The sequence below is a fragment of the Sminthopsis crassicaudata genome, chromosome 1 (genome assembly GCF_048593235.1).
Source record: "Sminthopsis crassicaudata isolate SCR6 chromosome 1, ASM4859323v1, whole genome shotgun sequence".
Taxonomy (NCBI): Eukaryota; Metazoa; Chordata; class Mammalia; order Dasyuromorphia; family Dasyuridae; genus Sminthopsis; species Sminthopsis crassicaudata.
In genome coordinates, this window is record NC_133617.1 from 583509958 (window position 1) to 583654136 (window position 144179).

The 144179-nt window shown below is 34.9% G+C and overlaps 1 protein-coding gene and 1 long non-coding RNA gene across 7 annotated transcripts; one reads left to right on the plus strand and one right to left on the minus strand.

Moving 5' to 3' along the window:
* Positions 1-1877: 1877 nt before the first annotated feature.
* WDR41 (WD repeat domain 41) lies at positions 1878-75277 on the minus strand. Of its 6 annotated transcripts, none has more exons than XM_074282327.1 (13): positions 74971-75277; positions 70455-70567; positions 48559-48607; positions 45744-45875; positions 42277-42339; positions 37486-37597; positions 24360-24422; positions 21681-21779; positions 17763-17947; positions 13466-13587; positions 12631-12719; positions 11247-11380; positions 1878-2144 (listed from the first exon to the last, which is right to left on the minus strand). In XM_074282327.1, the coding sequence occupies exons 1-13, from the start codon at positions 75019-75021 to the stop codon at positions 1992-1994; spliced, it is 1365 nt and encodes a 454-aa protein (XP_074138428.1). In that variant the 5' UTR covers positions 75022-75277; the 3' UTR covers positions 1878-1991. The 6 variants fall into 6 exon arrangements, with proteins under 6 accessions (XP_074138428.1, XP_074138426.1, XP_074138427.1 ...); XM_074282325.1 differs by having other exon boundaries at positions 21669-21779; XM_074282326.1 differs by having other exon boundaries at positions 70455-70570.
* On the plus strand, positions 75263-111464 carry LOC141551068 (uncharacterized). The gene is made up of 3 exons (XR_012484773.1): positions 75263-75602; positions 102041-102134; positions 111254-111464. It is a non-coding gene; the product is annotated as an uncharacterized LOC141551068 (long non-coding RNA).
* The last annotated feature ends 32715 nt before the right edge of the window (positions 111465-144179 follow it).

The following is a 144179-nucleotide window of genomic DNA, read 5'->3' on the forward strand; positions in this document are numbered from 1 at the left end:
GGATTTTAAAGATTAAAGAAAATGGAATTTGATTTAAATATTTAAGCCTAGTTGTCAAAAGGAAGGGGAGAAAAAACTCCTATGTTCAAATGGCTTTTTAAGTTTCACAGATATTTGTCCTTATAACAGATTCAAGGTAGTCCCACAGAGTAAGAATGAATTCAGAGGCCAGATGATTGAGAGGAAGTAGAGAGACCAGAGTCCTATGAACCATTCTGAGCCAGCAGGGTCCATCAATGACCTCCTTACCAGTAAGAGAATGGAGCTGAAGAGGTGATTTATAAGGTCTCTTCCCTCCCCACAAAGCCCTTTTTATAGTTAAGACTACAACTTCCCTTCTCACCCTATCCCATTCTACTCCAATAATTTAAGCCTGAAAGAAGAAAAAATTCAAAACACAGAATTATTTCAGTGTTATCTCAAGCAAAAACTATACCTGACAAAGGCAGACCAAATGGTTGTCACCCAAGGTTTTAACCTTATCAGGGCTTTCCAAATTCTCTGTGTCATTTAACAATTGTCAACTATAGATTAAATTCCCTGAGGGAAAATTCACAGGATTATAGATACTGGTAAGGACCACACTGCCCATCAAGCCAGCCCCCTTCAATTTACAGATGAAGAAATAGAGTCCCAAGAGATTAATCATGCCCCCAGGTCTCATGGGTAACAACTGAAAGACCAGAATAAGAGTCCAGTTCCTCTGCTTCCAAATCCAGTCAGGACTCTACTTTGCATTCTTATAAATGCAGGCCTTGGAGCCAGGTAGGTGGTGCAGTAGATGGAGTGCAGAGCCTTGACAAAGACACAACTGGACAACAATGAAAATGCAAATGTAGAGAGGAATACTGATTATCATCTGGGTAGCAAGATACTTTTGCTCCAAAAGATCACTCCTTGAAGTAGGCAGATCACAAGCAGAAAAATACAAATTTGCAATACACTTTGTTTTTTGCAATACAATATTGTTTTCTTTTCCTTTCATATGAAAGAAATACTTTTAAAAAGGAACAGATTCGATGATTGTTAAGGTCCCTTCTGGTCTAAAGCTAAGATCCTATTAATAGTTTTTAAAAATTCATTTTTAGGGCTACAGGACCTTCAAGAATTTCAGGAATAATGATAAAAATTCATGTGTATAGCACTATGTAGTTCACAAAGCACTTTCTTCACAACAACCCTGTGAAGTGGGTTATTTAAATACTGTTTTCTATCCCCATTTTACAGATAAGGGAAAGGAGAAGTGAAATAATTTCCACCAGTCCAGGTTCCCAGGGCCAGAAATGTCTGAGGCTGAGGCCAGTCTCCTTCCCATTACACCATACTGTATTTCAACTTTCCTAAATGATTTTAAAAAATACCAAAAAAAAAAAAAAAAAAAAAAAAGTGCTACTTATTCCCTTTTGATCTCCTTTTCTTGTAATGAAAGGAATTTTCAGCAGGGATAAATTTTCAGAAGACATTAATTCACTCTATTACTCTTTAAATTTAAACCTATATGACTTTTGTGGATGGGTTTGTTTTCCTACAATTTTAAAAGAGGTAAGGTTTGCAAGATTCAGCTAAGGATTTCAGTTTCCTTAAATTCAGAAAAGCCTCTTTAGTCATCCTGAGTGTGATTGCTTCTAGGAGCTTACAGTATGGGAAAGTTCTCAGGGGAAATGGTTTCTACCATAAGGGTACACTTACTCTCCCTCAAATACCTATATCATCTTTATATACATATTCACACTCATATATTCTCTCTCTCTCTTTCTCTTCCCCACTTCCTCCCCACCCAAAACATTCACTCTTTACAGGTTCAGAAAATATAGATTTCAACAAGAAAAGCAGAACCTTATATACCAATTGGGGGGGGAAAAAAAACACACAACACATTTTAAATTTTGTAAAAGATGAATATATTACGATTTTCCAGATATCTCTTAAAATCTTCCTAGCCTATATTTGATATTCAGGGTTCATGCACATGAATGCCTTATTCAGCAAAATTAGAAACCAAGATTCAAATCACCATCATCCTCTAATTTCTGAAATAATCTTAAACTGCGTAATCCTGACTCTCGTTCTCCATTTTTCCACAAAATAATGAGGTGATCAGCAGAGCACGTTACTAGTCCATGGTCTTCAAAGTATAAGAACATCTGTAATGAAAATGAAAATCATAAATTATAGTACATACTATGAGGTAAGGAGAATTCCATTCAATATTTATTTATTAAATATCTACTATGTACTAAGTGCTGGGGGAAAAACAAAATTTAGAAAATCCATGGTGCCTGCCTTCATGGAACTTTCAGCAAACAGAAGTTAAAAGTAGATAGTACTCTGCTTAACATAAATATTTTTAAAAAGAATTTATTTCCATCAAGGGCCACCCACCATTTTGGATATGAAAATAGAAGTCAGTTTCATTTTTAACCATTATTTTCATCTTTACAATGTGGATAAATGCATATTCCTATCTGTCACCCAGAATTCTACTCACCAAATTTCCCTATTGAGACTTTGACATCTACATTTCAGTGATATTTGATGTTCACAACTTTGAGCTTTAGCTATTCCAAGATTCAAGTTTTTCTGATTTAAAAGATTACATTGTATTCTCTAGGATTTTAATGTTTGATCATATTCTAATTTTTCACAAACTGTTTAAAGAGATATATTGCCAAACAGAGGACTGATTAGATTTGCTTTAATGACAAGATAAGGATCACTTGTGATTAATCCATTGTTTTTGTACAAATGGCTGCTGTTAAACTGCTTGAAAAAGTTTGTTCTCTTAAATGAATAAAAGCTACCTCTACAAGTCTGTTGATATTCTTTGATTAAGAACACTCATTCCAGTGGATCAGTGACTGCATTATTTTGCATGTTTCCTCCAAAAGTGCAGATTGCAAACCATTCCAGCTTGCCTGCTCATCCCATGTGGGACCCTTATTCAGAAATTCCATTAAGTTCATCATACAGCAGGATTAACCCCATATGCCAAAGACCTTCCTTACTTTTTCCTAACAGCATGAGGATACCAGTGGGACTCTAGGACTGTTTACCTGTATCTTCCAACCTTTCTTTTTTCCTGTTTACCAGGAACATCTTTTATTTCTCTTCTTTGAAATACCCCATTTGTTAAATTTCACTCTTGCTCACAAAAGCCCTCTATCTCTCCACTGCCTTCTGGGTGATTTTCATTTTCAGTTTTTTAGAAATTGTATATTCCATATTTTCTAGGCATCCTTAAAAGAAGCCCTTGCCTACATAACCACAAATTCCAAATTCAAGAAGCTTATTGTAAATGAAATAATTTAGATGTGATCATTTTGAGCTCTTTGGGGGAAGAGCACATCTTGGTCATGTAATCATAGCTTTGATTCATATAGCACTCTTTATATGCATTATCTTCTGGGGTGCTCTCTTCAGTCTCCTCAGGTAAATAATTATAGGTGTTTTTATTCCCATTTTGAAAGGAGGAAAGGTAAGCTGGAAAAGTTAATTGATTTGTCCAAAGTCATGCAATTCATGGAGGGTTGAGCTAACTGATTCCAAACCCAATGCATTTCTCACTGGGCTCCTGCTGCTCCAGGCACCATGACTGTCCTGTAGTCAGCCAGCAGTAAAGCATTTATTAGGTGTTTTCTATGGGCCAAGCACTATGCTGAGTGATCAAAGAACTCCGATTTTAATGGGGGAGGCGACATGTAAATAACTAAGTCCATACTAGGGATATACAGGAGAAAGGGGAAGGCAATTTCAAAGGGAAGGTGCTGGGAGGAGTGGGGAGAAGTGGAGGAGACTAAAAAGGTTGCTTACAAAGGAGGAAGAGAAGCAGATTCTTGCTTTTTACTCTGAGAGGCACCTGGGGTTAACTGACTTGCCCAGGGTCACATGGCTAGGAAGTGTTAAGTGTCTGAGATCAGATTTGAACTCATGTGCTCCTGAATTCAAGGCTGGTGCTCTATTCATTGAATCACCCAGCTGCTCCATAATACAGACTCTTAAAGGAAGCTAGGGCTAGAGGAGAATAGGGAGACTCCCTCATTCCAGGCAAGGGGAAAAAATCAGTGCCAAAACCCAGAGATGGAAGGATTGTGTATAAGGAACAGCAAGGTGAAAAAAGAGTGAGGAGAGGAGGGGACAGTCTAAATTGACTGGAGAAGGGGCTGGGTGGTGAAGGTCTTTAAATGTCAAACACAGGATCCTGGAAGTGACCAGGGGCAAGAGAAAGAGGTGATATGGGCTTTAAGAAAATCACTTTGGCAGCAGAGTGGAGCATGGACTGGAGAGGAAGAAGTTGAGCCAAGGATGCTAGAGAATTATGACAATAGTCATGGTCATTTGACTACTCTATACTAATTAACTATGACTAGTATTTATTCATAACTGCTATGTACTAAATCCAGGGGAGAGGTGACTAAAAGTTCAAAGAAAATATGTGAACACTATGGGAACACTGGACAACAATCAACTTGTAAATATGACTTAAGGGCAGCATTAATTCCCCAAGCAGAAATATACTAGACAAGACTAGTCGTTAAGATCATTATAGTATCTGTGTGTACTTATACACACACACACACACATACATGTATATATATATACACACATGTATGCATATTCTCAGACAGCCTTGAATTTTTAAAAGTAGTCTTTATCTGTTTTTGCCTTCTGCTGCCACTGCTCCACAGTGTCTATAATGACAGCAAAGCTCCCAGACGAGAACTCCTTCATCTTGAGAGAAAAGGATCATTGGTTTCCAACCCATTTGGGAAGCTCTTAGAAGACAGTTATCTGAGCTAACCTCTACTGATCCTGGCCTAGAGAGTCTACAAAACAACCCCTGTAGGTCTTGTAGTCCTTTTTTTACAGTATAAAAGAATATCCTAAATCTCAGGGTTAATTTAGAACTGCTTCATCCCTAAATGGTAGTCCAGAGCATTTCAATCTATTCTGTCTTGCATTGTGTCCTGAGTTAAAACAATTCTCTGTCCTCAGTTGCTCTCACATCCCCAGAGCTACCTTTAGAATTTATTTCTACCAAAAAGCAGCACAAGATAATTAATTTCTTCAATAAAAAATGAAAACGATCAAATGACAACTAGTACAAAAAAAAGAGAGATCAAAGGAGTCATTAATCAGCAAAACTTGGATTTTTAATTTCCTAATTGTCCACATCCTGTTCTTTTAGTAGTTCTATTCATATTCTATAGCTTGGGTCAAAGATACTAGATATAAATTCCTTTTCTCTCTGTTGATTTCTAGAATCCTACTCATCAATTTTGCTCAACCAATTTGACCATTCTAGCAATAATACTGCCCTAAGAATTCCTCAAAAAAGGCATTAACTTTCAAAGTTTTTATGTCTGTGCAGATATAATCAATCAAATAAACCTGCTATAATCTAGGTGAGTCTATATTACTTAACACATTAAATGGCAAATGCAAAATATAAGATATCATAACATGGAATGCTAAATTCTCTGGCCCAAAATTCCAGAGTATATCAAGAAGGGCAGATATATGAAAGATACAATAATTAAGTAAATCCTCCTGGAGGAACAACTTGGGTCTTTCATGTGGCTGAAGGTGAATGCAGTGGGAAGACTTCTCCAAGAAAAGAGCACAAAATGAGTAAAAACAACGATGTGTTATATATTAAAGTGTGGGAAAAGAAACTAATGGCAAGTAAAGTAGGAGATTATTACAATATTCTACATATGAGCTGATTAGGGCCAGATAAATCCAGTGGAAAAGGAGAAAAAACAAGTATATTTAGTAGGACTAAGAGGATTACTAGTGATTAAATATAGGAAATACAGTAAAAAGCATGAATCAAAGATGACTTTCAAGTTCATTTTAGAAATGGGATAATGGAATTAACTGGAACAAGGAAAGTTGGTGGCTAAACCAAATTTGAAGAAAAGTTCAGCTTGAGATATGTTGTGAAGTGACAGAACCCTGATCTAGAAGAACTTTCACCTTTGGGCTCCTTAAATTTAAATGGGTGACTCCCTCTCTTGGGCCATTCATTCAAGTAAGCAAAGCTTCCTTTCCTTTCCTTCCTTTGAGCCATCTCCTCTTCAACTCTCAAATTCTGGAACCATGAACAGATCAAATCTACCATATTTCCTAGACAAGGAATATCAATCTACAATTCTAATTGTAGGGAGATTGTGTAGGAATTGTAGGAATCTAATCAATTCTCCCTTAAGGGACCATTCACTCTCCAGGAAGAAATTGCCCCATCCAAGCCACCAATCCCCACCATGTGTATTATCTCCCTGACAGAAATGTAAGCTCCTGGAATCCAGGATTGTTTTTGCTTTTGCATTTGTATCCTTTAGAGCCTATGGTGACTGACCCATAATAAGTGATTCATTCTTGCAACATACAAATGGTAAGAGCTAGTAGTAAGAGAACAGAGTTGAGAGGAAATAGCAGGAAGTAGGAGTTTGGAAGTCATTAGCATATGGGTAATTATTGAAGCCAACATGAAAAATCTTTAAGGAACAGAGAGAAGGAAACATCACTGGAGCTCAAGGATAAGGATCCCTGTTTTTCCAGAGTAGGGTCATTTCACACAGATTTCATGGTGGAGGAAGAGTCAGTCGGGAACTCGGTAGAGCACCCTAACCCTGACCATGTGTACACCCCTGATCCTAGGGATGTAAGATTGAAGCAGATTGTGGTCCCTTTAAGAAACTGTATTTCCTATTGATCTGTTATTCCTTTCAGATTTCCAGCCCCTTCTGGCTGAGGCATATCCTCCTCAGACAAGTTGTTATTCCAGGATGCCAGAGCCTTTGATTCAATTACAAATCCTAGTCAAAAAGCATCCCTTTGAATTCCAATAGGAGATCTGGGCTTGACCCAGCCCCATTCTGACTTGCTTGGGCTGCCCAGCCCCCACTGGTTCTGATCTACTCAGGCTTCTCAACCCCCACTAAGACACCCAATATAATAAGCTTCCATCAACTAAAGCCTTTGCAGATGGACCTTGGCAGCTCCCTTTGCTGTCAGGACCTTCTGTCCACTGAGAACTGCATTCTTAGTGTAAAACTCCATTTTCCATAGATCTGCCACTACAGAAGTCAATCTCTGGGTAAATCGATTTCTATCTAACAATAAATTTTCATTTTGCAACTAATATTTGGGAATAAGTGAATTCTTTCACTCCTAGAACCTGCAGCCGATTTAAAGGTGATTCTTAATAACTCTCTTATGGCCACTAATTTCTAGACTACCAGGAATCTAGACTACTCAAACAGGATTAAGATGACCTTAACACTGCAAAGACACCCACAATCTGATCCCAACCAATCCCACAAGGTCATGTCGAGCTGCTCTTCTAGGAGAACAGTCGCTGCCTGAGCCAGCGTACCCTCCCAGGCATTCAGACACCTTTCCTCCAGCCTCGGCCCACACTTCTCTTGTCTGGCATCCATATCAGAGCCTGATACTTCCCTCCAGGTAACGAGCAGGCAGTATGGGAGAGCTGGTGTGCAAGCTATTGAGCTTGAATTAAGCAAAAAGGTGCTAGATGCAGAGACAAAGGATCTCCAATCCCATTCCTGCCTCTAATTGCTGTGTGACTTTGAACAAGTTGTTCTATCTATTTGTGCCTCAGTTTATTCATCTATGAAGCCAGGGGAAAGGCCTATGACTCCCACCATCTCTTCATGACTTGTGGCAAATGGCTGCCTCTGGGCACCAGGGCCCAGCTGCGAATGACAGGATTTGTTGCTGTTCTTGGTCAGTGACCCCATTTGAGATTCTCTTGGCAAACACAGGAGTGGTTTGCCATCTCCTTGTCCAACTTACATTAAGGATGAGGAAACAGAAGCAAACAGGGTAAGATGACTTGCCCAGGATCACACTGCCAGTTAGTGTTAAGGTCCTCCTGACTCCAAGAATGGCCGCCTAACCCTATTTCATGACTGGATTAGACTAGATGACCTCTAAATGCTCTTAGCTCTTCAATTCTAAGTTCTATATTACTCCACATATGCATCCCAACTCTTCACAACAGAGTAATTCAATTCACAATCACTGTTCTAAAGTCATGGTGTACTTTGGGTCCATGCCCTCATTCCACACTCAGCACATACATCTTACATCTTACATCTTTGTTTGTGTGTGTGTGTGTGTGTGTGTGTGTGTGTGTGTGTGTGTGTGTGTGTGTGTGTGTGTGTTGTTTTAATTAATGCCCTATTTCTTCACTTGGATTGTGAGCTCCTTAGTGTAAAGGTTGTTTTATGCCTCTAGGTGTCTCTGGCATAAAGTGGGGTGTCTTATACATAGAAGATGTTCTGTCAAGCATCTGCTGATAATGATAGATTAACTAGCATCATGAAAGTTAATACACTTTCAGGATGGCAATCATTCCTTGCCATTTCTGACAAAGGGGGGAAATGATCAAATCCAATAATTAATGCTGTACTAAAACACTTTTTGTCAAATGTTCATGACTCTTTGTTTGAACTAAGATATTCTGACACTAATCCAATGAATAATACCATTCAATCTATTAGTATATATGTCTTGGCCAGGCATTTCACATGGATGACAAGCCAGACAAGAACTGAAGGAGGAAAAAAGCAGAATGAAATGCATTTAGGAACTGTCCATAACACATTCAAAGATCCCAAGCTGCTGCCTAAAACAAAAATCCAACTTTTAACACCAATGTTCTTCCAGAAATGCTACACGGTTGTAAATCATGAAAGAAGCAAAAATGAAAATGTCCTAAAGTAGTTAGTCTGCTAATAGGCATTTCATAAGTACCTACTATGTGCCAGGCACTATGCTAAGTGCTAGGGCTGCAAAGAATGGCAAAAGAGCCCTCAAGGAGCTCACAATCTATTGGGAGAGACATGTAAACTATGCACAAACAACCAGTACTCAGAATAAATAGAAAATAATCCATAGAAAGAAGGCATTCAAACTGAGAAGGGCTTCTTGTTGAAGATAGGATTTAGCTAGGATATGAAGGGAGCCAGGAAACTAGTAGGCAGAAATGAGGAGGAAGAGCATTCTAGTTATGGGGAACAAAGTGAAAAGGCCCAGAGTTGGGATATGGGCTGAAGAACAGCCAGGAGGCCAGTATCAGGATCTAAGACTATGAGCTAGAGTATAAGGCCTAAGATGACTGGAAAGGTATATAGGTTGGGGGAGGGAGGGTAGCTAAGGGAAGAGTGGTAACTGGAGGAAGAGAAGCTAAGTTATGAAGGTTCTGAATACCACACAAGGATTCTGTATTTTATCCTGCAACTAACAAGGAGCCTCTAAAGTTTACTAAGTGAGAAATAACATCAAATCTGTGCTTCAGAAAAATTACTTTGACAGCTGACTGGAGAAGGGACCAGAGCTACCTGCAGCTAAGGCAGCAGTCCAGGACAGGGGGATGAGGGCCTGCACCAAAAAGGAGGCATTATCAGGGCAAAGGTGAAACCAACAGACTTTGGCAGTAGATTGGATAAGAGTGGTGAGAGATCATAAAGAGTTGAGGATGATCCACAGGTGGCTAACCAGCATACTAGAAAAATGTCAGCAACAGAAAAGTTTGGAAGGAGAGAGGTTCTGGGAGTGAAATAATGCATTCATATTTGGATATGCTGATTTTAAAATGTCTGTAAAACATCCAATTTAAGATGTCTAAGTAACTAAAGATGAAAGAGAAACAATTCCTGTTCTCAAGATATAATTCTATTGTGGAAAACACATAATGTTAAAAGACCCAGAGAAAGGCCCATAGCTCACTGGGATGATCCTTTTTGGAAGACAATTCGTAGGGGGAAGGACATGGGACACAGGGACAAAGATCACATAGGATTAGAAGGCATGGCAAGGAGCTAAGCAGTACCACTGGGGTGAGCACACATTTCAGTGAGATCACAAATACATTTAAGTATTGAAATAGTAAGCCATTTTATATTTGAATTTCCTAAGGTGAGAATTTTGTGAATGTTTTATCTCTCCATCAATATTTTCATGAAGGTAAATAATCACAACCAAGATTAAAGTTATCCCTTAAGCTTAGAAGGTATAGGAAGTGGGGGAAAGCGATAGATTTGGGATCAGAAGACATGCTTGAAGCCCAGCTCTGCTGCTTGCACTTGTAAATTTCTCAGGGGCAGTTTCCTCATTTGTAAAATGAAGGGATCAGATTAACATGTCTAAGGTCCCTTCTAGCATTAAAATTCTATGATCATTCTCAAAAGAGCTATGAAATACAGCCCCATCTGGAAGAACTTGTGGTTCTTTTAGTCCAGGTTAAGGCTTTAATTCTAAGACACAAAACCTCACTTATCTATGATCCTATCTTTCACATTCATTCTACGAGCTCCAAAGTGACTGCAAAGTACAAAACATCAGAAATTCTTCTTCTTCTTCTTCTTTTTTTTTTCTGAGGCAATTGAGGTTAAGTGACTTGCCCAGAGTCACACAGCTAAGAAGTGTTAAGTATTTGGGGAGAGATTTGAACTCAGGTTCTCCTGACTTCAGGGCTGGTACCATGTAGCTGCTCCAAAACATCAGAAATCTTAAAGTTTATTTGTTCCAAATGCCAGTATCGTGGACTCAGATGGCCTGGACTTAGGGTTCTAGATCCCTTTCCCAACTCCACACAAACTTGTTAAGTTCTATCTTATTATCTGGTAAAAATAATACTAGCCTTCATTCAGTTAGTGGGTCAGCCAAAAGCATTTATTATGCACCTCCCCTGTACCATGTATTATGTGAATCACTAAGAATACAAAGAAGGGCTAAAATGAGAAGACATCCCATTTAGACATAGTGAATTCCTAAAACCCGCCTTTTAAATTGGATAACTTGAAAGCCAATACTAACTGCGCAAATACTCTTATCTTAGTAGTTCAGATGTTGTTCAAAATCTTCAGATGAGTAATTACAGATTGAGAAAAATGAACCATGGGTCTTTATTGGATAGTATTGGGCAATATAAAAATGGAGAACAGAGAAAAGAGTAAACTGTACATCAGGTCATAAATCAAACATTTAGAGCAAGAAATGACTTTAGATCATTTAATCCAACTTCTCCATTTTCTACATGGGAAAACTGAGGTCCACATTAAGTGTGGGCTTAACCCCCCACCCCAGGAAACTGGGGCCTGGCTCACACATGAGTCTGGCCCAGCAGCCTAAGACTTGGGTTCCCAAGGCAGCCCCTTCCTGCAGTACCACTGGACCTCCCTATTTCTCCTTCCCTTTCTTACCAATAACAAACGTACCTCTACAGAAGATGAGTGTCCAATCAAATCTCCAATAAGCTCCAAGGAACACGCAGTACCATTTTCTTGTGGTTTTTTAATAGTTTGGTTTGCTGGTTTGTTCACCCTTCCAAATCCCCACATATTGAAAAATCCTAGAAAGACACAAAATCATTATAGCCTGCCAGCAGAATCTTGGTCTGTGACTAGCAATACATACTTATGGAATATGAGATGGAAAAAAGAATAATGTTCATTATTTCTAAACCTGTCAGCTTTGTCCCGTTTGCTGCCCCAGCATGCCCCCTGGCGGCAGTGGAATAGAGGAAGAAAAGAAAGAAAAGGCCTGGAAGAAGCCACAAATTCAATTGGCAGCTCACTGACTAGAAAGAAGATTTTTAAAAAAAAGAAGAAGAAGATAGGCAAAGGGTTTATGTCAGAGATAGGAAGAGCCTCCAAGCATACTGAACCCAACCCAAACTTTGACATAATGTTCAAGAAATCTATGATTAGAGACAAAATTCGTACCTAAATATCATATTTGTATAAGTACAGGCCCAATGTAAGCCTCTCCAATAAATATTCTTGAAAAGAAAAAATATATATAGGAAAAAAAACTAACTTGAATACAGGGCAGATTCAGATTGCATACAGAGCAAACTGAGGGACAAAATAGGCTGTATTTGGATCTGTAGCATGGGCCAAGTAGCCCCCCCCAAAAAAAAAAAAAAAAAAAAAAAAAGATCTGCACAGAGAGACCAGCTTTTGATTTCTTGGCCAGAAATATTTTTCAAACTACCAACTAAAGTGTCTATATCCTCCCAGGTTTTTGTTTTCATATTGAAAATATTTTTTTAAAAAATTTTAGAAAGAAAGAAAATACGAGGGCCTGCTGAGCTTATTGGCCAGTACCATTTGGACTTTTGTTAAATACTATTTAAAAAGATACTAAAAAAAAAATAATTAATAGCCATTAGTTTCACAAATGTGGGAGGACTGTTAGGAATATCTTAGATTTGGTCTCCAAATACAAATTCTATGTATGACCAATTGGAATTACAAATACTAAAATGAATAATCATTTTTTGGCTCTGGCTTTCAGGATGCAACAATGTTCTCTCACAACACAGGGCGGTTTTGGTTGACTTGAAATAGGAAAAAAACAATGAAGCAGTTCACCATATAAAGACATATTAATAAGAGAATCAAAGGATTTTGCAACTACTATTTTTGGAGGTGTCAGCTTTGACTACAACCAATACATTTTTTCTTTTAAAATAAATTTTGGGTACAGTTTACTTTTACTTGTTTTAGCCTCATATGGTTACTAATGAACTCTTTCATTCTTGTGTTTCATTTTTTAAGAAGGAATGGTAAGAAACTCCCTCTTTGGGGAAGCACAGACCTGTTGGCACAGGCTCAGCTGTCAGTTGCTGTTTTTCCCGTAACTCCCAAATGCGAACACTGCCATCTTCTGAACAAGAGATTAACTGCCTGTTGGAACAAAGAGACCATAATGTAGACTGAGCACCACTGGAGCAATTCAATGCAGGGCATAGAGTATTTATAAAGAAAGAATTGGGAAGGTTTCTGGGAATGCTCTTATTCTCTTCTGAGTAGATACTTTAAAAATATCACTTAACCCATCTTTCAAATGAGAAATAATGATTATGCTAACATTTCAAATATAACATTATCTCTGTAGATGGAGCAAGCCAACTGCATTTCATCTAAATCTATAATCTTCACTTTTAAAATTTCAGGAAAATAGTCTCCTTAGTTGTACCTTTTATACTCAGCCTTCCTTTCCTTTATCTCTTTTCTCCCTCCTACCTATTTTCTCCCCAACCTCCCCTTATACAGAAAATAACAGCACTTCTATAAACTGGAAAGTCAGAAGAAAAGAGCCTTGGAGTAAAATACTCTTAGGTAACCTAAAATCTACAAATATCTACTTTGTTGCAGTGCAAAAGCAGAAACAAAAGCATGGCTTTATTCTGAACGAGATTTGTGAAAAATACATTTTGGTTGTTTCTCATTCTCTGAAATTAGGAGATACAATGAGATTGTGTAATCATTTTCAACTAAACTCTTGATATATTTAATTATATTATTCAAAAGATCCTATAGGAGGGACTGATGCGGTAGTCTTCACTGTCAAAAGAATACAATCTGTCAGGTCTGGAAACAGAAAAATTTGCTACCAGAAAAATCACAGTGGGGCCCCGGGCATCTCTCACCTGTTTGGAAGTTTGGCGATGTGCAGGATAGTGGAGTCATGTGCAGTTTTCTGGAAGGCAATCACACGCTTCATTTGAAGGTTATACACGTATAAGCCCCTTCCAACAGCAGCAAACAAATACTGGGCACAAAAAAAAGGTGCAAGAAACAGGTTTCAGAAATAGACATAAAACTAATATTTGATAGAAAGGTTATCTCCCTTCCCTATACTTAGCCTTTCCACCCTTGTTATTGTAGACTTCAGAGAGCAGTGGAAAATGTCAGAATACTAAGAAAAGGTCAAAACGTTTCCAAGAGGAGAATGAAGAAGCCAATATAAAGAAAGTTCTGGATGTCACACCAATCATGATCCTTACCAAGCTTATTATCAAAACATTATCAGAAGAGAGAACAGCAGGAACTAATGATTGATATGCCTTAATATAAATCGCAAGGAAAGACTGCAATTCTAATCCCATGTAGTATACCCATAAACATTTATCACACTCCTACTAATGGATTCAAAGTCAAAATGAAATAGCCCCTGGCCTCAATATATTCTCTGGGGAAGACTGCAAACCACAGGTGTACATAGTAAATATACATACATATAGGTATACATAAAGTAGAACACAAGGTAATGCAGGCATGGGAAGAGACCCAGGACGACACCGTAGCATAGATCCCCAGTTGGCAGTAGGATCAGGATGATAATTCAGCCCTTTACCTCAGATGAGCTTGCTCATTTGTAAAACGTAACTCTCACAGAGTTGCTGGATGATCTAGCTACCCATGATCATGCATGGAAAGCTCTCCTTCCTCAACTTCACCTACTGACCTTTAAGCTTTTTTTAAAGCTTCCTTTAAGTTACAACTAAAACCTCATCTTTAACTGGAAGCCTGTTCTAGTGCCTTCCCTATGCTCATGATTCCTTTTTCCTGTAGATAGCCTGCTTTGTATATATTTGTTTGCATGTTATATCCCCCATCAGACTTAAAGCTCCTTGAGGGCAAGGATTGTCTCGTGCCACTTTTTGTAGCCCCAGAACTTAGCACAGTGTCTGGGAGGGATAAAAAGTAAGTAGGCTCTTAATAAATGTTTATTGAATGATATGAGATAATGCACTTAAAATGTTTAGAAATTTTAAAATGCTACAGAAATAGCAGCTGTCATTATTATCATTGCTCTAGCTTTTTCATATACTTGATACTATAACTATAAAGAAGAAGCTGCTTAACTTCTTGCCCAGATAAAGAACTACTAAATTTTGCCCCTAGTAGCTTATGGAATTAATGGAATCTACAAATAGTTAAGGACTTTAAGTTGCAATTTTACAATACTATCCAAAGTTCCTGTTGGAAGTGTTGTTCTTGCACTAGCATTTTTCCAAATAAGAATATATTATGACTTTCTTACAATTCTCTCACAGAGATTTCATCTTATATTTAATATCTCTACAAAACAGGAAAAACATGCATTATGCCCATTTTTTCAGATAAATTAAATTTGAGAGAATTCCAAGTCAAGCACCCAAATGCAAAACTAAAACTCAGGTAAATTCTAAACCTGGCACTCTTCCCTAATGTCTATTTGCCTTTTCTTTAGAAATTTTTCTATGCTTTTTAAAACATTTGTCTTGACTTCTGGGCAACATGGCTGCCCGAATGAGAAGCAAGTTGCCCATCTCCCATATACCTAGTCCAACAAAAGCCTGCAGTTTGCACTGGGTTGGATAATGATCAAGAAATATAACAGCCATATTAAGTCACTTATTCTGCTCCAGAACTGCACAAAAAGTCAGCAAAAGGGCCCATGGGCAATAGGAAAGGGGGCTCTTTTAGCAAAGCTAGTTTCCCAGCATGACCTGTGACTAAACAAATGTAGCTTACAGGGCTTTGTGTCTAGAGGACAGGTAGAGTGGAGAAATCCTAGAGTGGGGACCATCCATAGCTCCAAAAGATCTAGGATGAATTATGGTACCACCTTCTGACAAAGTTATTGGACACAAGTACAAGGATAAAATTTAGGTGCCACTGTGTGGATGTTTTGTTTGACTATGGTTATTTGTTCTTTCTTTTCTCCAGTTTGTAATGGAGGAGAGGAGGAGATTGGGAAGAAAATAGTGATAATGATACCAAAAATGAAGGACATTGTTAACACTTTTTAACAGAAGAGGACTGAAGGAAGTTCAAAAGACAGCAAGCAGAACAAATTTGAAAGTAATATAGAATTTATTATAAAATTTTATTATTAAAGCAAAAGTATATCATCATTATAACAGACTTGAAAGATATAGACTTGTTTGTTGTTATTCCTTGGCTCGTTTTTGGCCATTTAAAAAAAAAATTTTCCCTTTGGCTCTAAATCATAGGATTTATGTATAATGCATATTTTTGTGACATAGTTAATCTTGTTTGTATATTTTCAGCAGTAAAAAATATTCACAAATAAGAATAAAAATATTTTCAGTACACAGACATCATCTTGTCTAGTTTCCCTGTTTTGCTGGTAAAACCATGAATGCCAAGAAAAATTAAAGTGACTAGCTTAAGAAATTAAAAATAATTTATGTAAATGAGAAATGCTTACTTTGGTCATTATATTCTTATATATTAAAATAGTAGTCCTTTGTAAGAACTTAAAAAAACAGATTTTAATCTTATTAAATTTAACTTTTGCAAACTAAAAAACAGCAGAAGTATGAAACAGAGAGCCATTATTTCATATAGAATACTTTTTTTGTGTTCACTGTGCAACTGGAACGAAACACCACAATTTTAAAAAATTAAATATTCATCTTTCTTAATAGTAAATTGACCAAAGAATGTCCCCAAGAAAGTACTTTACAGAAGCCATCCCTAGAACTTGCCTCACACTTGTCGCCTGAGTTCATCTTATTTTAGGGAATCTTGAGTCCATACCCAACTCCAAAACTAACTAGGTCACAACATATCATATTCACTAAGGTCTTCTGCACAAAGTACTTCAATCTCTACTCATTCTCCTCATTCTCAAAGCCAAAGCCAGAGATCCCTCAATATGTACACCCCAGCATTCACATATATAAGGACATAAAGCCAAACTGACTTGATATGATTATCAGTAAAGTGAAAATGGTTAAAGTGGTTGGCAAAACTTCCAGATGTTTCATGAATACCCCAATAGTCTACAAACTTGGTGCATGGGTTTCCTTAAGTTATCTGTACAAGATGGCATAGAAAATCATTAATGCCTTCAGGGAGTCTGCAAGCTTGCATTTAGCCTACTATCTATCACTCTTCATTATGTAAAAATTTCCCTACCAAAAAAAAAAAGATGACAGAAAAATATCTCTAGAAGGAAATAAAATTAGTTAAGGCAAATCAAGTACTTAGAAAATTTCTGCTATGTTAACTTAAAATAAACTTTTAAACTAAAAGACATTATATAACTCAAAACAAAGTACTTGTTTAGAAAACTGAGGAAAAAATTTTAAAAGATAAAAACACAAATCCTATTAGTTATTTCTTTGTAATATGGTCCTCAAGAGTCAAGTCTCTTTAAAATAATTTTTATTATCCTTGGAGCCAGAAGATGCAACATTTAGACCCCAATCAGGATTTGATGATTTGCCAGAGCTCAATTCTGACTTGCCTTAAGAGTATGTGGAACATTCAATTGCAAGGTCAAAAGATACAGTTCCCTTCACTTCAGACACTCAACTTAAGAGATGAGTTAGTGGAAGGAGAGATGCTACTCAGGTTTTCAATTTCATTTAGTCTTAACCGGGAAATATATTACTATCCATGAAAATGCTGGCTAGAATATTCTTTGAGTGAATGATGAATGAAACCTCAAATTTTAATGAAATAATGAAATAGAACCAAATTTGTAAATAATATTTTAAAATTAAAATCAGAGCCATTAATCAATTTTCTTGCCAGAGAATAAGAAATCAAAAATAAATAAACTATTATAATAGATATTTAAAGCTAACTTCACATCAGAGCTATTCAAAAGAATGAGAAAATTCTGAGATACAAGCTGATAGTCAACTAGAGAATTTTTGGATAATGCCTAACTTAAAGATTAAAATAGAAATGTAAACCCAAGATCCTTGTAACATAAGAAGCAGGCTTATATTTAATGAAAAAAGGCACTACATTAGGAAGCCCAAGGCCTAAGTTCTATTCTGTCCTGGCTAGGCGATGCTGAGTCACAGAATTTCCTGGGCTTTAGGTGCTTCATTTATAAAATAAGGATAAAAATACTTAAAATAGGATATTGGATAAGAAGAATTCAATCTATGATCTATGGCCTACTTTGCAGGTTTTTACCTCTTCATCACATGTGAAATGATGAATGGAAATTTCATTTGTTTTTTGACAGAGCTTAATTTCTTGCTGTGTATCCAGCTGTAGTGAAGGGTCCCAGAAGCTGCGTTCATAGGCCTGCATTGTCCAATCCAAGGCATCCCAGACAATTAGCTCCCCAATGTGGGAGCCTGTGACAAAGCTCAAATCTAGGCAGAATTTAGACAAGTCTCATTAGCTATCACCAATGAAGATATAAGTTTCTTCTCAAAGTACATGAATCATCTAAAATACTTTCTGATTAAACACAGAAAATTGGTTACTAATCTGATAAAATATTATCTTATGGGAAATTCAGTGTTTACCTGACAAGTCTAAGAAGTTTATTCATTAACCACCACTTCTTCTTTGATTTTCAACCTCTTCCAGTCCAAGTCCTCCCTATTCTCGAAAAGAACTTTTTCTGGATCTTACACCATTCTCTGGCTATCATCCTATATCTCTCTGCTCTTTCTTAGTCACACTCCTGAGTCCCAAATCCAGAGTATGTTCATAGCACCCATTGATTCTTACTAACAGTATGACTTTGGTTAAATAATTTAAATTTTCTTGGCTTGAATTTTCTCATCTGCAAAATGAGAGGGTTGGGATCTTTGAAATCTTTTTCTAGATCTCAATGCTTGATTTTATGAATGATGAGGTGCTTCACAAAAGCACAGCATTATTGTTACCATCATAATATTGTATGGTAATTTGACAATTCTACTTAACAAAATAGAAATTTGCAATAATTACAAATGCTGTCTTCATCAAATGGAAGTCCCAGCAGTTTCACATATAAACTTTCTCTTGCTTCTGTCCAAAACACACCATCATTCAGTAACAACAGTCTGGCTGGGTTGTTGTTGTTTTTTTGTTTTTGTTTTTGTTTTTGTTTTTTTGGCTAAGCCAAATGGAAGAAAACAGAGAATTTACCATGTGAAAAAATGTTGATATCTCATCTGAACAAAGAGCAGAAGCTTCCAGTTTCAGTAGACAGAAATTATGACTGTGTGATACTTTTTACAGTCTCCACTTCCTGCCTCTTTTTTCCTAACCCAATTCTCTCTTCACATTAAGAGATGGGTGGAGAGAGTTGGAGATACTGAGAGGCACATCCTTTCAAAAACTTATTATCAGCCATCAAGGTGGCCATTTTGGCTGGACCACAGAGTATGTGATGGGGAACAAAGTCTAATAAGCTGAGAAAATTGTGGGAATTATATGAACCAAACAGACTCTATCTTACAAAATTGATACGACTTTGAGATCTAAGTTTCATTTTTCTGTAAATTCCACCTGCTTGCTATTTATGGGATTTGAGTGACATCCTTTTTTACATTGAGAAAAATTTGTCTGCTGGTTCTTTCAACCTTCAACTTGAAAATCCATCATCTTTCCTCCAATTAGAAATTAGATTGCCTAATCTTGTATCCTGGTTAATATCCTGTTAATTGTATTCTTTTAACATAAAAATATTTCTGCTCCTGTCTTCAGAGTCCAATGACAAGCTGAGAAAACTTGGTTCTGATTTGTTAAAGAACTGGCATACATTACCTAATAAATATATATGCTTGGAAGCTTCAACCTTTGTTTCCTCAGTTATTTCAGATTTTAACTATGACAAAGCTTGAAAAGGAGGGTGGAGCCACTGTATGACTCAGACCATACTGCCAGCAAGGAAGAAAAAGGCAGAAATAACTGAAAGCAGCCACTAGCTTCCCTTAACAAAGGGCTACCATTATTAGCTTTCAGCTTCCACACTGGGAAGGTTCACAATATATACTCACATTTTGACTTAACAATGATCTATTTCAATGCCTTATACATAGTAGGTGCTTGATAAATGCCTGTTAAATTGAATAAGAATTACATGGAATTATGGCTAGCCATAAGGCAGCTAATGCTTTTGTCTAACTTCTTGTTTTTTCCTCAAATGCTTTAGGTCTTAGGAGGCACTTTGCCAAACCAAATCACTGACCAATATCACATCCCTTGGCGTTGGGAAATCCTTTCAGAAAGAGGGATGAGGGCAATGATAGGAGCTGATTTCCACAAAACATAGACCTCAAGGTTACAGAGCCTGTAGTATAATATCTCACTGAAAAAAACAATTCTTAGTTTACCTTAGGTAAAGAATTGATGCCATCAGCAAATAGTTTTCAAATGTGAAAGTTACGATTATTTGCTTATTCATGGTGATCTTTTCTAACCAGAAAATCATGGTTGTCTAAGCTCACCCAGTCAGCGCCCTCCCTGTTTATAAATAGTATGATTATCTAAACATGAGACTACCAAATAAAAGGATGTAGAATTTTTTGCAATTCAGTTATGATTTTAAAAAACACTTCTAGTTTCCTTTTCTTCCTTCTTAAATAATGTGGCAGAATGCTTTCTTAATTATGCTGCTACAGGCTTCTCTGCACATCACACATCCAAAGGGAAGCATGAGATCGAGCAGCCCTACATCAGTAACATCTCATCAACTTGATTTAGGTAGCAGGGCTGGTTCAGCAATAGCAGGACTTCAGAGCCTTAAAAAAAGACAAGTCTGCATGACCAGTGTAATGAGCCAGAACTTGTTGTGCTTCTGTCATTAGCCCAGGGGACAAAGGACTAAGGATCCAGTCACTCAGGAGGCTCAGGCAACAGGGTCTCCAGAGGAACCTGCTAGCCATTGTTATCACCCAAGCAATAAACCAAAGGGGAGAGATTCTAAAGGCAAAAATAGTAGGAAGGGAAATTTCCAACAGTTGTCACTGATTAGATCCCCATAAGCAATCTTGCTCCTGGCTAGGTGTGTGTGAAATTTTGTAAAGACTGAGGTTAAATAACTCTGAGCTAGGTAGAACACTGTTGCTGATAGGAAAATGTGGCCAAAAAGGCAAATTATGACTATTAGTATTTCAACATCACACACCAAAACTGATTGTGGTGTCCCAGCAGTCACTACAAACTCAACTAAGACTTTTGAAACATGCTATACTTGAATATGCAAAAAGATTTTTCAAAGTTATTTTTCTAATTATTGCAGGAATTGCATAAAAACTTGTGTTTAAAAAGGTTCAAGCCACTTTTTTATTGCTACAGTCCAGGCTATTTTGATGGCAACTGTTGTTTTACTTACTTCTATGATGCATCATACACAAGTACACATCCAGGGCCTATGTCCCATGACATGCACATGTTCAGACATGCACACGATATTCCTGGCTGTCCAGAGAGCAGATGAGCTACATACCAGACCTAGAACTTACCAGATGATATGAAGGAGAGCTCCCAGAGGATGATAAGAATGCTCAAGAAATCTGATATGTGTCTATGGCAGGTCTATATCTCCCAAGCCATAAAAAAACCTAGAGATGACCAATGCTCAATAGATCTTCGCAGTGACCTGAAATTTAATGCCATATTGATGGTATTCTCCAGGGGACTACACCAGAAAACCATGGTCACTAACTTAAATGAGTTTAAACTCACAGAACTAATTTTTTTAAAACTTTTATACCTGGCAATAAATCTGGATTACAAACTATAGAACAAGTGGTAAAGTATGGATGTGGCGTGACATTAGAGACAATAGTTGTTCCCTCTTCCTCCTCCCACTTACCAGTCTCATCCACTCCACCATCCATATATTAAGCTCTTTAGTAGTGTCTCAGAGCACTGACTAATATCACAAAGAGCCCTCATGCCTAAAAGAGTGTATGGATCTATTCTATAGTCATTAAAAGCATTACCTTAATAATGAGAACTCTAGAACTTGAATGAATATAAAAAGGAATTCATAACATATATGTATATGTGTGTGTGTGTGTGTATATATATATATATATATATACATATATATATATATATATGTATTCTGTATGTTATATACGATGAACTTACCATTGATATTACCTAATGAGAGAATATTATCCTGGTGATCAAGGATGCGTTTAACTTCAATAACATCCCAGTCTACAGATCCTTCTGTAGAAGATATCAACCTAAAGATAACTTAAAAGAAAAAAATGGAAAGGAATAATTTTGAATGACAAAGTAATAATTAAAAACACATACATGCTAGACTTCTGATTTCATATATGGTGGGAATTCCCATATGGGGATTCCTTGTGCCAATGCAAATCAGCACCTTCTCTGTTACTGAGAGTCCTAGACAACTTCTTGGAGCCCTTAAGAACACAGCAATAGAGCCAGGTCTTCTTGGCATCAAGGCCAGCTCTCTATCTCCTACTCCACAAAACCCTGGTGGAAAAATTTCATCTGAAAAAGTTAAAAGAAAAATTGGACCTGAAATGGAGTATTATATTGCTCCCAGAAATCCTAGAAATCTGAGAATGTTCCATCAGGCTTATGATGTAATTTTTAGGACAAACTACATACTGGGTCACCTAAATAAGTAGAACTTAATGTTCTTTATGTAATGGGTGCCTGTTAAGTGAATGACATAAAGCAACACAATTAAAATAAATTACATAAATTACATAATGCACTAAGTGGAAAAAAAAAGTCATTCTAGGGAGGAAAACCTTATCCTGAAAGAGGATAAGTACCCCAGCAGCTCCAGTAGACTATATAACTACAACTGGCTGCAATCTCTACAACAGAATGGAAGAAGTGGAGGAGGAAGAAGAGAAGGAAAAAAGAGAAGAAAGACAAGGAAGACAAGGAAAAAGAAGATAAGGAGAAGGAAGAAGAGGAGGTGGGGGATGAGGGAGTTGTAGAGGAGAAAGAGGAAGAGAAAAAAAAAACTATATTATGAAACACCTGAAACCAAAAACCCATCTAGCAGAAAAAGAAACTAAAGCATTTATTTAAGAGAAAATGAACTTTATTCTCATTTTGAAATAGCTAAGGAAAAAAAATGTGTTTAAGAATCAATATGTTTGGGGGCAACTAGATCCCACAGTGGATAGAATACCAGCCCTAGAGTCAGGAGAAGCCGAGTTCAAAGCCAACATCAGACACTTACACACTTAATAGTTCTGCGATCCTGGGTAAGTCACTTAACACCAACTGCCTTATAAATTTTTTTTAAAAGGAATGAATATGTTTATTAAAGCATTCACTAAATAAAAGTAACTCTCCCATTTCTTCTGCAAGCCACGATAGCCTCATTTCTAGACAGATCACTAGAATTTTTGTTAATATCATTTCAATAAAGTAAGAAAAATAGAGTACTCTAACCTTCTAACTCTACTCTGAGTAATGAAAAACAAAAGTGATGTGGGAGCCTAGAAAAATAGTCTTCAAAGATTATTAGATATGTTGAAGAATGTCTGATTAAAAGGACACAGGCAAGTGTTATTGTAAAACTAAGAATTGTGGATAGCAAGTTGAATATAATGCCAAATAAAGTAAATGTCTGTATCACATGTATTGTATGCTGTTTCATGGACCTACAACAATTCAGTAAGATGCTCTTAGAGAGAAACAGAATCAAGTCTGAGAGTAATACTCACATTTCCTCTCTCTCTCTTTCTTTCTCCCTGCCCTCCTTTTTAACTCATCACATTCTTTATGTATATAGGTATATATCCATACATGCATGCATACCAGCAAGGCATAGGACTGAACTTATGATTTAATTGATATAGGGAATTCTCAAAGGAAGAGGGTTCCCTCCACCAATACAGGTGTATATTTTTAAAAGCATATGTGATCTGAGTAATGGAATGGGTGTGTTTAATACAGAAGGCCTAATGATATAATTTTTAAATGATTTTGCTATAATTCACTATAATTTCCCCTATATGTACAAATGTTTTTTCCCCCCGAGGCGGGGGTTAAGTGACTTGCCCAGGGTCACAAAGCTAGGAAGTGTTAAGTGTCTGAGACCAGATTTGAACTAGGGTCTTCCTGAATTCAAGGCTGGTGCTCTATCCACTGCGCCACCTAGCTGCCCCCTACAAATGTGTTTTAAATAAAATAATTACAAATATATTATGCTTTTACTTTCAAAATGAACATTTTCAGCCTACTATCTCTATTTTCCTTCCCTTGTGGATAAAAAAAGTTACACCAGACCAACTTGGTCCCCTGAGATATTTTAAAATTTCAGTCCTAAAAACTGCTACTTGAAAACATGAAGGTGACTCCTGCATCTTATAAGAAACAGAAATACTAACACTACTTTCAGCCCAGACCCTACAGAGAGAAAAGAGGACAAGATAAACCACAAAGAATATCTGCCCCTTCTGGGGCCCAGAGTTAAGCTTGAAAAGGGAGGTTCTTCCCTGTTTTATTTCACAGCCATTAAGAACAGAGAAACTCAAAAAAAATAAATAAATAAAAATAAATAAATAAATTAAAAAAAAAAAAAAAAAAAAAAGAACAGAGAAACTCAGTGCTCTCCCTTCCATTCCCAAAAGATTAGAATCCCTCAGTCACTTTCTTAAAGGAAGCTCCCAGATTCCACTTTAGTAATATATCAATTATTGGTGGAGAGAATTTCCAGATGCTCCTAGGATACAGCTGAGGACTCCCTCCTACCCATGCCAGAGGGGAAGCGTTAGGCCTGGCCCAAACAGCCAAAGCTACAGTGACAACAACAACAGGGCCTGGCCAAATACTCACTCAGTTCTTTGCCAACCGCTGCTGCAACACAGTTCTTAGGTAACTCAATCAAAGCGCTGATCCCTTTAAAAGCATCAAAAGAAAATGGGTAGACAATTATTTTCTCCACAAATTAAAACAGAAGCAACACAAATCCTCACTTCCAAATTTCACATAAAGAAAATAGAAGAGGCACCATGACACTGTAGGTGGATGGCCTTGAAAACAAGACCATCTGGATACATGTCTTGCCTTGAAACAAACTGGCTGAGTGATCCTGAGCAAGTCACTAAACCTCAGCACTCTAGGCAGCTCTGCAAGAGTGTAACTTGAAAAGAAAGTTGGAGCAGATCTGCATTGGTAAAGGGAATTTATTCACTGAACGTTTCTTATGCCAATAAAATCACAGATAAAGATAAAAACAACCCTCCACACTCACAAAACAACAAGCATAACAACATAAATTAAGAAGCTTTTTTAACAATATGCTACAAGAAGATTTACCTATTTTCCCATAAACAAGGAATTCTTCAGACCTTCACAAAATGTCACAAAGATGATGTTATTTTTCTGGTATTCATCAAGTTCAACTACCACCATTTCAAAGGAAGCTGGGACTGGGGATATAGCTTATAATTATTAAAAACTAGGTTTTTTTCCTGTTGTGTCTTTATATACTCCCAACTTTAGCCTCTTTATATACTCCCAACTTTAGCCTCAATGATACCTCACACTAAGTAATGGCTCCCCATCCTGAACTAATGGTTTTTAAAGATTAGTAAATTAATTTGTAAATTTCAAATCCTGAAAGAATGAAATACAACATTGTGCCACATTGAAAAAATTAATTTAAATACTATAATTTTGACTTTTTAGGAATAATTGACTAGCATATAGATTTTTTGTTGGTATAATTTTAGGCTAACTGCTGAGGCTCAAGTCATTTGGAAAATATTGCAGTGATTATTGTTTTCAGCAAAGAAGAAAGACTTGACATATTGGGGCTAGAACACCCAAAGCTATAGGCAATAATTCATTATTTTTGTTTTTTTTTTCTTTTAAATGTATTTATTTCAAACATAAATACAAAATAGAAAAAAGATGAAAAAAAGAAAAAAATTGGAATATGCACAGCAAAACATGAGAGGATTCAAAATAAGTAACAATAAATTTCCATTTCAGGAAAGCATTTATAATAGAAAACATTTTTCTTTTGCTTTCTTGGAGATTTTATTTTGCCCTCTGTTGTGTATTTTTTACTTTATTATTTTTTTCCTTCCTCTACATTTCTCCTAAGCAGGCTATAGTTAAACATGGATATATATTTTTTTAAATTTAATTTTATAATTATAACTTTTTTTTGACAGTACATGTGCATGGGTAATTTTTTACAAATTTATCCCTTGAACTCACTTCTATTCCGATTTTTTCCTTCCCTCCCTCCACCCCTTCCCCAGATGGCAGGCAGTCTTATACATGTTAAATATGTTATAGATACATGTGTGCAGAACCAAATTTCTTGTTGCACAGGAAGAATTGGATTCAGAAGGCAAAAATAACCTGGGAAGAAAAACAAAAATGCAAGTAGTCCACATTCATTTCCCAGTGTTCCTTCTCTGGATGTAGCTGATTCTGTCTATCACTAATCAATTGGAACTGAATTAGATCTCTTTGTTGAAGATATCCACTTCCATCAGAATACATCCTCATATAGTATTGTTGTTGAAGTGTATAATGATCTCCTGGTTCTGCTCATTTCACTCAGCATCAGTTCATGTATCTCTCCAAGCCTCTCTGTATTCCTCCTGTTGGTCATTTCTTACAGAACAATAATATTCCATAACATTCATATACCATAATTTACCCAACCATTCTCCAACTGATGGGCATCCATTCATTTCCCAGTTTCTAGCCACTACAAAAAGAGCTGCCACAAACATTTTGGCACATACAGGTCCCTTTCCCTTCTTTAGTACTTTTTTTAAGCCCAGTAGTAGCACTGCTGGATCAAAGAGTATAAGCATGGATATATTTATGTGTGTATGTATGTATTACACACACATATATTACATACACACATCTAAAGCAATATAAATATGGCTGACATATAATGTAGATTTACAATTGAATTTTTTTAAACTTTGACTTTGAGATCAATGATTACTACCTATATTTTTTTTCCTACAAATTCTAGTCCTGATTATTGTAATGGTGTTTGTATATAGCTTTTGTTTCTTATCCTTGCTAACTTTCTTTATTTCTAATTTGGCAGCTTGCCTGCTAATTTTTTTTTATTAAGCTTTTTGTTTTCAAAGCATATTCGTGGATATTTTTTTCCAACACTGACCCTTGCATAACCTTTTGTTCCAAAATTTCCCCTCCTCTCCCCACCCCCTCCCCTAGCTGGTAGATAGTTCCATACATGTTAAATATGTTGAAATACATGTTAGGTCCAATATATGTATACATACTTATATAGTTATCTTGTTGCGCAAGAAAAATCAGATCAAAAAGAAAAATCTAATCAACTAACTAAAGGTTTATCTATTTTTTTTCATAAAACAAGTTTTAGTTTTATTTTTTAATTCAATAGTTTTTTTAGTTTCAATTTTATTGATCTTTTAGTTTTAGAATTTTAATTTTGGTATTTGATTGAAGTTTTTTAATTTGTTAACTTTTTCTAGCTTTTTTAGTTGCAAGCCGAAATTATTGATCTTCTCTTTCTCTATTTTATGCAAGTAAGCATTTAGAGATATAAAATTTCTCCTTATTGCCATTTTGGCTGCATCCCATAAATTTTGGTATGTTGTCTCATTATTGTCATTCTTTTGGATGAAATCATTGAGTCTGATTTGCTGTTTTACCCATTCGTTTTTTAGGATAAGATTATTTAGTTTCCAATTTCTTTTTGGTCTGTTTTCCTCTGGCCCTTTATTGAATGTAATTTTTATTGCATTGTGATCTGAAAAAAATTGCATTTACTATTTCTGCTTTTCTGCATTTGATTTTGAGGTCTATATGTCCTACTCTATGGTCAGTTTTTATATAGGTTCCATGAACTGCTGAGAAGAAAGTGTACTCCTTTCTATCTCCATTTAGTTTTTCCCAAAGATCTATCATACCTAACTTTTCTAATATTCTATTTACCTCTTTAACTTCTTTCTTATTTATTTTGTGGTTTGATTTATCTAATTCTGAGAGTGCAAGGTTGAGATCTCCCCCTATTATAGTTTTGCTGTCTTTCTTCTTGCAACTCTCAACTTCTCCTTTAGGAAGTTAGATGCTATACCACTTGGTGCATATATGTTTAGTATTGATTTAGCTTCTTTGTCTACACTACCCTTTAGCAAGATAGTTTCCTTCTTAGTCTCTTTTAATTAGATCAATTTTTGCTTTTGCTTGATCTGAGATCAGGATGGCTACCCCTGCTTTTTCTTTACTTTACCTGAAGCATAATAATTCTGCTCCAGCCTTTTACCTTTATTCTGTATACATAGTTCTGCTTTAAATGTGTTTCTTATGAATAATATATTGTAGGATTCTGGCTTTTAATTCAGTCTGCTATCTGCTTCTGGTTTATGGGAGAGTTCACCCCAGTCACATTTACAGTTAAAAATACTAATTTTGCATTTCCTACCATCTTATTAACCCCAAATTATACTTTTCTTTTTCCTTTTCCCCTTTCCCTCCTCCCCAGTATTTTACTTATGAGTACTACTTGCCTTAAGAAGTCCTCCCCCTTTAGAGACCTTTCCCCTTTTTTATACCTTTCCCCTACTATTTCTCTTTTCCCTTCTATTTTGTCTAACCCTTCCCTTTTCTCCTTTCCCCTCCCACTTTTCTATAAGGTTTCTATAAGGAAGTTTCTCAGTGAAACCAAATATATCTAATATTCTTTCTTTGGGCCAAATCTGATGAGACTAAGATTCACTATTCGTCACCTTCCCTTCTTTCCCTCAATTATGATGTTTTCTTTGCCTCTTCCTGAGATGTAATTTCCCTCATTTTACCTCCACTTTCCCCTTTTTCTGTTGCAAATCCTCTTTACATCTCTAGTTTCTTTCTTATATTATAATAGTAAAATCAGATTATACATGTACTCCCAATGTATACCCATAATAGAAATAAAGTTCTCTCTCTCTCTTTTTTTTCTTTTTTTTTTTTTAACACTTTTATGCTTCTCTTGAATTCTATATTTGGAGGTCAAATTTTTTGTTTCTCTCTGGTCTTTTCATCAAAAATAAATGGAATTCACCAGTTTTATTGAATGTCTATCTTCTTCCCTGAAAGAAAATGCTCAATTTAGCAGGGTAATTTATTCTTGGCTGCATTCCAAGCTCCTTTGCCTTTCAGAATATCAAATTCCAGGCTCTCCGATCCTCCCGAGTAATCTTTCTTGTGGCTCCTCAGTATTTGAATTGTTTCTTTCTGGCTGCTTGTAATATTTTTTCCTTGGTCCGAAAGTTTTCAAATTTAATCACAATATTCCTTGGGGTTTTAATTCTGGGATCTCTTTCAGGAGGCATTCAGTGAATGTTTTCAATACTCATTTAACCTTCTGTTTCTATGTTATCTGAGCAGTTCTGTTTGATGATTTCCTGAAAGATAGTGTCTAAGCTCTTTTTTTCTTCATGTATTTCAGGGAGTCTCTTCTAGATCTATTTTCCAGGTTGATTGTTTTCCCAATTAAGTATTTTACATTTTTTCCTATTTTTTTGGTTTTGCTTGACTGATTCTTGTCTCATCTGAGTCATTCATTTCATTTGTTCAATTCTGAATTTTAGTGAATTATTTTCTTCATTTACTTTTTTAAACTTCTTTTTGTATTTGTGCAATTGAATTTTTAAATGAGATGTTTTGTTCTATGGAATCTTTTTCCATTTCACAAATTCTGTTTTTCTGGGAGTTGCTTTCTTTTTCCATTTTATCAAATCTATCTTTTAATGAGGCATATGCTTTTTCCTTTTCACTAAGTCTATTTTGTAGTGAATTTTCTTCAGATAGTTTCTGTGTTGCCTTTTGGAAACCCTCTTGCAAATTTTTCCTTTCCTTTCCCCATTTTTCTTCTAATTCTCTTTTAAGATCCTTTTGAATTTCTTCTAGGAGAGCCTTGTGTGATAGGGACCAGATTATATTGTCTTTCAGGGCTTCATCTAGAGACAATCTGCCTTTAGCCTCCTCAGGGTTTGAAATCTGTTCTTCTCTTTCACCATAAAAGCTGTTTATCATCAGAGTCCTCTTTATTTTTTTACTCATTTAAAAAAAAAAAAAAAGTTAAGGTCTGCCTTTAGGGTGAGAGAGATTTTCCAAGCAGTGCTGGGTCAGTACTGATTCACTCCCAGTGCTGGGAGGACGTGGCCAGATCCTGTGAGATTCTGGCATTTGGGGGTTCACCATTGATCTTTTGTGTTTGTGTTGGATGTTTTCTAATTTTTCTGCTGATCTACTGGCTTGCAACCAGAGCAGAGTGGCCAACATTGCTGTAGATTCCTCCTTGTAGATTCTCTGACACACGGAGTCCACACCATCAGCAGAGTATGCACTGTCTCACGGACTCAGCCATGTCATTTGTACTTAGCAGCTTGTGCTTTCCTGCTTCCTTCCTGTTTCTGATCAAAACAGATCTTTTCTGGCGATCTTTGAAATTATTTTCTGCTGGTAATTTGTTGCACTCCCAATATTTGTGGGTTTTGCTGGTCCAGAACTAATTCAGTGGCTGGATTTCATAATTAATGTGAGGGTTGTAGAAAAGGATCAGAAAGAAACATGTGGCCTCTCCACCATCTTAGCTCCACTCCCCAATAATCCATTTTCTTAAAGTATTTTTAAAGTATATATTGAAAAGAGAGACTGTATGGCATAGTGAACAGAATGATAGTCATAATGATTTGAATTCAAATCCTGTCTTATTGATTCTAATTGTCTGAGCAAGGAAAAGTCTTTTTAAAAACTATACTAGATTCTACATACTTCTAGGTACTTTCCTACATTGCTCATTCTACTTTTGTTATTTTCAGTTTAAATTTTGTTGCTGCTCTTTCCATTTATATTGTCATAGTCTTTATTGTTTTTCTGCTTCTTCTGCTTTTACTTTGCATCAGTTCATATATCTTTCTAGTAGTATAATGCTATTCCATTGCCTTAGTTTACCACAAATTTTATTTTATAGCTATTCTCCAATCAATAAACTTTTATTTCCATGTCTTTGCTACCACATATTAATTACTGCTGTGATATTTTAGTGTAAATAAGGCCATTCTTTTTTATTCTGACCTCCTTGGGGACTATGCCTATTAGGGAAATGTCTGGATCAAAAAGAATGGACATTTTAGTCACTTTCTTGATAAAATTCCCAACTGTTTTCCAGAATGATTGGACCAATTCACAATTTTACCAACAATGCACATCCATCTTTCTACAACCTCTTCTACACAAATTTTTGTCAATTTTGACAATTTAAGGTGAAATTTTATTGTTTTGATTTTGTACTTCTTAGTGATTTGGAGCATTTTTTTCATATTGTTTATGAACAGTTTACAATTCTTTTTTTTTTTTGAAAAATCTTTGTTAATATTTGTTGACCACATGTTTTGAGGCTTATTTATTTCGATTAGTTGTCTACATGGCTACATGACAATGGGCTTTTTTCACTTCTCAGGCTGAAATTTTATGACACAGCTTTGTTTCTCTTGTTTCTCTTCTGGCCTATCACAATATCTCTTACATTTATCCCTACTCTCCTTCCACACAGTCATCACCCTAATTCAGTACCTCATCACTTCTTGCCTCAGCTCTTGGTCTTTGCTCTGGCTTGCATGCCTAATAGTTGTGGAGGTAGAAAGGGCAAGATGTAACAATAGACGGGCATATGAGATGAGGTGGTGATAAGCATAGGGTAACACCAATGTTACAAATCTGGATAGTGGTGCCTTTGACAAAACTAAAAATATTTAGAAGAGAAGAGGGCTAGGAATAAAAATCAGGATTCCAGTTTGAGAGTATTTAAGAGAGCATATCAACATTGCCAGATGCAGTAGATTGGCTGAAGAAGATGAAGACTAAAAAAAAGACCACCAGGTCTAGTAATGAGATCACTGGTAACTTTGGAGACAACAGTTTCAATTATGGGATGAGGATGGAAGCCAGATTGTTTCCAACCTCAATCCTGCAATTAAGGAGTGAAAGAAAGTGAAATGGAGGCAGCAAAAAAGTTTTCTTAAGGAGTCTGGCTGCAAAAGAGAAATGATATATAGAATAAAAGTTTGTTAAACTGAGTAATGGAGGTCTTTTAAGGATAGGAAAGACTTAGGAGCAGTTAGGTGGTGCAGTGGAGAGAGCACCAGGCCTGAAGTCAGGAGAACTTGAGTTCAAATCAGGCCTCAGACACTTGACACTTACTAGCTGTGTGATCCCTTAATTAACCCCACTTAACTCAATTGCTTTGGCAAAAAAAAAAAAAAAAATACTTAAAAGATGTTTGATGATAGTAAGAAAGTATAAACCCACAGGTGGCTGGCATTAAATAGAGCAAGCTAGAGAGAGGAGTCAGGAATCAAGAATCAAACAGAAGTTTGTTTCAAACTGAAGGAAGTGGTTTGCAAGCAAGGAAACGTGTCAGAGCCCTTTCCCTGCTGGCTTGAGTGTGGAGATCTCCATCCTTATACCAATGACTACCCAGTGAGCAGTAGCCCTGACAAGGAGGGGTAAAATCAACAATGCAATAAGTTTGATTCACAGCAGGGCTTCACAACTAAAAACAACTCTGGGATTTCACTGTAGCAGAGTCCACCCAGAGGGTGCATACACAGGATTGCTGTTATGCCATGCTCAGGGAACAGATTGTTTTCTGGGACTTAGCTCTAGAAAATAGGGTATCTCCCAATATCTTGACAGAAGAGATCAGTAGACAGAGAAGTTGATGATTTAGAAGTTGAAGGGAAAAATTGAGTTTATAATCCATTTGATAAAATTAGATGAAAAGGAATCAAGGGCACATGTGAAGAAGGGATTGGCTTTGGCAGGAAAAAAAGCTTACTTCATGTCATTTCCTTTAACAATTGTGATCTGAAGATGAATACTGAAAACTGGTTCTTACCACCTATCTTGGCCTTAGTCTTTCCAGTTTGGTGACTTAGACATCTCCAAGTCCTACCTGCAGTACAAGAGGCACAAGGGATACAACACTGGGTTTGGAGTCAGAAAGGCCTGAGTTCAAATCTGGCCTCAGACACTTACCAGTTATGTAACCCTGGGCAAAGCACTTTACCCTGTTCCTTCATCTGCAAAATGAGCTGGAGAAAAAAAAATGGCAAACCTCTTCAATATCTTTGCCAAGAAAACACCAAATGAGGTCCCCAAGGGTTAGATACAACAATAGAAGTCCTACTTTGAACCATCAAGAAATGGCCAAATTTTTGGATTAGGAAAAATTTTCCCTCTGGCAGAAAAAGAAAAAATGTAAAGTTCCTCTTAGCCTTAAGTACCTCGCTGAGAGTTATGTGTGAATGAATTTCTGAAATTTTTTTTGGAAATGTATATATGCAGCTGAACAGCCAATCTTCTACTGATACTAGCTGAATATGGACACAGCCCACCTTTTGAGGGATAGGCCTTACCTGTAATCCTGGAATTTGGGGATATCTTAAAACTTGCACTGTAGGCAATTGAGAGACCATCAGTATGTGAATTTTATTAGGTCTTTTTGGAATAAGGAAGTATTTGAAAGGACAACACTTGATTCTCTTTAGGAATTCCAAGATATTTACAGATTGAGGATATGGATAAATGCAGCCCACAGAAGTACTGCATCAATTTAAAAAAACATCTCCCCTTCTTTTCTTTTAATTCTCTTCTTTCCTTCCTCCCAACCTTCTCTCTCTGTCATCTTTGTCTTTCCTTCTCAAAGGCCCTAGGAGAGTAGGTACTGGCATGAACAGTGATAAAGGTCTAATTCAATACTATAATATATGCTATAATATGAAACTGATAGGGATTGGATATGCATTCATATAAATGTAAATTGGTATAGAGAACTGCTTTAAAATGAACCCAAAAAAAAAGATCTCCATCACTCTCAAGGTAAGTGTGATAAGAAAAGCCCTGGCCTTGAAGGCTTAAGCTCCAATTCTAGGTCTCTTACCATCTAGTTCTATGATCTTGGGTTTCTTCCCCTCTAGAGGCCTCAATTTTTTCATCTAAGAAATGAAAGGATTGAACCAGATGACTTTTAAAAGTCCATCATTCCAAACATCAACTTTTAAATAGACTCTGAACCTCAGAATAAGCATTCTCAAAATATTATTTTTCAAGTACTATAGGTATTTTTAAAAGTGCTCCTATTTAATTAGGACAATTTATTTGAATTACTTGTAAAAATTTCTGGGAGTGAAATGAAGTATACATATAATTATCTACCCTATCCTCTTCCCTAGAAAACGAGAAATCCTCCCATTTACAAATCCTTAGTTTAACTTCTGCAGCTAAGAAATAGGATTCCCTTCCAATCCATTATTTAACTTTCTTCAATGGGAAGTTCTGCTTTCATGTTCCTCTCCTTCTTTCCTAGTATAACTACAGCCACACAGCCCAAAGTAGAGCACAGGCAGAGCTGGGGGGAAAAAACAAAGCAATAGCAGGCGCTCCTAGGAAGTGCCTCTGCTTTCTCCCTCCCCTCCCCACCAGTACAGGACTATTCTGAGACCTAGGTGTGGAGAGCAGGAGATCCAGGATGCTGGAGTTTACCTGACTACAGCATGGCAGAGACATAGCAGGAAACAAAGGTCAAAGAAGGATCTGCTATCCTTGCTTTTTTGAAAACATTGTTGCTGTGTCTTCAGTGAAATCTTCCTCCAGTGCTTCATTACGGCATGGAGGCGGCTCTGTGGTCCTGAAGTTGATTTCAGTGTTGGGCTGTCCTTGCACATCCTACCCACTGTCTGAGATTCAAGTAGTGGGCCTGGAGATGGACTTTCTCTCAAATGGGACCAGCCTACATTAAATTCAATAGAAGCCCATCATCAGGTGGCCACGGGGAGTGAATTTTTCAACTACAGAAAATCTTGAAGACTAACTAATGATTGTTGTTCAATCATTTCAGTCAAGTCCTACTCTTTGTGATCCCATTTGGGGTTTTCTTGGAAAAGAAACTAGAGGCGTTCAAACTGTGCATAGTCTTTGATCCAGCAGTGTTTCTACTGGGATTATAAAGGAGGGACAGGGACTCACATGTGCAAAAATGTTTGTGGCAGGCCTTTTTGTAGTGACAAGAAACTGGAAACTGAGTGAATTCCCATCAGTTGGAGAATGGCTGAATAAATTGTGGTATATAAATGTTATGAAATACTATTGTTTGGTAAGAAATGACCAACAGGATGATTTCAGAGAGGCCTAGAGCAGAACCAGGAGAACATTATTCACGGCAACTACAAGATAATACAATGATCAATTCTGATGGACATGGCTCTCTTCAACAACGAGAGGATTCAAATCAGTTCTACTTGTTCAGTAAGGAAGAGAGCTATCTACACCCAGAGAGAGAACCATGGGAACAGAGTGTGGAACAAAACATAGCATTCTCACTCTCTATTATTTTCTTTCTCAGTTTTTCTTTTTCTTCCTTCCTGATCTGATTTTTTTTGTGCAGCAAGATAACTGTATAAATATGTATGCATATATTGGATTCAACATATATTTTAACATATTTAACATGTATTGGACTACCTCACAGCGAGAGAAAGGGAGTGTGGGAAAGGAGGGGAAAATTTGGAACAAAAAGTTTTGCAAGGGTTAGTTTGGAAAAATCACCCATGCATATGCTTTGTAAATTAATTAATTAATTAATTTAAAAAATAAATAAAATTTTTAAAAAAGAAAGAAACTAGAGGGGTTTGCTATTTCCTTCTGCCGCTCATTTTACATATGAAGAACTAAGGCAGAAAGAATTAGTACCTAGGGTCAGGAATATGAGTCTTCCTGACTCCAGGCCCAGGCCTCAACCACCTAGCTGCTCCAAAGACCAACTACTAAGTTACATATGTTTGCAATCTCACACTGATGAAATCACAGATCCTTAAAATAATGGGATATGTGGCTGTCACCCTTCTAATTGTAAATAGATGTCAAGATGATTATTAGATTCCACCATGTTGGACTTAATACTTATGGATTACATAAGAATTCTGGCTCAAATAGTTATAACTCCCAGGTCATGCAACAAAACAGATCCTATATCCACTTCCAAAAATGGAGTCAGTATGGTAGAAATCCCCAGACATTTCAAAATTTTCAGTATGCTACAACTCAGAGAAAGAAATGATAGTGAATGCTACTTCAAGTTTGGTCTTTATTGTTCTGTAAGAATACCTAATGAAAAAGTAAGCTTACTGTATATCAGTCAACAACAGTCCTCTTTTTTTCTGTCTAAACAGAATAACTACAATTTTTAAAACAACTGCATTATAAATAGAGTAAGAGCTATAAAAGTAGTATAATGAGACAGAGGGTCTAATAGCAAAATCCTCACACTATTGATTGCCTGGCCTTCTGGCAACAGGAAAACCAGAACATGGTAACATCAGAATTCAATGGCCTGGAGTCTTTTCAAAGCTTTCTAATAGATTCAACTTTTGTATGAAATAGTCCTTATTTAAAGGTTTTCGTTACCCCTTGGGATCTCTGACAAACTGACCCATACTGTGATCACATAATGGCTAAAGCCCAGACCCTGGCTCACTGATGAAAGAAAGAATGGCATGGTATCTGATTTTTCCATTAGCAACATGTGACATTTTCTTAAACATTATTTCACAATACAGCTACCAATAATTTGCTAGAAAAGATGCAGAGAGAACCACAAGCCTGTGTGAGAAACGGAAAGGAAAATTTGGATGTAAACGAAGATACATATCTTACGATAATAGCAGACAGTAGGGAGGTATGCTCTAGATTCAAACGAGGTTGTTAGTAACAAAATCTTGAGGCAGGAGGTTAAATTGCAATACCTGGTAGTGTTTGTGTATATACATGTGCTAAACCATCTCATTATCCTTCTGCTATTTTATAATATCTATGTGGAGTAAGGGCTAGTTCCAACTGTGAGCTATAAATGTGATTCACAGTACTCATGTTGCCTATACAACTTCAACATGGTGTATAATATTATTCTTCCCAGTGTGCCTATAAGTTCTTCAGATTACTTTAGCAAAGTTCATTTTTAACAATACAACACAACATTCTCAAGTTGTCACCTAAATGTAATGATTTTTATCCAAATATGTTTATCTTGTAAAAATGAATTTATTTAAAGAAACTTTATCCTTACTAGGAAAAGTGAATAATTATTCATGTAATATTTTAAGGCTTTCAAAGTATTTTATGTGTATCATTTCACTTTAGCCTCACAATATTATAGTAAGAGAAGGGAAGTTTTTATAATTTACAAATGAAAAAATAGGTTAAATGACTCAGGCTCACAAGATCCTTATTTTGGAGTTAAAAGGTACCCAAGAAACTACATGGTTCAACATCTTTTGCTTTACAGATGAAAAAGATAACACTCAGAGATGAAATTACTTGTCCATTGGTAGTAACCATTAGAAACTAGATGGGAGTCCTGATTTTCTGACTCCAGAGTCATGCTTAGGGTCATATAGCTAATAGATAAAAGTAAAAATACTTAATCATAGGCAATTTAGAATCCAGAACCAGATTTGTTGGCTACCTTTTTAATAGAAGAATTTCAAAATAAGTCCAATTTTTAAAGCCGAATTCTTTGACAGAGTCTATATTGAAGCCAATTCTCCTCATGGGAGGTAAGCCTTCAGACCCTCCCTCATATGGTCATGAAACTCAATGGAGTAACATCTTTGACCACTTCTATAGGCCTTAGGTATTAAATGCTGAAAAGCAGCATGTAAATAAAAATTTTCTCATCCACTGCTCAAATGAGAGTTCCTTTCATTTTTAAGAACCTGATGAAGGGAGTGGAGGTAGGAAGAATTGAAGAAACCATCCAGTTTTTTTTTTCCTTTCTACAACTAATAGGCAAATAAATAGGCAAGTTATAATGATGGAAAGTTTTTAGGAAGAACAATATTGCTTTCAAATGTCAGAATGTACTAGTTCACTATTATTTGAAATTTATTTTTACCTGTATCAAAGAGGTGACTGGTTTTACACAGGAGATCTAGTTCTCGGTTCCAAACACAGAGATCACTACCACCAGAGAGCCAAACATCCAGTCTCTGAAGAACTGTCAAACACTGAACAAAGATTTGAAATGTAACGAATGTAAAAAATATCAAAACAATGGTAAAATAAATTACAATATCTATAAACCTGAAAAATTAAATTAAAAATTTTAGGAACCTTTAAATAAATCTCAACATTTCTATGAACAAGGTAATGTTTGGGAAATGATGATGAATGTTTACAAAATATAAGCATTCCAGCTCAGATATCTACCCAATCATTCACATCATGACATTTTTTTCTTCTTCCTCTATCTTCCCAATGATTTCTCTTCCTAAGACTAAGAGATGGATAAAATGCAATTAGAGGTAGATAAAATCTCTCAGGATCCCTATGTGTAATGGGAAAGATAATACTTTTGGAACACTTGCAACTAAAGCTTTAAAAAATGTTATTAAAATATTTTATATTCTCCTGCTGCTTAAGTGAACCATTTCTAAATTTTAGCTATAAATTGAGTCCTGTGATAATCTTAGCAACCTCTTGTGTGAAATAGTAGTACTTAGTAAACAAATATTATTGACTAAGTAATTTTACACAACCCCCCCATTTAATGTACTTAGTGATTGATTAAGTTACATTGAGGGTCAAATCGTATACTTATTTAGATAGAGTATGTTTCTTTATAAAGAAAATGTAAAGTCCATAAAGTAGATGACATATGAGGCAAATAGTAACATGAGTTAAATTTTGCCTCTTAGCTTTCAAATAGAATTATGACATAATTCTCTACTATATAATTCACCTACCTAGTCCTAAATATTATTCCTTTTTAAAAAATTATTGAAATTTAAAATTTTTATACTACCTACATTTTCTATTGTATTTCTCCCTGTACCTCTCCAAGAAAGTAATTTACAACAAATAAAAAAAAACAATTTGGCAAAACTAACCAACATACCAAAAACAACTGACATTTACATGCAGTGTTTCACATTCATTGTCAGTCCCTCATTTCTCCAAAGAAATGGAAGAGATATCATATTTGATAGATCTTCTGTAGGACTGACTTTGATTATTATAATTTCACAGATTTCAATTTCTTTGTTTAATTGTTTTTTTATTTATATAAGTATAATTATTGTTCATATTGTTTTCCTAATTCTGCTTAGTTCATTCTGTTATTGGTTCTCAGTGTACTTTGGGATTTACAAAATATTATCTAACCTAATATGTCTTCTTATGTTTCTTTGCATTCTTTGTTGTGCCCTTAGTACATTACAATACTATTCCATACTTTGTATAGTACAGTATTATTATTCCATTGCAATCATGTGCCACAATCTATTTCACTATTCTCCTATCCATGGTCATCTGTTTCCAATCTGTTCATTTTTGGACCTTATATCTCTCTCTAGTATCTGGATCTCTTTAGGGTTTCTGGTTCCTTAACTTGTCACCCATTATTTCTGTATGGATATTTGAGACCATGGATTTTATTGCTAGCTCCTTTCTTGAATGTTAGTTACATCCTGCGAATTTCTAGCTGTCCAAACTCCTTCCAACACTGTGACTGCTGACTTTACATAGAGTTGTTTTTAATCAGCACTGAATGGTATTTACTATGACAAATGTTGAGAAGTTTTCTCTCACAATTTATATACATACTCCAGAAAAACAAATAATCTCTTTTTTGTTGCTATCATATTGATTAAGTGACTACCACTTCTTATCTCTTCTTCCTCTTATCTCTTCTTCCCAATCTCCTGTAGATTTAGTGCATCATTCTTTGGAGACCACAGAGCTATTACACAGTAAGTAAGAGTTTCCAATGCCCTCCATGGAAAAGAAAGTCTCATTTTTCTTGCTCAAAATCTCCCATGGTCCTTCCCTTTCTTTTTTTGTGTAACAGCCTAACCCTTTCCAATCTCCTTTTTCAGATCCTTTTTCTTATTCACACTGAAAGCTTTTTTCATTAAAAAAGGGGGGAGGAGAAGGAACACTTTCTTGGTGATTTGAAGAATATGGATGTGTTCTTCAATCCCTTTACCTTCAATTTTAGGAGAGAAAGTAGCTTATCTTTTAAACAGAGATAACAGTCACCCTGGTTGTGACAAAAACACAAACACTGCACATTCTACGCAGACTACTGCACAATTTCTTGTTTCTCATTCTTTCTAGAAAAGAATCTCAGTCCTGTGCTTTTTTGCTCTCAGATTCTCTGTAGGGCTGTTTTGGCAAATTGTTCCTTACCAGGGAAATAACAATATTGAACTGGATGTCCACTAAAGTCTCTTTCAACTCTAAACCCTATAATCCTAAGTATCAAAGGAAGGATTTATTTCCAGTTCTCTCCTGCCTCCAATATAAACAGTTTTTTTTTTAATTTTTTTGACTAAATCATGTTGTTTGTGTGGACCTTTTATAATATGCCAATTACAGATGAATTCAAAATAGATATAGTAAGGAAAAGTGTTTCTAAAAATCTTTTCAAGAAGTCATTCTGATTCACTGCCCATGTAATGACATTAAAATAAGGCTGTAAGCTCTATCAGGTGTCTCATCTAATTTTTAACTCCCAGAAAGTCTTGTAATGGGTTTCATAAATGTTTACTTAATTAAACATACTTTTAGTTGAACTTGTTTCTAGAATTGTTTTCCATAGTAGATGAAAGTGGAGGAAAAAACATGTTTTCTTCCCATCTTTAAACACATAAGCAGACATTTATCTTCCCTTACCCCTTAGCACTTTAAACATATTTTTATTATTAACATTTGAAATTTGAATAATGTGGGGAGTTGAAATTGTAGTTACCTTTTCAGGAGTTTAAAAGTAAAAGATATTTTGAACTGGAATCATTTTAGGCCATACAAACTAAGAGATGTTAAAGAAATCAATGCTTTAATTAGAATTTTCAAAAAATATTCTATTACTATTATAGATCTCAGCATCTTAAACTGTGGTTCATGACCCCATTATGGGGTCTTGTAACTGAATGTGGGGTCATAAAATTATGATGTATTATCAGTAAATGTTTGATTTGCATGCCTATTTTACATGTCTATATTTTTGGGGTCACATAAAAATTTCTCGGGTGGAAAAGGAGTTGAAAGTTGAAAAGATTTAAGAATCTATATTAAAAATCACTGATGTTTTAGTAAATATAACTTTTTTTCCTTAGAGAAAATTATGAGATTTTTTTTTTAGGAAAGTGATATTGACTTCTGGCATATACAAATTCTTTTTTTTTTCTTTTGAAGAATTGTTGGCTACATTTTCCCATTTATTTTTCTTTAAAATGATAAATTCATTCAATTAAATAAGCATTTATTAAGCACCTATTATGTGCTTAATTTATCATATGCCAAAAGTAACTAGGTGACACAGGGATAAAATACTGAACTTGGCATCAGGAAGACTTATCTTTATAAGCTCAACTTCAGCCTCAGACACTTATTAGTTATATGACTCTGGGCAAGTCACTTAACCCTGTTTGCCAGCGTTTCCTCATCTGCAAAATAAGCTAGAAAAGGAAATGGCAAGCTTCTTTAGTACCACTGCCAAGAAAAACCTCAAATAGGGTCACAAAGTTAGACATGATTGGAAAGATTGAACAAGATAAACATTATGTGCCAATTGCCATAAGCTGTTAGACAACAGTAAATCTCATGTGACTTTATCAAGAAATATGTTTTCCCGGACTTCCAAATTAGATCCAGTAACTAAAATGTTCCCAGAAAACTTTTGTTTTTTTGTTTTCTGATTGCTAATAATAGTAGCATCAAAGCACAGAAAAGACTTATTGTCCATTAATTGATAAGCTAGGTGTCTAGTTGGTTAAGTAAAACCATTCCTCCTCTCCTGAAATGAGATCAAATGGAAAGTGAGAGAGGGATCAATAATATTCATTTAAAAGGAAAAAAAATTAAAATAAGCCAGTCATTTAATTCTGCATAGTCATATACCATGAATGAAATTAGCATGGATGAATGTCCAGAAGTAGCACTAAGACTGGTACCAAGTATTATGTACCTTCTTCCAGTCATTCTCTTTTGCTCTAATTCCAACTCTCCTGGCTATATATGTAGATGACAATGATCAAGGGAAAGAGAACCAACCCTCCTTACTCATAACTATAGTAAACACCAGCCGCTCCATGCTACTCATAAATCCAATCCTAAGCAACTGCAAATGTACTTCAAGATGAGGAGCAAGGACTCAAGAGGTTCATGAAGAATCCAAAGCATTAAGTCTACCTGTGCAGAGAAGGTTTCCAGGATTTTCTCATATTTTTACCTTAGAAATGAGTAACATAATTAAATTAGAATGATCTCCCAAGAATTTATATTTACCCATTCTTTCTTCCTCTTGCCTATTCCTATATCCCTCACTCACCATCTGGGATGGGATAAAATGGAACCTAAGCATTCACTTCTTTGAGGAAACAATATGCTTTTTGGCAACAGAGTCACCTGGGTATTCTTTTTCAATAAATGGTACTCACAGGGCTGGGACTTCCCTGGGTAAAAGTCTAGGTAAAACTCTATGTCTTTCAGCAGTAAACATTTTCACCACTGAGTCTTGGAGAAATAGATGAAACTTATACACAAAATGCATAATCTTCAAAGAAATGCAGGCTTATATAAGACAATGTGTGTTAATGTAAGAATTTTCCCTTTATCTGTTTCATGATTTAAAATTTCTCAAACAAAGCAATAAAAGCAAATTAGTACAAACCCCAACATTTACCTTGACTGTGGAATGAAAGCATGACACTTTCTGAACTTGTCTGCCAGTATCACAATCCCAAATCTGAATATTAAGGAAATGCAAAGTAGTTTCTGAACACATTTTTGTCTTTATTATGAGATGCCTATCTTGTAATTGTTTTCAATATTAAAGGCTTCTCCTTTTTGCCATAATTTTTAAAAACTCTAGTGTTTTAATACTTTAAAACATCAATTCACTTAGGAGAGGAAAAGGAGCATGATCTACAATAATGTATGTATTTAAGAGATTTCATTATTTTTTAAACTTGTATTTCAATTAACAAGCATTTACATTCTCTTCTGACTTTGCTCTGACAAGTGAAAAACAAAACAAAACCTTTGGAAGAAATACACAGTCAAGAAAAACAAGGCAAGATTTGATTTTTTTTCTTTCTCTAACTATACACATACACACACATGCACAAGAACAAGCAAGTAGATAAATACATAGCTAGACAGAGACAGACACATATGTATATATGGAGAATTCCCATATCATCTCCATTCAAAAATGTATCTTTCATTCTACATCTTCTGTCCAAGAGATATTATTACCAAATTACTTAGAACAGCCAAAAAAAAAGTTTTGTATGTATAGAACACAATTGTAGATTTGTAGCCAGAAAAGTTTTTAACATCCTCCAGAACTACCTACTCCTTCATTTTATAGACTAGGAAATGGAGGACAAGAGAGATAAAACAAATCCCTAGGTCACACAGGTAATAAATAGCAGAGCCAAAATTTGAATTCACATCTTTGGACTCCAAATTCACTTTTCTTTAACTATAAAAAAAAATCAAGACTATCTCTATACTAATAAATGATCACTAATTAAGCCAAGATGCATTATGATACACAGATTATGTCTGGCCTAAAAATGACAGTGTCTATTTTTTGAAAATAACAGCAAAAAATTAAATTTGATTTCCACTTAATTAATCCTTATTTCCTTGAAGTTAAAAGAAAAACCAAACCAACATACAAAGATACACAGATTCAAGTGCTATCTCTAACATAAATTGGCTGTATGAGCTATAGTCACATAATTTTTTAGTACTCTGACTTTATGGTCTCAGGACCCTGTTACATTCTTAAAAAATTACTGAGGACTCCAAAAGACTTTATCGCATTAAAAAAATTAAAACTGATAGGTTATTTTAAAAAAATACTTGATTCATTAAAATGACAATAAACCCATTACATGCTATTAATCTACTTTATTTTAAAAACCTTGTATTTTCAACAACAACAAAGTGAAAATTATCAGTTTAATTTAATTGCAAATTTCTTTAAATTGTCTGGCTTTATTAGACAACTGGATTTTCATATCTGATTCTACATTAAATTTGTTGCATTATATTGTTGTGGTAGCAGTATACAGAGATGTAACCACAAAGAGATCTGTAGTTGGAAAAAGGAATATTTTAATAAGCAAATAAGTAAATAATTTTGATGCCTCACATGCTGAGAATCCATGTGTTCTTTGACCTTTCTCAGATTCAAATTTGCAGAGAAAGTAGGTAATGGATGTTTCATTATCCACATGTTAGTTAACCAAACCAACAAAATCATAGGACCAGATTTAATCCTTATATCCCTGTTTTTCATTCACAAAAGGTCTTCTTATCATGGTGAAAAATGCAAATCCTGCCTTAGATTATTTAGGGTTTTGCCAGATATTTTTGTTCTTTCTCTAACTACTCCAAACGCGCGCGCGCGCGCACACACAAACAAGCAAGTAGACAAATAAATACATAGCTAGACAGAGACAGACAAACGTATCCAAATGTATATATGGAGAGAGAGAAAACTCAGACATGAATAAAAAAAAAAGAAAGAAATTTTAACTACTTAACCTCTATTAGTTACTTGTGATAATTCAGCATAAAGCAATTTAACATTTAATTCTGCACTATTCCTGAAAGAATTTTACATTAAATTAATACTATAAAGAGACTGCAACAGATGTTTAAGCTACTCAGAAGTACTTTAAATAGTAAAGGAATTGATCCTATTGTTTGTAAATGACTTATTTATTCATTAAAAAGGTCAAATCAGACTGATATCTAGAAATCTAATAACAGTAATTAATTCAAGTGGAAAATTTTATATAAAAAATACATATGGAAATACATATTATATTAGATACATGTGAAATTTTTTTCTAAAGATAATAATGTATTTCTTTCAAATTATTTTTTAACTCAATTGACCATCTTAGGCTGAATCAATGAGGTTCAGTTGTAATACAGGCTGCCATTCTTTGAAAAATTTCTACCCTCAAGATTATAAACAAGTAAATATGATCAGATTCTGTATTGTAAAAGTATTAACACAATTTTAAAAGATGTTAAGTGTTTCTGGGTGTGTTTTTATCTTTTCCAAGGAAAAAAAAAGTCCTACAACAGTAGAGAGAGCCAGGTGGGGATAATGGTAAGAATGTGCTGCTGAAGTTAAAGGACTAGAAGTGGGGTTTTGGCTTCATTTCTTCCTCCATCTGTGGCCTCAGTTTCCTTATCTGTAAATGACAAAGGCTAAGCTAGACTTATGCACCATCTATAGCCATTTATTAAGTGCCTATTCTTGGTAAGGCAATGGGAAACAGACAAAAAAGCAGCAGTCCTTGTCCTCAAAGAGCTTAGCTTCTGGTCTTAGATTACTCCAAAGGTCCCTTCTAGCACTAACCTGAGACTTTGACCCTGGAGATAGCATCTCTTATTTTCCTCACCAATGAGATTTCTTTCATGAAGCAATACCTGCTCTGGCCTATTAATGATAAGTCTCTATTTTTGAAAATAATAGCAAAAATTTAATTTGATTTCCATTTAATTAGTCTTTATTTCTTTGAAGTTAAAAGAAAACAAAACCAACAATACTGAAAATGCCCGCACAAAAGTCTTGAAAGAAAATCTCATTTTCCTTTATTTAAGTAAAAGAGTTTAGGTGAAATAGACCATCTTTGGAAAAGCATTTTGCAAAAAGACAACTCACTAGTTCTATTCTAGACATCATAAGACAACTTAATCATGTGGATTTTTGATGCTTTTTGAAAGATCAGTGCAATAGAAGCAGCATCAGTCTGGAGAATCACATGACCTGGATTCAAACTTTGTCCCTGGATCTTCTAATTATACAAAATGTGTACAAAATGTTTTGAGTTTCATTTTTCATAACCATAAGAGGTAGATAACAAGACTTATTTATTATCCTTTCTAACTTACAGGACTATTGGGAGATAATATATATATAAGATAATGAGATAGTTTACATATGATCATTAAAACTATAGGAAAGCAAACTATTATTATTGTTCCTACAAAAATGAAAATATAATCATTCTTAGCATACCAAAAGTTTAAATTCTGGTCTCTAGTAACTCAAAGCTAAAGCATCATCTCCTTTCCATTCCCAGCAAAACATTCCTTTTCCTTCAGATTTAAGGATACAATAACAGTCCTATCAGCAGATGCTGTTAAGATCAATTGACTTTTATCTTCACAAGAATCCAAGGAAGGAAATGCAGTTATAGCTGTTATTTTTTGTGTATGTCCATGGAACTCAAAAATCTTTTCTCCGGTCTGAAAAAAAAAGTTAATAAGTTCTGATTTCATACATTAAATAATTTTAAATAACAATACTAAGAGGAATCACCACATACAAAGCATCCATAAATTCTATTTCAAAATTATAACATAGAACAGTTTCAATTTTCTACAATATAACAGAAATTTACCAAGTGATAAAAATAATAACTAAAAATAGCTATCAACAACTCTTAGCTATTCTCTAATGGAACAACACTGCATTTTTACATGCTTGTTGGACAGATGTAAAAATAGTGTTATAACTATGAATCATTTGTGAATTTTATGTTACCTACAATTTATCTCCAGTCTCATGGAACTTGGATATGAGTTCTATAACTGACAACTTTTTAAATTCCCCCATTTCACCACTGTGTATATCCTTTGATTCGGCAGTATTTTTACTGGGTCTGTATCCCAAAGAAATCATAAAAGAGGAGAAAGAACCAATACGTACAAAAAATGTTAATAGCAGCTCTTTTTGTAGTGGCAAGGAATTGTATATTGAATGGATGCCCATCAATTGGGGAATGGTTTAGTAAGTTATGGTGTATGAATGCAATAAAATATTGTTCTATTAAGAAATGATGAGCAGGTTTTCAGCCTGGAAAGACTTACATGAACTAATGCTAAATGAAGTGAACCAGGAGAACATTATAAGATTGTGACAGTTAAGAATGTGTGATGATCAACTCTTATGGTTTTAGCTCTTCTCAGCAACATTGTGATAGAGGACAATTCCAAAAGATTTGTAAAATGAATTTTCTATTTTCCAATGGATGAAAATCCAGAGAGAGAACTGTGGAGACTAAATACAGATCAGGGCATACTATTTTCACCTATTCTTTTTTGTTTGCTTTTTTTCCCCTCATAGTTTTTCCCTTTTGTTTTGATTTTTCTTTCACAACTTGACAAATACAGAAATATGCTTAAAAGAATGTCAATGAGGTGTTACTAGTGGTAAGTGAGATCTCTCAAGGTGTCAATCTGATTTCCCAGGAGGTTAGGTGCATGTCCCTGTGGGGCAGGACAATGTTCCTGGTGAGGCAATAAGTTCCCTGGGAGACATATCCATTTAGAAAAAAAAGAAATGTAGATCTAAGTGCACATAGTGCTCAAATTAGCCTAAACTTCTGAGTACTTATTGATATATTTCAAGATCTTCTGAACAAATTTTATCAAAAAATACTTCAAATACCTGTGATTTCAATGATACTTCTCACCTGAGACATACTGTAACCCCTACACAACTGAGTACATGATTGTCAAAAGCTGTTAGGTCTCAAAGCACATTTTGGCAATTTGGCAAATCTAGTGATGATGGTCAATAAAGACATATTTTGTCACTAACATGTCACCATGTATTGTTTAATAAATCATAAATCAACATGTCAGAAAATCAAATCTTTAGTTGCTCAGTTATTTCACCTGTCACAGCCTTTCCAGCTATGTATGACATGTCACTGGAAGCTCCTGAGGTGCAGCTTTTAAGAATGCAGGAAAATCCAAATAGTATGTTGAAAACACTTTAATATTGCTTTTTTAAAAGGCCAAAACAGGATTAATATTTGTCACTAATGCCATTCCAGTTTAAGAACTTCTCCAATAAGCTTAAACTGTTTCCTCTCAGCTTGAACACCTGGAGAACACTTATAGGAAATATATAACTTCTCCAAGATTTAAAAAAAAAAAAAGGTGACTTTTTTGTCATAAAATGTGTGTTCAAATGCTTGGTAGAAAAGCAATCACACAATTAACAACAAATCAGTGGTCTGAAAGACTAGGGTCAGAAAGGATTTCAATTAACAATAATAACACTCAACTTTGTTAAACTAGTAAACCAGTGTCATCAGATATAGCACCACTATTTCTTTGGAAATCAACACACTGGAGAAGCAGTTTTATAGGATGGAAGAAAAACTACCATCATGACTGAAATAAAGGAAACCACTTCTAAATTTCAATGTTTAACACATATAATTCTGCTAGAAAAAGTTTCATAAGTTGGAATAAGTCAGATAAAAGATTAAGAGATCAACCTTGTACCAAAAATATTACATGTTGCCAGAATATTACAAGTTATGATAAATCTTGCTTATAAAAGGTAATGTATATACTTTCAAAATCCCTATACTTTTCATTATTTTATATTATTCTCTTCTGCTTTTCAAAACATTTGTCCATTTCGTTTTACAGTTTCCAAAAAGTCAAATGTAAAACATTCCAGGAGCTTATATTTCATTGCTTCAAACAGTAAGACAAAGTTTGACTTCTTTTATTTTTCATATTTCTTTTATTAGGAGAAAGAATAAATAGAGGCACATGGCATAATGAATAGAGAGCCTTCATAGAGTCAAGAAGATCTGCCTCTGTATGATACATTAGCTGTTTGACCACAAGCAAGGTACTTAATATCTATGTTGAAGACTCTTCAAGACTATAAGACAAAATAATGGTATTTGTTCCTGGAGAGTTTTTCACACTAATACAATTAACAAACCTAAACCAATGTGGGAAAAGTTTGAGATGTTTTTCCTTTATATTTATCACAATTTGTCATAAGTATAAAACATCAATCATTTAATATCTGAATGTAGAAAAGTATATATTGCATATAATTTAAGTTTTATATTTAGTTCTATTACTATTATGTAATTAATTTAAAACCAGCACGTACCTGAGCATTCCATAAAAACACAATTCCATCATCTCCAGCAGATGCAAATCTGTTGAGGGAAGAGAAAAAGTAAAGAAAGGGTAATAAGTTATAGGTATAAAGGATGCATCAATTATCACATAATTGCCAGAGTTACTAAGCTTCTTCAACCCCCTATTAATGATATTTTGATTCACTAATGTTCTCAAAAAATAAAATTCCATTATAGCTAACTATAGAATAAGTATAACGAATACATTGCTAAAATATGAATCAAAAGGTTATGCTAAGGTCACTTTGTGCTCTAGAATTCTATTATTCTATGGAATCTGAGATGAAGCTGAGCCAATGCCCAGTTCTTCTGTTAGGAATTAATTTCCCAATAGGGGAAAAAAGTAGTGTCTCAGTAAACTCATCATTTCTATTCATTTTATGCAAAGATTTTAAAAATGTAATTGTTTAAAGCCATTTCTATTCCTTTACTCCAACTAGCTCCTAAATCTTTTAGGATATTGCTACTTTCTTGAATAATTGGGGGATTTAGATGTTAAAAAGGAAAGTGAGTAATTATAAATAAAAAAAAACTAGAACTGCTCAGTTATTTACCCAGTGATCAATTTTCCACCTCCAACCAACATGCTCCATAAGGATTCAATCTTTTCTTTCAATGACAACAAATATCTGGTAAGTATAGTCTAGATGATTTATTAATTACAGAATGAATGAAAAAAAGTATTTAAGTACTTAATACTTGTTTTTAAGTGCCAATGGATTATTAATTTGGATTTATTTAAATGGGCCTCTGGAATAGGAGAGGAGGAAGGGGAGTTACTTTATCTAACCCTATCTCTCCTAACAGTCAGCAAAGTACTCTGCTCACTGGTGCTTAAAATAATTTCTTCAACTCAACCACTGACATGATAAGATTTATTGCATTTTCCAATAGTGATATAAAAAGAATCATCTTTGTGTCCTTTTGCTGAGCATATATGAATAGAAGAAAACAAGTCAGAAACATAGAAAAGGAAGAATTAAGCAAGTTATGGTTTAGTAAATTGCAGACAAGCTGAGAACATGTTTAGAATAAAGGACAGTGTGAGACACCAATCAGGAGAGTGGGACTCAAGATTGAGAGTTTACAATGCAAAGAAGATTAAAGGGGAAGCAATAAACTGGGGGAAAAAATTTACATTCAAGGGTTTTGATAAAGGCCTCATTTCTAAAATTTATAGAGAATTGACTCAAATTGACATTCTCCAATTAATAAATGGTCAAAAGATATGAACAGACAATTTTCAGATAAAGATATTGAAAGTATTTCTAGTCATATGAAAAGGTGCTCCAAATCACTATTGATCAGAGAAATGCAAATTAAGACAACTCTGAGATACCACTACACACCTGTCAGATTGGCTAACATGACAGGAATCGATAATGACCAATGTTGGAGGGGATATGGAAAAACTGGGACACTGATACATTGTTGGTGGGCCTGTGAACAGATCCAGACATTCTGGAGAGCAATCTGGAATTATGCCCAAAGGCCTACCAAACTGTGTTATACCCTTTGATCCAGCAGTGTTACTACTGAGCTTATATCTCAAAGAGATCTTAAAAGATGGAAAAGGACCCATATGTGCAAAAATGTTTGTGGCAGCCCTTTTTGTAGTGGCAAAAACTGGAAACTTAGTGGATGCCCCTCAATTGGAGAATGGCTGAATAAATTGTGGTATATGAATGTTATGGAATATTATTTTCTGTAAAAAACAACCAGCAGGATGATTTCAGAAAGACCTGGAGAGATTTAGAAGAACTGATGCTGAGTGAAATGAGCAGGACCAGGAGATCATTATACACAGGAGCAGCAAGATTATATGATAATCAACTCTGATGGACATGGCTCTCTTCAACATTGAGATGATTCAGGCCAGTCCAATGTGATGAGAGCCATCTGCACCCAAAGAGAGGACTGTGGGGATAGAGCATGGATCACAACAAACCATTTTCACTTTTCTTCTTGTTTACTTGCATTTTGTTTTCTTTTTCACTTTTTTTCCTTTTTGATCTGATTTTTCTTGTGCAGCAAGATAATTCTATAAATACGTATACATATATCTGATTTAACATATATTTTAACATGTTTAACATATATTGGATTACTTGCCATCTAGTCGAGGGAGTGTGGGAAAGGAGAGGAAATAAGGTTTTGCAAGGGTCAATGCTGAAAAATTATCTATGCATATGTTTTGAAGAGAGTGTAGGCCATGAAAAAGTTAATTTTAATCATACAATATCTGCTTTTAAACCAATCAATAAGGCACAAACTTATGAATTAGCCATGAGTCATTAATGTTGACTGACATGTTAGAATATGAGGGCAGGGGTTATAGTTTTACCTTTTTTTATACCCAGAGCTTAGAATAGTGCCTACCATACAGTAAGTAATTAACAAATATGAGATGATGATAATGCAGAATCTTTTTTACAATAGTAGTTTTTACTTACATAAACAAAATCAACATGTAGCAGATATGTGACATCATTAGTGTGAATACTCCTTCCATTAACCAACAAACATTTATCATCAAACCATTTTCTACGCATTAGGTAGGTACCATGTTTAAGCTAAAATGCAAAGAGTCTGTTCTTAAGAAGCTTATATTTGGGGCAACTAGGTGGCACAGTGGATAGAGCACCAACCCTGAAGTCAGGAGGACCTGAGTTCAAATCTGGTCTCAGACACTTAACACTTCCCAGCTGTGTGACCCTGGGCAAGTCACTTAACCCCAACTGCCTGGGGGGGGGGGGGGGGGGAAGCTTATATTCTCATGGAGGAGTCAGTTCCCACAGTCCTCTCTTTGGGTATATAGATGGTTCTCTTCATCACAAGATCATTGGACTTAGCCTCTAATTTAAAAAAAAAAAAAAAAAAAAAAAAAAAGACAACTCAACTAGATCAGAGGAATACTACAGATATACTTTAATTAGATTTTAACAAAGAATTTATTGTATTGTTTTACTTAGCTGTATGTGTCCTTTAGTTGCCAATATGGAAAGTTACAATACTGAGTAGCACGTCCTTTGTGGTATTAGAAAGAATTTATTTTCTTTAATTTTTTTCAATTACTAAATGCTTTTCACTCCCATTCCTGAAATAAACAATCAAGAAAGATGAAGGGGAAGGATAGACAAATGGAATAAAAAAAGGAAGAAGAAAAGGAAGAATAAAGGAAGAAAGAGAGGATGAAGGGAGGGAGAAGGAGGATGAAAAAGAGGAAGGGAGGAAGAGAGGGAGAAAAAGAGAAAGAAAAGGAGGGAAGGAAGGAAAAGAGGAAGAGAAGGCAGGAAGAAGGGAAGGATGAAGAAAGGAAGAGAGAGAGAAAGGGAAGGAGGGATGGAGGGAAGAAACTTTTACTACAAATATGCCTAGTTAAGAGAAGCAAATTTTCTCATTAGCTATATTAAAAAAAATATGTCTCATTCCGCACTTTGTGTCCATCACCTTATATTTTGATAAAGAATATTACAAAATCTTTCATGCTATTTTTATGGACAAATTGGAAATATATATTAAGTAGTAAAGTTAAGTGGATTCAAAACTGGGTGGATGGAGGTCAGTTTGATGGGAAGTTTCTACTAGAGTACCCCAAGACTATATGCTTGATTCTATAGGGTTTAACATGTTTACCAATGATTTGCTAGAGAAGGCCTATTTATCAAATTCACAAGTGACACTAAGTTGGAAAGGACAGCTAACAAATTGAATGAAAGTTAAGGTCCAAACAGATTTTAAAAATTGAAAGATCTTGATAGTTATTAAGATGTGCAAAACTGTGCCAAGTGTTGGAAATAAAAAGATCTGACACAAGACTCACTCTGAAGGAACTTAAAATCTACTCCCCTCAGGCTCACATAGTATTAGATGTTATAGCTCTCTTAGGAACTTAAATGTATTATTTTGCATGACAATTACTTGCATTTTATAATACTTTGACTAAATTTTAAGTTCCATGAGGGAATATAAAATCACCAGCTTTATTTAGAAGATACCTTAGAGATACATCAACTCCATCATATTTATATATCAAAAAATCAAGTCACCAAATAGTGAAATGACCTGCTCCAAGATAACACAGAAAGTAGGTAGATAAGCAACACTTAAACCTGGATCTCTGACTTTATGCTGCCTCAGTTTCCTCCAACATTCAGTGCAAAGATCTGTTCATGTAGATGATTTAAGATTATTTCTCAAATAAATTACAGTCCCGCATGGAACTACTGCCATAATTAGATTTACTGCTTGAGCATGTTTCTTTATATAATATTAAGGGATTTTTATTTCTAATATTAATAGAAAAAGATATTTGCACCTCTTCTCATAGAGCACATACGGGGAAGGGGGAGATATGAATGGGAAACATAGCTAAAGGGAAATACGGGAAAGTTACAGCTTAGCAAATCCAAATGAACAAAGCTCAAAATTAGTCCCACTAATGGCCAGAGCCTGTCATTAATGATATGTAGGAGACAATATGGTAAATATGAATGGAGTGTTCCAAGTCACTATGTTAAAGGGAGGTGGAGAGGATGAATAAATTTTTAGAAAAGTTATGATCCACAGCCTGTTCAGCTTCCCGTGAACATTGAATTTAAGGTCCTTTTCTAGCTCAAAGAAAACCGAACCAGGGCCCTCAATTTCACAAGTTTTGTTGTAAAAAGAAAAAAAAAATTTAAATTAAAAAAAATCAAAAGAAAAAAAAAACAGTAACAAAAAAGAAAACCACCACACCTTGGCTCATGACGAAAAGAAAAAATAAAATCCAAAGTGCTTTCAAAATGCTTACAAAAAAAAAAAAAAAAAAATACTCGAGAACAGACAAGAGCTTTCTTAAAAGAAAAGTCTAATTAGGCCATCTCATGTCCGAAGCTGTCAGGCTGTGTTTGACAAGATCAGAACTGATAATACTACAAAAGTGAATACAAGTAGATGGGTACTACACAATAACGATTCAGCGAAGCTCCAAAAATCTTTATAAATACAGCATTGGAAGGACAATCTTGATTCTCCTCAGGGAGCTTAAAAATAACAAATCTAGACAGAAGTGCTCCAAGGTCACTTTCTGTTCTAAAATTCAGATTCTAGACTATTCTATGACTCATGTTTTATGGGGAAAGAACTGTGAAGTGATACTTTGGGTATTTTTTTAGAAATACTAAAGTGAATCCTAAGTGTTTTGGGTCTACTGATTTTTGTTTATATGGTAATAAGGAGGAAGGCAAGCCTCTCTAGAGCCTTAAATTTTCTTTCATTAACAATGATTCTTTAAATGTTTATAACTTCTTTTCTCCCTTTCAAAAACCAGAGTTTTAAAAGATGCCCACATTTTTTCCAATCTTGAACTGAAAATTCTTGTTATTGTTCCACACTTTCTAAATTTCTGAAGAAAAAGGAATGACTGAATGATTTAGAATTTAAAAATGATATGTTACCCTTTAATTCTTTTAGTAGTGAACAAAAAGTAAATTTAAATTATACTCAAAAATAATGCGTGGTATTCAAGGCAATTTTTTAATTATTCAAGGGTCAGTAATCCAGTTAGCTAGTAGATTATTCAAGATTCTTCAGTCTTTGCCTTTGAGCCAATTGTCTTTTGGCTACCTTACTGCTTCTAATCTCTTTTAGAGAAGTTACTAAAAGAAGAGAGAGGTGAAAAAAAAAGTCTGTACAATTCTGTTTAATATTAGGAATACTACTACATAATTAACAGAAGAAAAATTGAAATTTTCTGATAAAATTATGGTTTTATGTTATCATTTCTATCTGTATTATTCCTCAAACAACAAAAAACTTAATACATTTTACATATTCATCTCTATTCAGATCTTAGTCATCAAATAAACACTCAAATAATTCCCTCATCTTAAAAATTATTTCACAAATTAAGAATCCCACAGAAACATCAGGATGTAGTACATAAAACTCTAAATCTTCTGTCATACAGAAAATGCCATCTAAGAGATATGTGGCCATAAAAGGAGATAGGTCAATGATGAGAATAAGAAATTTAAAATAGCTAGACCCATGTTGTACCAGTGCCAATATAACATGAAAAGACTTAGAGAAAGATTTTCAGTATGTGAGATAGATCTCTATTGGAAGATGTAGAAAGAACAATGCAAAAAAAATTCACATTTATGACATAACATAAATTTAACTAGTGAAGTACAAACTAACAATAACACAAAGTTCAGAAAAGCAGAATTGGAAAAACAGTAAACTATATTTTTAAATCTAATAAAGCTACAGAGGAGCACAGAAATAAAAGAAATGAGAAAGGAACACAAAAATGTTATTATTATTGTTTTTAATTCTGTGTTCTTTTTAATGTAAATGGTCTAATTATATGGATTCTTTGCATTTTATTTGGGCTTTCCCCCTTAGGTTTTTATTAAGTATGTATAAACACACACACACACACACACACACACTTTTAAAATATGTAAGTTATTTAGGATTGAGAATCAATTCCCCAGTGAAAAAATGTTATAAAAACAATGACTAGTTTCCCAATCTAACTCTCAAGTCTACTTGACTCACACTGCAGCTGAAATATGGTATACTTAAAATGAAAAGAAAAATGTAAAAACAAAAAACAAAAAAAAAACAATATAAAAAAAACTTGTTAAATAATAATTTGAGAAATCCATAAAAATCAAATTTTTAGGTTTTTTTATCTTAAAAGCAAGTTTGAGTGGAAACAAGTTAGAAGGTTAGGGGGCAGCTAGGTGGCGCAGTAGATAGAGCACCAGCCTTGAATTCAGGAGGACCCGACTTCAAATCTGGTCTCAGACACTTAACACTTCCTAGCTGTGTGACCCTGGGCAAGTCACTTAACTCCAGCCTCCAAAAAAAAAAAAAAAATTGAGTTTGAGTGGAAACAAGTTAGAAGGTTAGAAGCAGGAGATGTGAATTGGATCACTTACATGAGTAGATGGATGGTTCTGGTTTTTAATTTATTAGGTCTAATTGAATAATATAGGGCTTTCCCTTTCTCTTATACCCCATATGCTTTAGGACTAACTTTTTTTTAATCTAAACTATAATTTAATCATAAATTAACCTATGAACCCCTTCTTGGGTTTATCCTTGTCTCCAATACTTCTGGTTAATGTGTCAAAAGATTAGATCGAGGAGCACAATGAAAGGGGGAAGTAGGGTTTTTCTTCAAACAGATATAGAGAAAAATTCATTTAACACTGTAACCTTACCACTAGGAGCTAAGAGAAGGAGAAAAAGTAGAAAACAGTAAGTAAATAATTCTTTCCACTACTTCTAGGTTCAAAATAACTTTTACTTATTGACACCAATTACAGAGATACTAAGCACTAGCTTGGTCTTCTACTTAGGTCCTACAGGCTATGAATGAGATTTCTAATAGCATAACCACAATAACAAAACTCACACTAATAAGACAAATGGTATACTTTATGATGTTCATTTTAATTATATTTTGTCTGTGACATTTTAAAATTTATTCAGTTTCTTGCATTATTTTTCTAAAGTAATGATCTGGAAAACAGAAATTAAGAGGGCTAACATACATGAAGAAAGTATTTTCAAAATGGTATAAAACAGCTAAAAAAAAATCGCAGTTGAGTTTATACAGAAATTGAGAACTAAATAAAGACACAATCAGTCATTTGGCCACCAAAAGCGCTTTCCAAATCAATACAGCTTGAATTTTAAATAAGTATTTCATTTATGTAAAATTATCCTTCAAAATAAGAAATTCTAACAAATTTTAAACACACAGTTCAATTACCTAATTTCTTCCTCATTCTCTTTTTTCCCTCCACATAACTAGATGTTAAATATCATGACTGTGACTATAGCATTTACATAAAAATGTAAAAAAAAGACTCAAGAAGCTGAAATTCTTACTGGAGTATTTCAGATAATTTTCTGTTAACTTGGGATTAATCAGAAAACACTTTAACTGAAAAGCTTGTTGTATATCTCAACGTCCATCATCATGAGAAATTTCCACTGTACAGAGCTAAAGACATAAATATATATAAATGGTTGGAAGGATGCCCCATGCATTCCAAATTATAGGGGACATAAGAGGCACTAGCCTGCAGCTATCTTAAACTTTAGCTTCCACAAATATAAATGAAACAAATAGAAATTAAATTCTAGCAATAAGGAAAAAAATTTATTAAACTCTTAATATGCTGCAAATATGAACACAAAGAATTAAACAGTTCCTACTCTCAAGGCACTGTTCTAATAATGAAAAGATTGATCTTTAAAGGAGCTACAGGAAAAAATTTTAAAAATAAATTGCAAATAAAAACAAAGTGGTTCATTACAGAGTGGTATGAGAAGAAAGGCACTAACAGTTGGCATATCAAAGAAGGCTTCATGTAGGAGGAAGTAACTATACTTCATCTTGAAGAACACTTTTAGGCAAGAGAGGAGGGGTGCATTCCAGGCTAAACCATATGATATTAATAATATACAGAACAAGAGTTCTAAACAAAGAGATGTCAACACAGATGGAGAAAAGTCACAGAAGAGGTAGGATTTCAGGGAACTTTAAAGAATGGATAGGATTCTGACAGATAAAAAGGTGGGGAGGGGGCATTCCATTAGTTCTGTAGAATAAGCCAAAGCATGATGAAAGTGAAAATATAGATTGTTTGGAGAATAGTGAGGAGGCTGAAGAAGATAATGTATTAGAGGCAGACACAACAACTTGATGAGGAAACGCCTACCAATATGGGCAAATGCCTTTTCTGCAATGTACAATCTTAAAGAGAATCGCCAAAAAAGCAAAAGTGTCACACAGGTGGCAACATCCCCAAGTATGTCCATAACCAGATTAAGAGACTTTTAAAAAATCAAATAGCCAAATAAATATATATAAAATATAATATTACATTTTAAAACTAAACTACTATATAACCACATATAAAAATTGCTGTTCAGTTATTTTCAGTCATGTCCAATTCTACATGACCCCATTTAGGGTTTTCTTTACAAAGATACTGGCCTGGTTTGCCATTTCCTTGCTCAGCTCATTTTTACAGAAGAGAAAACTGAGGCAGAGAGGTTATGTGTCTTGCTAAGGGTCACACAGCTGCTAAGTGGCTGGGGCCAGAACTGAGCTCAGAAAGATGTCTCCCTGACTCCAGGCCAGTACTCTATCTTCCAAGGATGAGTTAGTGACTGCCAGTTCTCCTAGAATCAGACACTACTTGGCCTAGAGCACTATGACTTGCTGCGAGCCACAGTCAGTATATGTTGGAGGAGAAGCCGAACCCACATTTTCTGGGCTTCAGAGTCCATCTATTGAAGAAGAGAGTGGGAAATAAGAGCCGGATAGAATGAGGCAAGATTATGGCAAGATTATACAGAGCCTTTGAAGCTGAGCAGAAAAGTTTATATGTGACATACTATGGAACCACTGAGTAGTGATCCTACCAAAACATGTCCTGGAAGTTTTAAGATAAATCCCTGATAAGTATGTTCTCTTGCCATTTGCTTTTTTTCTCTCCTACAAACTTTTGATTTATTTAAAGTTCTGTTGAGGTTAATCACTTAGACCCAGAATTCAAGTATACTTACTAATATTCATGTTTAATTTTATAAGTTATTTCATGACTAAAAAATCATCCCACATAGTGCATTTATAATTTTTGCTGTTGTTCTTCCAGAACTTTCACCTGTAATTTAGAGTTTTAATACCTTAGACACTTGATTTTCTTTGTGGTTATTCAGTACACTTCCAAGCCAGGCCTGTAGCCCAGGTTTTTCTTCTCCAAAGTCCACATTCTATCCACTACATCATGCTTCCCATAGTGTTGATAATAATCAATTTTTGTTTGTAAAGAAAAATAGTCTGTTTATAATAATTGATAATGTCTCCTCACAAATGGAAATTCACTGATTAAAAAAAGAGAAATTTAAACACATTTAAATGTCTTCATTATAGAAATACTTTCATATTATTTTACAATTAACACTTTCCACTTTCTTTGTTTAAAAAGTAATATAATGGCAGAAACTACATGGACCCACATTTAACACCATATATCAAGATAAGATCAAAATGGGTCCAAGATTTAGTCATAAAGAACAAGATCATAAATAAATTAGAGGAACATAGGATAGTTTACCTCTCAGACTTGTGGGGGAGGAAGGAATTTGTGTCCAAAGGAGAACTAGAGATCATTATTGATCACAAAATATAAAATTTTGATTACATCAAATTAAAAAGTTTTTCTACAAACAAAACTAATGCAAACAAGATTAGAAGGGAAGTAACAAATTGGGAAAACATTTTTACAGTTAAAGGTTCTGATAAAGGCCTCATCTCCAAAATATACAGAGAATTTAATTTATAAGAAATCAAGTCCTTCTCCAATTGAAAAATGGTCAAAGGATATGAACAATTTTCAGATGATGAAATTAAAACTATTTCCACTCATATGAAAGTGTTCCAAATTACTACTGATCTTAATGCAAATTAAGACAACTCTGAGATACCACTACACATCTGTCAGATTGGCTAAGATGACAGGAACAAATAATTGGAGGGGCTGTGGGAAAACTGGGACACTGATGCATTGGTGGAGTTGTGAAAGAATCCAACCATTCTGGAGAGCAATCTGGAATTATGTCCAAAAAGTTATCAAAATGTGCATACCCTTTGACCCAGAAGTGCTACTGCTTGGCTTATATCCCAAGGAAATACTAAAGAAGGGAAAGGGACCTGTATGTGCCAAAATGTTTGTGGCAGCCCTTTTCATAGTGGCTAGAAACTGGAAAATGAACGGATGCCCATCAATTGGAGAATGATTGGGTAAATTATGTCATATGAATGTTATGGAATATTATTGTTCTGTAAGAAATGACCAGCAGGAGGAATACAGAGAAGCTTGGAGAGACTTACATCAACTGATGCTGAGTGAAACGAGCAGAACCAGAAGATCATTATACACTTCAACAATGATACGGTATGAGGATGTATTCTGATGGAAGTGGATATCTTCGACATAGAGAAGAGCTAATCCAATTCCAATTGATTAATGATGGACAGAATCAGCTACACCCAGAAAAGGAACACTGGGAAATAAGTGTAAACTGTGAGCATTTTGTTTTCTTTTCTTCCCAAATTATTTTTACCTTCCAAATGCAATTCTTCCTTTGTAACAACAACAAAATTCGGTTCTGCACATATATATTGTACCAAGCATATACTATAAGATATTTAATATGTATGGGAATGTCTGCCATCTAGGGGAGGGGGTGGAGGGAAGGAGGGGAAAAATTTGGAACAGAAGGGAGTACAAGGGATAATGTAAAAAAAAAATTACCTATGCATATGTACTGTTAAAAATGTAATAATTATAAAATTAATTTTAAAAAGGAATATAGATTAATTTTTAAAGCTGCATTTTAAGAAATTCTATTTAGAAATTTCTATGTGTCTACTGGGAAAGTTTTTCAGTAAAATGGGATATGTTTTAAGGATCATGAAATACCAATATTAACATTCAAAATTTTGAAATTATGATAAAATGTGGTAGTGAAATTCTCTATCTCCCTTAACTTTTATCTGTCAGAGGAAAATTATTAGAATTATAGAATAAGAACTTTGGAGAAAAGAGACTTTACAGATCATATAATCTAATCATTTCACTTCACAATGGAGATGTATCTATACTGTTTATGTAAGTAATCACAAATTCAGAAAATAAGCAAATAAATATGATTTTTTTAAATGTATCCAAAGCTAGACAGTTAAACTTTGTTTACTAAGCCAGTAAGGCAATTATATAAGTACTTAACTAAAGTAAGAGCAGGGCCCTAACAATATTTTTTTTAATTACTTGTAATGGATCTCAAATTTATTCAGTATAATTAGAAAGGCAGGTCTTACTGTGGAAAGACATTAGATTTGGGTTCCACAAATTTAGGTTTAAATCCAGTCTCCTCCATCTACCTGTGTGACCTTGGAAAACAGATCATTAATCTTCCTTGTTGGCTATTTCCTAATGTGTGAAATAAAGGGATTAGATAGTTCAAAGGTCCCTTCTATCTTTAAAAAAAAAAAAAAAAAAAACACTATAATCTTATGATCTGAATTACATTGAAAAGGGAGTTTAACAATGGGTATAAAAATGCAAGATTCATGCCACAATTTCAATTTAATGTAAGGACAAACTTTCAAATAGTTAGAGGTCTTAAAAAAAAAAAAAAGAATGAGCAGCTATGAATCAACGTGCACGTCTGTGGCATATGGTACATGTATTTTCCTTAGACAGTTATAATATTTTGTATTTGACTTGAAAGTTTTGAAGCTTGATTACTATATTTCTAGGTGATTTAAACCTGGAAATCATTTCTATGGGCATACTACAGATTTTCTTAAATCCACTGACTTCTTTTTTTAAAGCTGTAGGTGATGTTATTTTTTTTTTTAATTTCAAGGTCTTCATAGACTATCAACAACCTTTCTATTTAGCACCATTACCCATCTCTATATTTTAGTTACTCCCCTACCCATACTCTATGTTTTAGTCAAGTTAGTCTTTTTCTATTTTTTATATATCTATTATTTCATCTTCTCCTTCTATATTCCCTCCAAACCACCAAATCACTGCTTCAGTAGCCATTCTCCACACATGAAATATATTCCTTCTTCATAGTCACTTCTTTTTATTATTATTATTATAGCTTTTTATTTACAAGATATATGCATGGGTAATTTCACAGCATTGACACTTAGGGCCCTAATAATATTAAGATGTTTTCAGGATCATAAGGGTTTTAGATTAATAATGATTGATTTTTATTTAAAACCTCTTATCATGTTAATTAAGGTTATTCTGAATTGTTTTCTTTATTCATAAGCACTATTAAATCAGCCAACTTTACATGATATTCATACTTAGGGAAAGAGCTTTAGTCTTTTACTCATATCATAAAAGAAATTAAATACTATCACTGAGATTAAATCAAGAGAAATATATATAAAATAGTAGTATGGTAAAGGATTCTCTATAACAGTGGGGCAGCTAGTTGGTACAGTGACACCATCCCCTACAGTCAGGAGAACCTGAGTTCTAATACAACCAAAAACAATTAATACTGCGTAGCTGTGTTTTCCTGGACAAGTCACTTAACCTCAATTGCCTCATAAAAAAAAAAAAAGAAAGAAAGAAAGAAAAGGAAAGAAAGAAAAAGAGAGGGGCGGGTAAAGGATTCTGTATAACAAAGCTATTTCTATGTTCCCATGGAGAATCCAGTGAATAACATTTTCCTAATCCAGTTGAAATGAAGTATACATGATAAATAGTTCTGAATGTCAGATGCTTTAAGTCACTCCTTTCAGTTTCTCCCTAAAAAGAGTCTGATTATATGCTGTTTTCTAATAAGTAGTAAAGAAAAACTAAACTCTTAATATTTTTGTCCTTTTATCAAATAGCAATTACTCTTCAATTCCCCTCACCTGCACCCAATTTAAATAATCACAACCAACAAAAACAACCACCCTAAATTCTCAACCTAGGAACCAAAAAAGGAAAAGAATATCAAACAACATCACACACTAGCATAGAAAAGACACTGGGAAAAAATATGTAAGCAATGTGTTCAAGGTCCTTCTGGAAGAATGATTGAGGCAAGGTCACAGCTAATAAGCAATAAGACTGGATCTCAGTTCTTCTCCTAAAACCAGTATTATTTTTCTTACTCTGCTCTACAACAAACTATGCCTTCAGATTGTCCTCAAGATCTTCATCAGAGGCAGCACCAAATAGCGGAAAGAGCCAAGAATTTGTAGAATAAAAATCCCACTTTTGCTATTTAGACAAGTCACTTCAACTCTGGGACTTCAGTCTCCTCTGTAAAATGAGGCAGCCACCCCAGAGTATGGTCCAGTACAATCTTGTGATTACATATATTACGTTTTCAAAGCATTTTCACACTTCATCAAGGACAAATGAACTTGGATCAGAATTGATGGGATTGGGATGGATCAATATGGAAACCTCTGTGCTTTAAAAAATCCTCCTCTTTCATGGATTCTGTCATAAATTCTTATCGCTTTAATAACAATATTGCCTTACTGATGGTTGCTAATCAGAATGTCTTTATTAGCACTGAAATTATAAATAATCCAAAGAGAGTATGAAGTAGTCAGTCTCTACTATGTATAAACAGTAGTATAAAGGATCTCAGCAAGTGTATATATAAGCAGAAAGGATGTTAGGCAAGCATTTATCGCAAATTAAAAATAATATTTCTCTGGCATGGATCTTATTAAAAATCAAGACAATAATCCAAAGTGTTGTCTCTGTATTAGATCAAAGAGAAAATCACACATCTGATGGAACATGGATCCATCATGGAACAGAGAGGCCAAACATTACCCCCACTTTATAAAAAAATAGTATCAGGAGTAAACTGGTTTGTCCAAGATACTCTTTCCCCTACATCACTCATTGTATTACAGGGGCCTAACAGAGTTTATGCAATTTCCTTCAAAGCCTAATTCACAATTAGAGAAGCCTTTTGACACTCTCCAAATTTAGAGCACTATATAAACCCGGACTAACAGTAGTCTATTTGTTGTTACTCTTTTAATATAATTCTCTAGCCAGTCATTTTGGATCCACTATAACCAGGTCACTTATTACTAGCTTGACAGTGAGACTATCCTATAAAATAGAAACAGGGTTGTTATAAAGAAATTACTATATTGCATTCAATATTATCAAGTTTCCCCCCAAAATGGACAGAATCACTAGCCATCCTAGAGGCACATTTTGTTTTTCATTCTAGTGTTTCATGGGTCACCTGATTCTTTTCCAGTCATGATCACCATCCTCCATAACCTTGTCTGTTTCCTGGAGGAGCAAGGAATGGTCAAATGAGCAACAAAGAAAGCTATTCTTAAAATGTGTTATGAACTCAGTTTAGTTTAATGTGTCAAATGCTGGAGTATTACATGCAATTTTAGCACAGTCCATTTTTTGGAAGACTCTTGCTGAGGCTTAGCCTTCTTTAGTGATCTTCCAATCAATATGACCCTCACTTCATGTTCAAAAATACAAAAGAAGTGAAGAAAAAGGCAGCTGTCTGTTAGGTTGATACAGGATTTATTTAGTATCTTCAAAAACCAATCTGAGAAAATTTTCCACTCACTGATTTTAGCTGAGCCACCGAGAAAACAAGAAAATCCTTCTGCAAAATTCTCAATAAAATGATATTATCTAAAGACCTGAAGCGTGAAACCTGGATTACAACAGCTGACAAAATCTAGAATCGAATGCCGACAAAAACTAAATAAAAACATAAAAAGTGTAACAATATTAATTTTATTGAGAAAATCAAACAAAAGATATTTTCTGCAGTTTGACAATGCATAAACTACATCCTTGACACAAAGACTAGAATAAGTGCAGATAGTAAATGACAATTCTAAAGTATTTGATTAAACTGAGATTAACAACACTGAGTTCTTAATGCAACTTGTATTATACATTTGTACTGTCTACACATTTTCCTATGTCTTACTGCCAAGCATGACTTCATGAGTATTTACTTTTAGGGTCCTGCAGAAACTAATTTTAACAGATATTAGAAAGTAGACTGAAATTATTATTGTTTCCCTATCATAAATTTGGGATTTTTCAATAGCTACCCTTTGCACATCAGTGAAGCCCTAAAAATTGTACTTTGTTAAAAACATAATTAAAAACATAACATAATATTCTATAAAAACAAATGATTGTCAAGAAAATTTCACAGTTAATTACATATATAATTTAATGGAGTAATTTCCTGAGCAAACAGGATCTCTCAGATAAAAATGTCTATAATAAATTAAATTTCTAAGTATTAGTAATGCCACTTTATAATACTTCTAAAGTGGTTTCCATCCTGTAAATGTGAGTTCAGATTTTGTAAGTTTATATTTATTCTATACTTCATAACTGTGGCAGAAAAAGATATTTATTTATTTTTATGGCCAATATTTACATAATATTCTTAATTTTTTTAGAATTGTCTCATTTGATCCTCACAACTCCATGAGTGTATGCTGTAATTATGATTTCCTTGTCACAATGAGGGAAGTGAAGCTAAGAAAGATGAAGTGCCCTGCCCAGTCACAGAGTCAAAAAGTATTTAATGAGTGCTGACTAGGATAAGCCTGAAACCCTGTCCTCTGTTGATTACAAATCCAGTGCCCTGCCTCTGATGACTAACATGAACTAAAGGTAAATAGTTCTGGCTTGGAGCAAGAAGGCCCAACACTGATGTCCTTATGTTATTTCTGTAAAGCGCTACCATCTTATTGAACTACAAGCATAAAGTAAATGCCCAATGACAGCTATCCTCTCTGTCAGCCTAATCACCATTCCTTCTTTTGATTATGAATTATAAAAATGTCCACAAGCCTAGGCCTACAATGATCATGAAGGTTGTATAATCCCATCCACCTGTTTAACTTCATAATACTATGAAATAAAAATGAACAGAATTCCATACAACTTAAATATCCCATAATATGATCAAAGATTCCTGATTTCTTCAATTAAGTCAAATCATGACAAAAGGACACTATAACAACACATCAATTACTCAGCATCTAAAACCTTCAGACTCCTACATCCAATGTATAGTTTATAAATTCAACAATCTTGTGACCTCTGAAGTGGATATTCCCTCCAACAGTGCAGATCATCATTCATCCTTGCCTCTTCAAATGGCCTCAAATATTACTAGCTGTGTGACCCTGGGCAAGTCACTTAACCCTGTTTGATTCAGTTTCCTCATCTATAAAATTATTTGGAGAAGGAAATGGCAAACCACTCCAGTATCTTTGCCAAGAAAACCCAAATGGGGTTAATAAATACTGGAGATACAAATTGAGAAGCTCTTATGCTAATAGAAAGAGATTTCAGTGCAGAGAAGAGGGAAATGCCATCCCCCTACACCCATCCCCATTCTTAGGACAAAAAAGGCAGGACAAACAAATGGTCCATTGGTGTATCAGGGGTTCTCAAACTATGGCCCGAGGGCCAGATGCGGCCATCTGAGGATGTTTATGTGGCCTGCAGGGTTATGGCAAATGGGCTGAGGGGCGGAGACAGAGTGTGAGTTTTTATTTTTACTATAGTCCAGCCCTGCCAGTCTGAGGGACAGTGAACTGGCCCCCTATTTAAAAAGTTTGAGGACCACTGATGTAGATAGTAATCCAACTTGACTGGAATGCAGAAAGGAGAAAAAAGTTTGTTTCAAAACATCTTAAGTATTGTTTTGATTAATAAAACCATGTCCGTTCATTAATATGAATCACCTAGTAATGTCAAGTACCGAGATGGTGAAGTTACAAACAAGCTGACTCCGAAAGTCAGATAACAGGGATATGTTACTGAGAGAAAGTCCAGAGGAATTGGATGTTTCTGGCCAGAAGCAGGCTTTACCTCTCTGATGGGAAGAGGGAACACTAGGACAGAAGCAGACAAGCTTTATGCTGTTAGTTGGTTGCAATTCAGTTCCCTTTAGGGTTATGTCATTTTTTACATGCTACTCCTAAAGGTGTTCCCCCTTCTTTCCCCCCATATTCTGTTAATGAGGTTCTAATTCTAATCAGGGTGTGTCCCCTTATATGCATGAGGCTTATTAAGCAAGTGAAATAAAGAAAAGCCTTTTCCTGGTCCTTGATTCTGGTCAGGTTAAACCAGTTTCTAGCCTAGATTTCTTTACCTAAAGTTTGGAGCCAAGTGAATTTCTTCTCCTGAAAACTCATTGGTCAAAGATATTTATTATATTTCCTTGAGGCTTACAACATTCTGGAAACAGCTTTTCAGTATTTCTCATTGTCTGCTCACAGTTCCTGAGGAATTGATTTTAACTGTTCTGTGGAAACTTAACCCTAATTTGTCTCTCACAGTGAGAATTTTCTTTTCCCAGTCCTTCAGTAGCTGTGGCTGCTGAGAAGATAGGGCTGCACTTTGCCAGTTAAGAGTCAAGAAACATTTATTAATCCTTTATTCAAATGTACCAGGTTTATGTGATGATATAAAGAAAGATAAAAACATAATACCTATTCTCAAGAAACTCACATCATAATAGGGGAGAAAATGTGCAAATAACTAGGTATATACAACAGGGGAGAATACAAATAATTAGTATATACAAGATAAATGCAGAGTAGATAGAAGAAGGTAATATCAGAGGGGAAAGCATTGGTAGAGGTAAGGGGTAGAGAGGCCTCCTGCAGAAGACAGAATTTAAGCTGGGTTAAAGGAAGCCAGGGAAAATAAGAGCTGAAAATAGGAGAGCGGATAACTCTAGGAATGAGAGCAACCAGAGCAAAAGCACAAATTTGGGAGACATCATGGGAGAGGAATAGGAAAAGGGCCAGTGGTATAGCCGGATTACTGAGCATGTACAAGGGTTGAACTTGAGAAAACTGAAGAGACCTCAGAGGCAGCTGTCAGGTCACTGTGAGTATTCCCCTGGACAAAGGCCACTTCAGCACTGGACATCTGCTTCAACCATTTTGTATCTGCCATACATCTCTCTCCTTCCCTCTGACCACTTACAATGTTTGACTCTTCAGAAATCAGGGTACTTGGTGCAGAAAATGTAGATCTTTCTACAGGGAAACAATGTGGTGTTGTTATGGACATGGCACAGTTTCTTAGTTTCAATCCAGTCCACTCTCTTTCCCTTCTCCAATTCTGAGTCCAACTCAAGGTCCAACTCTACACACAGCTTCTGTCTCAATTATTTCTAATGTACTTAATCTGTTACCAAATACCATAGAGCGTGACATAGCATAGGGAATTGGTATTTTTCATCTATAAAGTTCTTCCTATATGGATTCCTAGACCAATCTCTTATATGTAATCATGGATTTCACTGAAGAAATCCGATAATGTTCTGGAGCTTGATTAAATCAGGATAATGACATTCACATCTAGAGTCCCTCACCAACAAAAGGGAAGGAAGGTCTGCTTCTACATGGATCCTGAACATGATACCTTCCATTATAGTGAAAGATGCCTTTAGCAACCATACATCTTGTTTTATGCCAAAGAATCATCAAGCAATGTTATTTATGTAACTGCATTTATCATGGAATCTTGTAGAACAAATCATGAAGGAATTCTTGCTAGAAGACAATCATTAGAGACATGTTTTGCTATATTGTGCCAAATACTTTTTGTAATTAAACAATGTCTTTCAGACAATTGTGACTGTAAAAATATAATCTGCAACAGAGAATCATTAACTAAAAGATGTCTTGTTCCCTTCTCATATTTCCATCTAAAAAACTTCTCAAAGGATTGTTTGGTAAAACATTATAAAATTGCATTTTGGTTTGGAAAGTGAACCCATCCTATCTTTCAATAAGAGTATAAAAGACAGCAAAATCTTAACAAAAGGCTAAGAAAAATGTTCAACCCCATTCTATTTCTACGACTTCCATAACTCCATACTATGGAGAAAACATTGCACCATGGGGCAAAGAATGCCTCAAATACTTCAAAAAAGCTGCTTCACATCTCTTACATTCTTTCAGAACAAGATTTCTGCCTGAGTGCTCCTAGAGACACACAATATTAAACTTGCTGCCTTAAAAGGAAAATTAAAATGCTATAAACTCCATTATATAATTGACCAAAATTTAGTAAGCTCCAACTGTATGCCAGGACATAGGCCCTACAGATACAAAGATAGATATGACACAGACCATTCCCTGATGGAGAGGAAATTAATTTGAGACATTGAGTACAATTGGTATTTTCAAAAAACTTAGTTAAGAAAGGAGGGGAGATGGGAGTTGAAAAAATGTTCTAAATCATTATTGATCAGAGAAATGCAAATTAAAACAACTCTGAGGTACCATTTGAACCTCTCAGATAGCAGGAAAAGGTAATGACAAATATTGGAGGGGATGTGGGAAAACTGAGACACTGATACATTGTTGGTGGAACTGTGAATGGATCCAATCATTCTGGAGAGCAATTTCTAACTATACCTAAAAGTCTATATATAAATCTTTGATCCAACAGTGTCTCTACTGGGTCTAAATCCCAAAGAAATTATAAAAAAAGGAAAATGACCCACATGTGCTAAACTGTTTGTAGCAGCTTTATTTTTTTGTTGTGGCAGGGAACTGGCAACAGTGGATGCCCATCAGATGGAGAATGGAGAATTCCTTGTGCAGCATGATAAACGTGGAAATATATGTAGACAAATTGCAAGTTTAACCTATATTAAATTATTTGCTGTGTAGGGGAGAAGGAAGAGGAGGAGAGAGGTAGAAAAATACAGAACACAAGGCTTTTCAAGGGTGAATGTTGAAAACTATATTTGCAGTATTTTGAAAAATAAAAAGCTATTATAAAAAAGGAGGAAAGAGAAGGTAATTAATGAGAACAGTAAGATATAGTACTAAAATCCTCTTGAATAAAATATTCTTGGATGATTCAGAGTATACTTCAAAACTAGAAAGTCTCTCAGGATCATTATCATAAATAATTTTTATCATTATATTTAGAGACTTTTACGTGGATAAGACAGGATTGACTCTAGTACTCCAAATATCAGAAAACAAGTTTCTCCCTAAGCATTCAGATCATTTAGGTGACCTTTATCATAAAGATTGTTGATCTATAAATAAGGCTAATTTTCAAGATATAAGAAGCCATGTTATAAGACTTATTTTATTTTCAGAAATCTCATTAACAAATGTAAAAATAACATAGAAGGCTTGGGAATACCTACCAGGATGAGAACTCCATTCCTACTGCATCTTACTGTGACGATGTTTCCCTCTAGGTAATATGAACTGTGGCAGTCTAGAAACCTAAGTTTACTAATATTTCCAACTCTTTTCTCAAATTTCAACATAAAGTAGAAAAATATTTCTATCTTTTAAAAAGGTCAATATCTAATTGAGCCATGGATGGTCTGTGGCTAAGGTTCTCAATGTTTGCTATTGTTTGGAAAAAGAAAAAGGGAGGGTTGGCTCTAAACAATGATAGAGTAGGTAGTTCTCGATATACTAAGATCTGATATGTCAATCACCTAGCATTTCTGAAGCACCTATTACGTGCTGTTCAACTTTCTAATAAATTACAGGGTATACAAATAAATGCAAAAAAACAGTCCTTACTTTGATGCAATTCACCATCTAATTTGCCAGAAACCCCCTAGTCCCAATTGCTATTACATTATATACCTGATGATATGACATTATAAGCTCCAAAAACATGTCTTATTTAAACTTTGTATCTATCTCTTCAGCACCTACAATAGTGTTCTACAATTGGTAGGCTCTTAATAAATATTCAATTAATCAATAACTAGGGGCTAAATGTCATTGACTTTGTCATCCATTAGCCAAAATACAAATTATCACCCATTACAAGTCCATTGCACTTTTGAAACATTTCAATAATGAAACAGAAACTCTGTTAGAAGTTCTTAGTGACTTCTGGAGAGGCCTCCAGAGACATTAGAAAAATTTACACAGTAAAGATGATCTACATTAAAGAATGATTTACATAAAACAGAGTATATAGATCCTTAATTATCTTGCTACTACATTTATTAGAAAGGCAAAGTTGTACTCTTGTAATATATAATCTCTTGGTAAGTATTATATATAATTTGGCTATAGCTACTTTACAAATGCTTGTTGAATCGAATATTATAATTATATAGAGGAAACTGGATGGTAAAATGTGCATAACAGTCTAATTCTATTTCCAAATGTTATTATCATAATAGATTTAGAAAAAGCTGGGTTAGTTTCTGCAGCACTTCTTGTTAGGTTCCTCAAAAGTTCTTTGTAAACAATACATAAGAGAAAGTTTCTTACCTGTAGTCATCTAATTGTACTAGAAACCGTACAATGTCATGATGTGCTTTCAGTACTAGCAGTTCAGTGTAGGGATTCTGGGTTTGCTCCTCATTTATTGTCTGTACTGGAGACTTCTTGGAACCCCCCCAAAAAAGAAAAAGGATGATTTATGATTTAAGAATAAATGGTGAATGCTATGTATAGCCTAAATACTGACATTCAGAATACAAAGTTTAAAAAAATCACAGGAAATCATGTTCTAATATGGTACATCACTCTCTCTAACCTCAACTGAAGGATTGCTGACTTTAAAGAATGCATTTTTCCCTATCTATTAACAAATATGTGCATTTAAGTCATATTAATAATGCCATAAAGAGCTGCTTGTGGGGTGGCTTCTATAGAAATAAACTTCTTGTGATCAGATATGAAAAATTACAATACATCAGTAAGAATCAGGGCTTTATATATTCAACATCTCATATACAGCCATTTATTCCAACTCAATTTAGGTAAGAGTTGTTAGTATGACTTATCCAAAATCTATACATATTAATAACACATGTCTATAATTTACTCAAAATATACATAATTTCCCCGAAATTTAGAAATTGCAATTTTTGTACACTAAACATTACAGCAGAAATAATTATTTTTTTTTATTCAAATGGGCAACCAAATAGACATATTAAGTAGTCATGGTAGCAAAACTAATTAAAAACTCAGGAATCAAAATCCAGAATCAATATTTCTGAGGTTTAGTTCTTTTTTTTTTTTTCTTTACAAATCCTCTGTCCTTGTACTGATGAAATAATGAAATGACCAAAATTCAAAACAATGTAGAAACATTTTCTTCTCTACCCCTAAAAATAAGAGTTGACATTCTCTTTTGACACTGTGAAGAAATGAATCATTTTTGTGAATTGGTGAGTCATACTAATATGTGTAGGATATATCTATATATATAAAAGTATATATATATATATATATACACATATAATATAGTTACATATATATAACTATATAGTTATAGCCCAGTATATATTTATTTGTGTGTGTATATATATACATATAATATAGTTACATAGTTTTATATATATATATATATACATATATATGTATGTATATATATTTATTTATAGCCCAGCTTCTTAATCTGTAGGTCACAACCCTACATGTGGTCTTATAAATGAATGTGGGGGACATGAAATTGTGATGTATTAACAGTAAATGTTTAATTTGTATATCTTTATACCTAAGGTCATATAAAAATTTCTCCAGTCATACATAGAAAAAGTTTGCACAGTGATCCCATGTTCGTATGGACAAAGAGCAAGACCCACTGATTTTTTAAATATTAGTTTGTGTGGAATTATAAACCTACCAATGGATCAATCAGAAACACCAAAAACTGGTCAGAACCTGTGTCTACAGCATCCTCAGATTAAGGTGCTATTTTGGCCCAGGGAAAAATGGGCCTAAGCAATACCTACCTCCAAAGCTTCATTCCACCAGAGTAGATAGCTAACAAGTACCACAATCAGTGAGTAAATAATTTTCCAGCATTATTCTTTCTTATACCAACTATGTTACTTGCTTCTTCAGTTCTCATCCTTTTAGACCCATCACAACTTGCTACATTCTCCTCCTGGATATCCTTTGTTCTCTTAGTTTTCATGACATTCCTCTCCCAACTCCCATTTTTTACTTATCTGACTACTCCTGGCTCATCATCCTTATCATGCCTCAACCACAACTATTCCCTCTTCACTTGTCTTTCTCTCTCAGTGACTTTATCAGTTCCCATGAGTTCAGATATCACATACAGGTAACAACAGATTATCTATATACAGCCTCTGTCCCTCAATTGAACTTCTGCTCTAAATCCCTGTTGGGCATTTAAAATAGATATCTTAGAGAAATCTCAAATTTATCTTATCCAAAAGAGAACTTATTTTCTTTCCCTCAAACCCACCCCTTCCAAACTTCCCAATTTCTGTCAAAAGTACCATTGTTCCAATTCCCTAGGTTCATAATGGCAGCATTATGCTCACAGTTTTATTTTCCTCTACCTTACATGTCCAATCAATTGCTAAATCTTACTTTTCTCAAATCTGACTCCCTCTACTACATGGCAAGTATTGGCCCTTAATCAATTCTTAGCCAGATGACTGCAAAAATCTTCTAATTGGTCTTCTTGTGTCAGGCCTCTCCCCACTAAAAACTGGTCTCCATACAGCTGCCAATATAATATTCCTAAAATATAAGTAAGCCTGACCAAGTCATTCTACTATACAACAAACTCCAACAGTTTCTTGCTGCCTTTAGATTCACAAGTCAACTTTTTCTGTTTGGCTTTAAAATCCCTTCATAACCTGGCTCCAACCTATATATCCAACCCCACATTATTCCCTTTCTCTCAACTCCACAGACCAGCCCAATTACCTTCTCTGTTCCTTAGCTATCACCTGTGAATGGAACACATTCTCTCTTCATTCACAGAATCCCTCACTTAAAGATATAATTCAAGCAATAATTTCTCAATTAAGCCCTTCCCAAGACTTTCAATTGCTAGTGCTTTAACTGCTTTATATTTAATTTTAATGTGTCTCACATGAAAGTTCCTTGAGAGCAGGGACTTTGTTTAACCAATTGATTCATGTTGGGGAATTCTGGTGGCTCGACCCACTTGGAAGTTCAGGAAGAAATAAGATATAGCCATTTCCGGTTGTTCTGATCCAAGTCTGCCCACTGGACCCAGATGGCTCTGGAGGGGAAAGCCCTCCCTCACTTAAATCCAATTCATTTGCATATCATGGTATCACCCCTAATGTCATGGTCCTCTGAAAATGAAAGACACTGGGGGGAGGGGAAGGAGGGGAAAAATTGGAACAAAAGGTTTGGCAATTGTCAATGTTGTAAAATTACCCATGCATATATCTGGTAAATAAAAACTATTAAAAGAAAAAAAAAAAAGGCAAGTAATTTAATAGGAAAAGGGAAAAAAAAACCTTGTGGAAAATAAAATAAGCAATGTGTGCTTCAAAAAAAAAAAAAAGAAAAGAAAAGAAAAAAGAAAAAGAAAATGAAAGACAAAAACCATAAGACAGAGGCAAGGCTTACATCTCAGGACTAGTCAAACTTTTGATCTTCCAACCAAATCAATGATGGCTTTGTCCAGGGATCTGCCATTACAAATACTGAATGACTCCATTTTAAGCACCGCCAGCAAGAAATAAGACAGTCTAGTTAAGTGAGAACTGTCATAAGACTTATATGTGGATTTTTTTATTTTTAAACACACTTAAAATTCCAACTGAAAAGTTGAGCAAATTAGGAAATGAGCAGAAATGCTGAATCATAAAGGTATAATGCAATTTAAAAAGAAACAAAACCTTTGGAATCCTATGAGGAATAATAAAAATAATTTAAAACTTTTTCTGAAGTTTTTAGTGTGTGAAATAGTGGTGAATTTTTAAAACTAATACTCCAGTTGATTGGGGCTGACATTATTTATAGGCTCAATCAACTGAACAAACATGCATAAAGTGCCAGGCAATGTACTAAGGATTACAGATTAAAGTTTTACTAGTATCTTATTTTTCCAAATATATACAAAGATAAATTTTCAACAATTACCTTTGCAAAAGCTTTTGTCCACATTTAAAGGGCTCTTAGGGAGCTGAAACTATAAATAATACAAACAAACAAACAAATGAATGAAATGAAAGAAATAAAAACTATAAATAAATAAGCTATAGAGAGAGCTGGTGGAGAGAGGTGCGGCTGGAATCGGCAGGGCCTGGGTTCAAATCCCGCCTCAGACACCACCTAGCAGCACGACCCTGCCTCGGTTTCCTCCGCCAAATGCGGATGATGAAAGGGCCTCCCTGATAGGGCTGCTGAGCTTGGAAAGCAGTTAGCGTTTAATAAAGGCTCCTCGTCCCCCTCTTCTTCTCCACAGGTGCTTAATACGCCTGTAGATTGATTGCCTTATTTATTGCTGGTGGTGCTTAATACAGTGGCAGACGCATAGCAGACGCTTAATAAAGGCTTGTTCCCTCCCTTCCTCCCTTAAATTGTGGATAATTACAGTGGAGAGGCACTAGCATTAAAGATGATGGGATAGATTCTTGCAAAGTGAGATTCCTTCGAGGACTTGGCAGGAGGCATACAGTAGACACTTAATAAATGCTGACTGCGGAGAGGCAGCAGTCGGGACGGGGCGGGTAGGTGTGTCTGCACTTTTTAAACTCCACGCTCCCCCGCTCCCCAAGCGCCCGGTGCCTGGCAGGTGTCGGACAAAGGCCCGGAGGGTGGAAAGTTCCATCCGGCCTAGGTCGATCCCAGCCCCACAAATACACTTCCCTCCCGTCAGCCTCAGCGTGGGCCGGAACTACATACAATGACACCCACTGGCGCTGCACCCCGGCTCTCCGGGACAGGGGCCGGAAGTCCGCGCCGGACGGGACTCGAGAGAGAGCCCCGGGGTCCGAGGACCGCCCTTCTCCCGCCAGACCCAGGGGGCCTTTACCTCGGCCAGTCCCTGGGGCTCTCGGCCTCCACCGATCAACCATCGCAGCATCCGGGCGGAGGAGGAGGAGGAGGACGGTGAGGAGGAGGACCCGGGGCCTCGCCGGCCCGCGGGAGGAATCTGATCCCAGGACTCACACCCACTCCGGGGATACAGAGGAAAACCAAACAGGCGGAAGAGAAACGAGGAGAGGGGGATTTTGTCCCTAAGTTGGCCCCGTAGCGCCTGTCTGGGGAAGCCAGCGGCTGAACTCAGAGCTGGGATCAAGCGGCGAGCCCAGCAAGCAGTCCTGGGTCGCGCGCAGAGTCACGGGAGCGCGCTGCGTGCACGCGAAGTTAAAGGGAGAGGAAATAGTTCTTGCGACCTCTAGTGGTTGCAACTGGAGCAGCCGCCGGGGGCTGGGCGGGGTTATGAGGGGAGGGATTTGTGATATAGCCAGTGAACTCTTCTCCTAACTGCATCCTGCAGTCCGTGAGTAGCCACAGAGTAACTCAAAAGATGAGTGGCCGCGGGACCGAAGGGGAAAGGAGACGTACTGATCAGTCACAACTTTTAAATGGTCACGATCCTCCTCAAATCGAATAGAAGTGAAATGGTATCCGTTGAGACTGGAAAAGAAAGGGAAGCATTGAGTAAGTTCTGAGCCCGAGAAATACTGAAAGGTGGGAGGGTTGGAACTCCTGAAGGTTGGATGAGTCCTAAGCAGAGGTGCGATCATAGGAGATTATGATCAGATTTTGTGGATAAAATGCATTTATTCATTTTTCTTTTTTATTAATTAATTTTATAAAGCTTCTATTTTCAAAACACACGCACTTGCAAAACCTTGCGTCCCGGGGGCAGCTAGGTGGCACAGTGGATAGAGCACCAGCCCCGAATTCAGAAGGACCAGAGTTCAAATGTGGTCTCAGACACTTAATAGTTCCTAGCTGTGTGACCCTGGGCAAGTCACTTAATCCCAGCCTCAAAAAAAACAAACAAACAAACAAACAACCTTGCGTTCCAAACTGTTTTTCACGCCCTCCCCTAGATGGCAAGTAATGCAGTATGTGTGCAGTTCTTCTGCACATATTTCCACAAATATCACGCTCCACAAGAAAAATCAGCTCAAAAAGGAAAACAACGAGGAAGGAAACGGTGCAAGCGAGCAACCGCAGAGAGAATGCTAAGTTGTGATCGCACTCGTTCTCAAGCGCCTCTCAAGCAATTGACAAAGGAGCATTTGTTATGTTCCTAGTAAATGCAGAGTACGGCGAGGTGCTGTGTGCCATGCTAAGAATACAAACCACAATCCCGGCCTCCGAGATAATAGGTGCATATAAAACCTCAACTAAAATATATGGGGAAGCACCAAATGAATGGCAAAGACCATCATTATGCACTGGACTAGCCAGAGAAGGCTTCCCAAAGTTGGATCTTCAATGACTGGTAGAACTTAGTTTAGATGGAAGGGAGGGAAGATATGATCAAAGGCGCGTGGTTTGTTCAGTGAATAAAGTTGGAAAAACAGGTTAGAGTGAGACAGTGAAGGGCCCAAGGACAGGCTAAGAAGTGCGAAGTCCTGTAGTCTCTCAATTGTAATCCTTCTCTGGGAGGAGGTTTCTTTTCTGTTAATCCTTTTCTCTGTGAGCAGGTCTCTTGGGAGGCTTCTGGAGCTCCCAGCCAGAGCGAAGGCAGAATCTTGAATCCTTTTCTTCCTGAATCCTGGCTCTGAATCTCCTGGAGCTTCCCTGAAGTTCTCCCAGGAAGTCTTATCCTTCCCCAATCCAGACTGCTTCCTTTCAGACTGCCTTCCAAACTCAATGTCCCAGTCCAGACTGTTCTTCAGACTCAATGTTGCCTCTTTTTATCCTCCCAGAGAATGGGCTTGTGGGAACTCCTTCAACCAATGAACTTATTTCTTTAAAGTATTCCTTCAAGGTGAAAACTCCCTTAAAGGTTTGAACTAAAGGTGTGAATTCTGAGCTAGAGAATTGTTTAGTACCAACTTAGTACTTAGTAAGAACCTAACAAAGAAGCTTCTCATTGAAAATAATGTGTGTGTTTGTTTTTTTTTTTTTCAGGATGCTATTGTAATTTACAAAATCTCACCAGGGTTTAAGAAAGATTGAAGTATAGGAACACAAGTTGGTTTCCCATAGTTTGGTTATAAAGTGGGATAGGAATGGGGGCAGAGAGAAAAGTATATTATCAACAGCAGGGGTTCTCAAACTACAGATGGAGCTGAGGACGTTTATGCAGCCCACAGGGTTATGGCAAATGGACTGAGGGGCGGAGTCTGGCCCTCCAACAGGCTGAGGGACAGTGAACTGGCCCCCTATTTAAACAGTTTGAGGACCACTAATCAACAGCATTTTGAAAGAAGACTTAGTTGGTTGTATATGGAGCTGATTGGGGCCAAGGGAGAAGAAGGATGCATTGTAGGATCCTTTGAAGGATGTATAAGGATGATTGTAAAATGTCATGCCCAGGTGATTAAGAATTATGATATCATTGATAGAAGAAAGTTTGGGAAGAAATTAGTCTTGGAGAGAAGATATGAAGTTTAGCCTTATTTGAGTTTGAGATGATGGAGGGACATCCAAAGAGAAATATCCAACAGACTTATAGAAGAAAAGTTCAATCTGAATGTGTCTTTTCCACATTTCAGAGGGCTGCCAGCTTGATCTAAAGTTCTGTTCTCAGTTGTAAAGCAGTTAATTATGCATGCCTTGTTTCAACCTTACAGAGATTAAAGAAAAATTGATAGGATACTACTTGCAAAGTAAAGTACCTTTTGGAAGCAAAGTGATACCTATATCCAATGTTATCAACATCTCTGGCACAAGAGACATATGCTATCATTATTTTTCATAGCAATTCTTATTCTTGTTACTGTTATTGGATCCAGTTGCCCAGAAGAAGTCATTAAAAACTTATAGCTACCATCTGTACCAAATTCCTATACTTCTTCCATATCATCAAAGAAGTGATACAAATCTGATGCAGTGTGCAAAGGTGAATATCGGCAGGCAAATTATACATATGCACTTTGAACAGAGGACAGCTAACAGAAAAATAATTTATAATTCCTTTCTGCAAATCAATGATTTTGCACATAGTATGAACTTAATAAATATTTACTGAATAAATAAATGAATGAATGAATCTATTTGGGTAAGAATGAGCAAGAAAAAGTTATCAGACAATTGCTTCCGAGGAGCCCAAGAAAGATCTTTCTGCTCTAAAATAGCATCTTTATTATCCTAATAGTGATTAGAATCTTGAAGGGTTTTTTAAGTCTTTTATTTTTTCTCCCAATTTTTAGCATTCATTTTTTTTAAGTTCTAAATTTTCTCCCACTCCCTTCCTTGAGAAAAGCAAGCAATTTGATATAGTTTATACATGTGCAGTCATGCAAAACATATTTTCATATTGATCATGTTGTGAAAGAAAATACAAACTTTCCCCTTCCCAAATAAAATCAAGAAGAAAAGTAAAGTAAAAGCAATATGTTTCAATCTCTACTCAGACTCCATCAATTCTCTCTCTGGATGCTATTGCATTTTTTGTCATGAGTCTTTTGGAATTATCTTAGATCACTATATTGCTGAGAAAAGCTAAGTCATTCACAGATAGTCATCATAAAATATTGATACTACAGTATATAGTGGTAGTATCAGTATTTTATGATGACTGTATATAGTGGTCTGGTTCTGCTCACTTAGTTTGAGTCAGTTCATGGGTGTTTTTAGGTTTTGAAGATTTTTTAAGTATCAGAATTACCTTTTAAAATTCTTGGGAAGAGAAATATATTCAGCCATTATTAGTTAATATTCTACTAAAATTTGTTGAGACATCTTCAAGTAGGGGACTAGATTCTAAAATCAAGGAGAAAGTGAAAAAAGAATCCAGAGAGACACCCAAAAACCCCAAAAAACCAAAAACAAAACCTTGACCTATACTCAGTTTCAATAAGGTAGGTTCTTAAGTGTAAAAACTGTCACAAAGTGATCAAACAATAAAATAATATTAAATTAACTTAATATTAATTCTTCAAGCATTTATTAGACACTTACTGTGTGCCAGGCACTACTTGTCACCTTAGGGAAACAATTTCTCTGGGTCTGAGTTTTCTCATCTATAAAATGAGTAGTATATCCACTATCTAGTTTATAAAGTAGATATGAAGGTCAATATAAATAATTAATGTTAAGGTTTTTTGTAAAATATCACCTAATAGTGTTGTTGTGAAGCAATTTCAATGACTTCTAAATTTTTTTTGATAAGACAGATATTGGTATTCCTTCACCAATGCAGATCCTAATTCTTCTATGCCTTAATCCAGTGGTGTCAAATTCAAATAAAATGGAGTCACTAACCTGTACATAAGGATTCATATTAACTTAGAAAACTATATATTAATATTATCTATATTTTATTATATTTTTATTTTGTAATTTTTTCTCAGTTATGCTTTAATCTGGTTCTGGCACAGTTAGTAATATTGTGGGCTGCATGCAATCCACAGGCTACATGTTTGACACCTGTACTCTGGCCTATGGTAAAAGAATTTCCAAAGTCTTTGTTTTTGTTCAGTCATATCTAATTTTTTGTGACCCCCACTTGAAGTTTTCTTGGCCATTGGTGAAGAAACTGAGGCAAATAGAATTAAGTTACTTGCCCAGCATCATACATCTAGTAAATGTCTGAATCTGGGTTTGAATTCAGGTCTTTCTGATTCTGAGCCCAGTGTTCTACCCACTGTGCCATTGAGCTGCCCTGAAAATCTTTGTAGACAATTTTTATAAATTTCAATAGTCAAAAATTTCACTAACTAGTCTTTTACAGAGTCTATATAACACCATGAATTAAAAATTAATATGGAGGTCATTTGCCAATCCATACTTATCAATATGAGCATTTAAATATTTCACTCAGGCCAGCATTATGCCATTCTGCTGCTATAGCCACATATTGTCCAACAGCATGATGTTTAAAAAAGAAATAGAAAAAATGCAAGAAAGAAATCTAGTATAACAGATCCTTTAGGAAATGAGTCATTGGATGACATCAATGTGACCTAAATGTGTATAAAGCAGTAACATCATCCAGACTACCATGTATTGTAACTATTGTTCTTAGCTCTAACAAATATCTTAATATAATAATGATAGCTAACAAATAACTGAAAACAAGGTAGATGCCCATTAATTAATTAAATTAAATGCTAAACATTGTGGTACATGAAGATAATGGAACATTATTGTGCTGTAAAATTAGTTAGCATGATAAACACAGAAAAGCATGGAAAGACTTGCATAAACTGGTGAAAAAAGTAAGCAGACACTATATAGTGACAACTAACAATGTAAATGGAAAGTACAATACCAATAATAATAGGTAAAGTGTATAAAGTAAGATTTAAGGTTTGCAAGGCTGTAAACATATATTATCTCATTTGATCCACAAAACAGTCTAAACTGATTTATGAAATTATAAAGACTGAGCTTGGCTCCAAAGTAGAGGTTTTAGAAGATACCTCCATCCTACTCTTTTGCAGAGAGTCATGGTCCACATGTATGGAATATTGCATATAATTATATGTCCATTTTTTTCTTTATGTTAATTTGTTTTGTTTTTTTTTCTCTTCTGCTTTTTCCTTTAAATGTGTGTGTGTGTGTGTGTGTGTGTGTGTGTGTGTGTGTGTGTGTGTGTGTGTGTGTGTGTTATAAGAGATAGATCTCTGGGAGGGGAAGGAAAAGAGTTTTAGAGAAAATCTAAGCAAAGTAAAAACAAGATATCAATAACAATCTTATTGCTTTTAAAAAGAGAAGTGATAATTAGAATTTATATGGTGTGTTAGGATTTACAAATGCTCTGTGTGTGTGTATATATATATATACATATATATACATATACATCCATGTATAAATATAATTATATATGTATAGATATAATTACATATGCAATCTTAATTTGACCTTCACAATAGGCAGGTGAAATTATGATCCCACTTCACAGATAAGACTGAGAGTTTAAGTGACTTTTCTAGGATCACACAGATAGTATTTTAGGATTTGAACTCAGGTCTCCCTGACTGCAAGTCTTGCACTCCACCCCCTATCTACTACCTAAATTACTAATAGTTGTTAAATTTGTTTCATATGCTGAACACACATGGCCCCATTTAACATAAAATATCAAAAATGAACCATAGAAGTCAATGTTATGAAGATCAGCTAATCTCCATGCAGATAATCTCCAACTTTCCCCCCTCCAATCTACTCTGAACATTGATGCTAGAATCTTCTTTCTAAACCATTTCTTTCACTACTCCACATTACCTTTGGGGGGAAAAAATTCCAAACCTATTATTCAAAGCCTACCAAAGTTTTGCTCCAAACTACTTTTGCAGCTTCATCTTCCATAGTTCTCATGTAAGAATCTCCCAGCCAAACTAGTCTACTTCTTATCATGCAAGCATGTCTTGCTTCATAAGACCATAGTTCTAGATAAAAGTGGAAGGGATTTCAGAGGTCTAAATCAACCTCTAAATTTTACAGATTAGGAAATTGAGACTCAGGAAATAAAAGGATCTATTCAAAATCTTATAAATAGTAAGGATTACAGGTATGACTTGAACTAATTTTCTCTTACTCTAGAGTCACCTTCTCTTTCCACTGTACTGTATCTCCAGTCATCCTTATCTACATCTTGCCACTGGACCCCCTTTTTCCACTGTACAATATCGTGAGTCATCCTGATCTATATCTTGCCACTGAACCCAGTGGTTCTGAAAAGATGAGACTGGTGATGTCATGGTCCTCTACCAAAATGAAAAGACAACTACAAACTTTTGAACTTAAGCAGAGTATCTGGCTTTTAATCCCCATTCTGTTGTTTATTGTCTGTGATTTTTGGACAAGATACTCAACTACTCTGTGCCTCAGTTTCCTCATCTATAAAAAAAGTTCTGTGATCTGTTCCAAAACGATGCCATATCTTATAGCACCTACTTTGTCTTTTCTCTTGAAATTCTACCTATCCTTAACCAATCCCACTTCCAAGCTCATGTCTTCTGTGAAGCCCTCCCTGCTCAGGATTTCTTAGTCATACTACCTTTAACATTCATTTGGTATTTTGTTTTTACTATAACTATTTGTCAATCAACAAGCATTTTTAAGTACTTTATTCTGTGCCAATTGCTATTAAGTCGTTGTTTGTCCTTCATTCTCAAAGAGGACCATGATATTAGGGAGGAGATGCCATGACATGCAACTAAATTGGATTTAAGAAAGGGAGGGCTGTGCAAGGTCTTCTGGCTCACTCTCTCCTCCAGAGCCATCTGGGTTCAGTGGCCAGATATAGATCAGGATAGCTGGAGATGGTCCTGAATGCAGTAAGAGACCTAGGTCTTTTTAAACTAAAATCGTCAGTAGGTCTCAGTTTGACTGAGATGGCACTCATTCAGTGATTTAGGCTAGGTAGAAATGGAGGCAAGAATCTCCTCTTTAGCTTAGTCCAAAAAAAATCTAAATAAATAAACAAGTGAATACATGAGTTTGAGAAGGGAAGACCCTTAGGGTTTTTGGCCAAAGCAGAAATGATTGGTATTTACATTCAATCTGAGTCAATGAGGGCCCAAATAATTTGTTAATTTTTGCAGCTAGACAGTGGGGGTACAAAGGAAGGCAAAATCAATCCTTTCTCTCAATGAGTTCACAATCTAATGAAGAGAAAACATGTAAGTAACTACACACAAATAAGTTATATTTGGGAGACATTGGAAGTTAACAGAGACGATACACTAAGAATTTTTTAAAAATAGAAAAAACTTTCCTATAGAAAGTGGAATTTTAACTGAGATATGAAATAATCCAGGGAAGATAGGAGGTAGAGATGAGGAGTTTATGTATCTCTTATCTTCCCAGTTAACATGTAACATTTTTGAAGGATGAAGGCTGTGGGATATCCTTTGTATTCCCACAGTCTCAAGGAAGGTATTTTAACACAGACAGCCTCATAGGTAAGCACATCTACCTCATAAAAATTAGAATTAAAAACACACATCCCCCATCTAAGCAGGATATGTGTAAACAATACCTCATCTTACTATAACTCAGAAACTGTTTATTGAAAAGTGTTTCTATTTTAAGGTATGTCTTACTTCTTTCCTCAAGAAATGTACAAGTCCTTACTCTTTGACCAACGTCTCAGACATATCCCATTCCACCAACATTTTATGAGGGTCTCTTCCATAAATGATTTTTGTTCAACTGAAGATTTTGCATTCTGAATAAAGAGTGTAGAGTAAATTTCATGGAACTGGGCATAATGTAGTAGAATTTTAAATTGAGTTTCCTGTCTCTCTATCTAATGGCTTTTCATTCATAATTATGGTATTTGTAATGAGTGCATTGGTGGTGACAGAAATCCACCATAACATATTCCATTGTCTGAATTAGCTGCAGACTTTTATTTAATAGCTTATTAATCAACCACAGTCAGTCAATAGTGTATCTTATTAAAGCTCTGAACAACACAAGCAAGGCACTTTTATTTTCTCCTCATGTTATCCATGGAGCAGTCTTTAACGATATGAATCTGTTCATACATCCATCTACAGTTCTATTACATCTACAATTCTATTAGTAAAGGTCGAGTTAGGTTAGCTTACTGTCAGAACCTAGAAACTTGCAAGAATAGATGAGCTTAAATGGTTTACGATTACTATCATGGTGACTGCTTAGAATTCTGGTACATAAAACTTTTGAAATATTAAATCTATTTTTAATCATAATAGTCTCCTTTAAGGGCTTCCCACCCCCATGTTCTCCATCTTCCTCCAATCCATCCTTCATATCTCTGCCAGAATAATCTTTTACTTATAGATCTGATCTTATCCCTCCTTTATTAAGAAATCTGCAGTGGCACCCTGTTCATCTTTGACTCTCTCCTCTCCTTTACCCTCTCATATAATGACTTGCCAGAAGAGGAAAAATATACCTATTAAGTTAAGTTGAAACTCTTTTGCTTGACATTCATGACCCTTTATATTTGGCGCCATCTTTCCTCCTGAGTCTTGTTCTAATATTACTCTTCTCCTTGTCAGTAAAATTAGGTATTTTTCTGCTTACTGTACTCTCACACCTCCTTGTCTTTGTGCAAACTACTTCCAATATTTGTACCAGGCTGTGTTTCCTTGTAAGATATTTATGTCTACATGTGTTGTCCAAATGTCTCATGAGAATCATGGTAAATATCTCAGGAATATTGCCCATCTTACCTTAAGGTTAGCAAAAGAAGGCCACAAGGCTGGGAACTCTTTCTTCCAGTTTTTGAGGAGTATACTAGGCTAGAATTACATCTATTTGCTTTCCTAAATATTGTTGGCCATGGAATATGATAGGTTCAAAACAAAACTCACTTCCTTGGTAACTAGCACATAAGGGAAACGGGAGCCCCAAGTTTACCCTTCTGGCTTGGCTCCTTCCCATTAAATTCTGTTATACAAAAGACTATCACAAATAGCATTAGAGAGTAAAACTATTTATCCTAGCAAAACAGAAAACAGGACGTGAGAAAATTATACAGATTAAAATCAACTGCAAAATTTTGTTGATTGGTTGTTGTTCTTCATTTTCAAAGAGGACCAAACAAAATGGCATAATTATGTTGAGGTCAAAATATATTGTATCTGCCTATACCTGATCAGACAAGTGTGAGCTCAAAAAGCTTTACCACATGTTGGGTACAGATAGTTCATATGAACATTTGAAGTAAAGATGTCTCTAAATTCGCACATCTTATATTTCTTTTGAGCTAGTGTAATCCTGTTTCACTCATAGAGCACAGAACCTTCTCTGATGTGGACACACCATACTGGGCAGTCCTGTGCCAATGTCTCCCATGTCCCAATTAATTCTCTTCTACAGAGAGACCTTAAAAGTATCCTTTTGTTGCCTTTTCTGACCTCCATGTGAATGTTTGCCTTGTGTGAATTCTTTGTAATATAGTCTTTTAAGCAAATGTATATTTGACATTTGAAGAATATGGCCAGCCCCTGGGAATTGCATTCTCTGCAATAAAGTTTGAGTGCCTGGGAGTTCCGTTCAAGAAAGGAACTCAGTGTTTGATATATGATTTTGCCAGGTGATCTTCAGAACTTTCTAAAGACAATTCAGATGGAAGTAATTCAGCTTCTTAATATGGCACTAGTAGATTGTCTAGATGTCAGCATACAACATTGAGTTCAGCCTAGTGGCTCTGTAGACTTTTAGGTAGGTAGAAAATCTCATACCTCTATCTTCCCAAGCACTGTTAGCTCTGGCAATGCCATCATCAACCTCATCAATGTACATTCCTGAAAAGTATACTTCCAAGGTAAGTGAACTTACATATAGCATTCAATATTTCTCCATTTGCTATAATCAATGGCTCCACATATGGATGGTATGATGCTGGCTAGTGGAGAGCCTCTGATTTTTTTTTATGGGGGAAGGTTATGTATGGTTCATTAATTGTAAGGCCAAAATTAGTACAAACAGCAGAGTACATATCCATACTCTGTTGCATCACAGATTCAGAAGCTACAATGAGTGCACTTGTGAACAAAATGTCTCACATCAACTCTCCTTCCATTTCAGTCTTGGTTTATAGCCATTTTAGCTTAAATAATTTGTGTGGCATCAATATGGTGGCTGACTTTGATACTGTTTTCATCCTTATTAAAGGTGTCTGACACAATGCTGAGATCATCCTGCTAATAAACAAGGGAGCAAGAACATAGCCCTGCTTCACTTCTTTGGTACTGGAAAAGTGATTTCCCTGAACCTGAGAAAGCATACTGTTGTGAAATTCATGTATTATTCTAATGAGCTTTTCCTAGAAAAGAAATTTTTCTATAATTTTCCACAAGAGTGAATTAATTCTTCTGATAGAAGCAAGATAATATGTCAGTTTGAACCAAGAAAGATCCCAATATAAAGCTAGGGAAATTCCTCAAAGTATCTGAGAAAGCAAACTGGAAATCAGATACATGTTGAGAAACCAGCTTCCTCTACATGCCTGCAGCTTCTAAAATCTCTCTTTTCTTTCCTAGAGTTAATCCTAAAGAATGTCTCTCCCTAAAGCTCTGACTTGAAGAATATCTGGAACCAACTCCTCACTCATGCAGGTCCATAGTGTCCTGTCAGCATTCTCTCCATCAATCAGGAGTCATATTATGTATGCAATACTAAATAAAATGCCTCAGACATGACTGAAAATCCATGTTATTCTTAGAATGTCCTCCAGCTCTTTCTTCTGCTGAATACAGGCCTGAGAGTTTATGCTTTTTTTAGAAGGCCTTGGAGAGCTATGAAACATTTATGAGTAGGAGGATACAAAGGCAAAGATTACTCAGCTAATGATATGAAGGATGAATAGGAGATGGTATAGAATTAAAGACAAGAAGATCAGTGAGGCAATAATCTAGACAAGAAGAAATAAGTCTGAACTAGAGAAGCTCCTACAAGAATAGAAAGTTGAGTTTGTGAGAACTATTACAGAAGCAGAATTGATGGGACTTAGGAATTAACTGAACATGGGAATAAAGGAAAGAGAAAGGAAAAAATGACAATGTAGAAGTTCCATTATAAAATTCCCCAGTAAAGTTTTAAAAGGGCATCAGAAGAAGCAATGATCAACAAAACCAAAAGGAAAAACAGCAGTAAACTTTTACACGCAATCTAGGACTACATAATAAGATGACCAGAAGTCTGTGCACAATTTGAATGTGGATATAGAAGGAATCCTGAAGGCAGTCAAAATCTAATAAGAAGGACTTAAAGTAAGCAAAATCTTGGCTCTCGTTTGTCAGTGCTGTAGCAGGAGACAAAACTATCTCTCAGTAGTATTCCAGCTAGAAAGGAGACCAAGGCAGCTCCACATTGGGCAGTGCATACTTCACAATCTCTGAGATGCATGGAGCTTGAAGAAGTATGAGGGGAATTTACCCAGAAACTAATGAAGTTATCATAGAGAAAACTCTGTATGCCATGAAAAAATAATATGAGTTAAGAAAAACCCAAAAAGTATACTTAGAAAAAGAGTGTAAATCCACAATTAATGTAAGTAGATGCTTGAAAGAAGAAAAAAAAAAAAAAAAGAATACCTTGGCAACAAGAAGTATCCCAAATGGAAGAAATGAAGCAAGATTTTAAAAATGAAATTTAAGCTCCTAAGGAAAAAAATGGAAGGATAATAAATAATTTAGAAATAAGGTGAAAAGCATGATTCAAGTAGTGGGCTCCCTGAAAATCAAAAAAATCAAAATTCAATGGTTTAATGAAACTACAAACCCTACTATAAAAACCCTACTCTAAAAAGTTAAACGACTGAAAAAATTAGAACATATGAGGTATCTACTACAAAATGTATGGATATAGATATACAGATTGCAATTGACTTTGAAAACAAATTGAGACAAAATTTAAGAATCATCAGACTCTTGTGTAAATCATGAACAAAACCATAGATAGTATACTTCAATAAATCTTAAAAGAAAACTGCCAAAATCTATGAAAATCATTGGCAAAGTAAAAATAGAAAAAAACAAAAATTCATTGGTCAACTCTTGAAGGAAACTCCAAATTGAAAAAAACTTATGGATGGCTTAGTCAAAATCCAGGGCTTCCAGAGCAAATAAAAATACTGCTATCAGTCAAAGAAAAGTTCAAGTGCAAAGGAACTATGGTCAGGATCATAAAAGACTTTGCTACAATTACTTTAATGGAGAGGAAATCTTGGGATATGATTTACCAAAAAGAAAAGGATCAAAAATAATGCAGCCTACAAAATTAAGTACAATTTTGGAGAGGAAAAATTAATACTTTTAAGCATTCTTAATTATATTGAGGAAATATGGATAGAATCCTTGAAACAAACCTAGGAAACCTAAAAAATAACCACTTAAGTGGTTAAGTGTAAGTATGTTTTAATAGAGGGAGAAAAGCCAATTGTCTCTTCAGAATCTCATCAAAGGTGGTCATCAAAGGTCACAAATAAAGAAAACAAAAAATCTGGGGCTAATTCAAAGTAGGAATACTTAACCTGTGGAATGAGAGAAAAAGAGAGACAGAGACAGAGAGAAGGTATGCAAGGGAGAGAGCGAGGAAGGGAGGGAGGAAGAAAGGGATAAGGAGAGGGAGAGAGAAACATACAGACAAACAAGTGAACAGATTGGTAAAGATAGATGGCTGTATGGATAGATTGCAATATTATTGATTTCCTTTGTAATCCTACGTTTTATTTTCCATATTTAGAAACATTGTCCTGAAAAGGGATTCATAGACTTCATCAGATTGCTAAAGGGATCTATTGCTAAAACAGATTAAGACCCCCCCCCCAGTGTAAAGGAATGAAATAACAAATGCACTAAAGAATAAGTGAAGAAGTTCTAATGTTTCTCATACATGGGGTTTACCAGAAGAAGACTAAACAAACATGGAGCAAGAATCTCATGAATTTCACTCTTATCTGAATCAGGCCAAGAAACCTTGAAAACACACATACAAAAAGGCATGGAGAGAGAGAGAGAGAGAGAGAGAGAGAGAGAGAGAGAGAGAGAGAGAGAGAGAGAGAGAGAGAGAGAGAGAGCGCACAAAGGGGGCAGAGTTTGGAAATACATAAGATTCAACAAGGAGATAGGTGAGGAAAGAGAAGGAAAGGGGGGATAAGAAAGAAAGTAGAATCGAGGAAGGAAGAATCACAAGAAAAATGAATTTTAATTTCAAAGAGTAAGGCATATGAGAGGAATCACCCAAAAAAAAAAAAACCAACCCGTTTGTTGTTTATAAAAAACAATCTAAGAAGTATATAGTGGTTACCTCAGAGTTCTCTTAATTTGCATTTCTCAAATCAATAGTAATTTAGAGCACCTTTTCATATGATTAGAAATGGTTTTGATTTCTTCACTGAAAATTGTCTGTTCATATCCTTTGACTATTTATCGTTTGGAGAATGTCTTGAATTCTTATGAATTTGAGTCAGTTCTCTATTTATTTTAGAAAAGAAGCCTTTATTAGAACCCTTGGATGTAAAAAAGTTTTTCCCTGTTGATTAGTTCCCTTCTAATCTTGTCTGCATTGGTTTTATTTGTATAAAAATTGTTTAACTTAATATAATAAAAAAAAAATCCATTTTGTATTCAATAATGTACTCCAGTTTTTCTTTGGCTACAAATTCCTTCCTTTTCCACACATCTGAGAGATAAACTATCCTGTGTTCTTCTAATTTGCTTATAATATCATTCTTTATGTCTAAATCATGAACCTATTTCAACCTTATTTTGGTATATGGTATTAGGTGTGAATCAATGCCTAATTTCTGCCATGCTAATTCCCAATTTTCCCAGCAGTTTTTGTCAAATAGTAAGTTCTTATCCCAACATCTGGGTTCTTTGGGGTAAGACAATATATTTTCAAGAAGTTGTTTTCTTTTTTCCATTTTGTCAAATCTATTTTGTAAGGTGTTAAATGCTTTTTACCATTTCATCAAGTTTATTTTCTAAGGAATTATTTGCTTTTTCCATTTCATTAAGTTTTTTAAGGAGTTTTCTTCAGATAATTTCTGTGTTTCCTTTTCCAGACTCTCATGCAAAGTTTTCATTTCCTTTCCCCATTTTTTCTAACTCTCTTTAAGGTCCTTTTTGAATTCTTCCAAGAGAGCCTTGTGAGATGGCATATCATTCTTTGGGATTTCATCTGGAGATGATCTGCTTGTAGTATCCTCAGGGTTGAAATCTGTTGTTCTCTTTCTGCATAAAAACTATCTATGGTCAAAGTTCTTTTTGCTTTTTTGCTCATTTTTTAAAAGGTTGAGGTCTGTTTTTATTGCAAAGGGGAAATTGTCTAAGCTTCCTCTACAGGTGACAGTGGTTGCACTGGTCAGTTCTGGGTAGGCATAGCCAGGTCCCAAGTTATGCCGGGGTTTAGGAGCTCACTATTTTCCTTTTGTGTTTATGTTGGATATATTACAGCTAATCTGCTGATCTACTGACTTGCAACCAAGATATAGTAGTAGATACCTCCAGTTATATATGTATATGTGTCATTTCCCAGATATGACAGTAAATTCCTTCACATCAAAGGTTATTCTCATGTAGTACAACACTGTTCCATGATATTGCTAATAAAAGCAAAGCCACGAAATTGTTCTACTTTACAAATGCTCAAAAAATTGAACCATCTGTGGCCCCTGAAAGCCATCTCAAATATTATCCACTTACACAAATACCTGACTACATACTTACGTATGTTTTTTCATATCTATTTGTTATTTTGATTTGGTCAATTCCAGAAATCCTTTCATATGCAACTTTGAGATCACCTACATATTTTGTTTATCTTGCTTTCTGAAAGATGTGTGCATGAATTCACATTAAACAAGGTTTCTTACAATGTAAATTTTATATAATCATATTTTAAGCCATCATTCTTCCTATATAATTACTGTAAAGATCAGTGAAAAAGAAGAAAGGACGCAGTCCCTATTGTCTTAAAAGACAATGGAAGGAAAATTTGAATGACTAAGGCAGAGTTTGTGGATTGATTGTTATTTGGTGAGGGTATATTTTTAGAATTTTAGTCAATTGTGATGTCACCAGAAGCCCCCAGATGGCATTATAGTCTTGTTTTTCTAAGTACTTTATTTTTATAATGCATAAATCAGAACCTTATTTATCAAAAAATTACTTCATTTTCTTTGATGAACATAATTACTAAAACAAACAAACAAACAAACAAAAAAAAAAGAATCTCTAGTGTGTTTTGGTGATTTTTCTCCCATTTTGAATATGAGATTGTTTTTTGTTCTAAAAAGAAATCTTGATTAATTTTAGATTTGGTAGCTATTTTATATAATTAGAAGATTTTTCAGTCTCCAAATAGCGCAGCTCATGAAACTAAAAATTTCCTGAAATGTACAAAATGAAAAAAAGGAAATGTTAATTTTTTTTTTGCATGAGGATGGAGCAGAAATCCTATTAAGTTTCAACTAGTTTATAAGAGCAACATAATAAGTTTCAGTGATCTCGGTAAAAAGAATATTTATATTATATCCAGTTCCAACTTTGATTCTCTTTGTGACCCCTGGGAAATGATTTAACCTTCCAAACATCATTTTCTCTGGCTTTTAAAGAAAGGTTAATCTTTTTTTTTTTTTTAATTTAGTGTTTGTAAGTTGCTTTTTGAAATTTTCAAGTAAATGCTGTGGCATAAAGGTAAAATAATACTATCATTCTTCATGATTAATATTGACTAATGGAATTTGGATATTCAGCAATTACCTATTTCATTCATTTGAAAATCAAAATAATTCAAGGATTAACTTTACTGTGATGAATAACAAAATGAAAGATAATTATCCATAAACCGTATTGTACTGTCCTATTATTTTTATCTGATAAAATGAACTCATTTAAATTATTGTCCTAAGTTCATGTATATAAATAATCAATCCTCTACAAAATATTTTGAAAAAGCATAGCTTCAAATCCATCAAACTGTACTTAAGTAGCAGACACCATAATCAATTAAATTATATGAATTGGCTGACATTGATCAGTCAACAATTTACATGACTTTCTAAGGACATTAATTTTTGCATTCACTTTATTTGCTAAATAAACAACATAATTAAATTGAAGGTACAGGTTCCAATGGACACTAAGTACTTGGTCTCTGTGCTTTCCAAATCTACTCTACCCATTGCTCTAATCAAATTATCTTTAACTTAATGTACTGAGAGATTCAAACAAAATTACATTTATTGAGAACTAATTATTTAGGATTCAACTTGAGGATAGCTTCTTGCAAAGATTTAAACCAAGTTATACATATATATTTTAAAAGCTGCAAACACATTGATAGAACTAAGCCCTAGTTGCATTTAAACTGTAAAATTAAAGGGAGCACTTTTTTATTTTTAATCTTTTTTGATGACTATAAATTTTTATGTGGAATATAAAACTGATATCAAAATTATAGCAAAGCAACATATAGTATTTAACATTTTCCACCTGAGCTTTACTTGTGATTTTCCTAATCATAAAAAGCCATATTATTTTTCTGCTAAACCTAACCAAAAATGTTGTGCATTTTATTAGATTCTATCCAATTTAAGCTCCCATGTTAATCATTACAAAACACAAAGAGAAAATTTAGCATATTTTTGCACTAAATTAAAATTTAGTATTTTCTAACAAGTTTCCATGTAAAAAAATTCCTAAAATATAGGTCTATAAATTGATTTCATTAAAGGTAACTTATGATGTTGTTTTTAGTGTGTCCATGCAGAGTTTTACTTGGAATGACTGAATAATTAGAAAACTAATAGAGGAGAAATCTAAGATAATTATCAGACAATCTCACCCTTATATGCAAGATTACATTGTGATAAGATTTCAGGACAATTTAGAATTGGGCTGATTAAATAAGGTTGGATTAGTTAAATTTAAGATCACAGGCATAACTTGAAAAAGTATCCGTACTATACATAAAACTATTAATGGCACTTTAGTAATCTCTATGGAATCTTATCTTATGCAATGATTGATAATAGTTCTTTTATCTCAGCATCTCAGTTCTTTCCCCATATTAACCCATCAGTTTTCATATTATCCCTGGGAGACTGGTATGTTACAAGTATTGTTAGTTTCATTTGACAAAACAGGGAACAAGCTCACCAAGAAATGAATTTGCAACAAGTCATACAAGAAGATACTAGCCTGACTGTGAAACTGAATGCCTTTTTTTGAACTTCTTAGAGCATGGAGTAGAAAGGAAAAGTAGAATAATAATTAATTTCTGGAGTGAAAATTTCAAAGTGATTTACAAATATTGTTTCATTTTATCCTCACAACAATGCTGTAGGTATTATTATCTCCATTTTACATATGTGGAAACAGATAAACCTCTCTGTGACTGTACAGCTCTATTATTTGGATACATCCTCCTTCCCCCAGCCATGCTACTCTTCTAAAGCTACATTATGAAATCTCAGACCCAAACTGGAAATTAGTTTCTGAGTAAATTTGCAACACAAAAAAGTTCAAAAACACTTTGATCACTTACTCCCAATCTCTAAACTTTTGAGTATAAGTATTATAATTAAGTTTTTTGCCTGTTGTGCTATTATAGGATCTCTTGTAATGTTGATTATGCTATATAAGGATATCCTGTAATATTTATTTTGTTATTATAGGGTATCTCATAGAAATGAAATCAGTAATTGCATAGAAAAGAAAACAAAGAATTTAAAGTCTCAAAATTTTACTTGATTCATACAATTTCTTTCATGTATTGATTATTTTTATTCTTTCATGTTTGCAGAAAGGATGAAAACTCTCAGTAATATTATAGCCAAATTTCAGAGCTCCCAAGTCAAAAAAAATATATTGTAAGCAACCAGAAAGAAGCAATTTAAGTATGTCAGAATCACAGTAAGAATAACACGGAATTTAGCAGCTTCTACACTTAAGGACTGGAGGGCTTGCAATATGATATTCTGGAGGAGAAAAGAGCTAGTATTACAACCAAGAATTCACCTACCCAGCAAAACTGAATATAATCTTTTAGGGGGAAAACATTCAGTGAGGTGAAGGACTTTCAGTCATACTTGATGAAAAAAGTTGGATAGAAAATTTGACTTTTTTTTTCTAGGTAATATATATTTTATTATATATATAATCTCTATGAACTCAAATAATATGGATCTGTGATTTCATTCATGTTGGTATTTCAGGCAATAATTAGATTAGATTGTGAGCTCTTTGGGGTGAAGCATTTAACATAGTCCCTGTTTTATAGTAGATGCTTAATAAAGTGTATTGACTGACAGTGAAGATCAAAACCCATCCATATTTGTCCATGTTATGTAACTCACCCATATATTTCCACAAATTTGCCACAGCGAGTCTATTTGGGGTCCAAAACCTATACGTCAGTAGTTAAATGTTCAGGAGTATCTCACCATATCAACATTTTTTTAATTAAAACTTTATATTTACAAAACATATGCATGGGTAATTTTTCCAACATTGACCCTTGCAAAACCTTTCGTTCCAAATTTTCATCTCCTCTCCACTCTCTCTCCTTGCTAGAAAGTGGTCCAATACATGTTAGATATGTTAAAATACATGCTAAATCCAACATATGTATACATATTTATACAGTTACTATCTTACTGCACAAGAAAAATCAGATCAAGAATGAAGAAAAAGAAAAACAGAAAGAAAACAAAATGCCAGCAAATAACAACAGAGAGAGTGAGAATGCTATATTGTGTTCCACACTGTTCCCATGGTTCCCTCTCTGGGTGTAGATGGCTGTCTTCATCACTGCACAAGTGGAACTGGTTTGAATCATCTCATTGTTGAAGAGAGATAATCCATCAGAATTGATCCTTGTATAGTGTTGTTGTTGCCATGTATAATGATCTCCTGGTTCTGCTCATTTCACTTAGCATCAGTTCATGTAGGTCACTCCAGGCTCTCTGAAATCATCCTAATGGTAATTTCTTACAGAACAATAATATTCCATAGCATTCATATACTATAATTTATTCAACCATTCTCCGATTGATGGGCATCCACTCAGTTTCCAGTTTCTTGCCACTACAAAGAAGGCTGCCACAAACATTTTTGCACATGTGGCTCCATTTCCCTCCTTTAAGATCTCTTTGAATATAAGCTCAGTAGAAACACTGCTGGATCAAAGGGTATACACAGTTTTATAACTTTTTGAGCGTAGTTCCAAACTTCTCTGCAGAATGGTTGGATCTGTTCACAACTCCACCAAGAATGCACCAGTGTCTCAGTTTTCCAATATCCCCTCCAACATTGGTCATTATCGATTCCTGTCATCTTAGACAATCTGACAAGTGTGTAGTGGTATCTCAGAGTTGTCTTAATTTGCGTTTCTTAGATCAATAGTGATTTGGAGCACCTTTTCATATAACTAGAAATGGTTTCAAATTTCTTCATGTGAAAATTGTCTGTTCATATACTTTTTTATCAATTGGAGAATGGCTTGATTTCTTATAAATTTGAGGCAGTTTTCTATATATTTTGGAAGTGAGGCCTTTATCAGAACCTTTAGATATAAAAATGTTTTCATAGTTTATTGCTTCCCTTCTAATTTGTCTGCATTAGTTTTATTTGTACAAAACCTTTTTAACTTAATATAATCAAAATTATCCATTTTGTGATCAATAATGATCTCTAGTTCTTCTTTGGGCACAAATTCCTTCCTCCTCCACAAATCTGAGAGGTAAACTATCCTATATTCTTCTAATTTGTTTATAGTATTATTGTTTATGCCTAGGTCATGAACCCATTTTGACCTTATCTTGGTTTACAGTATTAGGTGTGAGTCTATGCCTACTTTCTGCCATACTAGTTTCCAATTTTCCCAGCAGTTTTTGTCAAATACTAGATTGCTATAATCATTGACTATAAATACTAGTCATTGACTATTTCGTTCTGTGAGCCTAACCTATTCCACTGATCAACTTCTCTATTTCTTAGCCAGGACCAAATGGTTTTGATGACCACTGCTTTATAATATAGTTTTAGATCTGGTACAACTAGACCACCTTCATTTGCTTTTCTCTTCATTAATTCCTTTGAAATTCTACTCCTTTTGTTCTTCCAGATGAATTTTATCATTATTTTTTCCAGGTCAGTAAAATAGTTTCTTGGGAGTTTGATTGATATAATACTAAATAAATAGATTAGTTTAGGTAATATTGTCATCTTTATTATATTCGTTCAGCCTATCCAAGAGGACCTGATATTTTTCCATTTGCTTAGATTGACTTTATTTGTGGGAAATGTTTTATAGTTTGCTTATATAGTTGCTGACTTTCCCTTGGCAGATAGATTCCCAAATATTTTATCTTATCGACAGTTATCTTAAGTGGAATTTCTTTTTGTATCTCTTGCTGTTGGATTTTGTTAGTGATGTATAAGAAAGCTGATGATTTATATGGATTTATTTTGTGTCCTGCAACTTTGCTAAAGATGTGGATTGCTTCTAACAGTTTTTTAGTTGATTTAGGGTTCTCTCTGTATACCATCATATCATCTGCAAAGAGTGATAATTTGGTTTCCTACTCTAATTCCTTTAATCTCTTTTTCTTCCCTTATTGCCAAAGCTAGCATTTCTAATACAATATTGAATAATAATGGTGATGCTGGGCAACCTTGTTTCACCTGGATCTTATTAGGAATGATTCTAATTTATCTCCATTACATGTGAAGCTTACTGATGGTTTTAAATAGATGCTACTGGCTATTTTAAGGAAAAGTCCATTTATTCCTATACTCTCTAGTGTTTTTAATAGGAATGGGTGTTGGATTCTATCAAATGCTTTTTCTGCATCTATTGAGATAATCATATGGTTTTTATTAATTTGGTTATTGATATAACAATTATGTTAATAGTTTTCCTAATATTGAACCAATCCTGCATTCCTGGTATAAATCCTACTTAGTCATGGTATATTATCCTGGGGATGATTTTCTGTAATGTTTTTGCTAACATTTTATTTAATTTTTTTGCATCAATATTCATTAGGGAGATTGGTCTATAATTTTCTTTCTCTGTTTTCCTCCTACCTGGTTTAAATATCAGTACCATGTTTATGTCATAAAAGGAATTTGGTAGGAGTCCTTCGTTCCCTATTTTTCAAATAGTTTACATAGTATTGGAGTTTATTGTTCTTTAAATGTTTGGTAGAATTCACATGTAAATCCATCTGGTCCTGGGGATTTTTTCTTAGGGAGTTGATTAATAGCTTGTTCTGTTTCTTTTTCTAAAATAGGACTATTTTAGCAATTTATTTCTTCTTCTGTTAATCTGAGCAACCTATATTTTTGTAGGTATTCCTTCATCTCACTTAGGTTGTCAAATTTATTGGCATAAAGTTGGGCAAAGTAACTCCTGATCATTACTCTGGTTTCCTCTTCATGTGTCTCCCTTTTTATTTTTGAAACTAACAATTTGATTTTCCTCTTTCCTTTTTCTAATCAAATTAACTAAAGGTTAATCTATTTTGTTATGTTTTTTCCATAAAACCAACTCTTAGTTTTATATATTAATTCAATAGTTTTTAATTTTTATTTTCAATTTTATTGCTCTCCCTTTTATTTTTAGAATTTTAATTTTGGTATTTGATTGGGGTTTTAAAATTTGTTCTTTTTCTAGCTTTTTTAGTTGCAAGCCCAATTCACTGATCTTCTCTTTCTCTATTTTATGCAAGTAAGCATCTAGAGATATAAGATTTCCCTTTATTTACTTCTTGGGCTGCATCCCACAAATTTTGGTATGTTGTCTCATTATTGTCATTCTCTTGGATGAAATTATTAATTGTTTCTATGATTTGCTGTTTTACCTATTCATTCTTTAGGAGGAGATTATTTAGTTTCCAATTACTTTTTGGTCTATTTTCCCCTGGCCCTTTATTGAATGTAATTTTTATTGCATTGTGATCTGAAAAAAAATGCATTTACTATTTCTGCTTTTCTGCATTTGATTTTGAGGTCTTTATGTCCTAATATATGGTCAATTTTTGCATAGGTTCCATGAATTGCTGAGAAGAAAGTGTACTTCTTTCTGTCTCCATTTAATTTTATCCAAAGATCTATCATACCTAACTTTTCTAGTGTTCTATTTACCTCTTTAACTTTTTTTCTCATTTATTTTGTGGTTTGATTTATCTATTTCTGAGAGTGCAATGTTGAGATCTCCCACTGTTATAGTTTTGCTGTCTATTTCTTCTTGCAACTCTCTTATACTTCTCCTTTAGGAATTTAGTTGCTATACCATTTGGTGCATATATATTCTGGCTTTTAATCCAGTCTTCTCTCTGCTTTATGGGAGAATTGATTCACATTTCCAGTTAAAACTACTAATTCTGTATTTCCTGCCATTTTATTAACCCCAAATTATACTTTTTTTCTTTCCTTTTCCCCTTTCCCTCCTCCCAGTATTTTACTTATGAGCAGCCCTCCCCCTTTATGTTTTATAACTTCTCTGCTGATCTATTGGCTTGCAATCAGGGCAGAGTGGCCAACACTGCTGTAGATTCTTATAGATTCCTCCCTGTAGATTCTTCATTAGATGAAGACTGCACCACCCCCGGCTCTGTGCTGTCTGCTCTGACATATGTGCTCAGCTGTTTGTGTTAGGCTGCCTCCCTTCCATTTCCAGTTGAAACAGACCTTTTGTGGTGATCTTCAAAATTCTCTTCTGCTGGTAATTTGTTGCATTCTCAATATTCATGGAGTCTGTTTGTCCAGAACTAATTCAGAGGCTGGGTTTGCTAATTAGTGTGAGGGTTATAGGAGAAGGTCAGAAAGAAACATGTGTCCTCTCCACCATCTTGGCTCTGTCCCCGGAAGTTACATCAAAAATTTGACTTTCAAATACAAATCTCTAAAGAAGCATAAAAAGATAATCAGAAAAGGGAAATCATAAGGAACATAATGTTTGCATTCCTACATGGAAAGATCTTACTAGTAACTAATAAGAACTTTTTCATTATTAAGTTAGGTAGGAGTATATATAGACAGAGGGCACAGGTATTGGTTGAATGTGAAGGAATTATATCTAAAAAAAATAAAATTCAGGGGTGAGAGAGGAATGTACCAGAAAAAAGGTAAAAGGGAGATGTAGAATGGGGTAAATTATCACATATAAAAAGCAAGAAAAAGTTTTTACAATTATTAATAGAGTTAGGAAGTGATTTAACCATTTGGTAGAGCAATTTTGAACTACCCCCAAAGGATTATAAAACCATATATACTTTTTCACTTAACAATATATCCCAAAAGAGATTGAAAAAACAAAAAGGAAAAGGATCTATATGTACAAAAATATTTATATCAACTCTTTTTTTGGAGCAAAAAATTGGAAATTGAGGGTATGTCCATCATTTGGAGAATGGCTGAATACATTGTGGTATGTCATTATGATGGTATTCTATAAGAAGTGTGCTATAAAAATGATAGGCAGCATGCTTTCAAAATAATCTGAAAAGATTTCTATGAGCTTATGAAAGAGAAAGTGTACTATATATAAAGTAATAGCAATATTGTGAAATTATCATATGTGAATTACATAACTATTCTAAGTGACAGAGTGATCCAAGACAACTTTGAAAGACTTGTGAGAAAGGTGAAAAAGGATAGTTGTGACTAGTGAAGTAACCTTGTGCTGTCATATAGTAGGCACTTAAGAAATACTTTTTGATGGACTGATTATCCCTGGTGTATGTGTCTGTGTGTATATGTGTGTGTGTGTGTGTTTGTGTGTGCAATGTTCCACATTGCAACTTCCCTCATTGTGATTTTATTATATTACATATCAGCATAAGAAATTAAATGGGAATTTTGGGGAAGGACAACAAACAATGCGAAAAATGTTTAGAAACTCAGAAATGCATAAAATATTGTATAATATTATATAATATCAATATATTGTATCTTTTAATACAATTATAATTCAGATTTCTTTTGTGATATGAAGATAGTGCCAAAAAAATTACATAGGTTTTCCAGATTGCAGGGGGACTTCACCCATAATTCCCGTGATATAGAAAGGATAATTGTGTGTATATATATGTGTGTGTGTGTGTGTGTGTGTGTGTGTGTGTGTGTGTATGTGCATTTATACAGGTTTTGGAGATTTTTCTTAGTTCATTTAATTTATTGCTACCACCTGAGAAATTTGGAAAACATGGATACTATCCTGCATTCCCCTATATAGTGAAACTGATTCTTCATGTGTGCATATTATTCATATTATTAGAGATTACACTTTTCCTAAAAGAAGGAAGAAAAACAAAACAGAGAAACACCTTTGTATGATTAACTTTTGGTGCCAAAATAAATGCAAAACTGCAAAATTACTTATAATCCTAAAAATGAAAACTCCTATGGAGAAACGCACACAAACACAAGCTCTATTTGCTGCAAATTATATATTTCTCTTCCCAGGATTATACCAGCTTTAGAAGCTCTTCCCAGGAGGATACTGACCAGGTATTAAAACAGGCATAATCTAAGTGACCTTTAGGTAGGAATATGCTGGCGTCAGGTAGAACCAGCTAGAAAGAGCCAATAATTAAATTTTCAATATGATCATTATACCTTGGAAATCTGTGAACCTTAAAACTCAGAACTTGATTTATTATTTTCTTGATTGCCTAGACTTAAGAAATAATGGAAAAAATGTTAGTACTTTGGGTTGAACTTAAAAGAATGTCATGGGTACATTGTTTTTTCCTAAGTCGTTGTTAAACATTTTTCAGCATACTCCTGCTTTATTTTTTGAATTGTGGACAATTGTGGGAAAATCTGAATCTAATTGGTATCTTGACTTCACCCTGTATCCCTCCCCATTCCCCTTCACATAAGGCTATTTGTTTTTTTTTTCTTTTTTCTTGATTTTTTGTTCAACCTTCCATTTCTTTCTTTCTCCATTATATTTTATTTTCAGTTCTAGATTTTCTCCCACCTCCCACATTTCTCCCACCCACTAAGAAAGCAAGAGATACAAAACACATTACAAATATGAAATAAATGACAAAGAAGAAGAGTTGGGGGTGGGGGAAAAATTGCTTCAGTCCAAACACAGAATTTATCATTTCTTTCTTTGTGTTTCTCTGTCTCTCTCTGTGTCTTTGTTTCTGTCTCTCTCCATCTTTCTGTTTCTGTTTCTGTCTCTCTCTTTGGAAATAGATAGCATTTTTCTCATGTACTTTTGTCACTATGGTGAGTCATTGTATAGATCAGATTAAGTCTTTAAATAGATCATAGGTGATGATCTTTACAATATTACTATTACTGTTTACATTGTTTTCCTTGTTCTGCTCACTTCAATTTTCATAAGTTTATATGTCTTCCTACTTTTTTATATCACAGTAGTATTCCATTATATTCATATGCCAAAGCTTTTTGGTCATTCTCCATTTGATGGATAACCTCTCAATTTCCAATTGTTTTTGCCACTACAAGAAAAGAAATGCTATGAATAATTTTGTACTTATGGGCCATTTACCTTTTTCTTTGATCCTTTTGTGCTCCATATCAAGTACTATTATTTCTAGTATTAGTCAAAGGATATACACAATTTTTTGTGTCATTGCTAGTTTTTTTTTCTAATGTATATAAAACAAATTTAATTCATGAAAGGCCAGAAAGTTCTTCTAACTTGGCCAACTTTTTTTTAAATGAAAACTTTGAATAATCTGGCCTAAGAAAGTAGTCTTATGCCATAATAGTGACAACATCCAAATTCATGAAATCATATGTCTATTTCAATATTATTGCTCAAAACTATTACAAAAATCCTCCTCTGATGCCTCTTTGTGAGGGGAGGTGATCTCAGATCCTCATAGGTTATATAAGCTAAGTACAAGCTTTGACAAATCCTTCTAATCCGGAAAAATTTTCAGATATTGTTGTAGTGACAAACTTTGTTTGCTATCCAAGGACTAATTCAACTTATCATGAGAAAGCTCACCATCATGATTGTCTATTGAGTAATGAATTCTTTAGCCATGAAATAAATAAAATACAAAATGATCATCTACCCTCATATTGATGTCCTTCTATTCCTATAGGCATAGAAGGACATCTAAAAAAAACCCAATACATGATTTTTTATACCATCTTCAAATAATTAATGCTATTCTAAATGTGAGAGCCTAGTTCAAAGAGCAACATTTTGTTATAATTCTAAGAAAATAAGCACTATCCATATTAACAACGACAATATAAATGAAACTTGAAGATTAAAAGACCACCCAAATGGAAGGATGATTCATACAATCCTCTGAGAAAAATGTACAGTGGAAATAGAAAGTATTGATTTAATTCAACAAATATTTTTACATGGAGGTGAGTTGGTGTCATGATGAGTCCAAGGGTGACAAGAAGCATCATGTTCATAGGACAGTCATCTGCTCACTTTGTAGTACTCATGAAAAGCAATGATAATTGGGTCCAGCCAGAATATAATTTCAATTTATGTATCTATTTCAGAGAATGAAGAAGTGGAGATATTCTACATAAATTTGACAGGATGCTCCAAACCAAGTTAACATTTACCTTGATATTTGGCTACATCAATAGAAAGGTAAGCTCAAGAGAACACTATGAAAAATATGTTTGAAAAATATGGTTTTGCTTTGAAAAATCAAAGTGGCCAAAGGCTAGGAGAAGCCTCGTAGCAACAGATAATATTTGCCTTAAGAAGAGAGTTGGAAAATTTGAGATATGATGAGTGCCAAATGAAATTGACTGTAGTTTACTAGACAAAAAGTGACTGTTTACAGATGTGTACATTATTTCACACTCAGATGTCTGTGAAGATTATTGACTGATTAAATCAAAGGTCAAAATTACACAAATTCAGAGGACGCAAGATAATAAGTAGATGGTATAGAAATCCCATCAAAATCACTGTTTTCTTTTTTGTTTACTTATTTTTAATAATTTTTTAATATTTTGAGTTCCAAATTCTTTTCTTTCTGCCCTTTCTCAACTCATTAAAGAAGGCAAGTAACATATCACTTATGTGTGTGAAGTCATATAAAACATATTTCTATATTAACCATATTGCAAAAAAAAAAAAAGAAAAAAGTGAAGAAATCGTAATTCAGTCTACATTCAGAGTTTATCAGTACTCTCTCTGAAGGTGAATAGCATGTTTCATCATAGTTCCTTAGGAATTGTCTTAGATCATATTGATCAGAGTAGATGTTGATAATCTTTACAATAATCCTGTTACTTCACTCAATTCATGTCTTAGGTTTTTTAATATCATTCTGTCTATCACTTCTTATAGCACAATGGTATTACATCACAATCACATGCCACAACATGTTCAGCTATTCCCACAATTTCCAGTTCATTGCTATCACAAATGTAGCTACTATAAATATTTTTGTACATAAGAGACCTTTACCTTTTTCTTTGATCTTTGGGATACAGACCTAATAATGGTATTGCTGGGTCAAAGAGTATATACAGTTTTATTTCCCTTTGTGCATAATTCCAAATTGTTCTTCAGAATGATAATCACATTCTTGAAAAAAGTTAACCAATTGACAACAATTGCTTATAATGAAGAGGCCAAAGCAATTTACAATAAAGAAGTCAAAACAACATAGAAACTGCCTTAGTCAGTATAGACATGATCTCTTTATAAACCTATCTCTAAAACAGTATGGAGAAAGATGATTTTTAAAATTCTGGAAAATGAACCTAAAGAAAGCTTAATATACAACTAAACTAAGCCAAATCATCTTGAGAACATTTGTAGCTTAAACTGAAAGAATGAATGGATATGAAACATAATTCATTCTTGTCATACATTAAAATGGAACCACTACATTTGTACAAGATCTTAGGGCCCAATATAGAAATGAAAGTATCATTGATGAAATGTCATGAGTGGATCAGATTTAGCCAACTACAAACAATGCAAAATGCTTCCAGAAGTGCCATAATTTTAAAGGCACTCAGATTTTAATTTCAAGATATTTCAAAGAGAGAGAAAATTTAAAAAGAATGGGAAAATCATAGATGATATTTTTACCAAACTATATGCTCCTGTCTCCAAAAGAAGTTATCTAGTTCAATTCCTTCATTTTATAACTGATGAAAATGAGGCTCAGAGAGATTAAATGTCTTGTCCAAAGCCACGCAATAAGAAAGAAAAAAAAAAAAAAAACTGGACCCAAGTTAGGTTCAGAGACTTCAAGTTCAGTATTCTTTCTGTTTCCCCCAACACACATATCTATTTTTTCATCTTAATAAAATTTTTAGGGTAATCTAGGAATGCATCAAGGAAATATTTGGTTAAATTGTGAGAAGGGAACAAACACGCTTTCACAGATGATGTTCTAAAATACATATATCTATAGAAGTCACGTGACTGAGAATTACAGAGAACACATCTTGATATGATTTTTTTTGTTTAATTATGTGACAAATTTGATTTAGAAGAGCAAAATACTGTTTTAAAAGTTCTCCTCTTTCTCATGTGTATTAAAAGCAACCACAGCAATGACTTGATTCAATGATTCTCTTATTGTCTAGAAGGAAGGATGTGACACATGTTTAAAGGAGACCTTGTTAAAGAGAATAGGGGGAAGGGAAGCAGAAAAAATTTGTAAGAGTGAATGTTAAAAACTATCTTTGTACATATTTTCAAAATAAAAAAGCTATAATTTTATTAAAAAGAAACAAATAACAAAAAAATACTACTGCTACTGGTGCTGTTTCTCCTTGTTGTTCTTGTTCTGCTTCTTCTGCTTCTTCTTTGCTTCTGCTTTTTCTGCTTCTTTTTCTTCTTCTTTCTTCTTCTTCTGCCCATATCCCAATTCCCCTCTCCTTCACAAATCCTACCCAATTAAAATTAAAATTCCATGTAACAATAGAGTCAAACAGAAGAAACCTACATTATTTGTTTGTATCTACAGGTGAATATTTTAATCTTCCTTCTGAATCCCACCCTCCCCCTTCTGTATCATAGGGTGGACAACATTTGTTTCATCATCAGAACTCTGGAATGGTATTTAATTATTGTATCAATATGAATTGTCTTTCAAAATTATTTGTTTTTACATTGTTATTTCTCCCACATAAATTTTTCTTCCATTTCTGCTCATTTCACTTTAAATCAATTCATACAAACCTCTCTAGGGTTCTCTGAAATTGTTACTTTTTTCATTTTTTTAAACTTTTTTTTCATTTTTCATGGAACAGTAATTTTTTATTATATTCATATACTATAATTTTTTAGTCATCCCCCAATTTGGAGGAGCTCACTTAACTTTCCAGTTCTTTGCTATAATAAAAATCACTGCTATAAGTATCTTTAGATATGTAGATCCTTATCTTTCTCTGATATCTTTGAAAGTATATGTCTAATAATGGTATCACTAGATCAAAGAATATATACACATTAGTGATGTAAGAGTTAGGATTCCAAGTTTCTTTTCAAATGGCTGGAATAATTCATAGCTCTACCAATAACAAAGTAATATGCTGGTACTTCCACAGATTTTCTTACAACTTTCACTTTCTTTTTTGGTCATTTTTGCCAATATGATGAATCTAAGGTAAAGGATTTGAGTTATTTAGTCTGCATTTCTGTTATGTACAGTATAGAAACATCTGAAAGAAATTCAGGATTACTCCAAAGGGATCAATAGATGAAAAATTTAAGTTGCTTAGAGAGATCATGATGCATGGTTCAAAAGACAAATCACTGAGCTTGTTCATCAGTACATATATCTTAGTTTAAAGGTTGTATCTAAGAAGTTATGCTTCAAAAGCCTTTTGTTAGGGTACTCCCTCCAGTGACATAGGTCACAATCCTTCAATTTCATGGCTCTTCTTTGAGAGTTGTGTTGGAAACCATCCTGTTGCCAAATATTTGTGAACACAACTAGGTTTATCCTCAGAAATACACATAAGGTCCATCACTAGGTTTATACTTAAACCTCAATTGCACTTGCCAGATCTTATGCCCTGCTGTTCTAACCTTCTAGAACCCTAGTGAACCTCAATAGCTCAGTGGGCATCAGAACAGATGCTGAATGGAAGTTAAGGAATGATTGTAATTCATGCAGTGAAAGGGTATTGGGAAAAAAAGAGCAGGGAAACTGAGGGCTAAGAATCAAAGTGTACCATCAATCTGAGGCAAGTGGATAATGACAAGCTAACAAAGGAATCAGAGAAGGGATCACTAGACAAAAGAGAAAAACACAGTGAATATAGTGTCTTAAAAGCCAAAGAGGGAGCAGCTAGGTGGCGCAGTGGATAGAGCACCAACCCTGAAGTCAGGAGGACCTGAGTTCAAATGTGACCTCACACACTTAACACTTCTTAGCTGTGTGACCCTGGGCAAGTCACTTAACCCGAATTGCCTTAGCAAAAAAAAAAAACAAAACAAAACAAAATAAAACAAAACAAAACAAAAAACAATGAGAAAGCTTCAAGCAAAGGTTAAACAAAAGTATCAGATGCTGGAGAGAGGTTAAGAAGAAATAGAACAGAAAAAAAAAAGTTATTGGCTTTGTCAAGAAGGGGTCATTAGAGATATTTGAGAGTACTTTGATATAAGGACCTAAAACTAGTTTGTAGCTATTTCAAGGACAAATCAGTGGTGAAGAAATGGAGGCTGAAAATATAAACCACTGCCCTGATAAGAGGATACAAATTAATTTCAATATCAGCTTCAACAAAATACAATTAAAAAGTTAATCTAATGTTAACATCTACCATCATCTTTGTTAAAGGCAAAAAATAAAATTACGGATTATCCACTCTTTAGGAAAATCTAAACACCATTTCTTTCTTCCTTCAATATGCCCAAATTAATGAGACTTTCTATTTATGGAAGTTATTTACAACATTTATTATCCTTTTTGACAAACTTACAAGGTAAAATAATAGTATTGCATTTCCATTTTATGGTGGTAATGGCTGAGTGCTTGAATGATTGTCTGTTGTTAGTCATCTAGCATTACCTCTGGGCAGAGTTCTGTACTAGGAATGCTCTGATTGCAGTGAGTCACTACAAGGGACACAAGCCTCATGTGTATTTCTTAGTACTGCAGCCCCGAACATGTTGAAAAATGGCATTCAATGAACACAGGGGGGAAAAATCAAATTAAATTTAAAGAATAAAGATCTAATTAGTGTCCAGTAAGACAATTTGTGAATACTGAACATCAACTTAAGTTGTCACAATGTAGTAAAAACCTATTCATTTGAAACACAAGGGCTCAGGGAAAAACCTGATTTGAATGAACTATGATTCGATTATTCAATTTTTAAAAATCAGATGACAACTGGGCATACAGTTGTCTAGGGAGCAGTTGTTCAGCTTACACACTCTTCTGAACAAATCAACTGACAAGAATTTTAACTATGCTTATTTTCTTATAGCTTTTAAAACTATATTTTGCAATTCAGAGCAACCTGGGTGGGATCTACCTTCATGTGTAGTGGTAAACTATGGCAAACAAATTATTTCTAAAGAAAATTAAGAATAAAGACAGAAAAAACAAAATAAAACAAAACATGATCACCTGGAGTTAAGAAATATATATGCAGCATTTGTCCCAGAGGATAGACCTGGATCTTCTGAGAAAGAAAAATATCTTATATTCCACAGGATAATGAAAATCTGTGGTAACTGGCAGGTTCAGGACAATCTGTGGTTGGTCCAGGCAGAGGATAATGGCTGTTGAACTCCCTGTGGAAGGCATGTAAGTGGTCATATGTGAACTAATATGGCAAAATGGGTTACGTGCTGCCTTCCTGGGACTTGTACTTGAGTCGTGATGGAAAGTTTCCCAGGATTCATTAAATCTACCAAACAACACGTATTTCTCTTAACTGCTTGGGAACAAATGATGCCATCTGGAGAAACCTGGAGAGAATCTTTAGAGATCATGAAGCTGAGCATGGGAAACTGAAGTACTTAGTTTCATAAATAAGGATATAGAAAAAGAACAGGTAACTGTGAGGATGGTGTCTAGAAACAGAATCTGCTTTCTTAGGATCGTGATTTAAGAGTAGACATGATGAGCTCTTGGTCAGGGATAGAATGCATCTGACAATGTGCAGGAAGGATATATTTTCTCACAATCAAGTAAATTTGATATTTAGGCTTTGAGCCAGAAATGGAAGGAAAGGAAGAAGATTGTCCACATACAGATGCCAAATCAGATATGACAGAAAGTAACAGGAATGAAAACAGGAAGAATAGTAGTAGGGAAACATACTAACTCATGCAAGGTGACATATAGGAAGAAGGTAGATATAAAACTCATAGCCTCAGTTGTGTATTCATAAATGTGTAAAGAATGAGAAGTAAACATGGTGGATGAGATAAAATAAATATTACATAGACTCTGTATATACACATACATATGGATAGTCATATATATATATGTAATTATATATCAATATATGGAGAGACCCATATTGGTTGTTTGTCCAACTCTTACTGATCCCACTGTGTAGTTGTTGTTTTTTTGTTGTTGTTATTGTTGTTGTTGTTTGTTGGTTTTTGGTTTTTTTTTTTTTTTTTTTGCAAAAATACTGGGCTGATCTCCAGCTCATTTTACAGATAAGGAAATTGAGACAACAGGATTAAGTGACTTGCTCAAGATTACATAGCTGATAAGTATTTGAGGCCAGATTACTCAAAAAAAGATGAGTCTTCCTGACTCCAGGCCTGGCATTCATTCTATCCACTGCACCACCTAGCTGTTCCAAGAAACCAATAACATATATTAAACAAATGTAAACAACAAAACCAAAGAAATATACATTTGCAACTATTTACATTTAAAAATTTCTACTCTCTTTATAGCTAAAAAAACTTAATTGTTTCCATTGTATCTCTTGCTATGATGCTGGTTTTTTATTTATTTTAATATTTGTATATATACTTTTCTCTATCTATTTATTATCAGTATCTGGATTATTATTCTATTTTTAATTTCTTTATTTTCCATAACTTTATATGGTTTTCCAAAGGTCTTTGTGGTCCTTTTTATTATTATTATTACATATAGCATTGTAATATATTATTACTTCTCTGTTCACCAATTATTAGCATCTAGGTAGTTTCTAGGTCATTGCAATTACAAACAATGTTGCCACATTTTTCAAACTGTTTTTTCCCTTGAAGATGATACTTGTGGTATATTCTCCATAATGAGATTATTGAATCAAAGGATAAGATTATTTTGGCTATCCTTTGAAACTGAAATATTAATACAAGAAAGTAAATTTGACTTAGTAGACATCACTGAGATGCGGTGAGATGTAGATGATTATTAAAATATGAAAAAGGAAGGACATCATATCCTATCCAAAAAGAACTGACTAGATAAAAGGGGAAATGCAGTAACATTTTACTTCATTTAGATATATTCTTGAGGGGCAGCTAGGTGGCACAGTGGATAGAGCACCAACCCTGAATTCAGGAAGACCCGAGTTCAAATCTGATCTCAGAAACTTAACACTTCCTAGCTGTATGACCCTGGGCAAGTCACTTAACCCCAGCCTCAGGGGGGAAAAAAAAAAAGAAAAGATATATTCTTGTGAATTAATCCATAAAGCAGATGGAGGAAAATCTCAGCATAGAACATATTGGTAAGGATCCGTTAAAAAAAAAAATACTGTTATGGTAAGAATATTTTACAGAACAACAGGTCAGAAAAAATGAATAATGAATTCTAGAATGTCACAAAGCTGGTATGAAAGAATGCTATAGTAGTGATGGAGGTCTTTACCCATCTAGACATCTTCTGGAGTTCTCTCTGCAAAGAACAAAACAATTAGTTATTAATTTGCCTAGATAATTTCATCCTACAGAACATATAAGAATCAATTAAAACTGCTTATACTAGACATGATTTTTACCAATGAAAAAGAATTGGCTCCCAAAATACAAATAAAACCTTAGAGAAAAGATCATGAGATCTTCAACTTCATGTTAGATAAGGAGAGAAAAGTTGACAAAGCCCAACATGCACTATAGATTTTATGAAAAAGCATTTCACAGAGTTCAGATAATAGCTAAGTTTGGATTCCATTGGTCTAGGATTCTATAGGGAAAACAGCTCAAGAGAGATGGAATATTCTCAAGAATAGTTACTGGAGACACAAATTCTAATTAATTTGATGAAGAAACAAAAGGAAGTTAAGTAAACATTTTAATTTATTTCATGGTCTCTGATCTCAAGGAATTCACAGGATAACAAGGGAAAAAAGACATGACCCAAACTAGCAGTTTTTATGTTTTTATTTTGTGTTGTTATTGTTATTATCCATTTTAAATTTTTGCACTTAAAAAACATGCCCCCCAAATGAGCATTTTCACATGCAAAGAAGAACAGAGAAAGATGATTGTATATGAAACACAATAACGTTTTGGCCTTTTAAAGTATGTAATAAATTATTGGCTTTTTAAAAAAGCATATAAAAAATTCAACCTGTAACTTTCAAAGCTATCTTATTTATCTGTGTTTTCTTATGAACTTCTGTTTCCTTCTGCGTATTTTCTTTTAAACACTTTAGTGATGCTCTTTTCTTTTTCTCTCTTGGCAACAATATCCTAGTTTAGTCCAGAATTACTAGAATAATTCACAGCTCCACCAACAATGTATTAGCCCCTTTTCCCACAATCCTTCCAGTGAATTACTTTCCTTTTTGTCACAATTGCCAATCTGCTGAATGTCTTTTTAAAAAATCTGTGCTGATCAAAAGAGATATGTTTGGGAAAAGCACCACAGCTAAGAGATGGAGCATGAATGATGATCCAATAAAAAAAAAAAGTGAGAAAATCCAGGCAGGAAAAAGGAGGAATGAAAGACAGAGAGGTAGAGAGAAAAAGAAAGAGACAGAGACAGAGAGCTAATAACAAAGAACAGAGAGGACACAAAGAAATAGGGGGAAGGGATGGGGGGAGGGAGACAGTGACACAAAGAGCAAGAGAGGGAGAGACAGAGACAGAGAGAAAAAAAGACACACACACACACACACACACACACACACACACACACACACACACACACACCCTAGAGAGACAGAGAGCAACAGAAAGACAGAGAAAGAAACAGGAAAGGAGACAGAGACAGAGAGCAAAGTCACCACAACCCAGAAAGAAGAGAGCATACAATACAAGAAGGTGGTCAGTTTTACCAAATGTTGTCTAAACATCGAGAAGAATAGCAAGAGAAAAAGCTAAAATTAACAATTAAGAGATCATTATACCTACAAATCCAGCGTTCTTCATCTGAAAAGTCTTGTTATTTGACTCCTATGTTGATTTCTTTCAGTCCCTTCGGTCTCCAAGACATCAACATTTGCAGGGTTTCTGAAGTAGTTACTAAGCATGCCCATATTCACAATTTTTCTACAGACAATCCTCTTTAATGCATCCCTCTGATTATTCCTTCTGATATTACCTTTAATTTATCACATATATTAAGTATATAGATATATTTTATCTAGAAAAATCATTAGACTATGAGTTTCTTAAGAGTAGGAACTATTTTTGCCCTTTTGTTGTGCCCAGTGCTTAGTACAATGCCTGAAATATTTGTTGTTTACTGTTCAGCTGTTTTTCAGTCATGTCTCACTTATGATGGTCCTATTTAGGGTTTCCTTGGCAAAGATTTTGGAATGATTTGCCATTTCCTTCTCCATGTCATTTTACAGATGGGGAAATCAAGGCAAACAGAGTTCAGCGACTTTCCCAGAATCACCCAGCTAGTAAGTTTCTGAGGCCAGATTTGAACTCAAATAGATGTGTCTCCCCAGCTCTAGGTCCAGCACTCTCTCTACTGCTTCTGGAATATAGTTGGCACTTAATAAATGATTGTTGATTTGATTTAATTTGGTAAAGAAACATTATACCACATAGACATTGTATGGGCACTAAATACTATGAAATAAATAAACACTGGTGAAAATCTGATTTCTCTTTGTTGCATCTAAAGATTGCAATTTATAATCAGATGCTAATTAAATAGCATCTTTCACAGTTGACCACAAATTATTGAAATAATAATTATTACAATTTTATATTTGTAATAGTTCCCAGTTTTTTTTTGTTTTGTTTTCAAAATATGCACAAACTAAAGAAAAGTTAGTTTAAGAATTGTTTTGAGGAATGTCTATTAAAGGACTAGTTGCACTCAAGGCTTTCAAAGTATATTAAATTGTTACTGGCAAAAAATGGAGAGTATTAATAGTGCCAATGTTTCTGAATCATTTCAAAGCCATAGTTAATTTTAACTAGACAAATTCTTTCCCTAAGTCAGGCCATTACCTACTGTCTTGCTAAATTCCACTTCCAGTCTCAGTTGAATACAGTATTCCTCATTTCCTGTCCTAAATTGCCCCACATATGTCCCATGCCTGCTCTACTGAGTTCTGTGTCTTAATTGCCTGGGGCCAAGTTCTCCCACTTCATCTTTCTCTTTTGCAAAGAGAACTTCACGCTTGTAAAACATTGAGAGCTTTGGGAGAAAGGTGCTGTACAGTGCAAAGGGTGGTTATTATTATTGATGTTTCTCATAAACACAGAGATTTAGAATGTCAAAAGTAATGTCAGACCTTAAGGCAACAACAGAGCTTTCTCTCTGGGAAATCTATTGAATTATGTCCGTTTTGATGTCAGTTACGTCTCTATTTGGGCCCAGACACCTCTGTATAAGAGCAGCTCCAGATGTACAGATGACTGGAAAACAGGCTGAAGTATTAAAAGTCTTTGTCATATACCTCCATTCAAGTGACCTCACACTGGTTTAGCAGCATCATAGAGAAAATAAGGGTCAACTCCATGGAGGAAAAAGAAAATAGTCATTCTATCCACTTTGGCAGCTTAGTCCTGGGCCTTAGAAAAAGCCATCTTATTCAGTTATCAGGCTTTCTCATTCACCCATCACCTCTTCACTGTGGGTATTCAATTATAGGATTAACAACATAAGCCAAAAGCATAGAAACTTAGTCAAACAAAGTCTGTCTACAAGCTTTGGCCAACCTTGTTCATGAGAGATGAGCTTAGCCTTACTGAGCAATTTCCATTAAAATCTGGTAATTTTATACATAGTTGGAGAAATGTCACTTGGGTCACTATATAATAATAAATAGCACTTAGGAAGTTTTTACATTCTTTATCTCATTTGAACCTCATAAAATTTCTGGAAGGTAGGTACTAAACCCCACCATTTTACAGATGAGGAAAATAAGGAAGGCTTTACATTTTTTATCTCATTTGAACCTCATAAAATTTCTAGAAGATAGATACTAAAACACCCCATTTTACATATGAGGAGAACAAGCCTCAGAAAAGTACTACTATGTTGGTAGTACATGTTTTTCAACTTGTGCATTCTATCTCCACCCCTTCCCACAATGTTACTATTGGAACCACACTTTTAAATCCTACATGCAACCCAAACTTGTCCCTCCAGAACAATTATGAATTGGGAGAGATTCCTGGATGCCTTGATTCACCTGTTGGTATTCTGATCACTACTCCCTCTCCTGTCCATCCCTTCCCCTTACTTCTCAGTAACCCTAGGGTGGCAGCAAGCACAATTCTCACAAAGTTTTGGGGAGGCTTGAAGATTTATTCTACTGAACCTGGCAATTAGGACATCTCATTCAGAGATCAGCAGTCAAGAGAGTAAAGGGAAACCGAGAGAGATACTTGGAAAGCTGGATTTAGTAAAAAAAAAAAAAAAAAATTCTAACTCTACCAGGAAGATGTAGACAGCCACAAAGGAAATCATTTAACCTGCCTGAAAATTTTATGTTATTAGGGCATATTAGAATTTAGAGCTATGAGGGACCTTTAAAATTATCTGGCCCAGCCCCTCATTTTATAGCTGAAGAAACTGATACCTAGAGAAAAAAAGTTGACTTGCTGCAGATCACATGAATAGTTTATGATAGAGACAGAACCAGAATGTATTCCCTCCCTTACCCCTCTCCTATTTAAGTGCCTTTCAGTCATGGGATTCCCCTGATTGTGAAGTAAATTCAAAGTGGAAAAAAATGTAAAGTGGTCTAAATATAACTTTTTTCCTATTTGTATTTATGGTTTTTATAATTTGGTACAGAGGGTAAGAAGAATTTTACTTTTTTCTCCTAAGGAGATTCACAATCATTAATTATCACAAGTAGATCCATGAGAGATCTGGAGCCTATGCTTCTAGGAATTTGGATCTCAGGAGTGTCATCTGTAGATATTGTCTATTTATGCCTTATCCCAAGCCATCTTGATATAGGGCTACCAAATGGTGCCCAGCTATTGTAAGGTTCATTAAACTATGGCTGCTAAGGCTCATTTCATAGTGACTAGTGTGATGTGTCTACAATCCCTTGTGTGTATAAGGGCATTTGCTTCTTAGAATTTTATATCTGTAAAAGAAAGTCGATTTTAACAAATTTAAAATAAAATTTAAAATTTTTTTAAATGATACTTGGAGTTACAGTGCTGGGTTTGTTTGGTTTCTCACACATTATGCATATTTTAATTTTTTTCTAGTAACTTTATTTACTTTTAATGAACATTGCTTTATGAATCATATTGAGAGAGAAAAACCAGAGCAAAAGAGAAAAACCATGAAAAGAACAGAAAAAAAAGAAGTGAACATAACATGTGTTGGTTTATTCAGTCTCCTTGGTTCTTTTTCTGGATTCTGATGGCATTTTCTGTCCAAAGTCTATTGGGATTGTTTTGGATCACTGAACCACTGAGAAGAACCAAATCTATCATAGTTGATCATCACACATTCTTGCTATTAGTGTGTACGATATATTCTTGGTTCGGCTTGTTTCATTCGGTATCATTCATATACATACTTTTATTAATGGTTTGTTATAGTCATGAAGAACTGAGTTAAAATCTTGCCTTAGACACTTATTAGTTGTGTAACTCTGGTCAAGTTATTTGACCTTTCTCTACATTAGTTTTCTCATCCATAAAATGGGGATACTAATACCTAGCTCACAAGGTTATTTTGATAATCAAATGTCATAATATATCTAAATCTCTTGGTAAACCTCAAAGCACTATATAAATGCTGGCTGTCATTATTTTAATATTTAAGGGCTTTCCTTGTTAAGATCTTTTAGATGTATTGGAAGTTAATTCCCCTATCCCTATTATATCTGAGTGGATGTTCATATGTAGAATGTTAACAAAAGGTATGTTCATACAATAACCTTTGAGTCTTATTTGGTAAACCAATCCAAGATTAACCTCCTGTATTAGCCACAGAGTTTAGAATTACCTACTATACTACAGACTCTTGCAGTTTTAATTGCTCTTGTAGGAATTGAAAATGGGTAAGAGAAACTACTCAAGTACCCATTTAAAAACTCTGAAGTCATACAGAAAAAGTTGTCATTACAATAACTGCAGTGAGTGACTCTAGTTTACACTATATCTGGGAAATCCACAGATGCTACCAATCAGGTCTTGGTTTATTGTTTTGTTGACTTTCTTAGATTTGAGAAAGTGATGGAAGAAATGTTTATAATGCAAATTAATTTAAAAGTGTATCATAGATATATCCTTCCCATTCCTGAAAAGCTGGTTGTTAAGATTTACCAGAGTATCCTTAGTGAAGAGCCCTGAGCTCATGTTATATGGGGGTCAGTCAAGGGAAATAGAAACAAAATCTTTCTCTTCAAGATTGGTGTGTGGAAGAAGGTTTATGTTTCTGTTCATCATCATAGAAAGAACCAGGAACAATAGGTTTTAAGCTGCAAAGTGGAAAATTAAAAATGGGTCTTCAAGAAGAGACTCCAATTATTAGACAAGTTATGGGATAAACTAGGGGTCTACTGAGGTCCCTTCCAACCAGTAGTTTACTGGTAAATGCTCAACCACTAGCTCTGTAAAGGAAAAATATGCAGGACACACTTTGAAACTTAATCTGTATCATTCTTTAAAGTCCAGAAATCAACAAAACAATTAATCTAGCTCTGATTTGTAGTGTCTGCTGATTTCTGAAGAGTCTCTTTTCTGTTCCCAATTCTAAAATGTGATTCTGTGATCACAAAACCCTGGAGAATGGAGGGCTCCCCAATCAAACAGTTCTTCTTCTATCATATGACTGGCAAATCCCCATCTCCTGTTCCCTTTGTCTCATAGGAAAAAGAAAGAACAAGAGAGAAAACAAGAGAGAATAGAAATGAGGAGAGAGAGAGAGAAGAGAGTGGGGGGAGGAAGAGGAGAGACAGACAGAGAGAGAGAGAGAGAGAGAGAGAGAGAGAGAGAGAGAGAGAGAGAGAGAGAGAGAGAGAGAGAGAGAGAGAGAGAGAGAGAGAACAGAGAAAGGAAAGTAAGAAGAGAGAGGAAAGAGGGGGGAAAAGAAAGGATAGAAAGCAAGAGAAGGAAAGAAAAGAGAGAAAAAAGATGTGTGGGAAAAAAGAAAAAGAAATCCAGTGAAAGTACAGGGATAACAGACACTTCACTGTGCCAGTGATTCTATCTCTACAGTATTCTCAGGAGTCAGACAAAGGGCCTGTTAAAGCCCAACAGATTGGTGCATTCAATAGAAGAGAATCACTGACCTGCTCTGCATTCCTAGGAGAACTGAAGACCTATTTGCTTTTGCATTATTAGCCCTTTTAGGACAGGCTAAGGTTGCTTCCAATTTGTGAATGACTTTGGATCACAAGCTGAGGTTTTTAATTTGTTTACACAATATTAAATGCTCTAAAGCATGCTTATTAAAATTTCTGCACAAAGCATTTTTTTCCTACAAAGAAGTTAATCTACTAAAACTAATGCTGAGAACTTTACTATGCACACCAGTCTAGTCAGAACAACTTCTGCTTTTCACTCAGTAACTTACTCTGAAGCTAGTGTTTGGCAAACCACCATACAACACACAAGCTATTTAGCAAAATTTATTCAAATCTATACAGTGACTACTGCATATGCTTTCCAAAAAGATAAGTGCCCTGAAAAGGAACTGAGTTGTAGTCTATGTTTCCTCTACATTATATTCTTGGAACAGAGAGCCCTTACCAAGCAGTGTGAGGATAAATGGAAAAAGACATTAACAGACTTGAGTAGGGAGAGCTGGAGAATGGATAACTGTAGACAGCTTTTGTCAGTATAAGTAGTGTACAACACATACACACACACACACACACACACACACATACACACACACTATCAAATATTGTGCTAATGATCCAACTCTGGTTAATGCTCACCTTGAAAACAATTATCAAAAGCCAATGATTTTACTCATTACATGCATCCAGGACACATGCCAAAGAGAATTCCATCAGTTTTCTATTAATATGAATTCTTTAGCAAGCTAAATAAACAGAGGACCAATGCAGCATATGACCAATTACAGAGAAGACCCTGAAATCCCAGTTTCAGAATTTATTCATTTCTTGTCTAGAAGTTTCAAGGATTTCTGTAGAAATAGGGTACAAAGGGGAAGTAATGTAATGAGACAAAGGGAAAATAACTGGTCTGTGGGCTCAAACATCAACTCTGCAACTTGCTAACTGTGTAGCCCTACAGTTACTTTGTTTTTTTGTGCCTCAGCTTACCCATCGGCAAAATGAGTTTGATAACCTCAAGGACACTTTCCAGCTCTAAATCTAGGACCTAAAGTTTCCAGGGGTCTCAAACTATGGCCCTCGGGCCAAATGCGCCCGCTAAGGATGTTTATGCGGCCCCTGGGTTGTGGCAAATGGGCTGAGGGGCGGAGCCAGAGTGTGAGCTTTTGTTTTTACTGTAGTCTGGCCCTCCACAGTCTGAGGGACAGTGAACTGGCCCCCTATTTAAAAAGTTTGAGGACCACCGACCTAAACCTTCTCTGAATGACTGAGAATAGAAACTGATAGGCCTGCAGGAACTGGAGCCTCAATTGCTTCAACCAGAATGTGAGACTGAGGAAACTGTAGCAATGATAGAGAAGCAAAAACGGGGGGCTCCCAAAGGATCCCCTCTACAATTAATTATGCAAATCACAAATAAATCAGGCTCTGAAAATTTAAGATTGATTGAAAGGCTTGCTTAAATTGCTTTAACTGTGATTCATAAAGCAATCACGCAAATTCATATGTTAAGTTGTGTAAAAAAAAAAATTAGAAAGCTGTAGAATGGAATAAGATTATACCTTAATTTAAATGTAAAAGGCATGGTTGCTGAGTATGAGCCTCTCACACTGTTAGCACTAGCCCATCAGATGTTAACAAAATCTGATATGCAACAGTTTTACATATCCCCTTGTGGGAGAAAGCTCAACTAGCGATCTGCTTTATAAATCAGCTACAGTGTTAGAGTGAGGCGACTGTAGCTAAATGGCTTTTAGATATGCTTCCTGTTTTAAGCTACCATATTTACAAATGAAAGCTTTTTCAAACCACGGCTTTTAATATAATTTGCATATTTAGTAATACATTGATTAAAATTAAACACGGATTATTGCAATTTATTTCAGAAACAGATGGGATGCATTAAGTGAAAAGCCAGCGCTTTTAAATCGAGCACACTCTCACTGGCTGACTACTGATGAATGATGAATACAAAAACTTTGTTAATTGACAAAAAAGAGATGGGGGAGGGGACGGTGTGCGGAGAGCATTCTTTGTGCCCATTTTCTTTCAAGTGCTTTGCTCACTAGTGACTCCATGAAATCAGTAATAAAGTTAATTTAAAATGAATAATGTATTTCTAAGTTTTGCCTCAACATAGTGAGGACTACCACCTAGGGCGGCACAAAATTCCTGCAGCAGGTCTTGGCCAAAGGAAAATATGTCCACAAACTTCGGAAATCTCTCTCGCTACAAGAAGAGTTCCCCTTTTCAAAGGGAGTAGGCATTGATGAGGTTGCACCAGCAGATGGCGCTCTTCCATTACATACTCCGCGCCGCTAAGCCCACGCGTTGGAAGGGCGTCGTGGAACCCCTCCAGCTAGGGCAATATTAATAAGGTGGTAGGTCCCACACAAAGCATCCGGCTGAAAGCATCCTTTTCCGGGAGCCCGATGGGCTCTACTTTTGATGCATCTTTCTCCATGGGCTGCTAATTCTTGGTTGAAGAATCCCGTTAGGCAGAACAAAGTTGGGCTGAGTCAGTGGTCCTCAAACTGTTTAAATAGGGGGCCAGTTCACTGTCCCTCAGACTGTTGGAGGGCCGGACTCTGTCTCGGCCCCTCAGCCCATTTGCCATAACCCAGTGGGCCACATAAATGTCCCCAAATGAGGCTGTAGTTTGAGAACCCCTCATTGATAGGATGCTTCCCATCAGAAACTTAAGTCAGCTTTGCACGTGGCCTCCCATTCCCCCACACAGCGCTGTTATTCCGAGTGTTCTTTTGGTAACTTCTTAAATTAGTCCATTCCGATGGACTGTAGCTGTATCTGTGTCTGTAGCTGTATGATAGATAATAGAAATTCTTAAAAAACTCAAATCTGTGAGTTCATTGGTGAAGGGCCCCTCTGGTGAGGAATTCCTTCTATTTTACAGCAATGTAAGGGCTCAGAAAGTTGCCTAGAACCCTCAAGGATTAAGTGATGCTCAGGGAAATATGGTCAACGTGTCAGACGCAAGACTTCCTGGCCTTTGGACCAGCTTTCTATCCATCGTGCCCTGCAGGCCATTGCTATTACGGAAATATACACACAGGGCAGCTAGGGGGCGCTGTGGATAGAACACTAGCCCTGGAGTCAGGAGGACCTGAGTTCAAATCTGCCTCAGACACTTAACACTTCCTAGCTGTGTGACCCTGGGCAAATCACTTAACCTAATTGCCTCAGGGGAAATATGTATTCATATAATGTATGTTACATATTGTATATTACATGTATAATATATATGTTGAATCACTTATCCTACTAAAACTAATGCTGAGGGTGAATACAGAGAGGCTTGGCGAGACTTACATGAACATGATGCTGAGTGAAACGAGCAGGACCAGGAGATCATTATACACTTCAACAACAATACTATATGAGGATGTATTCTGATGGAAGTGGAAATCTTCAACAAAGAAAAGATCTAATTCAGTTCCAATTGATGGACAGAATCAGCTACACCCAGAGAAGGAACACTGGGAAATGAGTGTAAACTGTTTGCATTTTTGTTTCTCTTCCCAGGTTATTTTTACCTTCTGAATCCATTTCTTCCTTTGCAACAACAACAACAAAAAATTCGGTTCTGCACACATATATTGTATCTAGGATATACTATAAGATATTTAATATGTATGGGAATGCCTGCCATCTAGGGGAGGGGATGGAGGGAAGGAGGGGAAAATTCAGAACAGAAGTGAGTACAAGGGATAATGTTGTAAAAAATCACCCATGCATATGTACTGCCAACAAATTTTATAATTATAAAATTAATTTTAAAAATTTAGGAAAAAAAACTAATGCTGAGAATTTTACTATGCAAGCTGGTTTTTTCACAGATGTATTTCTTAGTTGCTTGTCCCCAAAGCTAATGTTTAACAAACTATCATAGAAGGTATAATATATATATATATATGTGTGTGTGTGTATATATATATATTACATAATCATGATATTATATGTAATATATCCATTGTTTTTTAGTAAAAGTATATGTATATATGTGTATGAAGAGAAGAACATATACATGTTCTCCTGATCAATTGAATGTGTCCTTAAATTAACATAATCAGTGTTCTTGGTTATCCCTTCAACATCCATGTACACAGATGATATAGATATAGATATTTCCATATATATAAAACCTCCTTTTTAACCAGTTCATTCAGACAGATCCAGCTGAATTTTTTAGACTATGGAGCAACTGCTATTAACCTAAGATATTATCAGCCTCATATTAAAAATACCATGATGAATTAAACCAGTATATACAGATTAGGTACTTCTTCCCCCACCCTTGATTTTTTCTTTTTTTTGAGAGATAGGAGAGGCAGTATGGTATCACAAATAGAGACCTAGCCTCAATGTCAAGAGACCTGGATTCAAGGTCAAGAAAATCTGCCTCTGATACATACTGGTTATGTGACTCTGGGAAGAAACTTCTCAGGATTCTAGGCAATGCTATCAGACGTAAGTTTCAAAGAAGCTGGTGAGTTACTTTGGTAGAGGTAGAATTCTTTAACTAGGAGATCTCTGTGCAATGAAATAAAAGATTCCCCTCCCCATCAAAAGGGAAAAGGAAGATAAGACTAAAAATTGGTTACCGCTGTCTGCAATAATACTTATTTCTCAAAAACCTACATGTTGACTAATGTAAAGAGTTCTATGGATTTGGATTGTGGGCAGCACACAACAATCCACCATCTTAAATTACAGTAGCTTGTTGAAGATGAATTTTTGCTATCCTTGGACAAAGATGCAACATTTCATATTTGAGTTGGAGGTGTTAAGTGTAAGTCTTAGAATTAGCAAATCCATCAGCAATTTAAAACAAAGCCTATCTGTCTCTTAGAAGGCCCAATGAGTTATTTTTCAAAGCAAGTGAACAAATGTAAACTAAATGTACTTTTTAAACAAGCCTCTAAATAGCATGTATGTGTGTATCAGTGCATATGACTGTAAATTGTCATGGATGCTCAGAGGACATATATTTGTTAGAATCCGGATGGTTCTAGACCAAAGTACTGGAGTCTGCTCCAGCGCATAATATTACCCAAATTCCCCCTGGCTTTTTCCAAGTTTGAGGAAATACTCCAAAGTACTTAAAAGGTCACTCCCCGTTTCCCTGCTCTATGGGATTACTCTAACATGACATGTTTGTCACCTATTGTGAGTTGTGAAAATCCCCCTGTATCCAATGTGTTTTGTTTGGATTGAGATGGCATGCCGTTGATGGCTGTGACCTTCATGGTGGCTTAGATCCCTGGCTGGCACTGATTTTTGATTTAGTGCCGATCTGCTGCGCTTGTCACAGGCTGCAAGGTGCTTTCCATGCACTAATGGAACAGCTCAAGGGCAGAGGGGCCTGCAAACGTCGCTCTCTTACCAGCACCCAGCTAAATAGAGAGCTGAGCTTTCTACATGTGAATGACAGAACTGGAGATTGCATGCAGTGGGTAATGCAAAGTTTGTATACCTGTGCAGGCTTGGGAAAATGGAAAAAAAAAAAAAGCATTTGCAAAATGCAAACTGCATGGTTATTCTGCCTGCTAATGAATATGTATCTACAGCGTTAAAACAATATTTAACACAAATACTGATAATACATCTTCATTTGGTGGCAGAGAACTAACAATCAGTTGGTGTGTCCTTCAGTTCAACTCTGGTTCATAATAAATTCTGTTATTTAATGATGGCTTCAGCAGGAAATTGCATTTGTCCAAACTTTTCACTTGGAAGTGAACAGAAAATGTTATTATAATTGTTAGAGAAAAAGATACATTTAGAGCAGGACACATTTCAGTTTACTGTGACCTCAACATAATCTTGCCTGGGCACTTGACTATTTACGGCTGTCTTGGATACAATAGCTAAAATAAATAAATGAATAACAAGCCTGTTCTACGTTCTGGCTTACTTGTAACTGACTTTAGAGCTAGGAACCTAAACAAAGAGAATCATTGTAATGTGGGGGATAGGGAGCGCTAGGCTTGGAGTCAGGGGGAGTTGGATTCAGATGCCACTTGTGGGGATGACTAGTTGACTTTAGTCAAGTCATGTATGTGACCTATCTACTAAGTCCTAGGCAGAATAAGTTACATTAATGAAATCAAAGATTCTATGTTCATACATCTGCAAATACATATACACCTCCATATGAGAATGAATGGAGAGATACGTATGTACACACAGATATAAAATACAATTAAACACATCTTTTAAAATTATTGTCTTTATGACAATGTCTACCACCTCAATTCCAAGTTCCTCCTCTCCCTGTTAAATACTAAATAAATCAGCTCTCCTCTTTAGTAGTACTCCATCTCAATTTAGTAGAATTCTGATTCTTCTTTGATTTTGTTATCTATCAACAAGATCAGGTTGTAGAGTTTATTTTCATTCAAGACCATCCTCCAGGCAACCAAGATCATCACTTGTTCTTTCTCAAATTTTATCTTGTGACATGCCTCATTCACCGGGAATCATAGGAGGTGCTTAACCCAATTTTTAGGCATATCTAGGACATTATCTTCATCTAGTTTTCTTTTGGTAGTTTTCCTTTCTGTATCTCTCCCACAATCAACATCAGTAATCCATAGTCCACACCTTAATTTGTCTTTTTCTGATATCTTGAATTTTATAATATTCTTTTCAACTCCTTCTCATATAAGCTGTTATTTCAGAACACTAAACAAGTGATTAAAAGTAAAGGCTAATCACCAATGTGCATTCTATCATAGGCTCTGTCTTCTGCATCATCATCATCTCCTCTTCCTCCTCTTAGTCCTCCTTTTCCTTCTTCTTTTCCTTTTCCATTTCTTTTTTCTCTTTCTTATCCATCCTCCTTTTTTTTCCTCCTCCCTTTTTAAATCTTACCCAATCTGGTTATGCATTGACTACTCATAGATCTGACCTCTCTGCTGATTGGCAAGGACATTTTGACTCGCTTCCTTTCCAATCTGAGCTGATTGGACCTAGCTGGTTCTGATAGCCCCCTGATCTTGGGAACTCACTATATTGATGCCAAACTTAGCCCACTGCAACTCAGAACTCCTAAGCTCAAAAGGAGCAAAAGATCCACAAGCCTCAACCTCTCCCATTAGCAGGGATTATAGGTATGTACCATCACAACTAACCATAGATTCTTCATAATAATAATAGTTTGCATTTATGTAACAAATTGCACTTTACAAAGTGCTTTCCTATATAATATATAAATATACACACATATACATTCAGTGCACATGCACACACACATACATATATACACACACACATATCTTTATTTGAACCTCATCACTCTGGTAGATAGACATAGTAGAATGCAAGTTGTTTGTGGAGAGATATTAGTTTATCTTTACCTATATATCCCCAGTGTTATCCTTAAAATATGTTTTTAAATGCCTTAAAAAATTTGTTGCATTTGTTAAATTGAGTTGCACTGGATATAACAATCATTATTCTTGTTTTATAGATTAAGAAATGGAGGCCTAGAGGTTAAGAGACTTTGCTCAATGTTATATAGCTACAAAAATGATAGAATCTTCTAACTTATTTCAGAGTTCATATATTACAGAAATAATACCTGATAATATAGTTTGTTTCCTTACATTTACAACAGTGTTCAGTACTTAGGGTTTTTACTTCTCACCCACTGAATCCCACTTGGGTGTCTTAACCAGTTTCTTTACCACCTTTAAAAAACTATACTTCATCCTTCTCCATTATTTATCATTATGCATAATTTAATCACCTTCTCCAAGGACGATATCTAATCATCTATAGTCTCAACATCCCCAAACCATCCTATTGTCTTTTATCATAAGATTAAGATGAAGAGGAAAGAAAAGGAAGTAAAGGAAGAAAATATACATTGATAGAAGGCTTTTAAATCTTTTCAGATCTTCAGTCTATAATATCTTTTGTTTTCATAGTTTTGTATAAGATACATAGTTTTGGAGTTATCTTCTCTGATATCAATTTCCAGGCTTCTTCTTGCCTCCCCAGCCACTCTAGAGAGTCTCCTCAGTTTCTTTATCAAATAGAGATCCTCCTGATTTTAAGCATTTCTTCAAGGTCCTATCCTAGGCTCTATGATTTACTCCCTACAGACATAATATCTATGGCCTTATGTCTAATCCCATTGACAACTATTATTAATATTCAGAAATCATATATCTACTTGTCAGGATCTGAACCTTTCTCTTCTGTGCATTGTTCTCTAAATTGTCTCCATAACTTTCTCTAATGCTCTGCTTTCTCGCCATAATTAGGAATACCATCATATCACTAACTTCTGGAGGAAGGAACCTAAGAACAACTTTCCAATCTTTATTGCATTTTGTTTTATTCCTCAAATACAAACTGTTGGCAAATTCTGCTAAGTTTTGGTGTTTGTTCAATTATTTTTTGGTTGTATCCAAATCTTTGTGATCCTTTTTGAAGTTTTCTTGGCAAAGATACTGGAGTGATTTGCCATTTCCTCCTCCAGTTCATTTTACAAGTGAGGAAACTGAGGCAAACAGGATAAAATAACTTGCTTAGGGTCATACAGTTTATTAAATGCCTGAGGTCAGATTTGAACTCAGATCTTCCTGATTTTAGGTCTGGCATTCTACCCACTCTGTTTTCTAGCTACATCTTAATGTTCATACTTTTCAACCTCTTCTATTTCTTCATCAGGTTCTGATTATCTCTCACCTGGATTATTACAACTACCTTGGAAGTAGGATCTGTCTCCTCCATCAATATTTTCTAATTAGTCCTTAAGATAACTACTAAAATTAGTCTCATCAACTAATACATCTTTTCTTCCTCCCTACTTTTTCTCATGGCTTCCTCCTTCTCCCTAACCTACCTTCCTTCTCTTTCTCACCAATCTAGCCCCTTTTTATCTTGCCATGGTCCTGTATATTCTAGGAGACATATATTTCTTTCTCTGCTGAATTCCTCTTGCACTTATAGTGTCATGAAGTTTAAGGCTGAAGTTTAAGGCTGCCTGATTATCACATGTGTGTGAATTTTTTCCTTCTGTAGGATCTGTGAAGATATCTTCCGCATTCCACTTGGAGCTCAACACTATATCTGGCACATAATGGGTGCTCAATCAATCAATTAACAAGCATTTATTAAGCACTTACTATGTGTCAAGCAGTCTACTAACCACTAGAGTTAAAAAGAAAACAATTTCTGTTATGAAGAACGTAACATTCTAATGGGGGAGACAACATGAATTTTGAATGATTGTTATAGATGAATAAGTCAACTGCTTATTAATTGATCAAGGTTCACTTGCCTGCCACTCTATTTTTCCTATCTCTATCAGTACTGTTTGTCCAAGACTACAGCTTCTTAGAGGCCAAGGATCATAATCATCTGCTCAGATAATTTTCTAGCAGAGGCTTCAAGAAATCCTTTTCCAAAATTATTCCTACTATTATAACAAAAATCTAAAGATACTGCTCACATTTATATGTCTAGGAGCTGGACTGTCAAGAGACAACGTGCCTAAATGCAACAATAATAATTTTGTAAATGGAAAGAAAATTCCCCCAAACTCAATAGGCCAGATTCAAAACTCTGGTAATATGTTGCAATAACAGGCTAGATACATAAACAAAGACAGAGGGAAAAAGCAGAGATTTTCCATTTCAATGTATCTGGCCTTTCATTGCTGTTTGGTTGGGGAAGGATTTGCTAATTCAGTGAGTTTTCTCTTTCTCTTTTTAAAGAATGTACTTAGAGGCCAAAGAGACGATCAAGTTCTGATTTTCTCAGAGTAAATAAATTACTTGATCTCTGTCCTGTTTATTTTTGGTACACTTCTTGTGACACATGGACCTCAGGGTGAGGGAGCTGGCTGCAATCAAAGTATGTGCACGTGTCTGGGCCTGGGGGTCTGCTTTCCTGACAGCCTACATGATCTGAGGGACATAGGAAGTCACAGGAATTAAATGGCATTCCATGTGATGGAATGAGACACTTCTATCAGCTTATGTCAATGAGTGAAAAATAAGTCCCAGCATTCAGAGAGGAGACTGATTCGGCAGTGCATGAACCAGGTTTTGGATCTTGGGACCTAGACATAAAAGGAAATCTGAACACTATTATCGTGATAACAGCAAAGGAAAAAAACGAACCAAGTATCCATGCTCCATCTAAGCAGATATTGGTTTCCTAACTCTGAACGATGGCTCTCCTGTCCCAGCTCACAGGCAACTCTGAATTCTTTGTGCTTTGGAAGATTGGGATGGCATGAAATGATTGAAGACCGTTAGATTATCTTGAAGACCTCATTTTTTAGCCTTAAGCCTCTCCTTTACCAAAGCTTGATTAAATCAGTTTATGCTTTAACTTGTTTTGAGTTTTAGATTTTATTTCTTTTCCACAGTCTGATGAATAGTGAGATGCTCAAGAGAAGGGGCTTTTGCCTTCCCTAAGAGAAGGATTTGTGTCATTTTTTATCTCATAACCTTCAAACTTGTTAGGTGCATATATCAATGATGTTGATTCACGAACCAAGATGAGGAACCCACTCATATCATCAGAGATTTAGAGCTGAAAAGATCTCAGAGATTGTCCAGACTAGTCCTCTCATTTTACAGATGAGGAAAGCAAGACCCTGAGAGGTTAAATGATTTGCATAAGATCACACAGAAAGCAAGTGGAAGAGTTAGAATTTAAAACTTCTGATATCCAATTCAGCCTTCTTACCATTGTTGCCTTCAAAAGTGGTTAGAATAAGGCAGCTCCAAATGACCTGATGAAACAGCTTCTGGAGCTCTGGAATGTCAGAGTTAAGCTTATGGATAATATCTCATTATCTCCTTGAAGAGCACTGTCAAGCAATGTTTCTCAACTGCCTGGCAAAGACAAGGTGCATAGATCACATCTGCCTTTCTCTGATCCTGGATGGAATAAGTAGATACTGTGGCCAGACCTTAACAAAAAGCTATTTTTACCTGTGACATTGGGGAATCTCTCCTAGAACAGTTTCTCTTCATGCCAGGATTCCTGATGAACTACCACAAAGGCCAACTGGTCCTTGATTTATCTGTTATGTTAAATTTCCATTACACAAGTTAACACTATCATGGGAAGAAGGCTTCAGAGAATGTCCTCCTCTCTGGCTGGGTGAATTGACTTGAGAAGCTTTACTAGTTGGGACCAATTTACCAGGTGTTTCTTCCCTGCTGTCGTCACCTTTTGGGACAGTTGGCACTTTGTTTAACAGGCATCCAAATAGCCATCCTACCTGCAGCAAATCCTCCTGTGGCTAGAGGGGATGGCATGCTCAGAAATCCTCTTCCCATGACAGTTTTAAATTGTATAATGGGAACATAACCCAATAGATAAAGCAAGAACTGGCTGAAAGAATCTTATGAAAATGTAGTGAGATAGAGTCATGCCATTCTAGCTTCAAGGAGAATGAGACATATGAGACACAAATGCTAATGCTCATCTAAGAAGGCTCCAAATCAAAAGATTCACTCCTTCAAAGAAGTGGTGTGGTGGTAATGGAAATCCCTCTTTTTTTGCTTCTTCCCTAAGAAATAGCTACTTTGTATTTGGCTTTTTTAAACTCCTTTCAAACAATCAGTGTGTGGTCAGCTCTGCATGGCCAGCTTCTATGGACTGTGGCTGGAGAACTGTGACAAGTATAGAAAAATAGTTTGTCTTCATTTTTGAAATAACAGACTGTAATGTCCTGGAGAGTTTTCCAGGACAGAAGCATCTCATTAGGACTGGTCACATCACTGAACCCTGTCTTTCTCTGACTCCTTCCCTCTTTCTGCCCCTTTGATATTTTGTGAATTATTCTTTCTAGTTCTTTAATCAATTTAACATTAACATTCCTGTGAAATATTAATGAAATAATATTAAAAAAAGAAAAATGTTCCTATAATTCTGCAACATTTTAATGCCTCATTAAAATCATTAGCAATGCTAATACTAAAGAACTTACTTCATCTTTCAGGGAACCAAAAAATAAATCATCATAAAATGTTTGTTAATGTACATCTGGAGAAATAATTTATACATTGCCAGCCTATATGGGCTTTGCACACTAGAAAGACAATATGGTAAGGTCACCCTATTAAGCACATGCTACTGGTTTTAGCTTTGGCAACTCATCTTATACAGTATTATTTTATAATGTTCATTAAACACTGTGAATATTGTTTGTGTTTTTTATTTATGAGAAAAATATATGGTGTCCCTATCAACCAGCCAGGGCTCTTGGGAACTCAGGTTGCAAACAATGACATGCTTCACTGACCTGAATGACTTACAAAAGCCATTTATATTCAGTACTCTCATTTATGCTATCTTTAAAAATGAGTAAGAGACATATATTAATAGCAAGAAACGGGCAGAATGATTGCATCACTACCCATCTCCAGACTTACTGCAACACTTCATTCTCTATCAGTTGAACTGCCATGGGAATGTAAATGTCGTATATAATAGTCATGTAAAATTTTGCTGCTCAAGTAACTAAAGAAAAGATGCATGGTTTCCTTCTCTTTGTTGACCAACTTTTATTTGGGAAGCATTAGAGGCTTAATAAAATGGCAAAGTTTGAGCTAGTCTGTTATTGAAGGAAGATGGCATCAGTCAGTTGGGGTGAGCAGTATCAGTATCAGTGACCCTAAAAGCAATCAACATATCTTATCGTGACTATACAGAGTGATGAAACCTTAGCAAATTGTCAATCCAAAGGAAGAAACAGAGAATTTTCCCCCTTTATATTACCTTACTGGATAAGTCCAGAAATTCTCAACATTTCAGGAAAGTAAGAATCAGTAACCCAGTCAAGTATAATCCCTATACTATAGGTGCAGTTTTCAATTTTGTGTTAAAATGCAGCTTTGCTAACAACTTGATTTCTTTCCAGTCCTTTGCTGGCAGTTCTGGGCTACTAGTTTATCTAGGTGTGAAAATCACTAGGTGTGAAAATCAAGAGGTGAATGACAGAGCTTCAAACCTGAAAGTGAACTGAGAGATTATATAGTCCAAACCATATTTGAAAAGAATAGCCAGAACAACACATCTGACAAGTGAGGAACTGTGAGGCCTTTGCTTGAAGACCTCAGATGATGGAGAATCCATTTCCACCTAAGGCAGCCCATTTCATTCTAATTGTTAGGAAGTCTTTCTTTATGTTGAAGCAAATCTACTTCTTTTCAATTTCATTATGGTCATAGGATAGTATATTTAGACATGGGAAGGATCTTAGCCATTAAATTCAACTCTCTTATTTTACAAATAAGGAAATTGAGGCACAAAGACAGTTATTGACTTGCCCAGGGTCATACAGTGTCACAAGCAGATTTTGAATGCTTGACTTTAGGTCCCATCGACTATACCATTCTGCTCCTAGTTTAGTCTTCCAAAACCAAGAAAACCTAGTTTAAACTTCTTCCATGTGACAGTCTTTCAGATACTTGAAGACAAATATTACATGTCTCCTTAGACTTTTCTTTGCCAAGCCAAATATATCTAGTTCCTTCAACTGATCTTCTCATGGCTTGACAGTAAGTTCTCTTGGTTTCTGATTCCATCTTCCAATTGACTGATTTACCACTGAATAAGTCACTTCACTCATTCCATGTAATCTTCAGCTATCCAGCTATGAAATAGACTTGAAAATATCCATCAACCTTCACATGGATGCTACTAAAAATGTATCCATATTTTCAGCAAGAAAGATATTACGCAAATATCTATCATTATTTATTATTAATATTATTATCCTCATCATTATCATGGGATAGTCTATGGCTCTTGTTTACTTGAAAAACAAAATTACTACAAATGTAGCTAGGAGAAAATACTTAGAAAAATTTGCATTTTCCATAGAAAAAAAGTTTTAAACTATATTATGTTATATTGCACCATAATACCACTATTGTTAATTTTGAATATGATAATAATAGCTGCCATTTCTATCTGAAACCTAGCTGCATAAAATGCTTTTTTTTTGTTTGAAAATTGAATCATAAGATTTTGAAATACAGTGACCTAAAGGTTTATATTCTAAAGCAGAGAGCACTCTCTCTAATAATGGCATCTCTATATCAATTTATCATCTGGTTTAGATAAATGATTAATTTCGTTTACTTTTAATCACATATTTAAAACATTTGGGAAACAGGCAAGCTCTAAAAATGATAAAATCATTTGTTAAAAATTTCAGCTACATCTTCCTTAGCTATCCTTGTTCCCTTCGGAGAGCAAATTAATTGTTTCAATCTAGCAAGCTCCAAAAGAAATGGTCGACAAAGGGTGAAATATGAACATCAGTGGTAAGTTTGGAATTTACCCTATTTATCTTGAATGTAAGATCTCATGACCCACTAAAATTCAGTTCACAGTGTTTTATGAAAAATAATGGCTGAAATTGAATGTCTTAATTTACATTTAATGCAATTAAGAATGGTTTAAATTATGACTGATGAACAGCACACACAGATGTCAGTCAGTTTCATCAGAATAAATTGAAGTCAGTGTCAATGAATGCTCCACTGATAAATCCCACTTTACATAAAATTAATAAAAATAAGGAAATATAATCCTTAACTAATTGCAAAATGTTCTGGAATTCCCCTGAATTTTGGGGGGAAATCAAGTAACTATAGAAAACCACAAAGTAGTTAGAGGGAACATTATTTATATTCCCATAATGTACATTTAAGTTATATTCAGCATTCTAGTAATGCTGACATTAAAACTTAAAACACACCCCTCCTACACCTGAATCTTAACTATAGATGTTTGCAGAAAGTAAAAGAAGAAAATTGAAAGGGAATAATTTGTAAAATGCACATTTGTTCCACACAGTTCAGGTAACTACATTCTCCTTATCTCTTTTTAAGTACTTTGATGTGGAATCTTGGGCTCATCGTCTGGCTTATTTGACTTTTCCAGGTTAAAAAAAAAACAAGAAACAATCCATACTCCCAAGAAAATAAAAGACAGAAGCAAAAATCCAACATCTATCAAAATATTTATAGTGACACTGTGAGGTATCTAAGTACCAGAAACTAAATGGATGCTCACAAAAGAGAAAATGACTGAAAAAAACCTCATGTTTCTCTGAAAGACTTTTATCATAAAATCACAGATCATATAAATATATTCAAATATTATGATATGTTAACAAATCAGGAAGATAAAGAATTCAGAGAAACATGGGAAGATGTATGTGAACTGATATAGGAAGAAAAAACAGAAGCAAGGGGAACAATATACATTCTGATTTTAATAAGTTAAATGAAGATGCCACTAAGGAAACCCAACTGAGTAATGGAAAAGTAGTGAAAAAGAGTCTCAGTGAGGGCACAGAAAAAACATAATGAAACATATCTCCTCCCTTATGAAAGAGAGAAACAATTACTAGGAAAAGATGCTCAATGTGTTATCAGATGCAGTTTCTATGCAGGATATTTGGGCTTAGTTATTTTTCTTTATCTCAAGGAAGAATTTAATCTGATGTTAGCGAAAAATGCTTATAATATAAAGCATATAATAAATTAAATGATAAGTAAAATTAAATGATAAAATAAAGTAAAACAATGAACTTTCAAAATATCAATAATTGGCAAATTATTAAATACCAAAAACAGGTAAAAAAAATTTACCCAATCACCTTCTGAATTTGAGCTCTCTGTTTCTATCTAATTATCTCTTTTTCTCTCTCTCTCCTTGTCTGTCTCTCTGTCTCTTATTCTCCTTTGATAGCAGGTTAGAAAGCTATGTGTCATTCCATATGCTGGCTGCAGCAGATGTTACTGCTTTTTAAGCTAATAGAAACTTTATGAACCATTTTTCACTCTCTCTCTTCCAGGAGCAAATGTCAACCATAGTTTTGATCAAAACCTCAATACTTGGCTCGAGAGCTAATTGCTGGTAATGTGTTTCAGTCCCAGTTCTCAGGGAAAAGAGGAGGGGGAGGGTTTTTTCAATGGAAGAAACTGGACTAATATTTGCATTCTTATTGCCTGACTGAGCTACAAAACTGCTAAGCTTTTTGGCTCCACAGTTTTATAAGCAGCCCTTGAAAGCTGGATAATCAAGTTTCTTTGTTTTTTTTTTCTTTTAAATGCTCTCTTTTTAAAGTGTCTCTATTCTGTTTAGTAAATATTCATATGTATATCACAAATAAGACTATGCTAGTACTGGGATACAAATATGAAAAATAAGTGACCACTCCTGCTTTCAAGGAGCTTGTAATCTATTAGTGAGAGGATAAAAACAAGCACACAGAGAGCTAGAATATAAAGCAGATTTTAATAGTGGCTATAAAAAGGTACAAATAAAATGTGCTGGGGGTCATAGTGGGGAAGATTATACCTTGAGAGAAAAATAGGGATGGTGTATTGGTGTATTAGAGTTAGTTTCTGTCAAACCTGTGTTCAAATTCTGGTTGTTAGCCTCACTACCAGTCTTACTTTTACTTCTTTGACTTTTAACCATAAAATGAAAAAATACTTTTTATGACAGAGTTATTTTGAGAAAGGTGTTTTGTAAATGTTAATTCACTAAATGTGAACTACTATTTTTACTGGGTGTTTAACAAATTTTCAAGAGTTATAAAAATATTGCTAAAAAGTGAAATAATGTCACAAAACTTCACAACTAGAAAAGGTATAGGAATATGCTAGAAACACTTAGGACTTTCTAGGATAGTCCACTGTTAAATTTTCAGTATGGGAATTTATACCTTGGAAAATGGAAATCATTATAAATCTGGGCTTGGTTTATTATTTTGTTGATTATCTATACTTAAGAAAACAATGGGGAAAGGTTCACAATGAAATTTAACTTTAAAATGTGTAGGGCATGTTTTTTTATGGAGAGATGGTTATTAAACATTTAATAGCATACCCTGGTCTTTGACATTATCTATTCCCTCTTCTTATAGGTGAGGAAACAGCTAGAAACTATTTCCCTCAACTCACACAATTAATAAATGGCAATGTCAGGGTGGGAGAAGGTCAAAAATTAACCTTGATGACTTCTAGAAAGGGCTCTAAAAGGAGAGGACTATATGAGGGAGATGGTGGTCAAAAGCAAATACTGTGGAGGAGGGAAGGGGAAAGGGAAAGAAAAAAAAACATAACTTGGAATAAATAAGATGGCAGGAAATACAGAATTAATCATTTTAACTGTGAATGTGAATGGGATAAACTTTCCATGACTTGTTGATGGTATAAGAATTCCAAGGGAATTCTTTCTCTTTAGACATAGGGCTAAATAAGCTTTCTTAACTGCCTGATGACTCTGCCAGGTACTCATGGCCATAACTCAGCCATGTGTTTACATAACAACTCAACACCTATTCATTCAGTTCAAAAAAACAGCCAAATTCCATGAAACAATTAGTCAAACAAGGTAGATCAAATCACTAACTGAGAGACTGACATATTTTTAATCTTTCAATTGGAATTATAGAATCATAAAGTCTCTAAATCTAAACAGATCTCAGAGCTTGTTTAATTTTAAAGTGTAGATATCTTCAACAAGCCAGAAACATTTTTATTTGCCATCTGCTTGAATATCTCCTATAACTGGGAACTCTTTCCTAATAAAGCAGCTTGTTCATTTCATTTTTAGATAGCTCTGGTTGTTCTTCCTTATATTTTGTCAAAATCTATCTTCCTAAAACTTGCATGCATTGGTCCTGAATTCTGCCCTCTTAAACCTTAAAGAATAATTCTAGTCCCCTTTTCAGAAGAAAGTCCTTCAAATATTTAAAGAGATCTCTACTGTTCCCTACAAGTAAAATATTCTCAATTCCTTCAACCAACTATGTGGATGTCATGCTATATTCTCAGGTAAATATTTGGTATTCTTTTAGTTTTCATTGGGCCATTAGGTTAATCTGTCTCCAATATACTCCAATTTGTTGAAAACCAGTAATATTAGGATCTAAACACTCGCCAGTAGAGTATCTGGCAAATCTGAAACCATTACATCAAGATCCAATTGAGAGAGATGGCCTTTGAGAGCAAGAGCAAGCGATGTAGTAAGAATGAGAGTGAGAAGGACAGAATGATAAAGGAGAGAGATAAGAGAGACAGACAGAGTCAGACACAGAGAGTTAGATGGAGAAAGAGAGAGAGAGAGAGAGAGAGAGAGAGAGAGAGAGAGAGAGAGAGAGAGAGAGAGAGAGAGAGAGAGAGAGAGAGAGAAGGGGTATGAAAGAGAGAAAAATGGAAAGAAACAGACAGAGAGAGGTATTTATTGAGACTTATTAGGAGCAAAGATTATAGGGGAAATTTGAACTTAATAATGAACATAAAAACAGAGTTGAAAATGATTAAGAAAAGACTATTTTGGGAAATTCCTTTTTCAAGAAAAAAAAATATATATATATACATATATATATATATATATATATATATATATATATATATATATATAACTACAACACAAATAACAACTAAATAATGGGAATAAAGTCCTTTATAGGACTAAAGAATACTATATCATTACTTCTGAAAGGACAATAGCAAAAGATATGTCAGTCTAGTTGAGTCTACTTTGATTTGACTTCTCACATGGACTTTCCAACTTCTAGCAGGGAAAGAGAAAAAGCAAAAGAAGTTGAAAATGATACTACTTATCACTGTTCTGCCCACTAGAAGAGTAGCTGTCTAGTTACTATTGCCAATAGATCAAGAGAATAGATAACATGTTTGCCATTACTCTGTCTTCCAGAAGAGAAGAAATTTAGGACAAAGTAAAGCCAAATATATTTTATTATCCAGTTGACACCTAGCAAAGAAGAGACCCAAGGGCCTTCTTCATCTTCAATGAGAAGGAACAAGAATAAACTCAAAAAAAAAAAAAAAGACTACATAATACCTAGAACTTAAACCTCATCTACTACTTTTTTCTGAAGAGTCATTCACCTAAATACAGTACTATTTGTCCCTGCCTACTTGACTGTTGGAAACAATACTGTTATTCTCAATTCTGCCAGTTCTAAAGAGTCATGGATATCCCCAACGACCTTTTGTAATGAAAATACCAGTTTTTAATCTAGAGGAGTATTGTCCTATTCATAACAGAAAGCTATCTCCTCAGTCCAGTAAATATGACTCATTGGAATTTACTTTTCTTATTAGATTTAGGTAAGAATGAGCTAAGGTATTCTATTCCTTTCCTCCTTCCAAATAACTATAAGGTTATCAGGGTATTAGTTTATAATTCACAATACTGACAAGCATGACTAAGCAGGTAGAATATTAAAGTGTCCTCAGAAGTCTGTGTATAAAACAATACCAGGCATAAGAATGAATGAGTGAATAGTTTATACAATATAGCTCCCAAGTCTTCTGTTCGATTCCATACTAGTCCTTCTCTATCCCAACCAGATGCATTTGTGAACTAAGAATCTACCACATTAGGCACTGTTAAAAGTTTTCAGTTTAAGGAACAAACATTGCCATAAATTCTTTTGTCCAATGTCAGGACTTTTTTTTAATTGACCTCAAAGAATCAAGATCTGAGAAGCTAAGGGATCCCCCAGAAACCACCCCAGATGTTAAACATCTAGGCTGCCTTCTTCCTAATTCAAAATTAAGTTTTAATAGGGGATAATTTGTTTGTTTGTTTGTTTTTAATTGAAGCTTTTGTTTTCAAAATATATGTGAGGAAAATTTTCAGCATTGACCTTGCAAAACCTTGTGTTCCAATTTCCCCCCCCCTTCCCTTCACCCCCCTCCACTAGATGGCAAGAAATCCAATATATGTTAAACATGGTAAAAAAAATATATGCAAATCACAAATAGCATACATAGTTATACAATTATCTTATTGCATAAGGAAAATCTGATCAAAAAGGAAGAAAAATGAGAAAGAAAATTAAATTCAAGCAAACAACAACAAAGGAAGTGAAAATGCTATGTTGCAATTCACGCTCAGTTCCCACAGTCCTCTCTCTGGGTGTAGATGGCTTTCTTCTTCACAAGACCATTGGAACTGGTCTGAATCATCTCATTGTTAAAGAGAGCCTCATCCATTAGAACTGATCATCATATAATATTGTTGCCATGTACAGTGATTTCCTGGTTCTGCTCATTTCACTCAACATCAGTTCATGTAAGTCTCTCCAGGCCTTTCTGAAATCATCCTGCTGATTGTTTCTTACAGAACAATAGTATTCCATAAACATTCATATGCCGTAATTTATTCAGCCATTCTCCGACTGATGGACATCCACTCAGTTTCCAGTTTCTTGCCACTACAAAAAGGGCTGCCACAACTATTTTTGCACATGTGGGTCCCTTTCCCTCCTTTAAGATATCTTTGGGATATAAGCCCCGTAGAAACACTGCTGAATCAATTGATCAGTGATGGACAGAATCAGCTACACCCAGAGAAGGAACACTAGGAAATGAGTGTAAACTATTTGCATTTTTGCATTTTTGTTTTTTCTTTCCAGGTTATTTTTACCTTCTGAATCCAATTCTTCCTGTGCAACAAAAAAATTCAGTTTTGCACACATATATTGTATCTAGTACACAATATAACATATTTAACATGTATGGGAATGCCTGCCAATCTAAGGGAGGGGGTGGAGGGAAGGAGGGGAAAATTCGGAACAGAAAGAAGTGCAAGGGATAATGTTGTAAAAAATTAGCCATGAATATGTACTGTCAAAAAAAAGTTATAAAAAAAGAAAAAAATGTTATAATTATAAAATTAATTTTAAAAATCATGCATAGTTTAAAAAAAAAAAAAAGAAACACTGCTGGATCAAAGGATATGTACATTTTGATAGTCCTTTGGGCATAGTTCCAAATTGCTCTCCAGAATGGTTGGATCAGTTCATAATTCCACCAACAATGCATTAGTGTCCCAGTTTTCCCACATCCCCCCCCAACATTCACCATTATCTTTTCCTGTCATCTTAGCCAATCTGAGAGATGTGTAGCTGTCTTAATTTGCATTTATTTGATCAATTTGCACTATTTGATCAATAGTGATTTAGAGCATCTTTTCATGTGACTAGAGATAGTTTCAATTTCTTCATCTGAAAATTTTCTGTTCATATCCTTTAACTATTTATCATTGGAGAAAGGGTTGTATTTTTACAAATTTTGATCAATTCTCTAAATGTTTTGAAAATGAGGCTTTTTCCCCCCCTAAGGCTGGGGTTAAGTGACTTGCCCAGGGTCACACAGCTAGGAAGTATTAAGTGTCTGAGATCAGATTTGAACTCGGGTCCTCCTGAATTCAAGGCTGGTGCTCTATCCACTGCGCCACCTAGCTACCCCTGGAAATGAGGCTTTTGAATGTAAAAAAATTTTCCCCAGTTTATTGCTTCCCTTTTAATATTGTCTCCACTGGTTTTGTTTATACAAAAACTTTTTAACTTAATATAATCAAAATTATCTATTTTGTATTCAATAATATATTCCAGTTCTTCTTTGGCCACAAATTCCTTTCTTCTCCATAGATCTGAGAGGTAAACTATACTTTGTAATTTTAATTTGCTTATACTATAACTCTTTATGTCTAGATCATGCACCCATTTCGACTTTATCTTAGTATATGGTATTAGATATGAGTCAATGTCTAGTTTCCAATCTTCCCAGCAGTTTTTGTCAAATGGTGAGTTCTTATCCCCAAAGCTGGGGTCTTTGGATTTGTCAAATACTAGATTATTATAGTCATTGATTATTTTGTCCTGTGAACCTAATCTATTCCACTGATCAACTGTTCTATTTCTTAGCCAGTACCAAATGGTTTTGATGACCACTGCTTTATAATACAGTTTTAGATCTGTCATAGCTAGGCCACCTTCACTGGCATTTTTTTCATTGATTTCCTTGAAATTCTTGACCTTTTGTTCTTCCAGATGAACTTTACCATTTTTTTTCTATATCTGTAAAATAATTTCTTAGGCATTTGATTAGTATGACACTAAATAAGTAGATTCATTGAGGCAGTATTGTATTATATTCGCTCAGTCTACCTATGAGCATTTGATATTTTTCCAATTGATTAGGTCTGACTTTGTGCAGAAAGTGTTTTGTAATTGTGTTCATATAGTTCCTGGCTTTGCTTTGACAGATAGACTCCCAAATATTTTATATTATTTTAAATGGAATTTATTTTTGTATCTCTTGCTGCTGGACTTTGTTGGTAATATATAAAAATGATTATGATTTATGTGGATCTATTTTGTATCCTGAAACTTAACTAAAGTTGTGAATTGTTTCTAGAATTTTTTTAGTTGATTTTCTAGGGTTCTCTAAGTATATCATCATATTGTCTACAAAAAGTGATAATTTGGTTTCCTTATTGCCTACTCTAATTTCTTTAATCTCTTTTTCTTCTTGTATTTCCAAAGTTAACATTTCTAATACAATATTGAGTAGTAATAGTGATAGTGGACAACCTTGTCTTATTAGGAATGGATCTATTTTGTCCCCATTACATATGATGCTTGCTGGTAGTTTTAAATAAATGTTACTGATCATTTTAAGCAAAACTCCTATAGTCTCTAGTGCTTTTAATAGGAATGGGTGTTGGATTTTATCAAATTCTTTTACTGCATCCATTGATATAATCATATGATTTTAATTTGGTTATTGATATAGTGAATTATGCTAATAGTTTTCCTAATATTGACCCATCCCTGCATTCTTGCTACAAATCCAACTTGGTTCATAATGTATTATCCTGGGGATGACTTTCTGTAATCTCTTTATTAATATTTTATTTAAGATTTTTGCATCGATATTCACTAGGGAAATTGGTCTATAATTTTCTTTCTCTTTTTACCCTTCCTGGTTTAGGTATCAACACCATCTCTGTGTCATAAAAGGATTTTGATAGGACTCCTTTCCCTGTTTTTTTTTCCAAATAGTTTGCATAATATTGTAATTAATATTTTCTTTAAATGTTTGATAGAATTCACATGTAAATCCATCTGGCCCTGGAGATTTTTTCTTAAGGAGATGATTAATAGCTTCTTCTGATTCTTTTTCTAAAATGAGACTATTTAAATAATTTATTTTCTCTTCTATTAATCTAGGCAATCTATATTTTTGTAGGTATTCCTCCATTTCACTTAAATTATCAAATTTGTTGACATATAACTATATGCAAAATAACTCCTAGTTATTGTCCTAATTTCCTCTTCATTGGTGGTAAATTCTCCCTTTTCATTTTTGAGACTAACAATTTGATTTTCTTCTTTTCTTTTTCTAATCAAATTAACTAAAGGTTTATCTATTTTGTGGGTTTTTTCATAAAGCCAACTCTTAATTTTATTGATTAATTCAATAGTTTTCTTACTTTCAATTTTATTAATCTCCCATTTTATTTTTAGAATTTCAAATTTGGTACTTAATTGGGTTTTTTTAAATTTGTTCCTTTTCTATCTTTTTTAGTTGCAAGCCCAATTCATTGATCTTCTCTCTCATCTAGAGATATAAAATTTCCCCTAATAACCATTTGACTACATCTCACAAATTTTGGTATCTCATTAATGTCATTCTCTTGGATGAAATGATTGGTTGTGTCTACAATTTGTTGTTTCATCCATTCTTTTGGATTAGATTATTTAATTTCCAATTAATTTTTGGTATATTCCCCCTGGCCTTTTGTTGCATGTAATTTTTATTGCATCATGATCTGAAAAATGTATTTACTATTTCTGCCTTTCTGCATTTGATTTTGAGGGTTTTATGCCTTAATAGTTGGTCAATTTTGATGTAAGTTCCATGAATTGCCAAGAAAAAAGTATACTTTCTGTCTCCATTCAACTTTCTCCAAAGATCTATCATACCTAACTTTGCTAAAATTCTATTTATCTATTCTTCTTTCTTATTTATTTTGCGGTTTGATTTATCTAGTTCTGAGAGAACAAGCTTGAGATCCCCACTATTACAGTTTTACTGTCTATTTCTTCTTGCAGCTTTCTTAACCTCTCCTTTAGGAATTTGGATGCTATATACTTGGTGCATATATGTTGAGTATTGATATAGCTTCATTGTCTATGGTGCCCTTTAGCAATATATAGTTTTATTCCTTAACTCTTTTAATTAGATCTATTTTGGCTTTTGCTTGATTTGAGTTCAAGATCTCTATCTCTATCTCTGCTTTTTAAAACTTTTTTTTTGTTTGTTTCACCTGAAGCATAATAGATTCTGCTCCAGCCTTTTACCTTTACTCTAACTGTATCATTCTGCTTTATATGTGTTTCTTGTAAACAACATATTTTAGGATTCTGGCTTTTAATCCAGTCTGCTATGTGCTTCCATTTTATGGGAGAGTTCATCCCATTCACATTCACAGTTAAAAGGACTAAGTCTATATTTTCCACCATCTTATTTACCCCAAAGTATGCTTTTCTCTTTCCTTTTCCCCTTTCCCTCCTCCCAGTATTTTGTTTCTGACCACCACCTCCCTCTTCCTTTACAGTCCCTCTCCCTTTTTTATATCTTTCCCCTACTTCTTCTGTTTTCCCTTATATTGGCCTCCCCTTCAACAAGAGATAATTTCAAACATTGTTAGATCTCTCTTAAGATCTATTAAATATTCCATTTATTGAATATGCTGTTCAGCGAAACTGTCTAAACTTGCAAGAAGCATCTGATCACTAAAGAATCAAATACTTATCTTATTGAATGCTAATTTGTTTGCATGGTTCTGATATACATAAACAAAGTGCAAATGGTTGTTGGGACCTTGGATATCTTAGAATCAGCCTGAATCAGGATAAGCAAAAATCTTTATTCCTGGTCTTTTGGAGGTTGCTGTCAAGTGATTAGATATAGAAATCTCCACACCTCCTTTCTCTCTCTCCAGCTCCAAAGAGTGAATCCTGCTTGTCCTACTCTACTCTCTGATCTCTCTCCCCCTTCTCTGCCCACACCCACAGATCTAGCCAGCACAGAGTAATTGAGTAGGGTCATCCTCCAAGCATATGTTAATAGAGTATTGTCCAATTGGTAATTAGCCTTAAGTGCTAGGTTGTCCAAGTGCATCTGCTCAAAGTTTCAGCCCTTTACAAATGGTAGTGGATAACAAGCCAGACATGGCTCGAAGATTATAAGCAATGGAAAAATGTTGGCATTTTAGGACCTAGAGGAGTCTAGGTCCCTAACTGGCCCTCCAGTAAAACTCTAAAAATGTACCAAAAGGAACAAAGATAAATAAAAGAAAAGAAAAACAACTACAAACTCTTCTATCCAAGTCAAAAAGACTGTGATAATCCTGTCGACATTCTGAGAGGGACTAAACCAGGATGACTGGGAGACAAAGCACGGGAGCAACTGGGTCCCAAAGCCTGGGTCCCAAAGCCACTAGAAGAGACAAGGCCAGACCAATTCACTGTACCCAGAAACCTATAGCCTACCCTCTATAGAAGACAGAATTACACTCGCCTATAAGGTCCATGCCTATACCCACAGCAAAGGCAAACCAGAACTCAATATAGGGACTGCTAGTGAACGTCCTCAGGAGGCAGAGTCAGACCAGCAGCCACATCAGGGCTTACCTCCCAAAGATCCACAAAGGACAGGGACAGGCAGCCCATACCCCACAAAAGTCCAGGTAACCTGTTCTAAACCACAGTAGGAGACAAAGCCAGACTAATACCTAGGTACCCCAGTGCTCAGGCAACCTATTCTCAAGTCACAGAAGAGCCACACAGGAGAAGAAGTGATCATGGATCACCTGGGGTCTTATAGGAGATCTGCTACTGGCATATCATCAATATTTGATTGGGAACTGTTGTGATTACAGGAAGAAATAGAGTCAACTTTAGGTTCAAGGCTTTGTAAGAAAAAAGATACTAGCTAAGAGTCAAGATAAAAATCTAATAGGAATCAAACAGAAGATTGAGACAAAACCCTTCTTTTCTCAATAAAATTTTATTTTTTCAAAATAAATGTGAAGATAGTTCTCAAAATTCATTTTTATAAGATTTTGAGTTTTAATTTTTCCTCCTCCCTCTTACCTCACTCCTCCCCAAGACAGTAAATAATCTGATTTAGGTTAAACATACCCAATTAAAAAACATATTTTCATATTTGTTATGTTGTGCAAGAAAAATCATACCAAAAAGGAAAAATTATGAAAAGAAAAAGCAAGCAAGCAAACAAAAAACACTATGCTTCAACCCACATTCAGTCTCCATAGTTCTCTCTTTAAATGTGGATTGCATTTTCCATTCGAAGTTTATTGGAATTGTCAAGGCAGTTTTACCCTTTTTTTTCTTCAGTATTATCTTATTTTGTTCAAATACTTAAAAAGATAGTTTTTCAACTGTTTGGACATGTATACATATATTGTATTTAATTTATACTTTAACATATTTAACATGTATTGGTCAACCTGCCATGGGGGGGAGGGGAAAAATTAGAACAAAAGATTTGGCAATTGTCAGTGTTGTGAAGTTGCCAATGCATATATCTGGTAAATAAAGACTATTATTAAAAAAAAAAAAAAAAAAAAAAAAAAAAAAAAAAAAAAGATAGTTTTTTACATTCCTTGTTGTAAGACTTTGTGTTCTAAATTTTTTTCCCTCTCTCCCTTACTTCCTCCTTCTCCAAGATAACAACCTAATATAGGTTAAATATATGCAATGCCTTTAAACAGATTTCCATATTTGTCCTATTATACAAGAAAAATCAAGCCAAAAGGGAAAAAACATGAGAAAGAAAAAACAAACAAACAAAAAGGTGAAAATATTATTATTCAATCCACAGTCTCCATAATTCTCTCTGTATGTGATTGACATTCTCCCTCCCAAGTTTATTGGAATTAACATAGGTTAGGTTTTAAAACTAAGAACATTCAATTCTGCACATTCAGAACTAAGCAGGGCCCACTCACACCACCCAAGAGTATACTTGGAATCTGATGAAAACCCACAAAACCCCAATCCCAAAGTTAATTTTATACATGATGGTGACACCAGTATAATAATAATAATTATTATTATTGTTGTTGTTGTTGTCACAGTTAACATGTGATACTTTGAAATTTGCAAAATGCTTTACAAATGTGATCTGATTTAATCCTCATAACAATATGAGGGAGGTGTCATTATTTCCATTTTGCAGATGAGATAACTGAGGAACACAGTGGTTCAATTACTAGACAAGTTCAAACAGATAGTAAATGTCTAGTTTGGAACTGGAACTCAGATCTTCTTGGCTCCATTCCCAATACTCTATCCACTGTACCACCAAGCAACCTAACCACAGATATAAGAAAATGCCAGAGATAATGAAGAAATATCTTGGACTGAGGAAGTTCCAAGAGGTAAAACCTAGAAAAGTGAATAATTGTACAATAAATCCCAGGAAAGCCATAGGAAAAAAAAAAAAGAAAACTCTGATCACAAAGAATGAACAGTATCAGGAAGAAATTAAATAAGATAAGCAAATTGTGAAGGAAATGACAGCTAGAAAGGAATGAATGACAAGAAGAATTAATAACTGCTTAAAATGGAAAGTGGTAAACCTTACATAAGAATTAAAATGTCAGAGAGGGAAACAGAAAAGAATGTAAAATATCCATTATTAAAAACAATTGCTCCATAAAACTAATCAAAGAGAGACAATTTAAAAATTATTAGATCCCCTAAAATTTTTGATTTCCCACCAGAAAGCCTAAAAACTCTGTTTTAAGAACTCATAAATGGAAATTGCCCACTTTTATTAGAACTAGATGGCAAAGTGAAAATTAAAAAATAAAAATCTACTAGTTATCTCTTGAAAGGTCAAAATGAAAATGTCTGGAGCTGTTATAAACAAAATCCAAACCTTCCAAATCAAATAAAAAATAGTATAAGCAGCTAAAAAAAAAAAAAGTGTTTGAGTACCAAGAAGTCACAGATAGATCAGACAAGACTTAACAGCTATCATTTAAAAGTAGAGAAAAGCTTGGAATACAACATTCTGAAAGACAAAATATAAAGGCTTACAATCAAGAATAGCATCTGACAAAACTGAAAAAATGAATTTCTTGTGAAATAGAGATTTCC

Excerpts from the sequence above, each read along its gene's own strand:
- WDR41 (XM_074282324.1), bottom strand. The coding sequence starts at position 75,021 with ATGCTGCGATGGTTGATCGGTGGAGGCCGAGAGCCCCAGGGACTGGCC. Across the intron at positions 37,598-42,276 it reads GCTTTCATTCCACAGTCAAG|TGTTTGACAGTTCTTCAGAG; the intron begins GTAAATGTTGGG and ends ATCTTTGTTCAG. Across the intron at positions 2,145-11,246 it reads GACACTCATCTTCTGTAGAG|ATGTTCTTATACTTTGAAGA; the intron begins GTACGTTTGTTA and ends TTTTCATTACAG.